The sequence below is a fragment of the Miniopterus schreibersii genome, assembly GCF_964146895.1.
Source record: "Miniopterus schreibersii genome assembly, chromosome: 14".
Taxonomy (NCBI): Eukaryota; Metazoa; Chordata; class Mammalia; order Chiroptera; family Miniopteridae; genus Miniopterus; species Miniopterus schreibersii.
In genome coordinates, this window is record NC_138114.1 from 33,441,943 (window position 1) to 33,553,261 (window position 111,319).

The 111,319-nt window shown below is 40.8% G+C and overlaps 1 protein-coding gene across 2 annotated transcripts; it reads right to left on the reverse strand.

Moving 5' to 3' along the window:
- Positions 1-38,902: 38,902 nt before the first annotated feature.
- HTR7 (5-hydroxytryptamine receptor 7) lies at positions 38,903-104,704 on the reverse strand. Of its 2 annotated transcripts, none has more exons than XM_081158474.1 (3): positions 104,032-104,704; positions 45,255-46,013; positions 38,903-40,566 (listed from the first exon to the last, which is right to left on the reverse strand). In XM_081158474.1, exons 1-3 carry the CDS (start codon positions 104,568-104,570, stop codon positions 40,524-40,526), a joined length of 1,341 nt encoding a protein of 446 aa, XP_081014600.1. In that variant the 5' UTR covers positions 104,571-104,704; the 3' UTR covers positions 38,903-40,523. The 2 variants fall into 2 exon arrangements, with proteins under 2 accessions (XP_081014600.1, XP_081014601.1); XM_081158475.1 differs by having other exon boundaries at positions 45,250-46,013.
- Positions 104,705-111,319: the final 6,615 nt, after the last annotated feature.

Here is a 111,319-nt window from a genome sequence, read left to right on the forward strand (position 1 = left end):
CTCCTGGTACATAGGCCGACTCTCAACCACTGAGCCAAACCACTGATTCTAACTGAATCCTGAAATCCTAGCGTCTCCACTTATGATTGTGTTGTACGTACCATGGTCCAGTGTCAGATCAACTGGTTACACGGAGTTAGTTTTCCTCACTCACTCACCAACTTCTCTTAACTCATGGCTTTTCTTCCCAAACCTTTTCTGGGTATTTTCATAAGTAGGTTTCATAATCAGGAATATAAAGAGAATCACAGCAATGCCAATTCCACCCCCGGGACTGGCTCCTGAAGGTATTCTTCAGACCCTTCACTTGCTTTTCAGACAAGAGTGGAAATAATTGGGCTGCACTAGTTCTATTTTTATGAAATTATTCTGAAGAACAGTCATTATGTCAGGAAAATTCTACCTTATCCATCTCCATGGGTCTGCTAAATGAGGACAGCAGTGTGTGAAAAAGCAGTTTTAAGCTTTTAAAACCACCACACTCCATACAGTAGTTGGTTCCTTACATAGTTCGATGGACATTGCCTCAAAGCCCAAACTTAACAAAATATATATCCATCAGTAGCCCTAATCTAATAACTTTGTTATCTATAATGTCCAGAACTATATGACGTGTTCAGAAAAAAACACACCTTATAAACATAAAGTTGCATCATAAAAGCAACATCCTAATGGTCACATTATGGAATGGGTCACTTGGCAGGACAGTTGCTGTTATGATGCTCTAGAGTGAGGTGGCCTGGCGCAGCACATGGTTTCCCAACAGAGCTCCTCCGTATCCTGACACGGGCAGTTACCTTAGCAGCTCTCACAGTAGGCAGGTGGGTTTAGTGCAAGAGTTTCCAGGCCAGAGATGTCAGCTCGAAGCCTGGCCCTGCTGGTGAAATGCACACCATTCAGATAGATCGCCTCATCTCCCAAACGTGTGCATTAGACTGTGGATTAGCCTGGATGGCTTCTAAGGTCCTCCAGAAGCCTCAAGCTCTAGAGGCTCCTCCTTCTACCCACCCCCCACCCCATGCACACGCAGGCTTCTCCACTTCTGCCCCCTCCCATGGCAAACGCCACTGGAAGCAGGGGTGACCGTTCAGGCTCTCTGATTGTCAGACGCCAGGACGGCGATGGGCCGCTCTCGCCAGTGGGCAGGGTTGCCATGCGGTGGAATGCGCACTCGGGAGCGCGATGCGCTTGAAGTGGCTCTGCTTTCCTGCTCTCACCCATGCAGCTGAGTGGGAAAGTTGGCCCCAGGCTTGTTTTCTGCACTGCTCTGCCCTCTCTTCTCTGTCAACAGCCGAGTCTGAGCCCTTGGCTCCAGGTGCCGCCTAGGCCACCTTGGGCACTGGATTGGAAGCATTCTTTCTTGCAGTCTCCCTGTCCTCCCTCTGTGCAGTTCCATTCCCCAGCAGCTGGCAGAAATGATTCACTGAGTATAACTAGCTAGAGGAAGAAGGAAAATATGCTCACAAAGTCCAGTCTGGTCAGCTTTATCAGCTTTACCCAAACCCAACTGTCAAGCACGGAGCTTTGTCAGTTTACTTCCTGTGTGTTCCATATGGGTGCACCTTCCCAAAGAATGTTCTAGGGAGGAAAAGAGGCGGGCCTAGGTGGGAGGCAGATGTTCTGAATTCCTTGGTTCTAACACTATTACCACCAATAACACCACACCAATGAGATGGTTTGGAGAATATTCTTTGATTTCAAAAACAAATATAAACAACAATTTGACCAGAAGTCAGCTTATATCATCACTGACGGCAAAAATTCATTTGTCTGAATTAGTTCACATGAAGCCCAAATCTCTCTCAGAGTATCTCCAGCTCTATTGTTTCTATTGCTTTCTTTCACTGTGTTTCTCTCCCTCTCCCTCCCTCTCTCTCTCTCACACACACACACACTACAGTATGATCAAGTAGGTACATCACTGTATCAGTAGGTATATCACTGAGAAAGACCGAGACTACTCCTTCCCAGACAAGCCACCTGAACCAGGGAGCTTCCATTGATGCCCAATGAAGAAATATTATAATTGGTCCCTTTTTCCTGTCCACAGCCCACATACACATCTCCCTCCCCAACACGTAGCACCTGGCTTACACACCCTAGAATTTTCCCACCCACTGGGAGCTGTGCACCTCAAATAAGTTACTGCAATGACAGAGTGAATTCTCAAGGATGTAAGGACATGCCCTGGGCTGGGGAAATGTGCACGCAGGAGGCTGCTGCTCTCTGTGCCCCATGGAGCTCAGAGTGCCCTCTTCACCAGCAAAGTCCCCAAACTCCCGGCTTTTCCTTGAGGGCACTGACTTATCAAAAATGAAACTTTCCAGGTCCTTAGCCTCCAATCCTCTCATGAGAATCCTACCATTTCCATGCCACTGACTGGGGCCTAAATGCTGCTTTGGGTATAAGAGGAAAAATAAAGCAGCAAGAATATGTAATAGCGACCTCCTCAGGCAGTTATGAAAACCCAGCTGAATGGATGACGTCTGGCTCCCCAGAGAAGACAGGAGACAGCAGAAATTCAGAAACATTCAAGAACTGTTCAATCCCAGAGTCCCTTCAGAAAGTATGGCCTTCCACGGGGGTAACAAGAGCAGGCTCTGTCAGAGATTTTCATTTTTCCGAACACTCCCTGAGCAGTTCTCTAAGTGTTGCCATTAAACGACTCTGTTTTCTAACACACACACATGTATAAAAGTCAGACATGGGAGGCTTGGACCACCCTGGACCTTAATGTTGGAGCCTCGTGTGGAGGCTTGAGAGGGGTCTTCTCAGTTACAGTGGCTGTTCTCTTGTTCTAGCTTTCTTTCCGAGAGGAAGGTGAGACCTGGGGGAAGGTGACAGGCCAGTATCAAACCCAGGGCAGCGCTGGCTCCCCGTGAGCCCTGCGAGCTGTGCCAGGCACCGCCTCTGCACTGCACCCCAGCAGGTGAGAGAAGAGGAAAGAGGAGTGATGGGAGTTGTGGCCTTCCCAGTTCACCTCAGGGCTGACCAAAGGTTCCTTGGTGGCACGGCATTCCTTAGAGTGCCATGAGATAAGATGCCCCTTCCCCATCTGGCTTCCCCAGCCTCCAGGCCAACACAAGTCCCTAGACCTCCTGCATATAATTTGCTGATCTAGCCAAGACTAGTCTCAAAGATTAAATTTGTCATATATTGTGAAAATATGACATATTCAGAGTAAAATCTTCAATTATGCAGGATGGTATATAATAAAAGGTAAATTCCTCTCCCTACCCCCTGCCACTCCCTTGTGCCTCACCACAGGTAATCACACCTCCCAGTGTACTTTACATTCTTCAAGAAATGATTATGCACATGCAACTGTATCTATATATAATACTTTTAAAAATATTCAAAGGGAAATCACACAAAGCTTGCTGTTCCACCGCTCGCTTTCTGTAACGTAATGGATTTGGACACCCTTCCCTATCAGTTTGCTCAGATCTAATTCGTTCCTTTTAAGAACTGAAATTGTTTGGGCAGGCCACACTTTATAAGTCCTCTCCTAAGTGACTGTTGGGTGGCTTCCAATTGTTTGCTACAAGCCATGCTGCAGTTAAATTATTTGTACATATATCGTGGTGTTCCTGGGCAAGCGTATCTTAGAAGTGGAATCCTTGGCTTTAAAAGTATGCGCATTGTAAATTTTGATAGATGAAGTCCCATTGCTCTCAACAATAATAATTGAAAGCAAAGTGTTTGCTTTTCCACATCCTTGTCAACACCCAGTATTCACCACAGGTAACAATGGCATTTTATTGTTTTAATTTCCATTTTTTAAATTCTGAATAAGACTGGGAATACACCCACTCATAAATCCTAAGTGTGCATTTATAATGCCCTATTTGAACACATACAGATACATACACAGAAGCACACTTTTTCTGTGAACTACTTATTCATATGCTTAACTTATTTGCGTTTGGATTATTTATATTTATTCTTCTTGATTTGTATGAATATATACATGTATGTGAAATTACTATATATTTCTCATATATATTCACATTTTTCCTACTTTGTCCTCTGAATTTTCTTTGTTTACATTATTATAATACTGAAATTTTTACATTAAAAATAACCTAATTTATCAATGTTGGGCTTTATAACTTTGGGTTTTATGTCAGACCCCACGAGCTTCCCCACTACAAAATTATTTTTTTAAGTTACTGGTATTTTCTTCTACCACTTTTATTACTTAATCCTATAAGTGTTTTAAGCATTTGGTTTGGTGTAAGACATGAGGTAAGAATTTAGCTATGTATTGTTGCCAAATTTCCAGCTGTCCAGACATAACTTATCACCTAATCTAATTTTGCCTTACTGATTTCAAATATTATCTTGCACGTCAAATTTCAAAACATATGCAGGTCTATTTCCAGACCCTGTAATCTGTTCATTGATACTTCTATTTCTACCTTGATTGTAAATTGATCTAATTACTCTAACATCATTCAGCATTTTGCTATCTGATAAGGCCAGTCTTTCCCCATAACTCTTCTTTAGTATGTTTTATTTTCATGCTGGAAAAGTGGCAAGCAGACTCTCCCTGGAAGGGTGAGGGCTTTGCTTTCAAGGATGATTGTTCTCCAGTTCTGTGACAAACCACCTGAGTGGGTCCTATGGTTATGCAATTCCCATCCACACCCTGGGAAAGACCTAAATGCAAACCAGGATGCAATCTGTTCCATCGAAGCCAAGGGCTCTGTTTAGAAATGTAAATCAGGCAGTTCTCTAGAAGATCTATTTCTACAGTTTATATAGCCAATAAAGAAATATTCCTTCCCGCCGTGTGAATTCATAATGTCCTATTCGTATATATGACTCCATGTGATGGAGGGATGTGTGTCTCTGTCTGCATCGGTGGCCAGGAATTGCAGAGATGGGAGGGGACAGCCAGCATCCGCCAGTGGCCTGTGTGGAGTCCTAAGGCCCTCTTCACCCTACAGGGCAAAGAGAATGTGAAAAAGGACAGGCTGGGGTGGGTGGGGTCCGTCCTGGGGCTGGGCTCTATTCCACAATTGGTGTGGTGAACAATTGAACACCCTGATTTAGGAAAATGTATATTGTTAAACTTTAGAGTTCTGATTTCTTCCAGAGCCTTCAGAGAAAACCTTATTCATGTGGCTCTCTTCCTTCAGGGTATAAATATTCCCAGTGATCCTGGGAGGAAGTGGGGAAATAGAGATGCCTGGGGTCCTTCAGGGCTCGGGAGCCTCGACTCCTGGTAAGACGCACTGGACGTGCTCAGGGCTCTGCACAGTGGGTGGCTGAGCAGCAGGCTGGGGGCTGCCCTAAAAGGGAAGCTGAGGAAATCAGCGCACACCCTGTAGATGACCTCATGAAGGGCCTCTGAAGGCTGCCATACTTGGAATCCCTGGTGCATTCTCTTTACTGCTGTTGCCTTCTGAAACCTCCAAACCTTCGCAATGCCCTGGGCCTCTAACAGGCAATTGTGGGGGGTTAAGGGAAGTGACTGTGCTCACCTGGGGAAAATAGCCACAAGACATCCAGTTGCAGGATGGTAAGAGCTGGGAAGGCAGCAGGCTGGGCGTGAGTCAGCAGGACATGAACTGGCAGAAGACAGAGCCGCAGCTAGATGGCTGAGGGGCAGCAACCCCAGGGCCCATTTCTGTAACGTGAGCGTTTCCCAGGGCGTCCCAGAAATACTTGGGCAGGGAAACCTGGAATACACTGGAACTTCTACAGGCAGTTGAATTTAAGCCGAATTTAGTTACTAAAGGGAAATGTGACCTTACACTTGTTGAAGAAGGTCATTTCTGTAATTAATGTCTATCTTTTTGTAAACTCTAGTTTTGCTGTTTAAGGTGAAGATACCCTTTTACTCATCAAACTAAGTTTTTCAAGTAGGGCAGCTTCACTCTAGGCCTCACCTAACTGACACAGTTTCCAAAGAGACCAGTAAATCCTATCAAGGCAGGAAGCTTTTTTATCCTAAACAAAGAAACCACCAAAATTAAAATCCAGAGTATCCAGGTAGTTACCTCAACTCTACTTTCCTCAGACTGAGGACTCCGAGATCAGTCTTGGTTGCAACGTTTGCTGGTGAGCAGAGAGAGGTCTCCAGCGATGGACAGCTTGGCATTGCTCATGGATATGGCCTGTGGGCAAGGACTTCGCTCCTCCAGGTACTGCTAACTAAAAATAATTAAAAATTGAGGTTCCCACACTATCCTCCCTCCCCTCCTACCCCTCCTCTACCTAGGCGAGCATGTCTAAACTCCCACACTCCCATGCTGCCCTGAGACCACCTACCGAGTCCTTGTTTCAATACCAGCTTCCTTGGATATTCTTCTGAACTCAATGAAAACAGTCAGATTTGGATTTGGGGAGATTCTGGTATCCCCTATAGACCATTCTGTAATGTAATTCTCTCTCAAAGTTACCCAGTTCTTACACAGTCATGAAAAACCATCTTTTGACTCAGGTGCCACTAGTCCCTATGAGTGCACTCACCCATTTAACAAGCATTTAGTGAACATCTGTTCATTGCATTCACAACCCTATACCATGGAAAATAAGAGATGTTGATGGTCCTATTAGCTTTTATTACTACATTATTATTTTTAAAATAATTTCCAAATGTATTACCTCATCTAATCCTAAGTAGAAGAAATGTCTGTGCCTTAAAAGAAATTTAGATTTCTCGGGAAACAATATGCTCCATGCCAGTGTAAAAATATAATAAGCTTTATACTTTCTCATTTACAAGAGGAGAAAATTGTCATGAGGTCAGCTTAACTTTAGATAGATTCTTGGAAGGTGTTGACTCAGAGTAATTTTTTTTTCTTAGGGAAGAATATAAATGATTTTTTAAAAGTATTTTTACATAACCACAGCATGGAAATTTGGGGGGAAAAATAAAACACCACTATTTTAATTGATATTATTAGCATGCATAAGAAAGAATTAATGGAATGGAATACATACTGGAGTACTTGCTTCCATTAATTTTCCTTTATATGCTATATACATATATATGTACACACATAAATTTAATATTCTGATTTTTAACATTAGTGCAGATATTCATATGCTACTGCATAGTGTTTCTAACCATCATTTTAATAGTTATATCATGTTTCAGTGAGTGACTGTGTGATAATGTATCACATAGCCATTGTCCCGTTACTAGACGTACTAAGTTTTCCAATGTTTCAACTATTTTGAGCAAAACAGTCTTCCATTTGTTGTTCCCTTTAGGTAGTTACTTACAAGAAACCTATTTTAAATAATCTATCTTCTTTTGATTTGGGCTTTCTTGCTGAAACTATAGTTAATCCTTGCAGAAGTAAGGTGATTGAAATCTCCATGAAGATTTTTGCTACAATTTTCACTCATTTAAATCTACATCCAGCCCAGCGGGGCGTGGCTCAGCGGTTGAGCATCGACCAGGATCCAGGAGATCAGGGTTCGATTCCCAGTCAGGGCACATGCCCGGGTTGCGGGCTCGATCCCCAGTTGGGGGAGTGCAGGAGGCAGCCGATCAATGACTCTCATCATTGATGTTTCTCTCTCCCTCTCCCTTCCTCTCTCTGAAATCAATAAAGATATACTGTTAAAAATAATAAAATAAATAAAAAACCCTACATCCATTCTTGAATGACTAGTCCTTCTCCATAGACAATTTTTTCTGTCTGCTATTTCCCTCTGCGAGGTAAGCAACATATTTTTCTGTCAACTTTTTGTTATGTAGACGTGGAACCATTAACATTAATAAGACGCACTAATTAAAATAAAAGCTGTAGTGTCTTTAAGAACTAAATATAAGAAATGAGTAAGTAGCAATACCAAGTGTTTTCTCTGGGTTGAATTAAACAAGAAAATATTTTGGTCTTGGGGACTCACTCCTCTGTATTGAAGACAGATTTAGGAACACCTTTTTCTGGCTAATACAGTGGATCTGCTTCTACTTCTATTTATTTTCTCTTCTTTTCCCCCTAAACCTAAAACCAAGAAATGTTCCTCATTTCCCACCTGCATTATACCATTGTGCTACTCCCTTAATTAATCTGTCCTCTTGAAATCACCTTTTACATTCCTCCCACATTGTTCTAATTCTATCCAGAGATCCTGTTGTTGAGCTGAGCACAGCGCTTGCCAGCATCCTATTGGTGGCAGATTTTATAAGAGAAAGCAAACCAACACTTCTGCTACCTTTAAAGTTTTATATCTAAAGATGTCCCCTGTGGGCTCCCTGCAATACCTCCTAGACACTTCTATTCTTATAAGGACTTTTAGTGCAGATCATTTAAAAAGTGGAGAAATGTGCAATTATTTCAAGAACAAAAGCTACAGGACCAAGTTTCTCCAGCCAAAAAAATAAGAAGTCCACAGAATACAAGCATTTGAAAAATGTTTATCTGTACATCTCAGGATGTCAAATATAACTAGGAACATTTTATAAGCGTGGTTAGATATTTAAGCTCTTATGTGCAAAGAGGATTGGAGAAATTATAAACAAAATATGTTCAGGTCGTTTTTATGTTCAATGTTGTTACCTAAAAGCACATGTTCACTGTAAAAATTTTAAATCACAGAAAAGCCCAATGAAGAAAATAAACTAAAATCCACCAGTAATACTTTAATCCTTTATGTCAAAAGAACTACACTTTTAATATGGTAATTTTTTTATAAAATTGGAATCATGTTCTACATCTTTTTCAATTAACCATGCTTTTTTCAATTACGAGCATACTCTGAATAATTTCCTGTGTTACGTGTCCTAAAACAGGATTCTTGTCATTTAACATATGAATATACCACAGATTATTTAATTCCTGGTTTTTAATGGTTGTGGGGTGTGCTTTTTCTATTATAAGTAACTGCAATTTTGACTTCCCCAAAGTTTTTTGCATATTTCTCGTTATTTCCTTAGGAAAGATTTCTGGTAAAATTCCTCATTTTGCTAGTCAAAAATAATGAACAATTTTAAAGATTTTTAGTAACTGTTGTTGAGTTGCCCATGAAGGACATCCCATTTTTTTAATCTATGAGAATGTACTGCACATATTTCTTCCTACATTTAAATTTATAAAAATCAGGTGTGATATTGTTAACCAACTTCTAAAATAATCTGAATGTGCCAGTGTATCCATCCTTCAGTCCCTTAATACATTTAATCCTTTCGTTTCTGTAAACACTATGTAACTAATCATTTTGCCCCATCATGAGTATACCTGGGCAAGACCCACAATTTACTTCAACCTTAATGTTTATTCCCTTCCACCAAAGACTGTGCTCTCCCAGGAAGGGACTTTTTAAGATTAAAATGGAAAATCTGATGGCAAGCAAAAAAAAAAAAAAACAACAAAACAAACAAACCATAAAGACTTTTAGATTCTAAGGTGGGCACCTAATATTTTAGCTGTCCAGTATCCCTTCCTCTCTTGGTTTATTTATTATTTTTGGTGGAAGGCAGGGGGTAAGAACACCTGCTCCATTCTATCTGATTTCAGAGCAGTTGCCAGTGTCCTGCTCCTGGTCACAGTCATTTATTCCTCCCTTCAATCATTATTTACTGAGCACCTACTTTGTGCCATGAATTCTTCTAGGATGTTGGAATGCAGCAGTGAGCAAAAGCGAAAATACCCTGCTCTCTTGGAGTTTAGATCCTAGTTGGAGGAGTTGGCCAAGTTAGATCTATTGGAATTATCTTCAGGGATTTTATAGCAAACAGAAAAATACTCTTTCTTTCCCTCTTGGTTGAGAGCTATAATGATGCTATTCCAGAATTCACAGCAGCCATGTCCCCCGCCATGTGAGGGCGCCAGAAGAGTAGGACCAAGACTATTGTAGAAACTGAGAAAGGCTGGGGAGTGCTGAAGAGCGCAGTCCTTAAGCTGTTCTGTGTTCCCAGGCCCATCCCAGTTTCCTGCTCACAAGACAAAGCATAGCCCCCCGCCTTTTCCTCCTTAACCTGTTTATGTAGCTCAGACTCTGGTCCCACACTGCCAAGTGCCTTACTTTCTTCTCTCCTGTCTTAAGGTGGAATCTGAGTGTGCTAGAACCAGGAGGACAGGAGCTGCTAAGCTCACGTTTATGTTTTATTTTTCTTTCCTCTAACAGTTCTTTGTCTAATTATTTCATTTACTCATACACTTCATTAATTCAACAAATATTTATTGAGCAACTGCTATGCGCCACCAGAGTCTTCTAGGTGCTAAGAGCACAGCAGTAACCACACACATAAAAATTCCTATCCTTGGGGAGTTTAATTTCTAGTGGAGCCAGCTAGACCATAATCAAGCGAGCAAACAGAATGGCGATAGGAACGAGTAAGCAGGGCCCTGGCCGGTGTGGCTCAGTGGGTTGAGCAATGTCCCACGTGCCGAAAGGTTGTTGCTCGATTCCCGGTCAGGGCACATACCCAGGTTGCAGGTTTGATCCCCAGTCGGGGTGCGTACAGGAGGCAACAGATGAATGTTTCTCTCTCTCTCTCCCTCTCCCTTCCTCTCTCTCTAAAATCAATAAAAACATTTAAAAAAATAAATAAATAGTAAGCACGATAGGACAATAGGGAGTGCTGAGAAAGGGGAGGTCAAGGATCGTTATTTTATAAAATAAATAAATAAATAAACAGGCTGAGAAGGCCTTGGTTTTTAAGGGGAGGTTTCAGCAGAGACCTGAGGGGGGAGGGAGCAAACCATGGGATAGCTGAGAGAGTGTGATTTGGAAAAAGACACAACAGCTCAGGGACGGCACAGGCAAGTCAGCTCTTGGCATCTGGTCCCTGGGAAGTTCTTGACTCTAAGACAAGTACTAACTTTAAATAAAGAGGAAGGTATTAGAGGACATTGTAGATTTAGTTTACATTGAAAGCTTTTGTTTTTACTGTCATCTTCAAAGGCATGGTTTATGAAATGTTATTGAAATTCTGTTCTTTTGATGAAGAGGGAATATCTTATAACTAAGGGTGGATTATCAAAATTATCTTTTTGGCATACTTAATAAGGGCCCCCCCACCTAAGCCTCCACTGGTATCCAGTCTACCTTTCCCTCCACTGTCCCGAAATCTAGAGTCAGGAGTCCTCAGCTGAGGTGACGAGAGACACTAATGCCAAAAAAATCAGGCAACATCCACAAGTTTGGGGACAGTCACTGTTAGTATCTACATACAATATGCATGTAGTATATATATATGTTATTAAAAAAACGAAATTCAACTGAGTAAGTTTTAAAGATCTCATCAGCTTTATTCAACCACTCATGAATCAGATGGCATCCCCTCTAGCGGACAGAAGGGGGCTCCGAGGAGCTGTACAAAAACGAAAGACTTTTTAGGTAGAAGGGAGTAGGAACAAGGAAGTGATACTTGCAAAAAAGTGGGTTGGTTATTGCAAGCTAGGGGATGGCAGGGGTCAACCGGCCAGGTGGCCTAACTCGTGCTGATCGGCTGATTCTTCACTGACTGGTGTAAGATTCCATTTCTGGGAGGGCTAAACCTTCATTAAGTCTTGGGTTGGAGACATGGGGCTTAGCATAAGGAACTCCATTTGGGGCCTGTTTTGTTTTTTATATATGTATCGTGTGCATGTGTGTGCATGTGTGCGTGTGTGTGTACACTAACACCGAGACTCAGGATAAACTGAAACAAGCTTCCTTCCCCTGTCGAGGAGAAATGATTCCACTACTAGTTGAAACTCCAACCTCCTTTAAAAAAAGAAGTCACTTCTGAATGTGCCCGAGTTGCTGCTGTTCTAAATCAAGTGCACTCCCCTTCTCTACAGTGCATTTTTATGAAACAAAGAGGAGATCAAATTAAAGTGCTCAGAGACCCATTGAGGGATCACCTGGATTTAAAACCCTGGAGAATCTCAGAACCCAGCGGTCCAGTGGTGTGTTTTATCTGATCAGCCTACAGACCCCAGGAAGGCAAGACTGTGAGGTTGGGTAATCAGAGAATCACAGATGGCTTTCAGAACTTAACCTCTCCTCCTTTCCTCCAATTCAGAGGCCCCTCTATTCATACGCACCCAGTACGCTCTTATTCTGCCATCTTATGCTTGACCTTCATTTCCTCACTTGTAAAATGTTGGAGCAGATTTTCATAAGGCCCCCTTCAGCTTAGAGTGATAAATTCATTCATTCTTCGGTGTTATGAACCAAATGCTCACCCCATAGAAAAACTACACGCCACAAATACTCACTAAAGACTGTGCTCAGTGTTGTTACAGAGGGGAGCTCAAAAGAGCTCCCTAGTCTATAAACAGTATTTTTGAAAGGCTTTCTACTTAATTTGAAAGTTTTATGTGTCTAGAAGAGAGAGGTCCAGTCTCCTTTAAAGAAATCTTCTAGTTAGAGGAAAGAGGAACCATTTTTTGACAATATCGGGAAATTGTGAAGTGAGATTAGAAATTCTGTGGTGTGTGATAGAATACCACTCCCTCTGTGATGCACTTGTGGATAAAATACCAGGAAATCCAGAGGCAAGCTAAAAATAGCCCAAACCACAGAGGGTTGGGAAATGCTCAGCATCTGTCCCCCAGAGCATGAGTGGTTGGGGCTGGCCCTGAAAGACGGTCTCAGAGCCATGCATGAGCGCAGTGCCCAGTGGCGTGCAGAGAGCTGAGTGAGCCTGCATCCCACTTAACACCTACTATGGCATTACTGTCGCTGCAACAGCAGGTAAAGTTCAAGAGACTAGTGGTGTTCTTTTTTAAAAAATGAAAAATATTTTATATAAATAGCACAGGGCAGCAGGTTATATCCTTGCCCCTCTCAAATATTTCCATCACATATACGCCTCATGCAGACCTGAGATCAAAAGATACTCAAACTCTCTGAGAAGGGACTTAATGCTGCCAGGAACAGCTTCACACTAGTGAGCTTAACCTCTCATTTCTCACCTGCATTAAAATTCCCCAGGGCATGGCAGAAAATGGAGATTCACAAATCCACACAGACCCACTGACTCAGAATCACTGAGGGTAGGCCCAGGAGCTCACATCGCAGTGAGCTCGCTAGGTCATCCTCACACACATACAACTGAGAGTAACTGCACTGGCTGGAAACAGAATCATAGCGCAGGAAGCATCCAAACAGGAGGCCAAGACACTTGGGTTCGAGCGGTGTGGACTCAGGAAATCACTTTTACAAAGGAGCCTCTGGTTCAGTTTTCTAAAGAATGGATTTGAACATCTGTATGGCCACTTACACTTTTGTTGTACTTGACATTTGAAGACAAAATCTTAACAGGACAATGACTCTCTTGGGGCAATAGTGTCATCAAAGTTCAGTTCTAGGCATTTAGAGATAGCAGGAGGGAGAGGGAACCTGCTTGACCCCAAATCATATCATGTGGGCAGCCACCTTCCATCAGCAGGCAGGAGCTGAGCCCATTGCCAGGACCACACTGCCGATCATCCTTGACTGTCTAATCATTCTAGAATCAGTCCAGCACCTGGGTGTGGAGTAGGGTTACCCCTGACAAGGAGCAGTTAAAGTAACTAGTCTGGATATCCTTGGGGTCTTTTTTTCCTCATTTTTGTATGTTTTAAATGTCCATTATATGGAAGAACCCATAAGAGTTACTGGAAACAGAAAGTCAAGTAAGACACAGTTCTTTCCTTCAAGAATCTACAGTTTAGTGGGAAAGACAAACAAGTTCACAGTAATTAAAATACTATGTGACGTGCTGGGAGTAAATGGAAGTGTTGGCATGTAAGCCCGCCTAGGGAAGGGAAGGGAAGGGAAGGGGCAGGGGAGCTACCTAGGGAAAAGCATGCGTCCTCTGAGTCGCGATGAGGAACAGCCATGTAGGTGAATAAGCTGGAAAACAACATCAGGTACCTGCAGCTGCAAACAGATGGGGTCAAAGGCAGCAAATACCACGGCGCCTTCACACAACTGGGAGTGACTGGGTTTGGCCAGACGCAGAGCGCCTAAGTGAAAACTGAGACTGTGGAGGAGGGAAGAGCCGGCATCCGGAAAGTCTATGCTCAGGTTTCATCGAGGACGCTATTTGTCACATCTCTGTGCTCTAGGCTTACACCAGCACCAAGAACCACTAAAGTGACTCCCTCAGGATATTAACCACCTCCATCCATTCTCAGCCAATAGCAGGATAAGAAAAGAAGACACGAACTTACGTGCATATATATGCATAACCCACGGACACAGACAATAGTGCAGCGGAGGCCTGGGGATGGGGAGGGAACAGGGTGGGAGGGGTTAAAGGGGGACAAGGGGACATCGGCAATACTTTCAATGATAAAGATAAATTTTTTTAGAAAAAGGCAAGAAATGGGAGGAATATTCCAGAGAATTGATTCCTTTGAGAAGCAAGGAAATGAGATTAATGACTAATAATAGAAATAAACAAACAAAAGAGAAAACAATAAACTCTCAAAGCTTCACTCCTCTCAGTTTTCCAGTCCATTCATTGCACTCACCAAATACTTTCTGGTAAGAGCTTTTGATGTGTTTTGTTCCAAAATAATTGATGCTTACTGTATTGGTTAAACACATAGAGGTCACAATAACGTGAGAATCCCCGTAGTCACAATATGAGTGTGTCAGGAAATCATGCCACGGGCTGATCAAGGGCTTGTGGCCAAGATCCTCCCTCCGCCTTGTTTAGACTCTTCCCCCAGCAACAGTGAGAGTCCTGCCAAATAACCACACTGGGGTGGGGACGGGACACTCCATTGAGAACCGGGGTGTTCCGTGTTCAGTCTCAGCTGTGTCACGCGATCGCCCTAAGCCTTGTTTTCCTCATCTGTAAAAGGAAAAATTCATAATTTTTGTCTTGTCAACTTCAAGGGGCTCTTGGGAGGATCACAGCAAGATAAGGTCTTCATTCCCAGTCAAACCCCGAACCCCCACCTCCCTCTTGAGTTGAGTTACTGTCATCCGTCACTTTCCTAGAAGGATGACATATGCGGAGACCAGTGAGAGCTTAGAGCAATAACAAATCTGTTCTAGTGCTCACTGGGCTTTGTTGACCTCAGATGGATGTTACTGGATATGTTTCAATTTTATATCAACTTGTAGAACAAGTGGAACAATAAATGCAATGGGCCCTCACTACTATAAACTTGGCTCATCTCATTATTTAGAAACTGTCTGAACAAAATTCTCGGAAGAAGCTCGGTTTAGCCGTAAGAACTAATGTGTTTGCTTCCATTTCTCCCGGTTTACGGTACTTCTCAATACATCAGTCATCTGATTACTAAAACGAGACTCCTTGTAACTGAAATGGAATTAATCAACTATAACACGGATCACTCAGTAACCTCCCTAACCATCCGAAATTACTCTTTAGATTCTGAGGTTTTTTAATGCTCCAAGATAAAAGTTTCAGTACTGTATCAATGTAATTTGTGATACTTACGCCCTCTGCTCTGTAATCCCATCCTTAAGAGAACATGCCAAGAAAGGAATTTATTATAATCACAACTGCATGCTGCCATGGCTTAACTCTACTCCAGCTAACCTCTAGTTCTAAGATAATGCCTCTTATCTTTCCAATATGGTTGGCATTTTTAAACAAAAGGTAGAGTACAAAAGGTGAGATGACAAGATGAGCCAAAAACAAAATAAGCGAATTATCCTTATACCTAAAACAATAGCAGCAAATCAGGATGTGGACACCGTTGATATGTCTAAACAACATTGCACATTTTAGTGATGAGTAATCTAACCAATTGTTGCAGTGTACTAAACATCCAGATAAATGGCCGAATCCCCTCGTTTTAGTCAAAATGTATTTGACTCAAATAGACCTAGGCAAACGCAAATAAGGAAGGGTGGTATGTAACAAATGTGACATAATATAATAATCATTAATAAAGTCACTTTAGAATCACAAAGGCTAGAATGACAGGGGGAAGCTTCTGTACCAGCAAAACGGCTGACTGAAGTTTTATAGAAACTGCTCCTGGAACAGCCCTAAAACTTAAAATTCTGGATGAAATATTTTGAAAGCCTTCTTCATTCATAGCTGAGTTTGTGGGGAATAAAGAAATACTTAAGAGTCAAAAGCAGGAACAAATTTGTGATTACATGGATGGATCTTGAAGGCATTATGCTGAGATAAGTCAGACAGAAGGACAAATACTGTATGATATCGCTTGTATGTGGAATAAAAAACCTGAACTTGTAAAAATAGACTGGAATGGTGGTTACCTGGGGCTGGGGGTGGAGAGAGGGGGGATTGGGGAGATGTGAAGGGTCCAACCTTATAATTAGTAGATAATGAAGTTCTGGAGATCCGATGCATGACAGTGATAAGTCAACAACACTGTGTTATCAACTTTAAAGTTACTAAAAGAATAAATCTTAACTGTTCTCAACACAAAATAATTATAAATATATGACATGACCAAGGTGTTAGCTAAGGCTACTGTAGTAATCACACTGTGATATATAAATGTACCAAACCAACACATTTTACACCTTAAACTTATATAGTGTTATATATCAATTATATCTCAATAAACATTTTAAAAGCAGGCAAAAATCCACTATTAATCTCAGGAGGTCTAGAGCCTGGGATTTAACAGGCCTAAGGAGGAGAGGAAACCATCCCATGAGAATAAGCTGAGAAGTCAATCAGAGCCCCAAATTAAACCTGGAACTCCCAGCCCCACCCCCACCACCGAGGCTTTTCACCTTGAGGGAGACCATAGGAATACCTCACTCTCTTGGCCTCGGCAGCAGAAGGAGTTGGGGAAAAGTCCCCCCTTAGAATTCCTAATCACAAGTCCATGATCAGGCAAATTTGGGGCCACAATGCAAATGATCTGTGTAGACCAGGAAAATCTAAACTAAAATTTTAATTTAAAGTGTTTGCAGATTTGTTAAGCTCCCAGGAGCCCAGCAGCAGCAAAGGAAAATCTTTTCTGCGTTAATATATTTTAAGCCCAGGATTCAAAGACTTCAAGATAGAGTTCCTAGGAACATGAGCACACAGTGAAAACTCTCTAAACTCACGAGGTAAAAGACACCATAGTAAAAATGCCAACAGCTGAAAATAAAAATAAAAATAAAATAAAACCTATAGAATTAAATCCCCAAAACTTCAGGTGTTGGAATTATCAGATACAGAATATAAAATAAGTATGTTTAAATGTTTAAATAAATAAAAGAGGGTTTTAAGTATAAGATAAAGCCAAGTTACTATCAAAATTGACTAGACAGATATGGAACAGAACAAAATAAAACTTCCACTTTTAATAATGATAGACTAAGGAACACAGACAGACCTTTCCACTGGGGACAATTAGAAAAGCAATGTAAAATGTAAAATGCAGCTGCTTAAAGGCATTCTAGAGCTCAAAGGACAGTGGAGATTTTGATGCAAAAATCCTGGGATAATTGGAGGTCTTAGAGTGTTTAAGGCTGCCCTTCTGATACGGATGTTTGCCGATTCCAGGAGATAACTGATTTGCGGAAGCCAGAGGGTCTTAAAGAGCTAAACAGAAAGCCCTGGAATGACAAATGAGAAGACTGGTGAATGCCTCTAGCTTTGTTCTAGGACCCTATGGAGCTACACCCAAGGAATAGGTTTCCTAGAAATCAACCTGCACTCAGAGAGACTGCAGCTCAACTTTGAATCATATCAATCTTTAAAGATTATCCTGAATTCCTATGTCCCCAGATACTAGCAGGAGCAAATTTAGGTCTTCAATGGAGGAAGATAATATCATCTAATATTATTTCCACAAACATTTATTTCCACGTAGAATTCAACAGCAAAAAAGATAATAGAGAATTCTTTGTTCACAACTTCAGAAATGCCACATTTAATTAATCTTTCATCAAAGAAGTAATCAAGTGGTAATTGGAAGTTATTTAAATTGTATTTAAAACAACATGCCAAAATTCGTGGAACACACTAGAGACAAATTTCTAACTTTAAAGCATGTATTAAAGAAGAAAGGCTGAAAATCAGTGAGATAAACATCCATCTCAAAAAGTATAGAAACCTCACAAATTAAAATAAAGCAGAAGATGGAAGATAATGAAGAGAAGAAATTAATAATTAGAAATGATACTTACAATACAGAATATCAACCAAAAGTTGTGTGCTTAAAAAAACAACAGAAAACTACCAACTCTTGGAGATATTAGTTAAGGAAAGAAGGAAGAGATGAATTAGGTAAATTCATAGAAAAATAAAACGTACAAAAACTGTACAGAAGGAATAGAACATCTGAAGAATTTACAACAATTTGAAAATATGAGTCCATAACTAAAAACCTGGCTCATAGATTATAGGCTCATAGGAACTTGACTTCACAGGAAAATATTACTGAAGAATACACAAAGGGGGAACACTACCAAATTCATTGTATGAGGCCACAGTAAGCTTTATTATTAAAACTGAAGACATTGCAAGAAAAGAAAGTTACAGGCCACACCTCACTTATGAGCACAGACGCAAGAAATCCTATACAAAGTATCAGCAAAACAAACCTAGTATTTTATTTTAAAAGAGGGGAAGGTTTATACAAGAAACGAGGTAGAACTTTACTTATGAAGGTAGAAAGCTACATTAAATTAGATATTGCACAGTAAGAAAACAAACAAGCCAATTAAAAAATGTGCCAAAGACCTTAGCTAACACCTTGTCAGAGAAGATCTACAGATGGCAAATAAGCATAGGAAAGGATGTTCCACGTCACGTGTCATTGGGGAAAGACAATGGAAACAATGAGATCCCACCGCATCCCTGTTAGAACGGCCGGAATGCAGAAGACCGACAACACCAAGTGCTGATGACGATGCGGAGCGACGGGGACCCTCACGCGTCGCTGGTGGGAATGCAAATGGCACAGCCACGTGGAAGGTATTATACATTTCAAAACTCACAGGACCCTTCAAAACATAGAGTGAGCTGTAATGGAAACTATGGACTTTAGTAACACTAATGTATGAATTTTGATTCATCAACCAACAAATGTACCATCCCAGTGGGAGGTGTTGGTAACAGGGAAGGTTATGCATGTTCGGGCCAATGGGCATATGGGAGATCTCTGTTCCCTTCCACTCGATTTTGCTCTGAACCAAAAACTACTCTGAAAAATAAAGTCTATTTTTAAAACTTGGCTTTATTATTGATGAAAATATAGGACAAGAGGAGAGAAGAGAGCCCAGAAACAGACCCATACAATTATGGAAATTCGATGTATGACAAAGATGACAGTTCAAAGCAGTGGGGAAGAATATCACTTATAATACATGGCCCCAGAACAACTGGATATCCATATACAAGAAATGAAACATGGCCCCCTACTTCATGCCATACGGGGGAAAAAAAGATTTCTAGGTGAAATGTAGAGCTAAATGCAAAGGCCGAAAACAAAGCTCCTGGAAGATAATGTAAAATACCTTCAGGGCTTAAAGGTGCCGAAGGACTGCTTAAACTAAATACACAAAACAGTAACTATCAAGGAAAAGATTAATTAAATTCCATTTTAATTTGCATTTCCCTGATAACTTACACCTTGGAGCATCTTTTCATATGCTTATTTGCCATCTGCATATCTCCTTTGGTGAGGTGCCTGTGCAGATATTTTCACATTTCTTAAATTGGATTGTTTGGTTTTTTATTGTTGAGCTTAAAGAGTTATTTGTATATTTAGTTACAGGTCCTTTATCAGATGTGTGTTTTGCAAGTGCTTTCTCCCAGTCTGTGGCTTGTGTGTGTTTTTTGTTCTCTCAACAGTGTCTTTAAAAGTTTTTGAGTAGGAAAAAGGACTCCTAGAATAAGTGAACATAAAAAGTTCATATTTAGGTTGAACAACAAATCAGACGGCATGAAGAGAAAATGTGACTAGAAGTTAGTAACTAGGAGTTAGATGTGAAACAATTAGCCATGATGAAGCACAAGGAAATAAAAACATGAAAAAGTGGAATTCATGAAAGAGTCAAAAATGGAGAAACAACATTTTTAAGACACAACGTTTAAGAATTTTCCAGAACAGATAAAATACAATCATCCTCAGATTCAAGAAGCCTGGAAAATAACAGGATAGACACACCTCAACAGAACATGAACACAGTGCAGTAATTCCAAAGACAATGAGATCTTAAAACCATCAAGAGAAAAAGCAAAATTGACTATAAGTGACTAATAGATTATTTCCCAACAGCAATGATAGAGGTCCTGTCACTATAGAATAATATCTTCAAAGCACTGAAAGACATTAACTGTCACCCTAGAATGCCATATCTAAAAATATTGTTTTTCAATAATGAGGGTGAAACCAAGACATTTCTAGACAGACAAAGACTGAGAATTTTCCACTTATTTATATTCATGCATAAAAAATGTTTAGAATGACAAGAGGAAAAGGTAACTAAAATAAACCAATGCCTTCATTGCACATCTATTTGTTGTTTTGTCAATTGTTTACCAGTGGTAGTAATATTTTTAAATAATCAGATGGAGATAAGTAATCAATGTGTTCCAGATCATTCAAACCCAAAATCTTGTTTTTAATTTTCAGAAGAGTTTGAGTCTAAATCTATGGCATTTAACTTACTCTGCTTTGAAAAAATTCAGGAGTAGAGCCTGAACTAATAGTAGGATTCAGGTGCGTCTGGTCTTCTGTAATGAACTGGTGGGTGGCCTACCTGGGTTGATTTTCATGAGAATAATTTGTTTCCCTGCTTGCGTATTTTTACTGAAGACTGAAGAAGCTGGTATCTGCATAAGCGCCTAAGAGGAAAGACTAGGGAAACAGGACCACAGCACGATGCTGGTCTCAGATCTGGCCCTCTTTTCCCTGGATAATGCCTGTGCCTGTGATAAGGAGGACTGGCAGATTCCAGAGAATGTCAGTCATTACCACCTGGACAAAGCTACTGGCAGCAGGAGTCAGAGAGAAGTCTCTCTCTCAAGGGGCTTCTTGGGCAGCAAGATGAGTCCAGAAGAGAAGATACGGGGGTGTTTACATGAGCACAGGTAAGAACACCCCTGGAAATTCTCAAAAATAATGGGAGAAGAGCTCTGTCAGTAGCAGACAGGTCCTGCACAAACAGGGGGCAGAAGTCAGTGAGGTACAGTAGCCCCTCTGCAAATGCAAATGCGCCTGCAGAGAGAGGGCGCGTGGGAGATAAAGCACCTACGGGCTAGTCCTGTCGGCCACTGTGCTTGCCACTGGTCATGGGCCCAGCCACGCAGCCTGCCTGCCCTGATCTCAGGCACTGTGGCTTCTACTAAAGATGCTCTCAATTACTCCTGAGCATCAGAAGGGGGGGGGCAGCTTGGGGAGGAGACCAACTCTTGTGGCATAGTTTACACGTCAGTCATCCCTGGGCAAGATGACAGGCTTTCCTTACAAGTGTGACGAATGGCCCCACCATCTGAGTGAGAAAGTCGAGGAGAAAGTCCAAGAGGAATCAGTTGAGGCCAGAGCACGGGAAGCAGTCGCCAGGGAAAGGGCAGGGAGGCAGGGAGAGGAAGCGAGGAGGAAAGACGCAGAGGGCAGCACACGGCAGGAGAGGGAGGCACCGAGAGCGAGCGAACGGGAAACTGGCACGACAGGCGGTGACGGGTATCTCCTGGGGAGGGCAGGCGCCTCCCGGCCTCCCGGCCAGAGAGCAGCAAGAGCGGCGGCTCTTTAGGACATGAGAGCCGTCCCCACGGGGGGACCCACGGAGATGGGGAGCGGGTGAGGGGCCAGGGCGCGGGCAGAGACCAAGGCCCACCTCTAGTTAATTAGCTTTGCCAGCTCCCTCGTGGCCAAGTACAAAATTCAATGCTGGTGCAAGTCTGTCTAAAGATAAAATGGCATAACACACTAGGAGTTAATTTTGTATAATTCTTTATGTGTAGAGAATAGAAAAGAATGACTATTAATGTGGAAGAGCAGGAAAAAGAGAAAATAAAAAAGCACCCTAATATCCCATCTACTAGAAATTAGTATTGTTACTACATGGTGGACATCATTTCAGGCAAATCAGATAACTCTCTCTCTCTCTCTCTTAGTTCACACACACACACACACACACACACACAGGACACAGGGTGAAGCAAAAGTAAGTTTACTTGTTTGTATGGAAAATAACACAATTAATAATAATACAAGAATAAACTCTTGTTTCTGGTACTCACAACTGTAAACCTACTTTTGCCCCACCCTGTATACACACACACACACACACACACACACACAAGCACCTCTCTCTCTAAATACACACACATATATATATTTGTCACACATAAATGTATGCATGGTTGGATGAATAGAAGAATTGAGAGAAAGAGATACAAATAGATAAATGATATAAAAAAGGAAGGAAGGAAGGAAGGGAGGGAGGGAGGGAGGGAGGGAGGGAGGGAGGGAGGGAGGGAGGGAGGGAGGGAGGGAGGGAGGGAAGGAGGGAGGACAGACTTCTGCAAAATGAACTTACACTATCTACTATTTTTAATAAAAATGTTTAGAGTCATAGTACCAATCATTTATTTAACTCACACATATATAATCACACACTTACATAAAGACAGAGGAAAAGTAAAAATTTACATAGTGCCAACAATTCAACACACACACACAGATATATTTGTCTAGGTTTCTAATATTGGCCAATTTAATTTTAGTACTAAATAGTCCTAGAAAGAAAAAAAAAATTCATTTTCTGACCATTGGAAATTTTTATTCCTAAAATTCAATTAATCCCCTAGGTATGTCAGAATTTCAATTATTCTTTTTTTTTAATCCTCACCTGAGGACATGCTTAGAGAGGAAGGGAGAGAGAGAGGGAAACATCAATGTGAGAGAGAAACATCCATCAGTTGCCTTCTGTATGTGCACCAAGCAGGGATCAACTCCCAGCCTGGGCATGTGCCCTGACCGGGAATCGAATCGGCAACATTTCATTGCACAGGATGACACTCAACCAACTGAGCCGCTCCAGCCGGGCAGAATTTCAATTATTTTATATCAAATTTTTTTTTCTTTCTAGGATAAACAATATCTTATCCCAACTTCGTTTTATTTAGTTCAGGAAAGCTATCTTCTAATATATTTTCATTTAATATTTCCCCCCTATGTCTAGAGTTACATAATAGATATGCAATAAGTATTCCTTAAATGCACAAATTCTTATTCCATTTATTCCGTTCTCTTCTTCAGAAAATCAATTATACTTATGTTGATTATGCTTCCTCTGTCTTCCAGTTTGACCGCTTTCTTATACTCTTTTTAATATCTTTGCATTTTACCTTTGGTTTTTGTGAGTACTCAGGCTTGTCCAGCACTCATGTCTCTGCTGTGATTTCACAATAAGGGCACCTGCACTTAATGTTTACTTTATTCTTGTTGCTTCTAAAGTGTTTTTCATCTCTACAGTGATTTTATTTTCCTGCAGTTCTTGCCTAAGGTCTACGGACACTATTTCTTTTCTGTTTGATGTATTATAATCTCAGAATCCTTTGAGTTCCCTTTATCAAAACTCATTACAATTTTTTTTTTGAAAATATACAGACTATTTGTCTGAACTCTTCCTATTTGGGGGGATGATTCATTTTGTGATGTCCATTTCTCTACTTCTTTTAAAATAAAAACAGTGATTCTTCTTCAAATGAGGTCATCTATTAGCTTAAATGCGGGAGGGGGAGAGTGGTGTAGAGTAAGACACAATGTAAATTCAGGTTTAGGGCTGTGGACACGGTCTCACCAAGCCTGTCACAACCCACATGGTGGGCCAGAAGCTCTGGTGTGTACGCTAAGCTGACAGTTTTGATCAGAATAAAAGGAAACAGCCATCTGGACCTCTCCATCCACTTCAAAAGGGTGCGCATCTCCAACGATCCTGATAACATACAAAAACAATGAAAGACGCTGGAATCGATGCGGCCCCTCCTGTGGATCCCTCCCAGCAGCAGACAGGTCCCTCCCTCTTCCCCAGCCTTCCCTCCGAGTAAAAGGTCACGAAGGGAACGCTTCTGCTCAGCATCACGGTGGAATATTTTTCCTCCGCCCAGTGAAATGCTGAAGCGGTAATGACAGCTGGTGAGTAATACACCCGGGGACAAACAGGGGCAACATCAGTTAGAACCAAAAGAGGTGTAGCCAAGGGGTGCTGGGGGGGGGGGGGGGTGACTCAGGCTCCGGGTCATGCAGGAGGCAGAATAAAGTGATCGGGAAAGTCTCAGGTTGGGATCTAGAGCTTGAGTGTTGCCGAATATCAGAACCGATCTGTGCCGGTAACCAGACAATCTATTAAGCTCTGATTGCCCTGTTAACCTAAAAATAAAAGGCCAAAGTGAGAGGCCACAAGCACTTATCTGAGATCCAAGAGAATAGCTATTCAGGAAGCACTGATTCAGGCAGAAACGCAAGTGGTTTCTGATGAGGAGGTGCAGGCGGGGGGGGGGGGGGTATGAGAAAGGGAAATGATTACACGAAGAAAGGAATTTCTGCTGGTGTTAATAAGCCAAGGAATGAGTTTCTATAGGTACAAATAAGCTAAGTTATTCTTTAGCTATTGATGGTAGTGCTTATTCTAAAGAATGTCTTTAATTTTCAGTCCATCGTCAGAATGTCTGCTTTCCTGTTGGCTCTGCAAATAGTTTGGAACGCAACGCAGCTTTGGCCCAGTGCAAAGGCGGTTTTGCCCGGTTTAAATGCTCCAGAGGCTTGAGGAGGAAGGTGTGCAAGGCAGTTCCTGCGGGGTGGCAGCTCCAACTCTGTTCGAAGTGGCTCCACTTGTGTAATTTCCCACGACCCACTGTCATCCTCCCGACTCACATTTCCAGGACCTACGTGGAAAAGCCAAAAGCTGAACAAAGATTCGAATCACAGCTCTGGCTCTTCTGCTCCCTCCCAAGCGCCTCTTCTTGCCATCCCTAGAACTAGGACCTGAGAAGCCTGGGCCGGTTCAGAGCAGGAGCTGCGAAGGTGCGGGGAGGGCCAGGCTGCGGTGCGCGGGGAGCACTTGGCCAGCGGGCAAGTTCAAAGGCGGGAGACCAGCCGCCCGGAGGCGCGTGCTCCCCTCTGTGTCTGAGGCTTGGCACAGCTGCCGACCGCGTCCCTTCTCTGCCGTGAGCAGGTGAATGCTGCTTCCCTGCTCTCCTTTATCCTGCTGCTGGTGGGGTGCTGTGGACAATCACAGGGTGTCCCTGAGGCTTCTCTTTCAGACATGCCCTCCCTGCCACCGAGACTATCAACCGGGGCTCCACGGGGCACCCGCCCTTACGCGCCGGGTCCTGCCACAGCCACAGGCATCCTAAGAACCTGGAGAATTGCAGGATGGGTCTGTGGGTTTGGGACATTTGAGGGAAATCTGCATGCTTCTGCTCTCATGCCCTTATTTCAGCCAAAATAAAATCGGGGGCAGATATGCCTCATAGATTTCAGGTTGAAGTTGTGATGATTTTATTGTTTCATTGACTATGAAGGGTTTTCCCCCTAATTTTCATTCTTGTTTGTTGCTTCTGATGAGTTCTAAATGAGTAAAGAGGAGTAAAAATTCTTTCATAAGGGCATATTTAACCAGCTTATCTAACTCTGTTTGAGTTAAATATTCAGCACATTTTGATTATAAATCCGTGTATGTGCAGAGGGAGGTGGGTGGTTTGAGCACAGAGTCTCAAGTCAGTTTAAATCCTGCTTCTATCACTTATGAGATCTTGGACCAGTGATTTAGTCTCTCTATGCCTCAGTTTTCCCATATAAAAATGGAGATAATAGAATCTTGATGATAAGGTTATTTCAGGCTTAAACAAAATAACCCATTTTAAACATTAAGCATATCATAGGGACACAAACATGCTACTTGTTATTATTATAAGTTTTTCTTTAAAGTACCAGATTTAAAAAAACTATGAAGTATTGGTTGATTCACCATGCCTAAATCTAGGTAGATCCTGTTCATCATCAAATGTCTATACTTATATCTAAGTAAAATTAAAGCTTAAAAATACAGCACTCTTCTCCCTGAAGGAAAGATATGCAACGCTTTCCTGTATGTCTATCCCACAAACACATCAGCGGATACACTCACTCTGGTAGAAGTATAGCACTTCACAGTGACAGGGAGCGTCATCATTATCTTTGATGCTTCAGTAATACTCTGAGACAGATATGTTATAATTCCTATTATGTAGGTAAGAAATAGAAATGACTTGCCCAGGATCTCACAGAGAGGGTCTTACTACTTAGGACCTCTCTCTCCCTGTCCTCACTGTGACACGTGAACCCTAATCAGAGAAGAGCCAAGATGCTGAGGGAGCATGAGTCAGTCTCTGCCTTGCTAAGGTACTGGCAGAAATAAAATGCCAAAATAGAACCAGCATGCCTCTCCTCTTTATAGCCCTGCAGCTTAGGCTTAGAAACCTCAAATTCTATATGGAATAAGGGAAGGAAAGGAGGGAAGGAGGGAGGAAGGAACCTACCTCTGCCCTAAAAAACCTGATAGCCAATCTTAGATTCTCATAGATCTGAATAATATAATTTAAGAATTTTATTTTCTATAATCTCTGTGGAAGCAACTTATTATAGCCATGCCTGACGTTATCAGTCGATTTAAAACTTAACTTCCCCCTGGTATCTGAAAAAAAAAGATGAATGTTGAAGAGATGATAGCAAGAGAAACTAGAAGTGTAAGCCTACACACTGTTCGATATCAGGCTGCCAGTGGGAACTGAGAAGTGTTTCACTAGTGGATAGCAGCCAAGGCCGGCTAGAGCAGCACTGCTCATGGGTTAAAGAAAGAGCTTTACAACTGGCCTCTCCACTTCGGACTCCAAAATTCTCTACATCTATACTCAATGGGTGTTCACCAGAACTGACACCTGTCTGTCACAATTAATGGAAGAGTTCTTTAATACAGGCCTTTATAGAGATGCCAACGATTCTATTAGAATGACTGGCCCCAAGTTGCAACAAGATCTATGTACAGTTTTGTAATACAATTAACTTAATTAAGCACATGAACATGCAGAAAATATTTAAATGGTTTCCCGCCCCCAAAAAATATCTCTAGCTTTTCTATCAACGCTTAGCCCATGTTCCTGTTCTGATTCATTTTACAGCATAAAGGAAGGTTTCATTTCTTAGCTTTTGGGCAAAAGGCATGACTCTCAGATTGACCCTGAGCTGAAAACAACATCTTCCATGGAGGTAAACTCCTTCTATGTGTAACTGTCCATTAATCACGCTCATCAACCAGGAAGGCTAACTACAGAACGTCTTAGAAACTACAAACAAAACAAGGGTTCCCAGTGAGGAAGATCCATTTAGGATACCTAATGACACCTTTGCTGGGGATGTCTCTAAAAATAGCTGAGGAAATGAGCTTGGGACACGTTGCCAATAATATTCCATTTCTTTAGCTGAATTTTCATATTTTTTCTTTTATCTCTTAAGCTAAGTGAACAATGTGTCAGAAAATAATTAGGCATCATAGGCACCATGAAGCTATTCATCTTCCAAGCTTCTGCCTGGCAATTTGATATGATGTCAAGACAATTTCAGTGTCTTAATATCCTTTGTACAGCAATCACTTAAATAATTGAAACAAATTTTCTAAGTCATATCCTCCCCTATTAATTCATAATTATCCCATCAATTGAAGTACTTTCCTGTAACCTCAACCATAATACAGTAAGTGCTTTAATCAGATAAGTTTAAAGTTTAATCAACTCAGACTTCTATGTCTATGGAAATGTTTTAGCAATCTAAATTAAAATCACCTCCGATAACTCACTCACTCCTCTCAGTGGTATCTGGTAGTTCAAGAAGAGACTCATGTCATGGGGTAAGCATTCAATGGCTTTGTACTGTATTAAGCAAAAGTCATTTTCTTTAAGTATATGTAAATTACATTTTAGTATCTCTAGATTTCCATATTGACAAGAGGAAGGTACAGTAAATTTACTATTTAAATTTGAACAGAATTGTCCAGTGTTATTAATCATTTCATCTCCATATTTTAAGGATATGAATTTGCTTCTGTAAGAGCCATCTGATAAAATTCTAGTGCTTGTGTTTTGAAGGACAAGTAAGTTCAGTTTCATTGTAGTCCGTGGTGAGTAGTTAAGGTAAACATATGCAAATTATGTTTTGGTAATAATCCACTCTCTTGTAAAAATTCAATTAGAACATGTATATTCTTTCTTCACACACACACACTCGTATATATATTCAGGTCTATAGAGGTATTGGAACAAACGTCTAGGAACTCAGGAGGCCACTGAGGCAGCCTCTCAGCACAATGATATCAAATACCTTGAACTGATCGATGCTTTTACTAATTCTACATTCTCTCAACACTTGGAAAATGCAGACAATTATAAGGAAATGGATAAGAATAATCTGTAAATGCCACTTAATATTAAAAATGTACTTACCATTAACATTTTGAAAACATAGAAAATTATTTAAAAAGTAAAAAATCACCTGTAATGTCAATGTCCACTTTTAACAGTTTGATATGCACACATACACATATATGTACATATACATACCCATGCAAGCACTTACACATATGCTTTTTTTAAATTGGGACTTCACTGCTATATAATGCAGCTTCTTACCTGTAGTTTTCCTCTCGAAACTGTCATTAGTTTCCTTTTCACATTATTAACTATATTTCTAAAGCACATTTATTGTAAATGGCTGTAAAAGATTCCCATTAGGTTTTTAGTAATGTGACAAGTTGCATTTATGTCGTATCAAGTGACCTATACATTTAGCCACGTTAAAATATGTAATTCTCATCGTGTCATCAGAAGTGTCCATGTGGTTTGATGCTTTATATGAAAAGGAAATTCAGCAGTTAATTTAGGTAGAGGACACCTACTAGTAACAGATCAAGAACATAAATACTTTGTTGAAGAAAGAATTTGGAGCTAATTAAGGACTAGGTGGAGAATTAGGAAGGGTAAAGGAAGTTAAATGCTGTTTTCCTCGAAATAAGTAACAAAAGTCACATGCTGTGAAAACCAGTTCCCTACATAACACATATGTACATTAACAATTGAAAAATGGGCAAAGATCTAGAAGGCAAGCGACAGAGGAGGAAATACAAATGGCTGAACAACACATGAAAAGTTCAGCCTCACCATTCTCCAGGGAAGTGCAAATTTAATACCATGAGGTGAGAGCATTTTACACCTCTGACTTGCAAACCTTAAAAGTTGACAATACTAAGTGTTTGAGAAAATGTCAAAATATGAGAATTCTCATACACTGCTAGTGGGAGTGTAAAATGGGGCAACCACTTAGAATTTGGCAGAATCTAGCTAAGGATACACACACCTCCTCCACAGCAGTCCCTCTTCAGGCACACCATAGAGCTGCTGGGCACCTACATTTTTTGCACATGTACGCTATCAAATAATTTTGAGAAACTATGCAGCCTACTTGCAAATTTTTAAATAGACATGTAAATTTTTAAATTATAAATGAGACCCCAAGGTCCCTGATCTCTAGCTGCAAAAGATGTAATTTTGCAATTGTCCTAAATACTGACATTTAAAAAATAAGACTGTGATGTCATTATTTTAAATTTATTCAAAAGTGGCATAAGATAAATAATACCTATTTTTTAAAATACACAAACAGCTCTTCTTTAACATTGGATATTTTACCTTTCTTAAAATTTGCATTTCCATCCCATGTCACCACTATAGTTTATCTTAATGCAATATATTTTTATGCTTGAATGTCTTTTATTAATCACCCTATCCTATTTCTGTTACAAAAATGTTTATGAAATAATAAATTGTGAGATGTTTTTCTTGTGCCTTTAAGACTGAGGGTTAAAGAAATTTTTTATTTAGAAAATTACCATTAGATGACTATTTTAAATAGTAATTTAAATATTACTGTCTTATTATATTTAATTACTATTACATTTATTACTACTAAATTACCATTGATCAAAAACTAAATATACTGTAAATTTTGGTAATTATTAAATGTAAAAATGTGAAAGTTTATTGGAAATGCATCTTTTCATGAAATGAATGGGGCAGTTTTTTCATTTAGTTCATGTATCCAGATATGAACATTGCTTATTGTTAAAATGAAACAGGGCTCATTGTAAATTAACAACAAAATAAAAGGAATGAGGCCAGACGTAGTGTGATGCTTACCAACAGCATATTAATAAGTACATTTTTATAATAAATACCACTCCATAAACTAAGTTTTATAAATCTAATAAATACATGATAGAAATGAACATGATAGAGGAGTGGTTGATGGATGACAACAAGCAGGAAATTTGAGTCCAAATGAGGAGTGTATATGAATTTATAATATCAATCCTCTTTTTGCAAAGGTAATAGAAATGCTTCTTCTACAAGTCTGAATAAATGTTCAATAAAATATAAAACACTAACATTCCCAATGTAAGTTTCTTTTACTCAGAGGTATATTGTTGATCTCTAGGAAATAAACACAGAATTGTTTACCTCCTTCCCCCTTAAATCGTGCCAATAATGCAGGTGGGTGAAAGCTGAGCCTTGGTGAATCAGCCTAGTCTCCAGACTTTCTCCTGCCCAGTGAGAAATGCAGGCTGAGCTGCTCACAGCAGGTGTTCCCCAGCATGCTGTCTGCAATTCCTGAGTATTCTTAGTCCAACACAGATGGATAAAGACCAAGGAGTTGCCATGAGTTCACTGTCCCAACAGAGTAAGACACAATGGCCTCTGTACCTCTTACCTAATTTGTTCTCACGGGAGTCCCCCTCTGGCAGGATGCGTCTTCTGACAATCAGGAGAAGGAAGATGAGAAATCATTAAACAAAATATGTCCATCTGTCCAGCCCACTCTACAATATATTTAAATTCAGATCTCTTCATGGGTCACAATACTATCTGTAATTCCACTAGGTTTGCCAAGTTTAGCTAACACTCATTCACTTACACGCACAGAGAATTCCCAGTTAAATTGGAATTTCAGTAAACAACAAATAATTTTTAAATATAAGTGTGTACCCCTGGCACATATTGAGGCATATTACTTCAGGACATACTTATATTAAAAGTAATACGAAATGACTCATTTATCTGAAATTAAAATTTAACTGGACATCTGTGTTTTATCTGGATTTCAAATTCCACCCAAGTTTTTGCCTTTAACAGAAATATGTGCCAGGAAAGACATGAAGCTCTATTGCAAATTTATAGGCCCTCAATTAAAGGATACTGTGTGGACTCCAGTATTTTGAATTGTCCCTTTGGGGCACAATAATACTATATGAAGATCCTGGAGGTGTCAGAGACCTTTTTTCTGTAAAATGCAATAAGGAGATAGTGGATGAAGAGGTGGGAGCTTGCAAGTGGCCTTCAAGCAGGTCAAGTTCAGGATCTGGAAGTCAATTGCTTTAACCACCCACCATTCATACAGGGTAAGTCCCTCTGTGTGTGTGTGTGTGTGTGTGTGTGTGTACATGCACAAATGCGAATGTGTGTAGGTGTATAGATGTCCATGCGTAAGTGTGGGGCCTGTGTCCATGTTTATCTGTGTGATGGATGGGGTGGGTGGTATTGGTGCAGGGCACATACCCTAATTTGAAGACCAACCCTCTGGGACAGAGCCTCCCAACGGCCTGCATTACAAGGGTAAATGGATTGTGGCTGTGTCACAAGATGCTGCCCTCTTCAGCCCTTAGGGCTGCTTTGGTTTAGAGGCACAGTGACATCTGGCAGGGTGACCTAAGTGAAAAGGGCTGGGAAGCCCCATATAGAAGACACTCTCACTTCTATACGCAGGGTGACAAGTCCACAAGTGCTCATGGCAGCATTCTTTACAGTTACAAAAAAACAGACGTAAACTAAATGTCCATGAGAAGAGAAACGGTTGAATATTCAGCTAGCCAAATATTATAGTGGCATTAAAATGGATGAACTTGATCTCTCTCTCTCTCAACGCAGAAGAGCTCAAAACCTAGCACTGAGAAAAGAATAGCAAGAAGGATGGTGTACACAGGATGGCAAGACACGTAAACTTCATACAGTTAGGTCGATTTTGAAAGACATAACAATCATGTATGACAGGCACACAAACACCGATTGGAAGGATGGGCTAACTCGGGAATGGCTGCCTCTGGGCGCAGAATGGGATGGGGGAGGGGCAACGACAGTGGCCGGCAACCGCGCATCAGTGCTGTGGGCTCTGTTCTCAGCTCTGCACGTCGCCACCTGTTTAATACCTTCAGCAACCCCGTGAGTACTGGGCAGTATTATCCTCATTTTACAGATGAAGTAACCGATGCACAGACACAGAGATTAAGGGACTTGCCCAAGTTCACACAGCTCTAATAAAGGGTACAATTGTATAGATATTAAATATTTTACTAATACAGACTTAAAATAAATATGACAACATGATAGATGAATGGGTGTTAATTACACTTTGTCTTTTTCTTTGAAAATCAAATGTAAAACCTCTGCTTTATTCTTTCAGAAGCTCAAATTTGTCTGAGAAGATCATTCTAAAACTCTGGCTATGATTTCTTTTCAAGAAAATAGATGTCATTTCCTCAAATGTCCTCACCAATGGTACATAAATTAAAGTGCCCTTTCTTATATTTGCTGTGGTGGGATGGAAATGAAACATTTTACATCAGTCTGTATTAGATTATATTGTCACAGAATTACATGCCCCCTACAATTCATATTATAGTATTTAAGGGATGGTTTTCATAAAATAAAATAAAAAAATCTGTGCTTTGCATGGTCCAAATGGATAAATGGGAATTAGGCCAAATTTTCCCTTAATTGATTTAATTAACTAAAACTTTCATTTTTGCAGGTAACTTAAAAGCTTGCTAAATTAAATTTCTAAGGGCCAAGAGAATAAGCAATATAAAGAGTAATCTTTGATTCATAAACCCAGAAATAGCTCCAGGTGTTAATTTGATCTTCACTTACAAAATATATTCTAACATTTCATACAGAGCCATTGATGAGGAAGCTGATGGAATGAGCATGACAGTGACTGTTCTTCACTGGAACTGCTCTCTGAGGCCAAAGAGCAGCTGGAGCTGCCTCACAGAAGATGTCCACAAAGATCAGGATCAGGGCCACCGGCCAATCTCCCTGACAAATCTCAACTGTTCCCGAATTCCCCTCATTCCTGTTTGCTTTTAAAAGCTAGGGATTCCCTCAGTTACGGGCTCCGATGTGGCCAGGAGAGAGAGAGACCCGTAGATAGGTTTGGATAACAGCCTGCTTTTAGCTGCAGAGGCCCCTGGGGGGCCTGTCGCTAACTAAATAGCTGTTGGGTTGAAAGAATCCTAGTCAATGAAGGAGGCATATAGGTATGATTTGAGCTTCTGTCACCACCACAAACTTGTCACACCGTCTGAGATGTCTGTCAACACTCCCTCAGGTTCAGACATGGATCCAAGGAGTTCTTGCCCCAATGTAACTATGTACCTTGCAAGAAGAGGACATTGCCCCTGAATAATAGATTAGTGTATTTGGTTAATCGGCTGACAGTTAAGAGACAGCAAAAGATGAGAGAATGGGACAGAGAACAGATAAGTTTTAATGAAGAGAATATAGAAAGGTACATGTTATAGGACAGTGGCAGTCAGGGCAATATATTAGCCAGGGTTCTCCAGAGAAATAGAACCAATAGGTTATCATATATTATATATAGGTTATATATCATACACATCTACATACATATAAACCAATGTCCTATTGGTTAATGTATTATAAGGATATATATATATGTATATGAGATTTATTATAAAGGATTGCTTACGTGATAACGGAGACTGAGAAGTCCCACAATTTTCCATCTGCAAGCTGGAGACCTAGAAAAGCCAGTGGTGTAGTTCAATTCCAGTGCACAGGCCTGAGAACCAGAGGTCCAATGGTCCCAGTCCAAAGGCAGAAAATCGATCGATGTCCCATCTGAGCTGTCAGGCAGAGAGTGAATTCTCCCTCTGCCCTTTAGTTCTATTCAGACCCTAGATGGGTTGGATGAAGCTCACCCACATTGGGGAGGGCGATCTGCTTTACTCAGTCCATGCATTCAAATACTAACCTCACCCAGAACATTCTCACAGACACACCCAGAAATAACACTGAGTCAAATATCTGGGCACCCCCTGATCCAGTCTTCACTGATACATAAAATCAGCCATCACAGGCAGGCTGCAAGAGAAACGCGTAACCAGGAGAAAGCATTGAAATGCTAGGTACCTGGAAATGGAGGGATCCAAGAATAGGACTAGAAAGCAGGAACCACAACCTGTGCCCTCTTCACAATTTCCTGGGATTTTACCTTAAACTGCTTTGGAGTATTCGGTGCAAGAGGAGGTATTTGGAGACTCAAAAGGGATTCCCCTCCGAGTGCAGATGCGTATTTCCAGGCTCCCAAAACCAGTGGATGGAAGGACAAGTACACACCAGCTGAAGAGCTCAGTTTTGTTACTTATAAGTTAATGTCCTTAAGCTCTATAGGCCTCAGTACCCTCACCCATAAAATGGAGATAACATTTTAGGGTTGTTGTTGAGAATTACCGGAATGGCTAATGAGTAATGAACAATTAATGTGAACTGCATTAATCACTGCCATAAGCATTCAAATGCACACATGCAATGGTGAAAGCATGGACGTTGGCCAAGGTCAACATCTGCCTAATGTTCAACACAGTTCACAAAGATCTACTCTTTGTTTTGATGACAAACATCTATAATCAGCTGCTTGATCATGGGGGCAGAAATAGGATGTATTCATTCTCAGCTAACCCTGTACTAGCACCAATATTAATGTTAACGCCAGTCGTTACATGCATATGTCTTTAAATATAGTTGAAAGCTATGTAAGGTGATTTGCAGGTTTTTTTCCACAAGCTGGTTGGATTTTTGGTACAATTATTAAGTGCAGAGTAGCACATTGTATATTTCTCTGACAAGATTCTATATCCATCTACAAATGCTTTAAATATTATTTCATATGAAGCATGCTTTCCCACACTAGTAGCACAGAATCAGCGAGATAATTCACTTTGCCGGGATTTTAGGAACAGCAATTCTCAACACCTGGGAGCCAGGTCAACTGTACTGGAATCATCAGGCAAGCTCATTAAAAGCTCTTTTCAGCTTCCACTGCAGCCCAGGACATAACGAACCAGAATCTCTGGAAATGCTGCCCAGGAATCATCACATTTAACAAGTTCCCTAGATAATTCCTGTTCAAAGTGAGGTTCAGACAACACTGAGTTTAAAAGCAAGGTGGTGTGTATACTGAATAGAGTATCACAACCTTGTGATTCTCAGCTAACCCTGTACTAGCACCTCACTGCCTTAAGAACAATTTAGTTAATATAATCATTCTAAAAATTAAATACCTTTCAGTGCCTTTGGGTCAGCATTCTGGATTTAATGTAATTATAGATCACTGGAGAGCAGAAACACGGGGGGAAGTTCAGTTGTTTAAAGGCGCTGGTCCATGGCTGCGGGTGTCTGCACCATTACTACTCCCGGTGCAGTCCTCAGGGACAAACTGTTCCCGACAGTCCCCACCCTCCTATTTCTGCCCTCATCCCCATATTCTGCCCACCACAGCATGCTGCAGAGAGCCCTGCGCAAGCAGCGTCCTGCTCACGTAATGATCATGCCACAGTGCTTTCAGTGGGGAACTGGGAGGTTCTCCCTAATTAAGTGACAGCACGCCTTCTTTCCTTTTTCTACAGGTATTGTGTGTTCTGACCAGATTTATTGAAATGTAATTTTATGTCTATTGAACCTATTAAGAAAAAAATTGGGCTTATATTTTGTATTTTCAAATACATAGCTATGGGACAGATTTTTTTTTTTAATTCTTCACCAAAGATAAGTTTGCAAAGCACTGCTCTCTACGACACTCCTTTAAACAAATTCAAACAAAACATGGCCCTAATTTAGCATCTTTTCACCTGCTAAACAATAGGGAGTTGTGCTCCTAGATCACCCATGAGATCCTCTAGCCCTGGAACTCTCCATGGACACAGTTATATCTCACTTTTTTACAGGTGGATTGTTCATTTTGTAAATTACCCAGGACAATATTTTATATTTATAGCTGACTTTCTGCTGCCTCGCACTGTCGCTCTGCACCATCTCTCCCACTGTGAGACTGTGTGGGTTTGAAAAATAAAGAGCATTTTAATAATGGCCTAATCAAAATGTAATTAAGAAAAGTAATTTGGCACCAAAATATTACATAACACACATCAAAGATTAAACTCTAGATATTTCTTACCATCTGCTATCTTGGATTATCACTCTCTCCTCCACTGAGATTTAAATATTTATATCAATATATTGAAGTATGCATTTCTTTCAGAACCTCCTTGTGCTTGCCTTAGCATAATACACAGCGTATTTTATTACAGTCATTTGTGCAATGTTCAGATTCCTTGGTAGACTTTTAGCTTCACAAGAATGGAGATCACTTCTGTCTTGCCACTGGGTTCCAGTGTTTTACAGTCTCTGACATATTAACAGATATTTGTTGGAATGAGTGAGCAGATAAATCAATGAAATTCTTAGAGGAAGAATCATGAAGTAGGCTTTCATTTCTTTACAGTATCTTACATATTTCTTGTTCCATAATCTTCTTCTTGCTCTATAATTTCTGAGCATAAATTCTACAGTTTGAATAGAATCTAAGACTTTGTCTGTCTGTCCAGGGAGCCATAGTTACAAGATGTCTTAATTCCTTTCACTCAGCTTTTTCTAAAAATGCCAAATGCCCGATGTAACTTTTATCTGCTAGTCTATTTCTGATCATTGTCAACCTCTCTCATTTTCTGCTTCAGTGAGACACAGTAAATTTTGCTTTTACATTTTTATTGATGATCACATCACATCTCTGTTGCTTGTTCTGCCTAAGCAGGGTTCTTTTTAAATTTTAATTTAGCCAGCAGGAGCTTGAAAAGCGAAGTGCTTTAAGTTAAGAAATTACTTTCCTTCTCCAGAGAAAGTGTAGACTAGAGAGTTTCAAGGAAGATCCAATTGAATAAGCCTCTGTCTCGGGGAACTAGATCCCCTGAGCTGGTACCCAAGGTCTGCCTGTTTCACATGTAATCTTGAACAAGGTCTCCCCTTTTTGATTCACACTGTTTGCAGTAAGTAAGGGATGACATCACAGGATGCACTACTCCCAGGGCTTTCGAAATGCGCTGACCCTCTGAAAGTCTCCAAATGGCTTCTGTGTGTGCTGTTAGGGACCATCTGGCTAGCTGTAGATAAACAAGTTGCAACATATGGGCCATAACACATACACGGCTCTGCTCCACTAGTGCAGAAAATTAAGAAAGGGTCGCTCTCTTGATATGAGAAACTCATGCAAAAGCAGCAGCACCATGGAGCAGAGGGCCCGCGCACACAGGAGAGCTCAATTCAAGCGCCTTCTCTCCCACTCGCTGCGCACATTACCTGATCACTCCAAGTTCTCTCAATTTCCTCATCTAAAAATTAAAAAGGGTGCCAAGTAAACTGTGGCCTTCCTCCTTCCCTGTTCCTTCTTCCTTCCCTCTCTTGTTTTCTTCCTCCCTTCCTATGAAAAAATATGGATTATATGCCTACTATATAGGTTTCAAGTATGATGCTAAATGCTGGGCATATTGGTAAGGAAAGCAGGCATGGTCCCTGCCCTTGAAGAATTAATAAACAATGATAAAGGCAAACATTAAATAAATAACTGAGAATAGGAACAGAAAGGGAATGTATGTGTGAAGGTCCTGAGATGGGAAGGGGCATAAACTATTTAAAAATGCAGGATTTGTAAACATTTAGATCCATTAAATTGTGGACTCACTCGACAATCAAAATGCTGAAAGGAAAATCCCCACCATCTACAGATGGCAATTCAGACAATTATTATATTAGCATAAACTATTTGAAAAGCTGCCTGAATTTTCTATTCTTATTGTTGATCTCAGGCCTGCAGACAATGAATCTGATAAAATTGCATGAAAATATAATCATCAGAAACATATACAAGCATCTCAAGCACATGACATCATGGGAAATGCTTTAAGAATCACAAGAGCTTCCAGAAAACCTAGGAACTCTGTGCTTCCTGTTTAATATTTACAAAATAATACCAGATAGCAAGGCAACGGTCATTAAGTTATCTCTTACAAGTCCTTTACTTCCCCACCTTGGTTTCCCAATACTCTCAGCCTTTCCAGAAGATGACAGTTGATGCCCTAGAGTGAGAGAGAGATTAGTCACAACAGTCATTCTTGCTGATCAGTCATAACATATATGTAAAATGTTTACCTCAGTGATTTTTTTCCCAACTCTTAGTGAAAACAAAAGCGGTACCTTTGGCAAAAACTATGCCATATGTGAAATAGTATAAACTGTTCGATATTTTTCCCATTCTCTAGTTTCTACCTTTCCTTCCATTTGGCTGCCATCCAGGTAAGGCACAGCGGACAGCGCCCAGCCCCCATCGCCAGAGTGAAGCAGTTTAATCACCACGTGTTAGCGTCAGGTGGGATGAAGAGCCATTTTTAATAACTAAGGTCCTAATAAAAACATTAAGCAAACACATTTGAAAACCTAAATCCAATTAACCATAATGCCATCTATGGACAGGAAAAAACATGTCACTCCCTGCAACCTGCCAAGGCACTTACTATACTATGCATGACAATCTGAGACATGCCTGCCTTCTATCTAGAGGCAAATGCCTTAAAGGAAAGAACTCACTTTATGCACCTCTGCTCCCTCCACGTCCACGGTGCTGAAGGTGGCAAAAGCCCAATAAACACCCATTCATCAAATCAAGAAATGAACACTAATTAAAAAAACAAAACTTACCAAATGGATGAATCCTCACAGTGAAATGCAGTTAATTGCAGAACTGCCTTAACTACTTGTTAGGATTTAGCAAATATATGAAGCTTGGCCTTCTGCTATTTGACATACAGCAACATTTATGACATCAGACCTTCAATTAAAAATCATTACTTAAGTGGCTTTATTACAGCTACAAATAAACTTTATTTGCTGTAAGGTAATAAAACATTTTCAAATGTAACATTGATCTGACCAGAATTAATCATTTAAATTATGAATATCAGTATATACAGTCACTTGAGCAAATCTGCAGTTGAGGAATTTGTACAGCTCATTCTGAAAGGACAGGCCCCACCTCCCCTTTCCGGAAAGGCAGGCCCCCTCCCTGTGTCTGGCAAGAAGCAATGTCAATGATAGTTGGAAGAAATCCATCATCCACGCTGGAATTCCACAGTATCCTGGGAGGAAACGGCTACATGTATGGTAGGAAAATAATATTCTCTTGCAGTTCTCTTTTACCAAATGACGTTTTGCATTCATTTCATCCCTTTCGAGGTACTCTTCCGATCTACTGTCTTTCTGTCTAGCTCATAATATCACATGGTTCCATTACAAAAAAATACAATCCTCAAAGGGACCTTTTCTGTTTCCCTGTCTGCCCATAATGCCTACTACTTTAGGGAGGAAAACAGAATTGGCCAGGCACACATTTGATTTAAGATACAAAGAACACAAAAACAAATCCTCTAGAAGGAACAGCATGGTATTCTGGAGCGTTTGCCAATAGTGAGTGTCCCAGGTGACCTCCGGCTCACACAATTCAGTTTAACAAAAGGCTGCTCAACGAGAATGAACATAGTGATGCTTCATTTCCAGAGGCATCACAACCCTTCATGAAAACCCCGTGATTCCCTGACTTTGTCCCCCAAAACACAGCTATGGACCAGCCTCTGGGCCCATGGCACCCGTGTGTAACGAGTCAAAAGTTCAGTGCCAACACCCACGTTGACACCCAGTACGGTCAGGTAAAAAATCCTCATGGAAGGAACCTCCTCACCTCTCAGGACCCCTTGGAAGTGAGCACAAGCAAAAGCTTTATTCGGCTTTTTATGATTCTCTCCAGCCTGAGATCTGTTCCTGATTATACCATAACAATAAGCGAGTTCACAAAGAAAGTACATCGGTAGGGAAGTCACAGGGACCCTGCGGGAAAGCCAAACTGTGCGACAGAAGCTTAAAACAGACACTGCTCTGGGAAATCACTTGTGTGAGCTGATGACAGGATTCTGTTTTCTAACACGGGACATGCAACATAGTCAACACTATGCTTACTGCAGTTAGCTCGGAAAAACACCCTTCTGTCCTACAACAACATGAACTCTGCCTCGGGAATGACTCCCGAGTCCCCACCGCAGGGCCTAGACTCGGAGCACGGAGGCACCGCTGGAACCCGCTTCCACTGGCATGGACTGGGGCATATGCAAAGCACCAGCAGCTGTTTCCCTTCTGGAGCTCAGCTCTGTTCGCGAGCTGACGCTTTCTTAAACCGAGAACTATTTTCATTTGCACACAATAGCACAGATCCACAAGGGAAAGAAAAGGAGAGGGGACCATCTCCCTCCTAAGATGCTTGTACCACAGATCACCCCGCTCGTCTTGTCACGTTTGAACCATCCCAAGAAAAACCAGAAGCCGCATTCCACAGGCTGAGCAAATGATTTCGTCCCGTTTCCACCTCTGTCTTGCCTGGTTTTGTTCATCTCCATGATTTCGCTTTTGATCATGAATCATGACTTTTTTTTCTACAGTAGTCAGACTTTTGTCTATAAAGAGAGAGAGAGAGGGAGAGAAGACAAGAAAATGATTTAGCAGAACCATAAATGCTTTTCTTTTGCGGTGGGTGGATTTAATTTTTGCAGCATTCAGTAATTGGAAGCATTTGTGGCTTCTACGGGGTGATGAGCATCTCTAAAGGGAAAGAAAAAGTGCTGTGGCTCTTTTAACAAATTTCATAGCTGTTATAAGTTGCCAGGGCCTTAATATATTTGCAAATCAGCCCCAGATAACCCATTTAGAAATTCACTTTTATAAGAGCCGTAGCCAAAACTGGCTCTACTCACAAAAATCCTTGCAAAATACTACAGCACTTGCCCTACTTGAAAAGAATGATGATGACTACTACTGGGAAGCGTTCACTCTAGGAGGGCGCATCAGAGCAAGCTGTGTGCGCAGACCAGGGAACCCCGCCCCACCTCCCGCACGGCCTTCCCCCCAGATTCACAGAAGTGGCATGAGTCATGGACAAGTCTTGGCCAAGGGCTGAGGAAAAGTCTCCTTCTCCTTGGTGCAGTGCCACCTTCCCTCTAGATCCACACTCCCCTCACTCTGTGCCTTCCCAGGACTCCCCTTACCAAGCCACACCTTTGTGCCTGAGAGCTAGGGCCACGAGATTCCAGGGCCGCACCGCACTCCCAGCCTCAGCCTCCCATCCCATGGCAAGGGCCCCTCTAGACTCCACAAATGGGTTTTTCCGGTGACAGGATCAGTTTCTCCACAAGACACCATCTCAGCTTTGTCCCTCCCTTCACACAATGGAGACTGAGGACAAGACCAAGGCCACACTTCAGCTCAGACCCACCGCTCCCGGCTCCTGGGTACCTGGGAGCGGGCACTGGAAACTGGTTGTGTCCCTGCTGGCTCTCCACCCATACTGCTAGCAGGGGCTCTGCATCTTCTCAGCAAGAGGACAGGCTGTCCTTCCTCTGCAGCTCTCAGCAGCTCAGGAGCTGTCTCTCCAGGCCTCAAGCCATAGGACCATTTCAGTCTCCTTCCTCCCCACCCACCTGCTGATCAACTTCCAAATGTCCGCACATCCTTGGCCTCTTGCCTAGTCTCAACACCACCCTGCTTATGTGGGCCCCTCCTGACAGAGACCTCACTCTTACGTTAGCCCCCTGGCCCATCTCCCTTCTCCCACTGTGAACCCCTATTTTACAGTCCTGGTCTCACTCCAGCTCAAAAGCCTTCATCTGTCTCCCCACCCGTCCTGCCCAACTGGCCCTCCATGCTGACCCCAATCTACCCAGCTTCCAGGTACTGCTAAAGACATACCCCACCCACATCTGTGCGCCTCTGTCCATCCTCTCTCCCCTCTGCTTCGAGCAGCGCCAACCCTTCCTCCGCCTCTGCCATCCCTTCTTGCTAAAATCTTACTCTCTAAAAACCCACCCAGATTATCACCTCCTTTGTAATTGCCACCATGGGTATTTCCCTAAGACATCCCCACAAGGCTTAGTTTTCTTCTATACCCATCTGTACTGCTTGATTTACTTTGTGCTATGTATATTTACTATCTACGAAAAAGAATTTTTTTAGAAAAAGCAAGAGAGGTCAATTGCCTGCCTTTCCTGTTTAAAGAGACATTGCAGAGTTAAAATGCAGGCAACTGTAAAGAGTGAGGCCAACGAGCTATTATTATTACTAAGTGATGATTTCATAAAAACAGAGATGGATTCCAGCTAGTTAATGGTGAGGAAAACACTGCTGTGGGGAAAAACATCAAGGAAATAGCAAACTTTTTGGTTTTTTTCTGTCTTTAAAGCAACATTCCACCACAGATATCCAGGGTTTCAGGGGCCTCGGGGCTGCTTCTTCTGTTTCTATTGGGACCCATTTCCTTTGACTTTTCTCATCACTGGTAGAATCAGCCTGAACTCCAAAGCTTGAGCACAAACCCTGAGCAGCCCAGTGACAGAATTCAGGATAGGAACCCAAGATTACTCCCCTATGACTAACCACAGCCACTGATGGGAACTCTAGGAGTCTCTTTGATGAGAAAGACAATACATCACCCAGCAGAAGGGAGGTGGAAAAGAAGAGCTACTTCAAAACAATCCCATGAAATTCTTTTATATAAAAGTACTTTAGAAACAGCTTTTCAACACTGTTCACAATAGTGGTATCAGAGAATGAAAGCCATCAAAATGTGATATTTATAGCAGTTCAAAAAAAATCCATAAAGCCGACAAATTAGGAAGAAACAAAATCCCTCCTTATGTCACATTTGGTTTTATAGTAACATTATTTGAACACCTGTGAAAAGGGCACACAGATTACAGAATAGAGAATTAAAATTGCCAGTGAAGCGTTCACAGCCTTTGCCTCTGTTCACTCCCTGCCCCAAGGAAGATTCCCAAGTGCCTGCTGGGGGCACTGCCTGCATATTATAGGATGTTTATCAGCATCCTTGGCATCTACCCTCTAGACAGGTATCAGTATGTATTTCCCTTCTCCAGGTATAACAACCAAAAATGTCTCCAAACACTTTCAAATGTCCCCCAGGGGCAAAATTACCCCTAGTTGAGAACCACTTGTCTACAGTAAAATCCAAATTTCTTGGGACTGGAGTGGAGATTCTTCAGAATTTAATTTCCTTCCACCTTTCCATCGTGGTCTCCACATCTTTCCCCACACTAATACTTACCTTCAGCCAGACTGTCCCTTGCATAAGGTCCCACACTGATGCCTCCACCTGAAATGTCCCCTTCACTTGGAGAGCCATTTTCTCTAGCTAAAGACACAGAGGCAAATATCCCTGGGTATTACGTTAGCTGATTTACTTTTATAAAAGGTACTGTCACATGGAAGTTAAAAGCCCTTTTGAACACAAACTTCCTGGCTTCAAATCCAGCTCTATCACTTTCTCTATGTACGGCTTTGGGGAAATTACCTGACCTCCCAAGGCCTTGTTTGGTCATCTTCAGAACAGAAATGAAGAAAACCAACTTTTCGTAACATTTTAAGGATTAAGTGATATAATTCACACAGAGTCTCAGCATAGTGCCTGAGAGTGAGTCTTCAATAACTGTGGGTTACTGTTATTTTAAACTGGAAAACCTATTGTGTGACATTTGAAAAATTAGCATTTTGTCAGCTCTCTGAATTATGTGTGAATCATTAGCTAAAATAATCAAGTTATTCCCAAGTTCTTTGGCTGTGTAGGAGGCATACAAGCACAGAGTTGTTTTCTAGTTCAGGACCTCCTTTGTTTTTCCCCAGTTTCTACACTGGCTGCTTAACTGACCCTCTGCCACCAGCCTTTCTAACCGCCCTTCTCACTGCTGCCTCAAACACACATCTCAGCATGTTACTCCCGAGAACTGAAACCAATGTGCTTTCCTGTTCCTGTGCTAAATAACTCTGGGACTAGGCAAAATATCCAGTCACATGTCCCAGAAAGTAGTTGCTTCCAAAAGATAAGGCTTCATACCAACCAATATAGCTTACTTCTCAAGACAAATAGTTTGTCCATTAATACTGACTTCAAGGCCCTCACTTAGCTGCACCCACCAATCCGAAGCTATTATGTCATAAACTCCGCCCAGTCCTCACCAGTTTCCCACCTTAACATCCCCTAGCCCGAGCCCTAAGACTATCATTTCCTCACTTCCTCCCTCTGAGAAACTACAAAGACTCTGTCGAGAAGGTGTCCTCCCAACTTAACTTAATTCTATTAACAAGTTTTTCCAATGGTCTTCTTAGAGAGCTGATGGCTACAATCCCCAGCTCAAAATTATTCAACAGCTCTTCACAGACTGTAGACTGAAATCACTTGACAAAGAGTGTTGCGTAACAGCTACCAGCACATGCACTGGGGTAACTCATACATCCACCACTTAGGGGATATGTGATCTTAGGTAAATTACTTTATGTCCCTGAGTCCCAGTTATTCTTCTGAAAATTGGGGATGTTAGAAGCACCTACTTTATAGGCAGAATGGTGTATAGCATGTGATAGGTGATCAATAACTGTTGGCCATTATTACTTTTATTTATCATCTATTTATGTGCCAGGCACTGTATTAGATCTGCAAATAGAAATCTAAGACATAGATTTAGAATTTAGAATCTGATGAGCAGACACTAGTGGTTAATTCAATAAAATTTTAGAGTCCTGGAAAAGTCCCTGGGGATATAGGTTGATCATATTCTAGAACCGAAAACTGTATTCTTTAAAAAAAAAAAAAAAAATTTAACTTTTTAATTGTGAATAATTTCACATGTACAAAGGAGTGTATGTAATAGATGTGAAAATAAATACCTGTGAAGCTACACCCAGGCTCAAGAATCAGAGCCTCGGCAGGCTCACAACTTCGAGTTCCTAGGAGAAATGATATCTGGTTTCCCTCATCCCTATTAGGGGATATTTCTGCCTGCTGCTTCCCAGTGAAGACAGAAAACAGGATGAGTTCCTAGAAGTTTTCACAGTCATCTGGGGACTATCCCAGGTTTGGAGCCTCTGGTAACCCATGAGGGCACTTGGGTACCCTCCTTGAGTAGGGCTGCTCTCCTGAGATAGCTCAGAGCACAGAGGTGTCCTCTTTCACCTTTATTACACATAAAAGAGTCTAACATATGTGTGTGTATATATATATATAAAGTAAATGATAATAAAAAAGCAGCTCCATGAAAGCGTTGGGGGATGAAAGGAAAACAGTGATAAGTGACCTTACAGCACAAACTCGGGCCTGTCGGGCCTCTCGGCGAGCTTCAGGGCCTCGTGCATGCCCGCGGCCGACAGCTTTCGGTTGATGTTGCGGTACTGGCACTGGAGCAGGCTGCGGTAGGTGGTCCGCAGGTCCCGGTTGAAGAAGGCATATATAAAAGGGTTAATGAGAGAGTTTGCGTAGCCCAGCCACAGGAATGTCCGCTCCACCCAGAGCGGGATGCAGCTGCAGGCCGTGCCGCAGATGAAGGGCCGCGCCGTGGACAGCAGGAAGAAAGGCAGCCAGCACACGGTGAAGGCCCCCACGATGATGCCCAGGGTGGTGGCTGCCTTCTGCTCCCTCTTGAAGATGGAGATGTTCTTCCTCTCGTGCCTGAGGAGTCTCGAGAGGTTGGCACACTCCTCCACCTCCTTCTGCAGCTTCACCATGCCGTTCAGGGAGACGAGGCTGTCGGGCTGCGGCAGGCGCGGGAAGCCGGGGAACTTGTGCTTGGCCGCGCTGCGCCTGGCGGCCTTGTAGATCTGGTAGTACATGAACAGCATGACCGACATGGGGATGTAGAAGGCCACCGCCGTGGAGTAGATGGTGTAGCCAAAATCCTGGCTGATCAGGCACACCTTGTCGTCGTTGACATTCTGGGCCCAGCCGAAGAGCGGGGGCAGGGTGATGGAGGCGGACAGGAGCCAGACGGAGAGAATCATCTTGGCCATGCATTTCCCGTTCTGCCGCACCGGGTAGGTCAGCGGCCTCGTGATCCCGAGGTACCTGGGAGAGAAACGCAAAGGGAACGTGTGAGGACACTGATCACAACCCATCCCCCGGGGAGCACCGCTAGCTGGGCGCTAGGCTTTAGACCCAGTAGCTCCATTCCTCACGACAGCCCTTCTACACGGCCATCGTTATTCCCATTTTGCAGAAGGGTAAACTAAGGCTCTGAGATGTTAACCTACTTTATTCCAGGTCACACAGTTGGCTAGAGGCACTGCTAAGTCTAAGACCCCTCCACCTGTAATGCTATTCTGTGCTTTTTTCATACCTCGTAGCTTCTTTCTTGTCTTCCAATGTAGTCAGTGAACTGACATCCGCCCTCCCCATATAAGTACTGCCACCCAAATCAGCCAGTAACAAAATGTCAAGCCTGATGTGGGATGTTGTGACACATCCTCACAAATTAACCAAGGTCTACCACATTCTGATATTACACAGCCACTGCCCGGCTGTCTTATTTCAGGCTGGCTTTGAACTCATTTCAACGGCTCCTTTGCACTGTAGCAAAAGAAATTCTTTAAGCTTACAGAGATTTGTGAGATGTTTCTAAAACCCTAAGGTTTTGGAATGGAAAGTAGCAAGTGGTCACTCTTTTACCCCCTGAAACTTCTCACATAAGAGTAATGTCAGAGGAACAATCTATAAAATAGAAACGGCCTGCCTCATTTCTCCTCTCTTCAGAAGGCTCACAAGAAAGGGCACAATTCTGAAAAATATTAGGTAAACCCAACATATTTTCTTTGCTCAGTTCTACATAGAGAATAAATATATCTCTGTCTCTGTTATCAAGGATTTATCATGCAAGAGACACAGCAAACAGAAAGCATATACAGTGAGACATTTGCCAAATGCTTCATCATGTTCGGCTTTCCAAATGTGTTTTCTCCGCAGTAGTTAACAGTCTTGGCTTCTATTTTGGGGAAGATTCAAAGAGCATTTGGGATGTCAAGACAGGTAAAAGCTGGTCATTCTGCGGTTGTTGGTTTGTGTGTGTGTGTTGTTGTTTTCACTTCATTTATGTATATAAAAGATACACTCTTGAAACATGAAAAGGAAAGGTACAGAGAGAGAGTCCCCAACTTACCAACAGGTTATTTTCAGAAAGTCTGTCAGCTGGTCGGTTGAAATCTTAAAAATAATTATTTTTGTGCTGGAAGTATCCTCACATGTTATATAAGCTTAAATTATTCTACAAAAGTCAAAAATCATCCTCTCACAATGAAAATTAGCGTCACTGCAACACTTAACAAGGCAAAATTGAAATGTAATGAAAAGAAAGCAGCCAGATTTGCTCATGCGTTGAGAATACTTGTCCATTCCTTCAATAAATATTAGGAGAGCGCCTTCTGTGCGCCAGGTGCGATTGTAAAGGTTGGGGATACGGCAGCAAATAAAACATGCTCGTGACAGACGGGGAGCTCGGGGAGGGGTCGAGCGGGAGGACAGCCTGGCGGTGACGTTGAGGGAACTCCTGATCCCTTCCAAGGATCCAGGTGTCAGTAGCACCCATTCGTTTACTTCCCAGCCTCTGCCTTCGCTCTCCCTTGATAAAGCTGACCCAAAAGGCACTGCCCCGGGTTGATGAGCTGTAATGAGGATTAGGTTTGGGCTCCCAAATAACATTATGGGAAAGAGGGAGGTTTTCCTAGAGTAAGAGTGGGGAAAGGAAGGAAAGGGGGAAAGAGAAAGGGAGGGAGGGAGGAGGGAGGCAGGCCGTGGGGAAAGGAGAAGAGCAAGCAAGAGAAGTAGACTGTGCCTGTGTGGAACTATCTGATATTAGCTGAGTTTTAAGCAATGGGGAAATGTTTAAGAACATTTAAAAAGAGGTAAACGAGGGAACCCCTGAAGAATGGTGTTAGAACTGACTGGAAACCCACAATTAAGCTGATCCCTGCCCTAAGTCTGAATGCAGACAGTCCATTAAGGGAACAAAAATCCGTTTCCCTTTCTTTGCTTTGGTCGCGGAGTTCTCTCTCCAGCTGAAGCTCCTTTGCAGGCGTCTCCTTTCGGACCTAGTCCGTGCTGTCCAGCAACTCCTGCGGACGCAGCCTTTCTGGCTCCCTCCTGGTCTCCCAGGTGCGGGAGGCAGTCCTTGCCAGGACTCGGACTTTGATGATCTTCGCTCTCTGCCTGCTGTTTCAGGCATAACTGCTTCTTCCCAAGCCGGGATCTGGCTTCCCAGACGCCAACCCAGGCTGGAGGTTCAACAGGGAGATGAGTCCATACAGTTCCCCAGGTAGCCACGAGATGGCACTGTCAGACCAGGCCATCTCACACCTACTTACCCGGGGGCTGGGGGGCGGGTGGTTAGAGCAACAGCAGGTGCTTGTGGAAGAAGGAAGGGCGATTACTCACAACAAGAAAAGAAGTTATATTTCACTTGTGAGGTTATACAAAAAAATTAGCAAGCCTGGAATGCACAGCCTGGTAAACTATTCTGGAGGAAGTCAGTTCAGTCTTCCCTCCCGTCCCTCACATTTTCCTTACTCAAACAGAACCAGTATCTACAGACTTAATTATATTCAGCCTTTCTGCAGTTCACAGAAATGATACAGAATTCACAAAGATTAATCCTGAGAGGTTAATTAATTGAATACCAAAGACATCTAAGATTATTAAATAATCTAACAAGTGGTCTGACATATTGACACGTCAGTGATGTGAGGCTGATCCATATTCCGTCTTTCCTAAATGTACAAATTAGATTCCATAAACTCTCCTATTTTACACCCCATTCTCTACCAGTCTCAAGTCATGTCCCACAGTAAAGGAGTTATATTACTTCGTTTCCTGGGTGCCACTTGGTGAGACTTTTGAAAGCTAAAGTCAACCAAAACATGACTAGGAAAAAAAGTGCTCGTTAAAGTGTCTGGAAATAAAATAAACAAAAGTCAATATTTTTTTTCATTAACAATTAAAAATATTATACAAGGAAATAATTTCATTCACAGCAAAAACTAAAATAGCTAGAAAAAAATCTATCAAAATGGTCAGGGCCTAAGTAAGCAAACCTAAAATGCTACCACAAGACCTAAGAGAGTGCTTGAATCTATGGGCGGGGGGGGGGGGGGGCAGTAATAAGAAAACCCAGTATTATAGAAGTGCCAATTTTCCCTCAACTAATCTAAAAATATTATACAACTCCAGTTGAAAAACCTAGCAGGGCTTTTGTTATTTTGAACAAATGATTTTTAAGTTCATCAAGTAAATATGCAAAAATAGAAAACCTGAAAATGAATTAAAATGAAGGAATACTTATCTTATAAATAGTATAAAGCCACAGAAATAAAATCTCAATAACAATTATTAAAAAACAGACAGATTCATAGATCAGAAGAGACCCCAGAAATAGATTCAAATATATATAAAAATTTAATATATGATGAGTCTTTTTATTTTTTTATTTAATATGTTTTTATTGATTTTAGAGAGAGAAAGAAAGAGAGAGAGAAACAGTGATTGGCAGCCCCCTGCATGCCCCCTACTGGGGATGGAGCCCACAACTGAAGCATGTGCCCTGACAGGGAATCAAATCAAAGTGGCACCTCTTGGTGCATGGGAGAGCATCCAGCCAACTGAGCCATAGGGGCCAGGGTAGAAGATGAGTCATTTTAAATGAGTAGTAAAAGACTGAACATTCATAAGCTGGACAACTGGCTAGTAGTTAAGGGAAAAACTGGCTTATCTTTCTCCTTATTCAAAAATAAATCCCAAACTATCAGACAGAGCAATTAAGAAAACAATCCCATTTACAAAAATTGCATCAAAAATAATACCTAGGAATAAATTTAACCAAGGAGGTAAAAGACCTGTACTCTGAAAACTATAAAACACTGGCTAAAGAAATTGAAAAAGACATAAAGTATATACCATGCTCATAGACTAAAAGAATTAATATTGTTAAAATGTCCATACTATTCAAAGCAATCTACAGATTTAATGAAATTCTTATTAAAATATTAATGGCATTTTTCACAGAACTAGAGCAAATAATTCTAAAATACATATGAAACTACAAAGACCACGAATAGCCACAGCAATCTTAAAAAAAGAAGAAATAAGTTGAAGGAATTATGCTCCCTGGTTTCAAACTATGCTATGAAGTTATAGTAATCAAAACAGTATGGTACCAGACCAAAAACAGACACAGATAAATGAAACAGAATAGAGTGCCTAGAAATAAACCTATATTTATATGGCTAATTAATCTATGACAAAGGAGGCAAGAATATACAATGGGAAAAAGACGGTCTCTTCAATAAATGGTGTTAGGAAAACTGGACGGATACACACCCAAAAATAGAACTAGACTACTTTCTTACAACGTATACAAAAATAAACCCAAAATGGATAGAAAACTTAAATGTAAGCCCTGAAACCATAAGACTCCTAAAAGAAAACATAGGCAGTAAACTGACATCAGTATTAGCAATATTCTTCAGCTATGTCTCCCTGGGCAAAGGCAACAAGAGCAAAAATAAACAAATGGGGCTACATCAAACTAAAAAGGTTTTGCACAGTGAAGGAAACCTTCAACAAAACAAAAAGGCAACCAGCTGGAAGCAGGAGATTTTTTCAAATGATATGCAATCAGAGGTTAATATCCATAATATATAAAGAACTCATATAACTCAACATTTAAAAAATTATCCAATTAAAAAATGGACAGAAGACCTGAATAGATATCTCTCCAAAGACATACAGATGGCCTATGGAGAAATGAAAAGATGCTCAACATCACCAATCATCAGGGAAATGCAAATCAAAACCACAATCAGATATCACCTCACAACAGTCAAAATGGCCATTATCAGAAAGATAAAAATTAATAAGCATTGGCAAGGAAGTGAAGAAAAGAGAACCCTCATGCACTTTTGGTGAGATTGTAAACTAGTCTAGCCACTAGAGGAAACAGTATGGTGATTCCTCAAAAAATTAAAAATAGAACTACCATATGAGTCGGAATTTCACTTCTGAGCATTTGTCTGAAGAAAACAATTATTTGAAAAGATATATGTTCCCCTATGTTAATTTCAGCACTACTCACAACAGATATGGAAGTAACCTAGGAGTCCATCGACAGGTGATGTGATACACGTGCACATGCACACACACACACACACACACACACACACACACACACACACACTATGGAATATTATTCAGCCATAAAAAAAGAACAAAATCTTGCATTTGTGATAACGTGGGTGAACCTAGAGAGTATTATGATAAGTAAAACAAGTCAGTCAGAGAAAGGCAAATACTGTATGGCTTCACTTACATGTGGAATCTAAAAAACAAAACAAATTAACAGAAAATGAATCAGAAAAAAAATCAATAGATACAGAGAACTGATAGTTGCCAGAGGGGAGGGAAGTGGGGGAATGGGCACAAAAGGGGAAGAGAATTTAAGAAGTACAAACTTCCAGTTATAAAATAAGTCACAAAGATGTAACACACAACGTAGGAATTATAGCCAATAATATCATAATAACTATGTGCAGTGATAGATGGTTAGTAGACTTAATATGGTGATCACTTCATAAGGTATGTAAATGTTGAATCACTACATTGTACACCTAAAATTAATGTAATACTGTATGTCGACTATAATTAAAAATAAATTTTTTTAAAGAAAAGAAAAAACATGCTAAGAACTCGAAAGAGTTTGTGCAAAGGCCCTATGATGGGGTTAGAGCTTGCAATAAAATGTAGTGTGAAAAAAATAATAAATAAATCCCAGTAGATCAAAGATTATCATGTAGAAAAAAACAAACCCTAAGACGACTATGAGGAAATATGGATGAGCAGTTCTGCAATCCTGGAAGGACAAAGGTCATTCTTAATCATGACACAAAAGCTAGAAAATATAAAATGACATACTGATAAATTTTTGACATAAATTGTATATACAAAACAAAAAACTAAATGACATCCAGCTCATTTAGAAATCACTATGTGCAGAGTTAAAAGTCAAATGACAAACTTGGAGTTCAAACAACAGTATTTCAATATTCAAAGATCTTTTACAGGTCAGTAAAAAAAACTATCCCAATAAAAATATTGAAGCAAATAAAGAATAAGAAAGAATATCCAATGAGCACTTGGAAATATGTACAGTTTCACTAATAATGAAAGAGATGACAGTTTTAAATAATGACAGAATTTTCGGTCATTTGTCAGTGTTTCAGAAATCCAACAACGAGACAGTGAAAAAACAAGCACTCTCATTTTGCTAGTGAGAGATTCTACTGAGATAACAGTTCTGGAGGGCAGTTTGATAATTAATATGCATCAACATTTACCTTTAGGCTAAGCAACTGGACTCGTAGGAATTTGTCTTAAGAATATTCTTGTACATGTGCAAAGATGTTAATTAAACATATAACAGAGGGGGGAATATCCAATCTTAATATCAATAGGAGATTAGGTAAAGCATAGGTAGATATTAAGACATATATATATGGCATGTAACCTATAACCTACATATCTATTTATTGATATGAAAACAACAAAAAAGTGGATAGGAAACAATGTCTAGTAGTATCATATATTAATCTTTTTATGTAAAATTAGGTGTTGTATGAGTGCTGGGGGGATACGGGTTCATGAGGTGTCTAGAAGAATATCTACCAAAATATTAATAGCAATTTTATCTGAGTTGTAAAGACTTGAGTAGTTTTAAATTTTTTCTTTGTACTTTTTTATGCTTATTTTTAACTGTGAGCATGTAATAATAATAGCACCGTTTTAATTCTAAGAACAAAATAAAAGATTTAAGAGGATTCTGTGATTCCTAAGTCACTTAAGTGATTTTGGCAATAGAAATGATCTGGTTCATAAAATCTGTAAAAAGCTGATAATTAAACCTTAGATTGTTTTATTTGATTAGCTTTCCAAAAGTGTTTTATTACATTCATAAATTCACACAAAGGAAACAGAACTCCCTGGCATTTAAAATCCAGTAATTATTATATAAAGTAATCCTGGTATTCAGGGAAGTGTTTGTTCAAATTACACACTTGTTCTCCCAAATCTTGTATAGCATAAATCTTACCTTTCAGAGATGTGGGGGGCAGCGGGGAGCAACCTAGATTGATTCTGAATATTCCCTATTATACATAGTTAATATTCGTCACACTAACATTTTATGCTCACTATTAATTAGAAAGTGGGGTGCTTTTCAAGCCTTAACAATTCAACTTTAAAATGCACACAAATGTTCAAATACAGTAAATCTCACAGACGAAGGAATAATACACCCAAGTATTATATAATCGAGAAATGTATGCAACTCAAATTAGGAGTTCCATTAAAGCAGGGGTTTGGAGGAAAAGACTATTAGGGAGTTATCTATGTAGAGAGGGATTAGAGAGCAAATCAACTCTGCTGCCTGTCTTCCATTCTAACTGCACAGAAATTACAGAAAATAGTTTTTTAATTAAATGACTTCTCCTGAGTTCTGTTGCTATAGAATTAATAATTTAGGGGGTAAAAGAAACTGGGTAGAATTACTCTGAAATATAGTGGGTTTTGGAGTGTTAGGCTTAAAAAAAGGTTTGCACATTAGAATATCTTCTCCATGAGACCTCCTTGCTCATGGCGGGTGAATCTCCAGCCTATGTCAGTGGTTCCCAAAATTGGCAGATTATCAGAATCTCCGAGAAGCTTTGGAAACATACAGATTCCTGGGCCACCATCCATAATTTTCTTTTGAGAGGGAACTGAGACCCAGGGCTTTGTATTTAGGGCTGACTGTCCTGGTTCTTTATCCCATGTACTGCCATCAGAGCAGACTTCCCTCATTCGGTTTCAGAGACGTTACACTTTCGTATAAGAACTTGACTTTTACTTTATATATTTCATCTTAATAATGTGCTTCCAGTTTGACCTAACAAAATCATCATGATTCATGTTTACATTATCTGTTATTAGTTCTATCTCCCAGTACTGTGCTACATGCAAATGAAATAAGCATGGTTTTTATGTCTTAATCAAGTTGCAGATTTTTAAAAAATGCATAATACACAACAGGGTTTTGTAAACATTTCTAACAATAAAAATAAATACTTCTCACAATAAGAAATGTATTTTCCAACCCTGTTCAGTGTGGCTCAGTTGGGTGGAGCGTCATGTCCAATACACTGAAAAGTTGAGGGTTCAATTCCCAGTCAGGGCACATGCCCAGGCTGTGTGTTCAATCCCTGGTGAAGGTGTGTATGGGAGGCAAACGATGGATGTTTCTCACATCGATGTTTCTCTCTCTCCCTCCCCCTCCCTTCCTCTCTCGCAAATCAATAAAAAACATTTTTTTAAAAAAGAATAAAACAATGCCAACACCTTCCTTGGTAATGTGAACTCTAAAACTTAGTGGCTGCCTGTCCTCTAGTTGCCCTTTGAAGAAAAGGAAGGATGTTGTTGGCCAAGGCTGGTGTTCAACTACTTAAGGTCCCACTAACACAAAGCACAGAACTGATGTTTCTTCCCATTAGGCAAGAACACTCCCATTAACTGGCGCCCAGGGCCTAATACACAAAAATCTTGCAATTCCTTGGGGATGGGGGGGTGGGGGAGTCTTGAGCCATCCTTGCAGATGAGGCAAGAAGACAAGTTTCCTCAATGTACCTCAAGTTGCTGCACTATTTGGATTTAACCTACTTAAAATTTAAAGTAGGATTATTTTATTTCTACTTTAAGAATATCATTCATAGCACTCTAAACCCACCAGTATTCAAGTTTTAAAAAGGCCATAAAAATATGGCACCTCTAGGTTTTGGTAAGACATTTGTCTTTGTATTTAATACTTTGATAATAGCATTTACCTTTCTTCAGTGAATTGTATGGAAAGTTATGAATTAAAACTACACTATCCCTTTTTCATTCATTACTGTTAATAATTATTAACTAATTTGCCCATTTCTATTAATCTTCCCCCAAAGCAATCAACTAGAAAACATTTAATACTGAAATTCATATTATGTATGTATATATATGCACAATTCCAATGTGTTTTCTTTCTGAACTAAATTGCCTCTCTGATCTAGGCCTATCACAAATGTTCATATATTTCCACTAAAATAGAGTTGAACATAAATCAGCATATACTTACCAAAATGCATTTTCTGGTTTAAAGTTTTAAACATAAGAAGCTTTAAACTTCACAGCTAACTATAAGCGAATATATACTTTATTTTTATTTATTTAGAAACTTTATTTTCTGCGAACCATATTTCCATTCTGTTTAAGAGTCTGTAGAAGAACAGCTTAGGACCCTCAGTGGTTGCTCTTGCCCATTCGGTGGCCTGCAGACCAGTCTTCAGCAGCAGGCCGCGCGGCCAGTCTTCAGCAGGAAACTTCTGAACAGGCGCCTGCGCCTTCCGGCCAGTCTGCGACCTCAGGCTCGGCAGCAGCGAACTCAGGAGCGGGAGCAGTCCATCCACCCTGCAGTGCCGTCTTGGTCAGAGCCTTTTCAGCAGCGGCCCTCTCTTCCTTTTCAGACTCTTCAGGATCTCTGCAGAAGCAGACATCAGGCATGACCTCCCATGAGTGTTCACAGGAGATGGTGCCACACAAGTGCAGGGCTTCCCAGGCCAGCATCCACCACAGCAGGCCCAGTGAGTGAGTCTCCTGGTTGCCAGGGATGGCAATGTCCACACAGTGCAGAGGAGAGTCTGTGTTACAAGAGCAATAGTCAGTCGTGTTATACAGAGCAATAAGACGCCTCTGTGGGAGGCTGGCGGTCAGCCTTGGAATCAGTAACCACCAGAAGTCTCGGCTCCTGGATCTGGTTGGTGAAGATTCCAGGAGTTAAGTGGCCAGCACTAGGAGTGGCTCCAGCGGCAGCAGCAAACTTCAGCACAGCTCACTGGCTGGTATTCCTGGACAATATGACACTGACACCAGTGGGATTTTCAATGGTAGCAATGGAACGAGCTGCCAGCAGAAGCTTCTCCTGGGTTCTCTTCAGATTTATGATGCAGATGCCACCACTTTTCCTTTTGTGGATGTACTGTTCCATTTCCAAGTCAAGTTAGTGCCAACTAAGTGGGTTCCTGCTGCAGGGAATCTGAGGACATCTCCTCCTTCATCTGCAGGACATCAAGGGCTCCGGACACTGTGAAAGTTTCCCTTTAAGTTATGTGGGAACTGAGAACAACACCATATGGCCCCTCTCTGGGTGGCGAATATATATATATTTGGAAAAAGACCAAATATATATTTTAAAATAACTATGAGAACAAATTAACAAAAGAATTTTTAGATTTAGAAAATCGATGACATAATAATATATTCCAACTTAGAAGAGAAATTTTAGAAATTAGATTCTAAAAACCAAAGCAAAAATAAAACACTAACAACAGAAACAGTTGGCAAAATAATAAATACCAAGAGTTAGTTCTTCAAACGAAATGAGTAAAATAAAAAATCCCCTTCACAGACTGAAATGAAAAAGATTAAAAGCGGAAACAGTCCAGACGGTGTGGCTCAGTGGTTGAGCATCGACCCATGAACCTGGAGGTCACGGTTCAATTCCTGGTCGGGCACATGCCCGGGTTGTGGGCTCCATCCCCAGCAGGGGGCGTGCAGGAGGCAGCCGATCGATGATTCTCATCATTGATGTTTCTATCTCTCTCTCTCCCTCTCCCTTCCTCTCTCTGAAATCAATACAAACATATTTTTTTAAAAAAAGAGGAAAGAAATGCAAAGAAAGAGAAAATATCTTGTAAATTTCTAAATAAATTAAAACATAAAACAAAGAATTTTTTTAAAAAGCTTTTTGGTAGAATTAGAAATCATTATATGTATAAAAACCAGTATTTTGGAAGACACTGCCATTGAAAACTGATAATAAAATTACCATAAAATAATTAAACAACCTCCTAAATTCAGACAGCATTAAAACAGATTCCTAAAAACAACACGCCACATCATTTATTCTTATCTATTTAATACTTCTAAAAATGTAATTAGGCATTAGGTATTTGGCTGGTTATTTATTCTCTTCTTTCATTCTAATCTTTATTGTCATATCCTTTTTAATATTTGCCTTTAAAAATTGCACTATTCTACTAGTTTGAAATAATATTCAGTAGGATTAGCCTGTACAAGCCATTAGTTACAGAATCTAATGACTTAGATGTCTTCCTCTTCTAGGAAACACGCAATGCGTCCGTAAGAGCTAGAGATTCTCTTCTTGTCCTTCCCCTTTAGCCATTAAAAAACCACCACCAACTGGAGTCCAAGACTGTTTCTATTCTTATGCTTCTTTTCTCCCATTAGTCTCTTTTTACATATCTTTATACTAAAGCAAGAAATCTTCAAGAATTAAAAATCGTAGCCGATAAAACTTAATTTCTACTTGTATAGGGGGGAAATTATATTGCTTTTATACATGTGTCTACCCAGAAACCCAACCTGCTCGGTGTAAATTTAATGAAAAATGGCATATATTTTTTCCTTTTATCCCAGAATGACTATGCTAAAAAAACAAGAAGAGCAAAAATAATTCTGCCTCGTGTTTTCAAAGCATTTGAATAACACTAGCTAACATTTACTGAGCACACAGCATGCCAGGCTCTGTGATAAATGCTTGCATGCAGCATTGGAGTCAGTGTTTACAACCCTATACGGTAGGTATTATCCCCATCTTACAAATGAGGAAATTGAGGATCACAGAGGTTAACTTACTCTCTGAATGTCACATAGCTAATAATGCTCAAAACTGGGTTTGAAACATGGTTTTTCTTAACTCCAGAGCCTCCTCTTAACCAATACACACTTTTCTACTTAATCATTTACAAAACACCGCCATATACATGTTCTCGTATAATCTCTGTTTTCCCTTTATGCTGGAGACCACTGAAAGTGTAGTTGATTCCATTTCTTGGCTATTGTAAATAATGCTGCATTGAACATAGGGATGCATATATCTTTCCATTTGAGACATGGATGGACCTAGAGGGTGTTATGCTAAGTGAAATAAATCAGACAGAGAAAGACAAATACCATATGATTCTACTTATACGTGGAATCTAAAAAACAAAATAAGTGAACAAACAAAACAGAAACAAAACTCATAGATACAGAGAACAAACTGATGGCTGCCAGATTGGGGAACCAGGTGAAAAGGTGAAGGAATTAAAATGTACAAGTTGGCAGCTGCAGAATAGTCACAGGAATGTAAAAAACAGCATAGTGACTATAGTCAATAATATTGTAATGACTGTGTATCGTTCCAGGTGAGTACTAGACTTACTGCGGGGAATTACTTTGCAAGTTATAAAAATGTCTAACCACTGTGCTGTAAAAAAATTAACTAATTAATCAATTGATTTAAAAAAAAAAAAGAGTAGTTGATAAAGCTTAAAAGCCCTGACTCATTCATTGAAAGAGAAATCACAGCTGCTTGAAACAACCAGCTACGCTGCTGATAGTTCCAAGTATTAGTTGGCAGCCTCCTCAGGAGCTTCCTGGGTGTAATGTGAAATCACTCCCATACTCAGGAAGGAAGGAGAGATGGTAGAAAAAGGCAGACCACTAAGGCTAGGTAGGTGATGAGTTTAATAAACAAGGGAACTTACTTAACGAGGCTGGTCTCGGGTGGCTGCAAGATGAGTCGATTTCCACACCCATCTGCCAGAATCTTAAGAGTTTATACAGAGGCCTTAACTGGGCTCAGTTATACACACAGGGGGCCTAACCTGGGTTTAGTCACACACCCAGTCCAAACAGCCTCATTACCACATTACTATCTCATGACTGTGTCCTTGGGGCAGATTCTGGGAGTAGGGAAGACAAGCAAAGCACACATTCCAAAGATAGGGCTGGGGGTGGGAGTCTCTGATTGCTGGGGTCCAGCGCTCAGGTCAAGTGATGATCACATCTTCTAAGTGACCTCCAACACTAGGTATTTAAAAGTTCTACATCAGCCCGGCCGGGCGTGGCTCAACAGTTGAGCATCAACCTAGGATCCAGGCGATCCGGGTTCGATTCCCGGTCAGGGCACATGCCCGGGTTGAGGGCTCTGATCAGTGACTCTCTCATCATTGATGTTTCTATCTCTCTCTCTCTCCCTCTCCATTCCTCTCTCTGAAATCAATAAAAATATATTTTAAAAAACCAAAAAAAAAGTTCTACATCATGTCAAAAACAAATGTGCCTTTTCATGGATTCCCTTCCATGGATGTCATATTTACGAGATACTGACATATAACAGCTATCTAAATTGACATTTATAATCCTTTCACATCTTCCATTCAACTAAGTCGTTTCCGTTGGAGGTGAGTTATAACCCTGAGCTCAAACAAGAGTAAGCAAAAAGGTAAATGTAGTATCTTGTAAGAAAAGTTGAGGTTATGCTTCAGGAATGCCCTGATTCAGGGGCTCAAATGATGTCATCAGAACCTAGGTTCCCTCCAACTCTTCTCTCTAAACTCATCAACATGGCTTCATTCTCAAGCTCAATACAGGGCAATAAAGCTGCCTACAACTCCAGAGTCATATTTTACAAGATTCAATCTGACTTAAAAGTGTTTTCTCTCTCTAAACAGACCCAGAAAAAGTCTTATTGCATATTATTGGCTCTGATTGGTTCACACGCCCATCCCTGAACCAATCATGAAGGCCAGGGAAAAAATGACCTCTCTACCCAACACCCCCAACTAGGGTGGCATCCTCTCCACCCAAAATGCTTGGAGTAAGAACAAGGGTAGAGACAGTTTCCCAGAGGAAAATCAGGTCACCAGACAATTATGGGCAGCAAAAATAATAATTGTTTCAGGAATCTTCCCTGTTTTCAGAGGAATCTGTGGGTAATCTTATAATGTGACTACAGAATTGAATTCAGGGCTACGAATATGTCTGAATCAGCATAGACGAATGAAAAGGGAAGCAGTTTTTCTACTTTTCTGTGCTACATCTATAATTCAAGCTTATATAATTACATTGATAAATCAAGGTATTTCTTCTTTTTTGGAGTTGTTCGTCCCTTAAGTATCAAGCACTCATTTTGTGCTAATTGTGTCCCTATGTCTACTCCTTTGGGAAATACTATTCTATAACAGTATCTCTTATAATGATTTCTGTACTTTTGTCCCACAGGTTTATAATTTGGAAGCTGTTTACTTGAATTTCGGTATAACATAATATCAGTTAGATACATTTAGCTGAAAAAATTTTTCAGAAAACCCAGCTCAAAATGGCCTTAGCCATGAGAATGATTTATTATCTCCCCAAACAGGAAGTCACAAAGTAGAACAGCTCTGAGAGAGTTCATTTGTCAGCTCAACATCATCACTGGGGACCGGGTTTCCTTCCTTTTTTTTTTTTTTTTTACCTCTGCCATCCTCAGTGTTCAGACTCAGCAGCTTCATGGGCGTTTCCAGCATCTCACATAAACCACATCCAGCAGAACTCGGACAAATGGTTTCTTTATAAGCATCTCCTTTTAAGCAATGAAGCCTTTCCCGGTGGGGGCCTCTCAGCAGCCCTCTGTTCACTGCTCACCAGCAAGAAATACATCGCACACCTATTCCTAAACCAATGAGAAATATGAGGCAGCCGTGAGCGGGCAGGGAAACAGGCCCGTGTGTGGCAGGGAGTGCCCAACACAATTCAGTTCTCTCACAAGGACGGAGGGGGGACGTGCTTGGGGAGGTAGCAGAAATAAGTTAAAATCGTTCCGACTCTCATCACTCAGGGCTAGATACTAAAAGCTGGGTGTTTTTCCTCCCAAACTCTTTTTTTCCCTTTTTATGGTTGCTTCACTTAAAAATTTTTTATTCATTTATTTGTTTGACAAATATGGACTGAGAACCAACTATGTTCTACTGCTGCTCTAGGCAATGAAGATTCAGTGGTGATGAAGGCAAGGAAACGAATAATTCTACACGGTCTTTTCAGGCTGGGTAAGGTGTGTGCAGATGAATTAAAACGGGGCAGGGCCAGAGAGGCGGGTGCGGTGGGGCGATGAGACGGTGAGAGTTGGGGAGCCCCATCGGAGCAGAGTCCAGGGAGAAGCGAGCGAGCCACTCGAGGCTCCAGAGAAGGGAGCCCCGCCAGCAGGGCCCCGACGGCAGGGCCCCGAGAGCGGCACACAGCCACATTCAAAAGCCAGCCGCAGGCCCCAGGGGCTGGCACGGGGAGAGCGAGGGGACACGGAAGGGGAAGGTCTGCAGGGTGCTCAGGGACCAAACCTCGGGCTGCGGCCAGCAGCGGCGCGGGCCCGACGGCAGGGGAGGGAGACGGGGCCTGCCTGACACGCTGCAGCTCTGTGGAGGCGCGATTCCAGGGAGCAGACCTTTCAGGAATCTGACAGCTTTTTAATTTCATTTGTCCCCATTTACAAGAGCAGTAGTCTCCATTCACTAGCTTTCTCCTTTGTTTCTGTTTCAATTACTTGTTTCAGACCAGCACTGTCCAAGAGAAATAAGTGAGTCACATATGTAAAGTTTATAGGAAAAAAAAAAAGTTAAACAGGTGAACTTAATTCGAACAATGTATTAACTCATATATCGTAAATATTATAATTTTCATGTATAACTAATATAAAAATTTTAATGGGATATTTTACAGTCTTTCCCTGAATAAAGTCTTCGAAATTTAATGTATACTTTACACATGCAGCACAATTCTCACTAACCACATCACAATAGTCACGTGTGGCCACTGGCTACCACATTGGACCTGAAAGTTTGGGACAATAGTTCCCACCTGTTCTTTATTCCTTCAAATGTGTTTTTTGTTATTTCATGCCTTTAAAATATTTTAGGACTTAAATGATGAATATTTTAATTATATAAGGTCTGGCTAACTTTAATATTCAGTATCACTCAGATCTGTTGAATGGACTTTGTCTCTTTCTTCTTTCTCTTTACAATAATATTTATTTTCAAATGCTTTAACTCTAATACACACACACACACCTATGCTGGTCAACTCTAGTTCAGGATATTTATTTGAAAAAGCAGAAAGCTGGAAATCTTTATGTCCTTTAATTAACTGTATAAATTCTCTTAACCTTAGGAAAGATATGAAGTTTAACTATTTTTCCTTTCTCTTAAATTTATGACCTAAATTTGATTTAGTCATATAAGTAATTTCATAAACTTCACACCTCACACTTCACATTGGTTCAAAGAAAGTAACTTTGTTTTTTAATTTTAAAATCAACACTTAAACAGAACAAAATTAAATTTTAAGGTAAAAAAAAAAAATGCTTCTTAACCAGAATACTTAGGGAATAAGATGTTTTCGAAAACTGAATTCTACAGTTATCGTTTGTTCTTTACTATGAAAAAAACTTTCTAAAATGTATCAGGCAGATTTTCATTTACATAAGAAAAGTCTACAGATTATAATAAGATTTTCTTTGATGATTTCAGAAGTTGCACATACTCATTGTTACTAATCTGAATAACAGTCATCCATGTACAGAGACATTAAGGAAAGAAAATCCAATTATTTAAGGTCTTAGTTTAGCTGAGGTCTGGCCAGAATTCCCTATGGGCTGCCAAATGAGAAGAATTATTATTTTATAGAGTAAGTGAGGGTGCACCCGTAAGGAATTCTTCTGGCTGAATACAACAGCCTCACCGAAGTGACTTAACCAAATACAAATCTGTTTTCCTCTGGAGGTCAGAGTCCCAAACAGGCATGGAGCCTCTACAATGCCAGCAGGGAACCCTCTCCTTCTAAGCCACCATTCTTAACAGACCTTACGGGACCTTAAGATGGTTCCTACAAAAGGAAGCACGCCATCCATGCTCCAGGCAAGGAGGCAGAAGAAAAAGCCAAAAGGCAAAAGATAAAGCCAACTGAATCTGTCCATTTTTAAGGACTTTTGCAGGATCTGCTCCCAAGAACTTTCATCTCAGTCTCATTCACCAGGACAATGTGGTCATCTTCTACCTGCCTCTCCTGACTCCATTCTGAACTTGATTTTCAAGTTCAAGTTCTGACACCAATATCCCTCCAGACTTCTAAACATTCTCCCTCCAGCCTCAGACACCCTGACCTTTGCCTTGTGCCTTGTTCCTGGGTGACCCCTCAGCGGGTGTACCCCACCTATCAGAGAGGAGATCAGGCACCCCTGACTTCCCACCCAGTGTGCTGACCAGGGAAGCCAGCCCCAAGGGAGCGAGAGAGTTGCTGCCCTGATTCTGGCTGTGAACGCTGCTGAAGGGCAGTGGGAGGGAGGAATCTAAACCCCCGGCCTCACGGTGCTGTTTTCTTGCACAGCCTCCACGTGTAGTCCCTCCAGTAGGACAGATGGAAATATAGGTGAATGACACAAATACCTGCCACACAGTCCACATCAGCTTTCACCTCCAAACTTTAGCTCCTCAGAGTGGCCGCTCCCCTTAGGATGCCCCCATGCCCCAGCCCTTATCCTGGTTAACTTCTATTCCAATCACTTCCTCACCTTCCAGCCCTGTAACCAGACTAAGTTAGAACTCTAACACTGGTCATATCAGGTTATTATTTGCCAGTCTCACTCACAAAATTACATTTCTAAAATGTATTACTTATCTTTTTAAAATTCAAGTATGGAGTTCAGTGTGTGGCACATGGTAAGGGGTTCATAAATGTGTGATAAATGATTAAATGAATAAACACATAGCAGCCCAGAGTGCCAAGGAACAGTGAGAAATGGAACAGACCCGCATTCAGTATGACTGTCAACCCGTCATCAAGAATGACAAAACTTATATGCATATCTGCATAACCCACGGACACAGACAATGGTGTGGTGAAGCCCTGGCGGAGGGGAGGGGGGAGGCCATCTGGAATACTTTCAACAATAAACATAATTTTCTTTAAAAAAGAATGACAAACTCTCTACAGTTGTAAATCTGCTAAGAAAAAAATTCGATGGGACTACCAGAAGTAGTCTATTGTTTTGTTTTGTTCTGTCCCAGCAAGAGACAGACACAGCCCAGTTGCCTAGGCCATTGCAGGGTTCCATATGTCTTCATTTCCTATCCCTCCTAAGAACTGCTTTGGTTTCAGAAAGAAAATACAGACAAACAAAACTCCCTTGCAAGGAACAAGAGTTTACATCTTTGACATATGTGGCCTGAAACTTAAAATTTTGAAACATTTTTCATTTTTTATATTAGAAAGCAAAAATGTCAAATAATACAAAATGGTATCAATTTAAAAGTGAAAGTCTCCTTCCCCATTTTCACCCTACATCCCCAAAAATCACTGTTAATAGTGCATTCTTCCAGATATCATCCACGCTTACTGCACTCATGCATGTTGATATGTAATCTTTCCATATAAATGAGATCATACTCCACATAGTTCACAACTTGCCTTTTTCTCTTCATAGTACATATTCCATATTGGACATCTCCCTATTAGTACATATTCATTCATTTTAAAGCTGAAGAGTGAGAATAAGGAATTTAAGCCAAATCCCTAACAAATGAGCCACAACTTTTTGGAGTTAGGAAAAGACTCCTTAAACATTCTCCTCTGGGAACAATAAGAAAACTGTGTTCATATTCCACAGAAAATCCAGAAGACAGGAGAAGGGTAACATATGGTCAGCACAGTACAACTAGTATGAACTCAGTCCCAAACCCCATGAGTGCCCGCATATGGTTAAATTCTCAAGGGAGACTTCGCACTCTCCAGCGTCAGGGTTAAGAAAGGCAAATTTCCCTACTAACTCATCTACAAGTCCCCCCACCTCTTTCAAGGGTCCTGAATTTGGATGACAGTTTCAATCTCATGCCCCAATTGTAAAGTCCCTGGGTTTATTTATTGCCCCCAGAATGCAGCCTTTATAGCCAAGGCTCTAGGTCACCAGAAATTAGCAGCCATCCCCAGGGGAGGCCACCAGCTTCCACACTCGTTTACCTCTGACTACTTGCTTTCTGTCCAGTTTAAGTAAGAGGATTCCTCTTACTTTCTGGTCAAATCAGTTATGCAATTTAAGTGATATATATTTTTTAAATTTTTCCAGCATCTTTATTATTTTGCATTAGATGGGTTTTTAGAATATGTACTCCCCCTCCATAACACCGTCGGAAACAGCCTGGATTTTAATTTGATGTTAAAATTTACTTGATGCTTTCTTGACCCCCATTATTTGAATGGTTCGTGTTCGTCTCCTTGTCATCTGCTTCAACAATCATGACTTTGGAGCCCCCACTAACTCACCTCGGCCTGAGTTTTCTCTTACTTTCCCGCCCCTTTCATTTTCCATTAAGCTATGATGCTTCACTGTGAATTTTTCCAACTAGGTCTGCCCTTAGAAGAAAGGTCATTGTATAATAATTATTTTTATTCTGTAACGTCAAGCAAGATTTTAGAAAATGTAGTTCCTGACAGGTACAATCCAATTCCACAAAGAAAGATGGAGATTAATTACATTCTCACTAAGACAAGTCCTATTAAATAGGTGATGTGAAATAGTATAGAATTTATACATTATCTGTCATAAAATACACCACATATGAAACTCTCTAATCATGTTGCCAACCACCGCAGGAAATATAACCATCTACATCCTGAAATTCTTTCATCATCTTAAAATTCATCATAAAGGACTTTAAAAGTATCTATTAATAGCCCCTGTATCACATACTAAATATCTCCCTGTTGTTCTTTCTCTGATGCTCAAGCCCTGGGTTTCTGTGCCCAGCCTCTTGAGACAAACAGCCTGGGTTTGAATCTCTGCTCTAATCCTTACTGGGAGAGCAGCCTGAGAGCAGGTCTCTCCATCTCTTGGAGCCTCTGGTCCTCATTTGCATCACAAGATAACATGGTCCTCCCCTACAGGATCATATCAGAGTTTAAATCAGAAACTTTGTAAAAATCTTGGTACAGTGTCTGACACATAGGTTGTCTTCGATAATGGCCATTATAAGGACAAATTCTACTAATATCTAGTTTTTGAAGAATATTCACCCATCATTATTATAAATGGAGTAGAGACCACAATTGAGCCGATAATAGGAAAGTGTAAGGAAACCAAGAAGTTCTCTTAAAGAATGGGGATTAATGTGTGCTGACATTACCACCTCGTCTACTTGGTCTTCTGGGGATCCAACCCACCCTCTAGGACAGTCAGTCAGGATCATGCCTGATGGCTCTTGCCTTGATTCAGAACATGTAATAACTAACCATGTGACTTGGCATCATCAGCACCAATACATATAGTTCTATATTACTATCCAGTTCACTCTTCAGCATTCATGCTCTTGACTCCTCTGGGAAAGACTCAAGCTCCTGGCCATTGCACAGGCTCCTTTTCTGCCTGGAACACTCCACAGTCTTTTGGGGGCTAAGTCCTACTCATCCACTAGATATCGGCTTAGGTGCCACTTCTTCCAGAAAGACTCTCCAGTCTCAGTCTCACTGAGTGCCCTGCTCTGAGTTCCTAGGGCAGTGCCTCATCATAGCATCAGATGCCCTGGACTACGGGTACCTGCTTATTTGTTGGACCCTCGGTAATATAAGATGCATTAGGGCAGGAACCATGTTTTTCTTGTTCAGCACTAAATCCAAATCCTAGTACAACAGCTGTTATAACAGGCATTAAATATTGGTTGGATGAATGAATCAGTGAATGAAACACACAGAAAACTGTAGCAAGAGGCTTATTTGTACCATAGACATCACTTAGAGATGTCAGAAATATCAAAGGTGTCTGAACATTCAGACAGACCTAAATATCTCAAGGTAATCAAATTGGAGAAGTGGCAGACAAACACTTGGAACACTGGCTTCCTGGTGAAAGCCAAGTAGAGTCTAGGGGATTTTTAAATCCTAGATGCAGATTCCTTTGTTACCTAGGTAATGTCTCCCATCTGCCTTTCTGTTCTTCCCCCCACCACCCTCTCTCTGACACACACACCCCTCCACAGAGTAAGTGATTTAGTACCTGGTACATAGGCACTAAATAAATATTATCTGAACAACTGAATTCCCTCCCCACCCTCTACCCTCCATCTGTGGCGACAGCTACTTCAGCCAAGAACCAGCATTGACTTGCAGCAATCCACTCCCAATCTCCATTTTGTGATATATTTTAAAGAACACTATAATTCATTCTTATTCTTTACTGAGTCCTGAAAATTGTGCTGATTTCCCCCCGCCCAGCATTTAACTTAGTGACCAGGACCAAGCACAGAACGCAGCAACCCACCAAGGCCTCCAGGCCCTGGCACCACCTCCCAGGAGAGCCCGAGAGCAGTCAGTGCTGCCACTAAGCAGCCCAGGACTGCACCTGCCCCTGGAGTGTGCTTTCTCACCTGAATTCAAGTGACCCCCACGGATAGGCCTTTCTGCAAAGTGCTTTCACAACACCTGGCTTCCATCTTAAATTCTGGGACCTTTCCAGACCTTTCTGGGAGGAGAACTTCCCCAGCACATTATGCCCAGGTTTGTCTCTGAGCTCAGTCAATCTGTGTTTTCATATAAAAAAACCACATAATTTAGAAGAGCAGACGGGTTAACACCTGATCTTTGCTCAGCATTTGCTCACACATCCCACGGATAGGATACCCACGAGGGGAGCATTAAAGAAACACCACCTGGCCAAGGGGAGGCCTCAGCTAAGGATGCTTCATCCACTCCATCAGCAGGAAAGCGCTTGCCATGCCTGCCTGCTGCTCGATACCTGTTCCTGTTTGTCTCTGCAGGTCATGTGTTCTCTTGGGAACTTTGAAGCTAATGAGGCAGCCAGATGTGGTGCCTGGGTTAACATTTCCATGTGTGTCTGTTCCTGACATCGGGGTACATAACACAGAAATAGGCTAAGAAATGCTTAAACACACAGAAAAGAGACGAGACAAGGCAAGAGTGAGAGACCCTGATGGAGTTTAACTTCCCTCATTTTTGGTCATTACCTGAACTTTTATTTTTAAACTACAAAGCCTTGAAATTCATGAATAATACAGGAAATCTGTAAAATGCCACTTTTCTGGAATAAGCAGGACATTAAAATGCAAATTGCAGTTCCACACACAGCTGTACTCAGATGTGACAAATTAAGCTCTTCTTATTCCTGGTCTTGACATTTGCCTTCAAGATGTTTGTTCAATGTAGACAGAAAGAGCAAGGGAGAAGGGGAGAGTCAGGCAAGAGGAGTAGCCACAGCAGCCCCCAGGAGGCCCCCCATCAGGTGCCCCCAGCGGGTGCAAGGTCACCTGGGAGGTCTCCTTCCCCTCCAGCAGAATTCCGGGGAAAACCATCTTCTGCATTATTGCATTTTCTCAGGAAGACCTTCCTATAAAAATGGCATGCTTTTTTTAAATTAGATTAAATTAAATTAAATTTTTTTCCATCACCATTTCCCCCTATACCCTCCTCCACTTCCACTCACACTCTTCTCCTAAAAATGATATTCTTTAATGACAAAGATACCTCTTTAGAATGAGCAGGACAGAAATTTAAAGAAACTAATTAAATTAGAAAGCTTATGATTCCCTGTTAATAGACCTACACTTCACTCACTTGGCTAGATTCACAAAGCCCATCCTCAAACCCACCCTTATGATTCAACATATTTACTCAGAAGTGCCTACTATGAGCCCGGCACACTTAGGATCCATCAGTAAATACTGCAGACGAAGCACCCGCCTTCGCTGCCTTTCCTGGGCATATATGCCAGCAGCTGGGGGTGGGGAGGCAGAGCCAACATATGTATCAGCTGCAGAGCTAGGTGGTTTACATATTTAGCTCATAATCCCCTATGAGGGAGGTGCTATTATTCACATTTTACAGCACAGAGAGGTTCAGTAATGCAGCTGGTACCTGGTGGCGGAGGAGCTGGGACGCGAACGCAGGCGCTCTGGCTCCAGCAGGGGCCCCCTCCTCGGGCCTCTCCCACTTGCTGCCTCGCTATCTGTGCACAGCAGCAAGTGCACCCCCCCAAGGGCAGGGTCCGCACCCTGGTTATCTTCGGAACCCACCACTCACAACCCCTGGAGAGTTTCATTCATGGCTACTCAATAATACTTATTGAATAAATAATTCACCTTTTATTACTAAATTACCCTGGGCTGGCGCTGCAACAGCAAATATGAGCACCATCTAGTGGATAGAGGCCTGGCACAGGAAAGTACCATCAGCGAGCAGGCAGCCAGAGGTGACAGCAATTATCTGGACAATTCAGGTGAATGTCTCCATGTATGTGCTTTGCCCTCATTCTACAGACCCCTGACACTTGATCTGATAGCTAAAGGCAGTCACCTAGTATATAGTGTTAACAATATTACAAACCCCAAACAGATCAAGCTCCTGGGTATTTTTAAGGGACTGACAAAGCAGAATATTATAAGCAGAGCTCTTCTGGAAAATCCATGATCACGGTCACAATGCAATAGGGAAGATCTAAAGTTCTTACAGGGAAGACCTACATATGTGTACCTACAAATAACCACACCAAATAACTGGGAAAGCAGATCATTTGGAGACCAAGAACTAGATCAGGTCCCTACATAAAGCCTGAAAGAAAATGACTGCTCCTGGTCCCCCCTTCCATGGGAAGTCAACTCTCTTCCACATTCTCTTACTAAATATTAGCTAATTGTGATATCAGTGTATTAGTAAGTGATAAGAATAACTGCTCTGGCCCTCGCCAGTGTGGCTCAGTTTGTTGAGTATCATTCTGTGCACCACAAGGTCATCGGTTTGATTCCATGTCAGGGCACATGCCCAGGTGGCAGGTTAGGTCCCGGATCAGGGTGCGTACCAGAGGCAACCAATCAATGTTTCTCTCTTGCATTGACATATTTGGGGTTTTTTCTCTCTCCCTCTTTCTCGCCCTTCTTCTCTCTCTAAAAAAATCAATAAAAATACTTAAAAAAAGAATAAAGGCTCTATCTATAATTGTTTAAAGCGAAACAAAATAAAACAACTCGAGTTAACCTTTTTTCAGAAGACCTTATCAAAAACTAACAGGAAAAACAAGAGAGTACTTTATTCCAATTAGTCATTGTCAGTTGCTTTTGTCCTCTGACATAAAGTGAAGATCAAGAGAGAAGAGGTAAATGAAAAATGAAAAGAAACTCAGTAACAGGCCAAAGTCAAAAAGTTAGAAAGAGTCTGCACTTCTAGTCCCTACATCCTAACCTGGCAAACTCCCACTCATCCTTCAAGACCTTGCTCAGGGATCACCTCAGCTGTGAAGTTCTTCATGTTCGTGCTCCAGCTACATGCTCCCATTGCTGAGAGCCCATAACCCTAAATCACATTATAACTGTGCACAGACTTGTCCTTCACTTCCAGAGACGGAGATCTTTCTTATGAAGCTCCTTAAGACCTTTCTTATGAAGTTTCTCAGTACATCTGCCAGCTAAATGACTACTGAAACCAGAAATAAATAATGATCATTTGAAACAAATATCATTTTCTTCCTCCAAAGCTGTATTTTGTATTGCTACACAACAAAAAGGTCTTTAAAAAGTAGCATAAAGACACAGCAATCCTTAAGGCCACTGCTTTGACTGTTGCTTCTGTGACTTTTTTTCCTATTTGGTTTTCCAAAACTAGTTCTCCCAAGCTATAAAATCAACAATCACTGAAATGTAAAGCAGGAAAAATAATCAGGGACTCTGGTTTTCAATGCTATTTTTGTCTGTTCTGCCCACGATGAAACTGTGTCAGGAGGGACGCCCCACATATATCAGTACATCCGCCTGAACTGAAAAACATGCGGAAAGGCTCCCTGGGAACATCAAACCCACTTTATAAATCCAAGTGCCAAGACAGGATCTGTTTCTTTAAATGCTGTTGGCAGATGTACTGCTGAAGGTTAATAGACAATTAAGAATCACTGGAGTTTCATGAAAATGATAAATCAGACAGAAAGATCAGCCTTGCATGGCTGCATAAGATCAGCTACACTTAACAACAAAAATAAATCACTGGAGAAAGTACTGTACTTGCTAAATGCAACTGCTGGCACAGTGTAATGATCACAGAGCCAGAATTCAAATCCATGCCAAGTATAAGCTGGGCAACCTTGCACATGTAAGTTACCTCTTTATACCTCAGTTTTCTTGGCTATAAAATGGGAATAATAACAATACAATCCTGGGTTTATTACAAGCACTTAGCAGAGTGTCTAGCATATAGTAAATAATCAATAACTATTAACGGTTACCATTCTTTCTCTTTTCTCATTTATTTATTCATTAGTTCAAAAAAATAAATATTCAGTGTACACCCTAGAGATTGTGCTGGAGACTTTCACATCATCACAGTTCCCATTTGGAAAAATGAAAGGGTCAGACACAATGAACATTTGTTTTTTTAAAAAAATACTTTTTATTGATTTTTAGAGAGGAAGAGGGGGAGGAGAGAGAAACATCAATGTGAGAGCACATCAATCAGCTGCCCCCAAACCAGGGATCGAGCCCACAACCCAGGCATGTACCCTGACAGGGAACTGAACCTGCAACCTCAGTGCACGGGACGACACCCAACCAACTGAGCCACACCAGCCAGGGCCACAGGAAACATTTCTGATGTCAACAATCCTTTTATCTTAGTCATATGGTAGTCGAACTTCAGGTTCTACAAACATTTGATTCAAATGTCATTGTTAAAATGTATGAATCATTTAAATACCGTAACGTAATGCTCATTTGTGTTCTCTATCAAATTTAACACAAAGGAGACCCCCCAAAATTAATTTGTGCTGCTCTGCTGACTCTGCTTTTTTCTGGAATCTTCACAATAAAGTTTCTTTGATGATATATGTGAACTTCTTAGGAATGTAACACTGATTAAAATGATTGCAGCTTCTTTTGTTTTGCTTTGTTTGTTTTAAATTCAGACCTGCACAAGACTACTCACATAAAATTGCACAAACAAATACAATGCTACAGCATACGTGTTTTCCACTCAATTAAATGACAAGATACATTCATGTGGTATTTTCTGCCAAATGGTGACAAATTAAAATGGCTCAGGAACCTATTAATTGACTCTTTAAACTGAACACTTAACAATTAATAACTGCACCCACTTGTGCTGCAATGTTAATTTGAAACAGATATTTTCTGCTCTTTTCAGTAACTGTACCAGTTAAATTGGAGAGAAAGCTATTAAAAAATACTGCCATTTGCACCTATGATCCATGTGAGGAAAGATTTCTTGATACCATGTAAAGAGAGAGAGAGAGAGAGAGTATGAGAGAGAGAAATAGATACAGAGTGAAAGAGAAAATTAAGTTAGATGCTTAGATCGATGTAACTGGAACTGTCTTCCATAAACAAAAATTTCATTGGAAGTTTATTAAATCAGCCTCATTGTTCTTCTGGATGACCTTATAATAATCAAATGTCACAAATTTGAGCTAATAAATTTATACTAATAAAATACCTCCCCTTAATATAGTCTATATATTTGAATCCTACATGGTATTCCATTTAAAAGGGGAGGGTGACAGAAAACTTTCTTCAAAGCCATTTTCTTTAGTGAGCAATTACCAGAGGCCAGTAACTACTATAGTTCCTAAATGTAACACAAAGAAAAATATCACCAAGACCCTGTACACAAGAAGGTCTGAATCTAAAGAAGACAGACATATGCATATTTAGAATAAGGCAATATGGGGAAAGTGACTCAAGTGTGTGTGTGTGTGTACAGGCATGTGTGTGCATCATAGACAAAATCCCTAAAGGAGTAAGGAGTGAAACTGGGACATAATGAATTTCAACTGGGAAGTTAAAAGCAGACTATATATGTAATTATTTAAGTCACATGCTGAATACTCAAAAGAATTCAACAGAAGGATTAAATTAAAATTCAGAGGTGGAAGAGTCAGGAAATGCTCAAGAAAGACAAGTTGTCCAAGTGTACATGTATAGGTTTTTGGTCACATGCACTGAGGAGGGGAAAGGAATACAACATGAGATAAGGCCAGCCTAAATTATAATATGTCATAACCCCTAAAACTGTACAAGGAATAAAGATGTACATTTTGTATTTTTTCTATGTCTAATGAGCCCAAGAAGAAAAATGTTTAAAGTTAACTCTGTTGGTTTTTCCTTCCAGTTTCTTCTTTCATTCAAGATACCATTATAATTTCCATAAGCTGAAGCTTGATAATCCTCCTGGTTCTTGATCTTTCCTAACAATTCCTCACAAACATGAAAATTATTCCAGTATTTGACAGGAGGTTTGGTTCTTCAACTGTGAAATATCTGGTCACAGCTGCTTTCTCTACTTCTTTGCTGTTTACCTGGGAAATCTCCAAATCCATTTTCAGCCTAGTTTATAAACAGACACCATGGAATTAAAGAACTTTAAAAAGGGAAGGAACCATAAAAATCCCATAGCTCAAATCCTCATTTTGTGAGGCTTCTATGACAGACACTATGACCCACAAAGTCACAGACGACTATATTGAAAGGGAGAAATGAAACAGAACATGAAACCATTCTTTAACTCAAAAACCACAACAAATGTTTTTCTTAACTGTCACACAAGTTCATCACTCAAGCTCTCAGTACTAGGACCATAACCACGATATCATGATTCCAACATAAATTTTCTGATTTCCAATCCAATCTTATTTTCACACAGGGTAAAATGGGAGATTAAAATAAGACAACACCAAGTCCCTGGTTCTAAGACTTCAATGTCTAATGGAGAAAATAAAAGATGAAGTCTACAAACAGAAGGCGATTTCTTTTTCTTTCCTTTTTGGCTATAGCTGTACCAGATGGAAATAATGATAGTTCTTGGTTTATAACATATTATCCACATTGCTCCATGCATAGCCCTCTTTTTTATTTATCTTATTTTTCTTTCAAAGTAATACAGTGAACACCATGCACACACCATCCACCCCGAGACCGGGGTGCTGAGGATGGTATCTAGCCCGGGGGCTCTCCGCCTTCCTCACGCAGGAAGAAAAGCCCTGTCCGGGAGAGCAAGAAAGGCTCACTGGAGTTGGTCAGATTTGAGCCAAGGTTGATCAGCAGCATTTGAGTAGATGGAAAAGAGTGTCCAAATGTGAATAAAAGCTTGAACAAAGTACAAACATAAAAGCTACATGGCAGGTACTTGAAATACAGGGGGACCACTTTGTAAAGTATATGACTGTCTAACCACCAGGCCGCATACCTGACACTAATATAAAATAATGGTGCATGTAAACTATAATCAACAAATAACAACTGCAACAAAGTAACAACTACAAGGCAGGTTTGGGGAGGGAGTCGAGGGAACACAAAGATCAATTCAGCTGGAATAATAATTTGTGTAAGGGCTTAATGAGAGAAATTAGAAGGCACAAACGGTGGTCAGAGAACTCTAAATGCCACCAAATGTGGCTTAAGTTCATCTGAAAACAATAAGGAGACTTTCAACAGGGAAATGAGTAGTGCTTGGGGGAAATCGGCAGGATGGAAATAGGCAAAACAGATTGAAGAGAAGGAAACCAAAACCAGAAAGTTCATTTTAGAGTTGTACAAGAAAATGTCATTGAAAACGACATCTGGCCAACATTACAGTAGCTGCCACTCCCTGCTTCCCACAAAAACACCCACCTCTCATGAAAAACAAAGACAAAAAATTTATAAAATCACCTAAATGAATAATCTATTTACAAGGACCTCAGATTATCTTTAAAAATATTCAACAAGAGAGAGCTTAAAATAAAGCTATTAAAATCACGGAGAGTTGAAGCATAAACAGACTCATTGGGCAAACACTAATTTTTTTTTAAAGTACAGGTGGCCATAGTAATTTCAGGTAGAGTGTATAATTCAGCTGCCTTGAAATGTTTGTGGGAAAATATAAATTTCCCAAACTGACGCCAAAACAAATAAACAATGTAAACAGGCCAATATTAAAGAAGGAAACTAAAAGATTAACGGGAAAAAAGGTTCCAGAACCAGATGTTCTAATATAGACAAAAAGATGCAAATCCACCCAATTCATTTTATGCAGCTAATATAATCTCTGAAAAAAACAAGCTCCAGATAAGAACAAACTGACAAATTAACTATAGACCAGTCCCATGTCTAACTCTAATAGGTATTATATAGGACCTGTTACCTACCAAGCACTCTGCTAAAACACAAGAAAAAATTATGGTCTCTGTCTTCTAGGTACCTATAATCCAGGTATTAAACAAGTAATTATAGGTGTGATGGGTTAGGTATGCAATATATGAAAATGACAACAAAATACTGACAAACAGAATTTTAAAATAAACTGAAAGAATCATTCATGACCACAGAGGAGGTTAATCCCAGGATTGCGGGCACAGTTTAATGTTAGGAAATTTATTCATATAGTATAGTAGTATATCAGTCTATCTAAAAAATATATTTTCACTAATGCGTACACACTGAAGAGAAATTTAATTATATCAAAAACCAATTTTTAAACAACAAAAAATAAGATCAGCTCAAAATTACAAGACCTGTGTATATTGTAGCGTCAATCCCTATATACCAGTTCCTTGATGTGTAAAGAGAGTTTTTTTAAAAACCTGTAACAGTATTAGAAAGCAAGAAGGGGTGCCTTCAATGAACCAAAAATCATATGGAATCCCTTAAATAAGGAAGGTAGACTGGATCAGATTAAATGAGGAACCATAGTGTAAAATACTCAGAGAAAATGACTGCTGAAAAACGTGGCTGAGCCTCTGGGGGCGGGGGCTAGGGGGTTGCTCTAAGCTTATTACAATGAAAATAACTAAAGAACTAAATATTCTTTTAAAATCCATGAAATATCTAAAATAAATTACAAATGGTTAAATTGTCAAAGGATAAACAAAGATATCTTAAGCACAAAAGCAATCTAAGAAATACAGGAAGATAGATTTGACCATATTAAAAATATTAAAAATTAAAAAGCCAATGGTAAACCAGAAAAATATATCTGCAACATCTATAGAAAGATTATCCTTCAAATATAAACAGCTCTTACAAGTTAATTTTTAATTAATATCGATACTGAGATACAAAGAAAAGATTCTTTGAATATTCACCATTTTAATGGTACTTATATCTAAGTGGTTAAGAATATTAACTGTTTAATACTTTTTTTATATGCCCCAAATTGACCATCGTATTCTTGTAATCAGAAATAAAAGTTATTTCTAAATCAGTAAAATGAAGATGAACACAAAAGACAATTCACAAAGGAAGAAATACAAGGCTTGTCAATATGAAGCTGGACATCTCTAATCAAAATACAAACCAAAATGAGATGCTATTTTTGTTTCTTAAATTGTCAAAGTTTAAAAATAAAATTTTAATGCTACTATCCAATGTTGACAAGAATGCAATTAAACAGATACTCTCACACACACCTGGTGTAGGAACATAAATCTGTATAATCTTCCTGAAGAAAGTGGCAGTATGTGCCATAAATATTAAAAATACACAAACTTATCATTTCCACATACAGGAAATTATCCTGAGAAAATAAACAGAGCAGCGAATATGTATTTTCATCATACTCTTAATAACAGTCAAAAACCAGAAACAACCTAAATATCAAAATCTAGGGAAATTACTAAATAAATTATGATAGGCAATTATGCCAAAAGTCACCCAAGTCATAATTTTGAAAAATGACTTAATGGTGTGGCAACTGCTCCCAACATAATTTTAAGTGAAAGACAGAAAGATATAAATTCTACCTACGGTGGAAATGTAAAATAGTACAGCTGCTGTGGGAAACAGTACGGTGGCTCCTCAAAAAATGAAAAACAGAATTAGCGTATGACCCAGCGATCCCACTTCTGGACATATACACAAAAGAACAGAAAGCAAGGTCTCAAAGAAGTATTTCTACACCCACACCCGTGCTCACTGCAGCATCACTCACAACAGCCAAAAGGTGGAAGTGACCAAGTGACCCCAGAAAGATGCGTGGATAAGCAAGACACGGTGTATCAACACAACGGAGTACCATTCAGCCTTAAAAAGGGAGAAGATCTGACACAGGGCTGAACCTTGAGGACATTATGCTAAGTGGGGAAAAGACAAAAATGATGTACGATCTCCACTTATGTGAGGTACCTAGAGAAGTCTAATGCATAGAGAGAAAATAGAATGGTGGTTACCAGGGGCCGAGGGGAGGGGAGACTGGGGAGTCGTTGTTTCATGGGCACAGAGTTTCAATTTTTCAGGATAAAAAGAGTCCTGGGGAGTGACTGCACAGCAATGTGAATGCACTTAACACTACTGAACTGTACTTGAAAACAGTTGAGATTGTAAATATTATGTGTATTTCATGACTTTTTAAATGCAAAAAAATAATTAAGTATAAAGCACTCGGAAAGACATTTATATGTAAGAGGGAAAAAATGACCACCTCCCTCTACCACCTCCCCTACCTCTATCTTCTAAGGAGAAGAGTGATATGAGCACAAAGGTTTACAGGTTCTCTGACTAATAAGTAATAAAAGCCACAAGGTATCAGAAGACTAGGAGGAAGAAGCCCAGAGCTAACAAAGTGGGAGTCCACCAAAGGCAGAGGAAGATTAAAAGAGAAACCCCAAACTCCACTGCCAAATAAAACGTAATATTTTATAAATTGTTTATAGATACTTTCATGTACATAGGTTCTTCCGGGGAAGCTCAGAGAGGAGGGTGGGTGGCAGCTGAGATCTGGGTTACATAAGAAATGTCTAAGAAAAAAGACTGGAAGGATATACCCTAAAATGTCAATGCTGGTTATTTTTGGATACAGGGACTCCTGGTGATCTGTTTTTTCCTCCTTTTTGTGTGTTCACTTATGTATTTTCTAAATTTTCTACCATCAGCATGTGATGATTTATTTATCAGTGGCGGTTTTGGAGTGCAGTGAAAAAGCATAGTAGTGGTGATGGGAATGAAAAGAAAGGCAACCAAGAGGCACGGCCTTGTCAAAGACAAATCTACAGGATTTAGAGGGACTTTATTCTATTGCAGTTCATTCGATCTCTGATTCGTTGATGTAACGCACATGCATTGAGACTCAAAGAAACCAAAACGAAGAAGACCCAGTCGTTGCCCTCACGAAGCCATCAGTCCAACAGGCTCATTAACAGCTCACCAGAGAACCACATGAGCAGCGCTACAAGAAGGCTGTGTACTAAAGATACACTGCATGAACTAGAAATATTGTCAAAGTACTGACTAGAAACTGGGATGGAAAAATGTTTTGAATTAGTATAAAGCGAAAGAGGGATGCAAGATACTGTCACAACTATCAAAATTATTCTGTCTAGGAACAAAAACCCCACAAAACAATGAATGTATCAGGGAAGATGTTCCACTGAGTAAATTTTCCAAGCAGTGTATGTTTAAGCAGCAAGCATTTTGATGAGCTTTTTTGAATGAAATCTTGTAATTTATGTGCTTTTTGCATTCTGCAACAAAATTTAATGTTTTCTTGATGACTCAATGTCATTATCAAAAGCTTAAGTATCGCACTGTCTATGAGCTACTGCATTCTCTAGGATTATTTCCCCAATGCTGGGTCCAGATTTCTAGGTTTTTCATTCTTATGCTTTTCTGGAGCTGTTTATAGCTTTTATCTTAAACACATCAAATTTTAGAGCTGGAAGGGCCCTCAGAGATTAACCAGTTCAACCCGCTCATTTCGCAGAGGCTTAAACTATTTCCTCCCCCACTGTGAGGATCTGGCTCCAACATTTTGCCATTTTAATGCGCCTACCGTGAGCAACTCTTCTCCCTGTTAATTTTCTGCTTCTACTCTGACAACTGGGAAACCAGATAAGCAACCTCGTTAGAATTATACCAAAAATAACCATAATCTAAATGAAAAACTATTCTAAGAACACAAAGTACAAATTTTAATGTGGTTCCCTTGAGCCATACACTGTGGTAGTTTGGAGGTCTCTTTTCCATTCTTCAGCTCTGGGGAACGTGTTTACAATATCATCCTAAAGGTTTCCAGGACTGTCACAAAAAGAACACTGATCCTCTCAGGAGGAGGGACTCTTCCCCTTATGAACTCTGTGATCCTGTGTAAACTTTAAGGGGTTCAGAACAGTCCTTCCCAAGATGTGCAACTTTGGTGTATAAATTATTTTGAGCTGAGGGCAATGGCGGCCCCGCAGACTCATGAGAAACTTTCGCCTCTCCCTTAAAGAATTTACATTAGGGGCCTTGCCAGTAATAAGCGTTATCACCAGAAATAATTTTTTATTACCCATCTATAGGGCAGGGCAAATTTCTAATTACTGAACATCTCCTCTTATCATCCTGCAAATGACGTTCCTGTCCTCTGATGCCCCAAGGCATTTTAGCTCACAATGTCATGTATACCTCATTTTAACTTCCTATCTCTAGCTCTCTCATGTATGTGGGGTTCCCATATGTACATATGCAATTAAATTTGGATTTCTTCTCTTGTTAATCTGTCTCATGTTGATTTGATTAGACCAACCAAAAGAACCTAGAAGAGCAGAGGAAATTTGCTCCAGCCCCACAGCTTATGCTGTGAGTGAGAAACCTCACATTTGGTCACTGCTCACCCTTAAGCTGCTGCAGTCGAAAGATTCCAGGACCTCTAACATGAGCCAGCAAGGTAAAAATTCTTGCCAAGTCAGACTCCTGGGTCTCCATCTGCAGAGTCAATGGAAGCAGAGTGGTGAAAGTCCTTTTTTCCCCCTTTCTAAATTTAGATTATCAGGAAAAAATATTTGTAGAAGACCTTCTGGGGCTTAGTTATTTGGTATGAGTACTCAAGGGTTTGGTAAATTCAGTTTTTCTCTGCCTCTGTCTGGTGTCCCTCCTTTCATCCTGTTACATGTCCTGAGAGCTTGGCCTCTGTGACGATGAGATTATTTTCTCTCTGGCCTCCACCATATGAAAGGTGCACTTGCCCGCATGCACCTTGTTAGCCAGTCAAACAGACTGGGAATTCTGGGCCACTGTATCCAATAGGACAGAAGCATAGGAATTCCCTTGGGGCTTTCGACTGGGTCAGCTATTGCCAGCAGGTTAGAAGCACAGGATTTTACCTGAAACTTACGACTGGCATCTCTTTGTCTTTTTGTCCAACTGCGCCAAGCTGTCAAGGGAGTTTTTAACCTTATCTTGTGAGGGTTGCATCTCTTTGCACTCTCCTTTAGGGATGCCTCTTGCATCCACAGTTAAAACATAAAAAGGCTGATTGGTCTGAGTAGCTATTAAGATCCTACTCCTCAAGGCCAGATAATGGATCCTTTGAATTGGAAAAACTTCTAAATTGAAAGGAAAGAAAAAAGATTTTCAGAAAGAGCTCATATTGTTATGATGGCTAGCCAGTAAGAGTCCCTTAATAAATGGAAAGACAGAAATTATAATAAAAATCAAAGTCCACTCAGACTCCTTCCGATTTGTCTTCAGACATTTTCAGATATTGTTAAAAAAAAAAATCAGAACATTGAAAGTTCACTTAAGAAGAAAAACAAAAGGGGAAAAAATGGCAAAAGCCTTCTAAAAGACAACCTAAAATTTTATGTCCTAAGATCTCGACTTGGTAATTGTCAGGTTGGGAGCTCCAAAATACGGCCAGACAGAAATGCGGGCTAAGCTCTCCATTCATGACTAGGTCCTGCCAAACTGCTGCCAGCCCTTAATGAAGCTATAACCTAAAATTACAATGGCAATTATGAGGAACAATTCATTCATGGGATCACTTAAAGATGTACTTAAGAGCAATGGCTTCTGAATCAAATTAACAGAATGAGATACCCATTTTTAATTAGTATGCAAGAGCCTCCATTAGGCTTCAAAAACTCTAAAATAGCTTCATAGAAAGATCTGTTGCAAAACGGTAATGAAAAATTAAAGAGATAAAAGGTACCTTAAAATAAGAGACAATGAGACTGACATTACCCTTTACAGGCAATCCTCCTCAGATATCTTTTACTCCTTGGTCTAAGGCCAATCAAAGGGCCAATATTTGAGAATTTCTTAAATCCGGGCAGGATCTTCAAGTTTTTGTAAATGGATCACCTCCTGAGCCCAATGAGAGAGGGGATCCCTTCCTACCCAAATCCAGACCAATTGGCACTGATCCTTTTTTTCCAAGGAGAGCTATTGCCTGTGTCCTAAGGACTTGGCCTGGCTTTCTGCAGGCTGTCAGTTCTTTCTCTCGACTATCAGAGGGAATGACTCTGGAAGTTAATAATTTCTGCACACTCTTGAGTCCATGGAATTGTTTAATACTGCCAGAAATATTTACTATTTTTCCTGACTAAAACTTGAAAAGACATTGGAAAGGATTTAATAACTATGATCAGAAATTTGGACAAACTGGATCCTGAGATTCAGAGCCTGATAGGAATTTTTTAAAGTTAAATAAAACTATGTGCCCAGAGGGAAGGAAGCAAATTAGAGATAATGCAGTTGGATGGGTAGATCAGCCTATGATGTCACTTAAATTACTACCCAGTTCTTTGGTAATTAAGAGTAACTGTCTTTATCTTACCAATCTTTGCAAACGAAACCAGAACTGCAGCTCGGGAAGCAGTTTAAAGCCCACCTCTATCATCCCCAACTCCTAAGACTGAAAAAGAAAAAAAGAAGTTTTTTTAAAAATACAAATGGCTATAAAACCACTCTTGCTTCCATAAGATTTAGTGTCTTCTCCACAAATATTGATAAGGAAAAGCCTCAACCATCTGAGTGTATAAACTTAACTTATAACCCATCTCATGGAGTTATTTTAAATCAAAGGCTACGAGTTCTCTGTTTGCCTATGTCTGTGTGTTCATGTGTGTTGTGTGGTATTTTCTTCCTCTGCTTGGTATTGCTAATTTGTAAAAGAGCTCTACTTAATTGGCTTAAACAAACATGCGCTTATATAAAAGTTCTCAAAAACTAACCCAAATGCTTTTCAGGACCATGTGATCTGGGAAATACTTTACATTAAAGCTGGTTTGAGTTTGGCTTGGTTAAATAAACATGTCTTCAGTTATCGAAAGTAAATATAATACTTTCATTCTACCTGGCTTTACTGGTTGAGTAAGTTCATGTTATCAAGAGATAATAACTTCAGGTGATTTAACTGCTTTAATGTCTAAGGAAATTTTCAAGAGTGGTCTAAGTATGACTATTTCTATAGAGAATCCTCTTCTTAAATATCTGAGTGCTGGCATCATAGGACTAAATTTCGGAGCCCACTCACATCACCACCTCCTGAAATGAGACACAACTGTCTAAGTGAATTGACCCATGCTCAAGACTGAAACTGGTTTAATGAGATACAGAACAATCTATCAATCCAAATTCTGGAATGTGAAACTTCCTGAGAGGCAGAACTGAAAGGGTTCCAAATAGGTGTCCCCAAAACGGGCCACTTGGGCATGTGAATGATTTTGAGCTGAAGGCAAAAAAGACCCTGTGGGATCATGAGAAACTTTCACCTCTCCCTTAAAGAATTTAAATTTGGGGTCTTGCCCGGCCGGGCATGGCTCAGCAGTTGAGGGTGAACCTAGGATCCAAGCGATCGGGGTTCGATTCCCGGTCAGGGCACATGCCCAGTGGTGGGCTTGATCAATGACTCTCTCATCATTGATGTTTCTATTTCTCTCTCTCCCTCTCCTTTCCTCTCTCTGAAATCAATAAAGATATATTTAAAATTAATTAATTAATTTTAAATTAATTTGGGGTCTTGCCCATAGTAAGAGTTACTACCAGAAATAACTTTCTATGACCTATCTACAGGGCAGGGCAAACTTCTAATTACTAAACATTTGTTCATATCATCCTGCAAATGACCTTCCTGCTCTCTGAAGCCCCAAGGATGTCTTGCCTCATCTTTAGCTCAGAACATCACATAAACTTCATATTCCCTTTCTGTCTGAACCTCTCATATATGTGGGGTCTCTGACTTGCTCATGTATATGGTTTCCCATACATACATATGTCATTAAGTTTTTCACTTCCTTGTTACTCTGTCTCATAGAGATTTAATTATTAGACCACCCTAAAGAACACAGAAGGGTTGCGGAAAACTCTCTTTCTCCCCCACAACAGTAATCATTCTGAGCCTCAGTTTTCTTGTGTGTCAAAAGGAAATGAAGTCTACCTGGAACAATAAATGAGGGATTAAATAAGGTCACAGGCTTTAAAGAGTGCTCAAAAATGGGAGCTGATATTGCTGTCTCTCACCACTTTTCCTCAAGCAGCACCAGAGGCATGTTTGCAAAATCTAACAGTGTCTTCATTTTATGTAGCTCCTTCAGGACTGGGTACAATCCTGCCCAAAGCAATATTGGGTTCTCAAATGTAGATGTCATTAGAATCACCTGGAGGCTTTTAAAACTCTAGCTGCAGATATTCTGATTTAATTGACCTGGACCGCGGCCAAGTAAACACTGGGTACTTTTTAAGGATTCCCCAGGATATTCTCATAGGAGCCCAGGTTGCTGAGCCTCCGCACTTGTCTGCATCAGATCAGGATCCCTAACAGCCCCACTAATCACTGGTGAGACACTAGGTTGGTTTCTTCTTGGTGCTTCCACACTGATACCTCTGGAATTCTCCCCTGACTCAACTCCTATTTCTCTCAAATTTCTTGACAATATCTGGTGTAAGTCTGATCTCATACCAGGTATATATACACTCGTATGACTTTACCAGTTGTTAAAATATTATAATACTTCCATACTAGCTGGCAAACAGCTGCTTCCCTGGTGTTCATGACCTAGGGCTCCGCCCCAAAGCACTGAAATTTAGAGGGTGGAAACACTTGAAATAATGATTTGTAAAGATTATGGATAAGACCCTTTGCATACACAGTCACACCGCTTGCATCCTAACTTCATTCAGGTCTTTGTTAAAATGTCTTCATACCAGGGAGAATGCCTCAGACCACTCTATTTAAAATAGCACTTTTCCGCCTCACCTTACCATGTTTTATTTTGCTGCATGGCAGGAATTACTTCCTATTACCTTTTTAAAAATGTATGTGTTGTTTGACTCCCTCCACTAGATCCATGGTTCTGAGACCAAGGATTTGGTTGCTTTGTTAGCTCTCTAGTCCCAATGTGTTGAACAGTATCCATTCCATAGTAAGTGCTAATAAATATGTGCCAACAATAAATGAATAAAATAATTCACACGCTACTAAAAAAATACTATGGATGAGAGAGAATATCTGCAAATCATAGATCTAATAAAGGATTTGGATCTATAATATATAAAGAACTCCTACAATTCAATAATAAAAACTAATTATAAAGTAGGGGAAATTTTATTTCATTTTATTGTTTTAATCCGTACCTGAGGATATTTTTGCCATTGCTTTTCAGAGAGAGTAGAAGGGAGACAGAGTGGGTGAGGAGAGAAACATCAATGTGAGAGAGACACATGGATTGGTTGCCTCCCGCACGCACCCCAATCGGAGTTGGGGATTAAGCCTACAACTGAGATACATGCCCTTGGCTGGAAATGAACCTAGGACCCGTCAGTCCATGGGCCAACACTAACCACTGAGCCAAACTGGCTAGGGCGGTAGGAGAAATTTTAAATAAAAGTTTCACCAAAGAAGATACACAATTAGCTAATAAGGTGCTCAACATCATTAGCCAGTAAGAAAACACAAATTTAAATGACAATGAAATTCCACTACACACCCACTAGAGTAACTACAATAAAAAAAGACTGGCAAAAATAAGTGCTGATGTGAATGTGAAAGAACTAGAACTCCTGCCTTGGCTGGTTTTGCTCAGTGGTTAGAGCGTTGGCTTGAGGACTGAGGGTCCTGGGTTCGATTCCAGCCAAGCGCATGGAGGGTAGCTCAGTTGTAGGCTCAGTCCCCACCCCAGTGGGGGTGCGTGCAGGAGGCAGCCAATTGATGTGCCTCTCTTATATCAATGTTTTCTCTCTCCCTCTCTCTTTCTCCCCCTTCCACTCTCTCTGAAAAAGCAATGGAAAAAATATCCTCCAATGAGGATAAAAAAATAAAAATTAAAAAAAGAAACTGGAACTCCCATACACTGCTTTTAGCAATGTACAAACACTTTGGAAAACAGGCAGAGTTGTAGAAAATTAAACATGTACTTAAAGTTATCTACCCAAGAGAAATAAAAGCAATGTCCACAGAAAGACTTGTATACAAATGTTCATAACAGAACTATTTATAAGTGAAAAAAAATTAATATATCCATAAAATAGAATACTATTCAGTAAAAAAAAATTAAAAAGCAATATACTGATACATACTACTATATGGATGAACTTCAAAACTATGCCAAGTGAAAGATACAAAAGACCACATTGTATGACTCTACTTATATTCAATTTCAAAAAAAAAGGCAAATCTATAGAGACAAAAAGCAGACAAGTGTTTGCTTGGGACTAAAGGATGGGAATGGCTACTGACTAAAAGGTGCAAGAAATACTGGAAATGTTCCAGAACTGAACAGTGGTGATAGATACACAACTCTATAAATTCACTCAAATTCACTGATCTGTATACTTACAGTGAGTGAATTTTATGGTACGTAACTTATACTTCACTAAAGCTATTAAACAACAAAAAGATGAAATAAAAACCATAGTGGAAACACGTTTTCACAACCATTGGGTTGCAGAGCCATGTGGCTATGAAGCGTTGTGTTCATTTGCACCCCTTCCCAGAAAATCTCTCCTACTCCCTAATTACTAATACTAACTCTTTACCCACCATGGCACACGGAGAAGCCTAGGGCTGGGGACCCAAAGTCAATAGGAATCTTCTAGGTTTGAGACCTTCTGTTTGAACAGTATACTCCATTCTCCCTTAACCTTTCCCACAAATCCACTGATTTGTGGATAATTCATAATTACAACCCCAAATTACCACCATGAAGGCTTAGCTTGACATCTAGTTTCTACTTCTAGGGTATACCCACACCCAATCATCCTCTTGAGTGAATTCCCGTGCTCACTTTTGCCCTAGACAATAGCTTTAGTTCAGCCTTAATCCTCAAAGTATAACCCTGAGACAAAAAAACCCTAAATACCATCCCAGACCCCAGGCAAGAACCACATTCAGACTGGCACCTGCTGGCTTCCCACTAGTTCTGGGGAGGGGTGAAATTCAGGCAGCATCTCCCCAGCTAAAAGGTATACCCCAGGGTTTCTCAGCCTTCTTCAAAAATGAGGACCCCTTTTAAATGTCAAAACATTTTTCAAACCCACACTTAGTAGTAATTGTACTTTTAGTATAAGTTGATAACAAAAAGCTACTGTGATGGCTCAAATGCTCTTAAGTAAATTTGCATTTTATTAATCATAACAGCATCTACATTTATCAGAAATGAAAATCTGCTATTTTTTAAAAAGGGAGAAATATTCCAGCTGCTTCTGCATTCTGGGAAAGTGCAGAATTCACCTGGGGGGGGTCATCCTTTTGCTCAGGATAACACTGCTCTGAAAGGGAAGGCTCTAGGCCAATCTGATAAGAGAAATAGAGGCTGAAGAGAAATACATTATTCTGCATAATAACATAATAAAGGTCTTTTAAGTTGCTCCAGTATGTCTTTTAAAAAGTGATAGCTTTTAGATTTGTTTACATTGTGTGGGGGAGTGGGGTGGGCAAAGTGGAGAAGAAGGACCCTAACACATTGAAAGACTTGTTGGGGGTGGGGAGGAAGTTTTGGTGGGCAGAGGAGTTAAATGTATATTCAGATCACCACTACTGCTTGGAGCAAGGACCTAGAGGCTGCCAGAATTCCAAGCCCCCAAGATGGGAATATCCTATATAGGAAATGGTGATCCTGAAAATTTTCTTGAGTTATATCTTTAGAATCATAAGAACTACAAGTGAGTTCTACAAATATTGGGAGAAGATCCCAAGCATCTGAACTAGTACAGCACATGATCAAACATTAGCAGAGGCCCTACAGGACAAGTCTGGTGATTCAAAGGACAGCTGTAACATCCTAACACTACAATAAAGAAAATAGTCTCCAAACTTACCAAAAAAGCACTCTTGTATATACACTTTTAATTTTTATTTAACCACCAAAACAGCCTATGAGAAAAGTATTATCAACTCAACCTTACAAGGTGAAAATTGAGGCTCCAAGAGAATAAAATGATGTCTTACAGCTGTTAACCTAAGACTAGAAGGTCAAAGTGAGAGGCAACAAGCAATTCAGGAAGCACCGATTCAAGCAGAAACTCAAACAGTGCTCTGACTAAGAGGTGAAGGCAAGGGGTGCTATGAGACAGAGAGGGGGAATAATTACATGACTAAGGGGGGGGGGGGAGGTCACAGGACCTAAAAGGAAGGAGTCATGTATGTAGCAAGGGCCACCTTGAGAGGAGCAGGGACTTCCAGCCAACGGATGCAGTCAGTGCAAGGTGACCATACAGGAAGTGTATCTATAGATAACAGCAAAGTTCCCCAAGTTTTTTGTAAAAATAGGATTATGTAGTCATAAAAAGACACAGGCCAAAATAATGCCTTTTGAGAAGAATCCAATTTTCTTTTTCTAAATTATATTTTTCAAATAGCATTATATGATGATTGATTTTTATTTTATTTAGATTTGATTTGATTTTCAATGCGTAAGAGTCCTATTTTCAAAATGAACAATTTCTCCACTGAAAGCTATTAATTTCATCTTGTCTAAGGTGATAATTCTTCGACTTTATTTAATGTGTAGCCCCAGTAAAAATCTCTAATTGATGGTTGGTATTTTGGTAACCCTAGAAAGTCGTGTGAAGGAGAATTTCAGAGTCAGAATGAAGGACAAGGAAGGTAATTCTGGTAAAAGTTATTAACAACTCCCCAAGAAATTATTTTTTAAAAATATGTCTTTACTTATTTCAAAGAGAGGAAGGGAGAGGGAGAGAGAGAGAGAGAAACATCAATGATGAGAGTTACTGATCGGCCTCCTCCTGCACACCCCCCACCAGAGCCCGAGCCCAAAACCTGGGCATGTGCCCTCACCGGGAATCAAACTGTGATCTCCTGGATCCTAGGTCAAGTCTCAACTGCTGAGCGATGCCAGCCAGGCTCCCCAAGAAATTTTTGATAAGTAAATGCCCAGCAAAGGATTAAATGTTACCTTGTACAGTTAGACCCTATGCTACATGCTGACCATCTCACTGAATCTTCCCAACAGCCACATGCGATAGGCTCTATTATCCCCATTTTACAAATAAGTAAAGGCTTAGAGAGTTTGATCAGGTACCCAGGGTAGAACCTGGAATCAAACTCAGATGTGTCTGATTTCAGAGCTGGTGTCCTAACTCTTACGCTTCACAGAGAAGGGAATGGAAAATATGGTCAATCCTAGTAGGTCATGTATCTTTTTTAAAAGATGAAAATCAAATAACATATGCTAGACCTTAGAGGTTCACCTAGGAGCGTAATATCAGCACCTTGAAATATTCTGTATAATAGGACAGGGGCTGACGTTGGCATGTTGGTCCCTACCCATTCCTAACTGCTCAGAAGTTCCAGGTTTGGCATGCCAGATGTCAAGTGAGGTCAAGTTGTCCCCCCAAATTACCAAAAATTCACAATCACAGAATGTTACAACTGGAAGGAACCTGGACTAGTTCACATCTCCAGGTCTACTCTCTACCCTTCTCCACTCTGTTCTCTTTCCTAGGAAACTAATATTCTCTCTGGCTTCTAATGTTCTCTCTGGCCAACTGCAAGTCCAGGGAAGAAAATCAAAGGGAGATCCTACCCTTCCCAAGTTTACCAGACTTATTTATTCATTCAGAAATGTTTCTGCATCCCAACCAGGGTACATGATCCTATAGAAGGTTAATCAGACATGGTTCAAGCCTAAAGTGCTTCTTACTCTAGTAACATATTCATTAATTCATCTATCCATTCATTCCACTAATATGGTTAGTACCTACTGTGTGCCAGGAACTTTGTAAGTGGTGGGAAGTAGAAGTGAAAAATGAAGTCAAAGCTCTTTGCAATTCTAATGGAATTTGAGACACGTACATAAATAATTAGGGTCCAATGCCGCAGATACAGGGCTGAAATCTAGGCTTCCTGACTTCAGGGGAGTAGCTATCAGCAAAACTTCTTGAAAGAGCTGTTTCTAGGCACTGTCTACTTCTTTCTCTCTTCACCTCACTCCAGCTGGGCTTCCATTCTACTGCTTCTTCTCAAGATCACCAGCCACTTCAAGGTCACCAAATTGATTGGTCCATTTTTCTAGCCCTATCTTACAACAGCATTTGACACAGTTAATTTTATCTTTGTCAAAACACATTTCCCTTAACTTCCATGACAGCACACTCTCCAGGTTTTCCTCAAATTTCACTGGCCATCCCTTTTTAGACTTGGTTATCTCCTCCTCTCCTCTTGACCTCTAAATATTTTATCTCCCTAAGGCTTGGTATCCAGACTCCTTTTCCTACCTCTTATCTCCCACCCTATGGCTTTAAATATCATCTGCAGTGACACACAAATTTGTATTTCTAATCTTGACTTCTGCCTGGAACTCTAGACTCCTATCGAACTTACTGATGTCAAACTTACCATTCAAAACAGAACTCTAGATTTTACCACCAGTTCAACCGCTCCCCCATTCAATAAACGGCAGCACCATCTACAGAGCTGCTTAAGCCAAAAGCACAAAGCCATTCTTTCTTCATCTCTGCCCCTTACTCCCCACATCCAGTCCATCAGTCAGCCCTGCCAGTGCGCCTCCCAGGCTGACCTGGAATCCCTCCACTTTCCTCCCTCACTACTCCCAATTACCTCTTACCCTGGTTACTGCAGAGGCCTTCCAACTGCTCTCCCAGCTTTCGCCCTCACTCCTCTCCATTTCATTTCACAAAGTAACCACAGCGAGCTATTAAAACCATAAATCAGATCATGTCACCCTAAACTTCGAACTTTCCAATGATTCCACTGCACTTAGAATAAAATACAAACTCTTTACCTGACCCGAATCCCAGTATGATTTGTGACCAAGGCTCTAATCCCATCTCCTCCGAGGCTTTCTTTTGAACCTGCCACTCACCAGCTCAAGCCTTTACATCAGCTGTTGCCTCTTTCCTGGAATGTTCTTCCTCCTAATCCTCACATAGGCAGCTCTACCATTTCGTTTGCATCTTGATGTATATGTCACCTCCTCCGAAAGGCCTTCCATGATCTCCCACTCTAACACACTGCTCCATTTTCATTCTCCTTGTGGCACTTATTACTAATGAATTCGTGTGTGTGTGTGTGTCTGTAGATCTGTGCACTTTAATTTCTCTGTTTCTTGCTTGTTTCTTCTTACTGGAATATGAGATTCAAGAGAGAAAAGGCCTCATTCACCTTGTTTAGGATATTAAGGGTAACCAATGAAGGTTAAATAATCAATAGATATTGAAGAAGTAAACAGATAACCCCCCTATGACTCCCATAATAAGGCAATTTTGATATGTTAAGAAGTTGCTAATAAAGGACTATCACCTTTGTGACACAGAAAGGAAGCCAGAGTGGTAGGTGCCTGCAGTATCCAGAAAACTATCATGGATGAAACTGCAAGGCAATCTCTTTGTCAAAATGGAAGAATTTTCAAAGACGTTTATTGAGATTATCAGAGATTATTTTTCAAACCAAACATACAGAATGTACATTTCCCTAAAATAAAATTCTGAAATATTCAGGCAGCTGAATCAGATTGATTATACATGGATTAGAGTATGTCATTTAAGTCTCCCCATGTTTAACCACAAATACTGATATCTCCCTTTAGGTGGATTGTTCCACCCAATGTTCCAAATGAAAGAACCATTTCGAAGGAAGAGAGCTGTCCAGCTGCATCTCTGAATGAGTGGGAAATACCAGAATGCCCAGAAACATAGGATGCTTAGAAATCTCAGTAGCACAGAGGCCATGATGAAAGCAAGACTGCAAACCACCTAAGTGGGCAAAGATCAACCTCTCCAAATAGAGGCACTGGAGATGTCCCCCCAAAGGTCCACAGCTGCTCAGCCGCCAGAGGTTGGCATCCTGTACTCCAACGCACACCACCAGAAGAGTGGGCACGGAGGTCTGACCTGGGAGCCATCATTTTGCAGCAGTCCTTAACAAGAATTCTTCGAGCAAGGCTGTTAAAAAACAGACCACAGAGTACCTGGGTTTTTATTGATGGAAGTGCTCAAATAACCCGTTTGCAGCCAGAAGCTAAATGACTCATAAACTCCTTCAAGAAAGGTCATATCACACAGGGACTGATTGCAAAGCAATTTGTATAACCTAACTTTTTAAAGATGCAAGTTTTCTGATATAGAAATAAAATAATTTATACTCAATAGGTTATCTCTTGAACACAGGGCTAATGTCTTTATTCACTCTTTGTATCCCCACAGTACTTATATATCTAGTAGAAAAATAACAATTTGCTTATTAAATAAATCCCCCCCCCCTCTCTCACACACACACACACACACACACACACACACACACACACCCCTGGCCTCTCTGTTAGGGTTCAATGCTCGGATCCTATCTTAAACCTATGAAGTAGTGGATCCTGATATTTCATAATGACTTCACCTCAACCCTAACCCAAAAGCTAACAGATGGGTTGGAGTGGGGGGTGCCCTGGGTCAACATTGGAGGTGAGTGCTAGGAAGAAAAAAATGCAAGGAGTTATAAAACTTTAAGATAGTCTAGGGACTCCAGGAATACTTTCATGAGACAATAACATCTAATCAAGGACCTGTCCGAAGAGTGATAAAAATTAAACAGTCAAGGAGGTAGAAAAGTGTGCTGGGGGTGAAAAGGCTCAGGCAACAAAAGGACTTGAGAAGGCCCTGAAAGTCAAAATGTCAAAAACCTGAAAGACCACTTGAGTTTCCAGAATAGAGGGGGTGGGAATGGAGGCACAGGGGAGGGAGATAGATAATTGGTAGGTTGATTGATAGATGATAGATGATGATAGATAGATGACAGATAGATGATAGATAGATGATAGATAGATGATAGATAGATAAATAGATAGATAGATAGATAGATAGATGATAGATAGATGATAGATAGATAGATAGATAGATAGATAGATAGATAGATAGATGATAGAGATAGATGATAGATAGATAGATGATAGAGAGATAGAGAGAGAGAGACAGAGACAGAGAGAGAGACAGAGAGAGAGAGACAGAATTGAATCAAATCGTGGGGAGAAGTCAGCAAACTCTAGCAGGTCAAATCTGGCCGTTGCCTGTTTCTATATAGCCCCCCAGCTAAAAATGGATTTTATGCCCTGGCCAGGTGGCTCAGTTGGTTGGAGAATCATCCTGTACACCAGGAGGTTGTGGGTTCGATCACCAGTCAGGGCCCTATTGGTTGTTCATATCACTCTTTCTTTCTTTCTTTCTCTCTCTCTCCTCTCCCTGCCCCCTTCCTCTCTCTCTAAGATCAATAAAAACATATTCTTGGGTGAAGACTGAAAAAAAAAAGAATGGATTTTATATTTTAAAACAGTTCAAAAATCAAAAATAATAATTAATGACATGAAAATTATATGAAATTAAGTTTCAGTATTCACAAATAAAGTTTTATTAGAGCACAGCCATGCCCATAACTTCACATATTGTCTAGGCTGCTTTCAGGTTGCAATGGCAGAGGTGAGTAGCTACAACAGATATCATAGATCCCACAAGCCTAAAATATTTACATTCTTGTCCTTTACAGATAAAACTTTGCCAATCCCCAATCCAGTGAAATAGGCAAAGTCAGATTATACAATTTTCTAGTTCAATAAAAAATGAAGGATCTTATCCCAAGAGCAGAGAGATTAACCCACTAAAAAGTTTGAAGCAGGAGAACCACAATCCAGTAGTGCCCAAACTTGTCTGCATATTGGACTAATTTAGGGAGCTTCCAAAACACGGATGCCTGAGTCCCAGCCCCAGCTGCATTAGTTGGGCTTGTATATGGCCTGGGTATGGGCCACACCTCTGAAGATTCCTAGGTGATTCTAATATGCAGGTAAGTTTGGGAACCATAGATAAAATCACATTTACATTTTTAAAAGATCCCCCTAACTCAGGGGTCCTACCGCTGGCTACACATTAGAATCACCTGGGGGATATTTTCAAACATACTGAGGCCCAAGCCCACCCAGACCAGTTAAATCAGGATCTCGAGAGGTGGGCTCCAAGCATTGGTCTTTTTTTTTTAACTGCCCAGGTGATTCTAATGTGCAGGTAGGATTACATACTCTGCATTAACATGGGTAGGGCAGTTACAGGGAGACCCCCAGGAAGCTACTCTGAATGGTCCAAACAAAAGATGACAGGGGCTGCTGGTGCTGGGAACCCGGGGAGAAAGTAAGTGGAGGGACAATCAGCAGGACTTGGGGATTGGCTGGTGAGAGTGAGGGGCTGGGTGGGAAGTTTCAAAGATGATATCCAAACGGTTAGCAATGCAACCGTGTGCAGACTGATGTTTACTGGGATGGGGACCTTGGAAGAGGAAAATGTTTGGGAGCTAAGTACAGTAGCTCTGTTTTGAAATATTGTTTAAAAGGAGGGTGCCTATGATGGACTTAGTGAGATTAAGACTGTAGGGGAGGCTGAAATCAAATTATAAAGGGCCTCGAATGCTATCTTCTAACACTCTTCTCATGCAGCAGACAACGGCTGCAATGATGTAGGAGGGCACACGTGGGCTTCTGATTCAGATGCCGTTCCTGTCACATACAGTGTGTGCATTTCCTCAGTTTCCTCATCTACAACATGGGATTAAAAATAGTCATACTCTTGTCTTGTTTACCTTCATCCAGCAAGACACTCAATGACAGACACCCAATAAATAGTCGTACAGGAGGGTTAGGAAGATTAAAGAAGATACCACATGTAAAGTCTCTGGGAATTTATATAGCACAAAAAGCCCTCAAAAATGACAGCTGTTATTCCTGAAGGGTTTCCAAAGGAGAATGGCACAGTGACTCCCTTACAGTGATGTTTCAGGAAGTGTATGTGGCCATCCGTGGGAAAGATGAGCGAGTGAGGTAAGAAATCGGCCCTGAGGTTCAGCAGTTGGGGTTGAGTTCAGCTGCCTGTGACAGATAACATAATGGTGTATGTTCATCAGTTAGTAAGAAGTCAGGGTTCCAGCAATCCTTGTGGCGTCCACAATCCCCAGGAACCCCCAAGCGTGGCCCTGGTTGTACATCTTGACCAAGATGACAGCCAGAGCTCCAGCCACCATGCTCACATTCCAGGCAACAAGACGGAGGAAAAGAGGAAGGGGCACACACCAACTGTCTTGAGAAGGAAATTTCCAAGAAGCCAAAACACAATACAGATTCTACTAACATCTCTTGGATCTCTTGGGTCAAAATTTATTCACATGGCCACACCTAGCTGCAGGGGACACTAGGAAACATACTATTTATTCTGGGCCGCCCTAGTCCCAGGTACAAACAGGAATTCCTATAACTAAGGGGGAAGGGGAGGGTGGGGTTGGATAGCAGCCTGCATCATCTGCACAGGGTGAAGCCTCACGGACCTGGGCTTCTCCCATGCCGTGACGTCCCTTGGAATGCCATCCTGCCCCGTGTAAGTGCACTCGCGGCCTGATTCACGGCCTCCAGGCTCTCAGCATCTGCTGCTCCCCTCACCTGGAAGCTCTGCCGCCTTTTCATCACCTGTCTACTTCAACATGTCTTTTAAGACCTAAGTCAGGGTCACCTCCTTCATCGTGACCCATATCAAAACTTTTACTGTTTTCCTTACATATATACGTGTATACACAAATACATGGCACTTGAATAGGCTTTGAACACAGGTTCCACCCATACACACTGTGTCCTCGCATAAGTTGCTTCCTGCTCCAGTTCCTCCTACGTCAAGTGGGGATAAAAAAGCCCACCTCACAGGCTATAGGAAGGATCAGAGGAGATTTAAATATGTGGAGAGTGATCTGTGAACCATAAAGCGCTAAACATCTACTAGCTGCTAGCATTTCGACCCCGGGTGCTACTTCCTGTTAAGGAACATAAGAAACAAAAGTAGTTTGTGGGAAATGCTACCTCACCAAAGGACAGAGCAGAAGACCTGTTTCTTCCCCCCCCCCACCCCCCCGACCTCCCCATCGCGAAGTGAGAAGAGGATTCTTTCAACTCTTAAAGTGTATCTACAAGCTGAAAATTAATTTTAGAGATGAGCAAGGATGACTTCCTTCAAAGAGAAAGGCGACCCAGAGAAGCCAGAATGCCCCTGCTCTGCTGATCACAGTGGAATTAAAGCCAAGAGCAGAGCTCAGATCATCGAAGCAAATGAGTCATCGAACCTGGCGAGGGAGCAAGGCTTCGGCCAGACACCAGTCAGAACTGAAGATTATGGCTCTTGCGAATAAGCCAGATGAGTTCCTGTAACCGTGAAGAACACAACGCTGACCCCTGTCCCCACACATGAAGCTAAAACCGAATGGCTGCTGAGAGCATTAAAGCAGTAACTGCGTCTGCTCGGATTAATCAGACCTCTCTCATGCACATCCGAATGCACCTCACGAGATGTCAGCAAATAAATACTCTTGTCCCTTTTATTATAAAACGAAATACATATGCAGAAAAGTGCCTGAAACATGTATGCATAGTCAGCAGTAATTTTAAAAGTTAACACTCATGCAACTATCACCACAGTTAAGAGCTAAAGCGTTACACGGACTCGGAAGCACGCCTCTCTGATCACAGCCCTCTCCCTCCCGCCGAGAAGGAATCACTATCCTCATTCTCACGATATAGATTTCCTTCCTTTTCTTTATATTTTCAGTTATATGTGTCTCTAAACGATGTTGTCTGTTTTAAATTTTTACATGAATAGAAGCACATGATGTGTTCTTTTGTTCTCTTTGCTTCTTCTGTTCAGTATTATGTTTGTGAACTGAAATATTTATGGGTGAAATGACATGATGTCTGAAATCTGATTTAAAATACGGCAGAGGGAGGAGCTGCAAAGTATACATTGAATAGATTGGCCATAAACTAATTATTGTTAAAGCTAGGTTATGGATACAGTAGGCTGTTTATAATATATTCTTGACTTATTTTTTTCCTTTTTTAAATTGACTTGAGAGATGAAGGAAGAGGGAGAGAAAACCACCGATCGGTTGCCTCCTGTATGCGCCCTGGCCAGGGACTGAACCGCGACCTGGGCATGTGCCCTGACGAGGAATCGAACCAGCCATCTCTTGGTGTACGGGATGATACTCCAACCAACTGAGCCACACTAGCCAGGGCTATACTCTTGACTTTTAAATGTATTTCAAAATTTTTATACTAAAAAATTGTTTATATTGCTTTGTGAGATTTGTTTTAGCTACAATTTGTTCGTTTTTGTTGCTTTAGCAGGGGTGGGGAAACTTTTTTCTGCCAAGGGCCATTTGGATATTTATAACATCAGTCAAGGGCCATAAAAAATTATTGTTGCTATGAAAAAAGCTCCTAGATTTATTAAATTTCTAATCCTGCCTGCAGTTGCCTGGTAGATCCAGACCAAATGATTTTGTGGGCCTTCTACTGCCCGCAGGCCACACGTTCCCCATCCCTGCTTTATAGTAGCAATTCTCTAATTAAGGTGCCCAAACCAAGAGCATCAGAATCATCCAGGAATTTGTCTGAAATGCAAACTATTAGGCTCCACCCCAAATTTACTAAATTGGAAACTCTTGGGGTGGCACCCAATAATCTGTGTTTTAGTGAGCTCTCTGGATAGTTCTGATGCGCACTCAAGTTTGACAACCCCTGCTGAGTAGTATTCTATTGTGTGACTGTACCACAATATATTTATCTATTTTACTATTGATATATATATGTATTTTTTCAAGTTTGAGACTCTTGTCACAAAGAGTCTCTCTGATATATACCTAGCGGTAAAATAACAGAATCATAGGGTGTATCTTCAATATGGCACAATAATGCGAACTATTTTCACAGTGGTTTACCAATTCACAATTCCACTAGCAACGTCTGAAAGTTCCCTTTGCTCTCCATCCGTGCCAATACTTGGTATTTTTCAGACATCTTAATTATTGCCATTCTAGAGGGTTGAACACTTTTAAGCTTTCCAACTTGGGATCAAAAAACATATATTAGGGAATAGAACTCAAGACATAAAGTCCTAGTTTTGCAAATATATTAGTTGGTGAGTTTGCATGGAATGAGCCTGATGTAGGAAAGTTGGCATGATAGCAAAACTAAAAAAGGTCAACATGACAATACTATGGAATATAGTACAAAATATTGTTGGGGAGTAAGATGGGAACAAATCAGGGACCTTCTAGATGTGCTAAAGAGTTTTAATCTTATTCCAAGGGAAATGAAAAGCCAATGAACGGTTTTAAGCAGGAAATTTACATGATTATACTTCTATATTTGTACATATTTAAAATATTTCAGGCCCGCATCTACTTCTAGCTTTGATAGGGCTGCTTGATGCTTCAGACCAATGCTTCTGATGAAAACAACTAGAAAAGCTAGACAAAGGACACACACACACACACACACACACTCTGAAAGGCATGATAGAGTTGTTGAGATAACCAGGAGAAGAGAAGACAAAATCCTGAAAAAGAGAGAACCACAGAGACACAAGCCTAAATTCTGCAGTCACTGTTTCCCATGGGACATTTTCCAAAACTCTATCAAAAACTTTCAAAACTGAAGCCCAGTGAAAACTGCAAAATGGAAAGGTGAGGGGTTAAGGGGCAGAAGATCCAGGGAAAGTGTGTCAGCAGAGTTGCTATTAAGAGGCAAAAATACCAGAAGAAATTTTGGTAGTCTCTTGAGGACAGAAAGACAAAAATTAGAGACCTGAGTGGCCAAAATCCCAGTAAGAACAGAAAACTAAGCCCAACACTTAGCTGGTATCCCCCTACACACATCTGCTGAATTCTGAAGCTGTACAGGGCAGGAGGCTAAGAAGCCACGGAGAAAGCTCCCAAAAAGCTTTCAGTAGGAATTTTGACAGTCTCACAGTGCGGAGAAGAGAAAAACTAAGAGTTCTGAACTAACCAGGGCGAGAAGTCATCGAGAACACCCATGCTCGTAGCTAAAATCCCAAGAAGGCTACACCCTACAAAGAGGTATCAGCCGGTGGCAGACAGAGCTTTATCAAAACTGAAACACAGAGGTCAGCTCAGTTCCTAATTGGATTACAATAATCAGTCCCCCAATATGCATGCCTAGCAGCTATTTTCTCTGGAGGAAAATAACATTATCTACAACATCTACAATTTTTCATACAAAATGTTGAGTATATAATAAAAACTTACCAGGTATGCCAAGACACCAACCCAAAACCCTGAGGAGGGAAGAAAAACAGATCACACACAAAGAAACCACAAGTGATTCAGATATTGGAGTAGAAAAAGAGTTTAACTATGATTAATAGACCCAAAAATATCGTAACAAAGTGGAGAAACTAAATAAAAAGGCAGAGAATTTCATCAAAGAATTAGAATCAATAAACAGGATCAGATGCAAAAAAAGGGTCAAATAAAATTTCTAGGACTGTAAAATTAAGAACTCAATAAGACTGAAAAGCAGATTAGATATAACAGAAGAGATAATAAATTGGAAGGCAGGTCAAAAATTTTTCAAAACTGAAGTCCAGTAAAAATTGCAAAATGGAAAATGAGTGTAAGAGATATGTAATCAAGGAAAAAGGTTTAAATTACATAAATTTAAAGACAGAAGAATAAAGAATGGGACAGTATAAGTATTTAAAGAGATAATAGCAAATTCATTAGAGACATCAATGTACAAATACAAAAATTACTAAGAACCCCTGCAGGGCTGACAGAACAAAAAAAACCAATAATGCCAGACTTAGGGACATCAAAGAAAAGCTGATAAAAAACAACAACTAAAGATAAAGAGAAAGTCCTAAAAGCAGCCAGAGGAAAAAAGACACATTCCCTTCAAAGGAGTAATAATAATGTTTATTAATGGTTGATTTTTCAATAGAAATGATGGAAGTCTAAAGACAGTGGAATAATGTTTTAAAGTGCTAAAAAACTCTCAAATATAGAATTCCATACTCAGAGAAAGTATCATTCAAAAATGATGGCAAATTTAACTCATTTTCAGACAAGTAAAAACAGATTTGTCACCAGCAGTCACTTTTTTAAAATGCTAACGAAAGTCTCATTGGGCAGGAGAAAATAATCCCAGATGAAAACATGGTAATGTAGAAAAAAATAAAGAGCAATGGAAAAGGTAAACATTGTGGGTAAATAAAAATGAATACTGATTTTTAAAACAACAATAAAGCCCGGCTAGCATGGCTCAGTGGTTGAGCATCTACCCATGAACCAAGAGGTCACCAGTTCAATTCCCAGTCAGGGCACATGCCCGGGTTCTGTGGTTGATCCCCAGTAGGGGGCATGCAGAAGGCAGCCAATGGATGTTTCTATCTCTCTATCCCTCTCCCTTACTCTAAAAATCAATAAAAACGTATTTTAAAAAATTTTTTAAAGACAATAAAAATAACACCTAATAGGTTTTTAAAATATGTAGATTAAAATGTATGACAAAGATAACACAAATGGTGTGAGGGGGGTAAACAAAATTAAAATACAATAAAGTACCTTATTACCCAGTATTATATTTACCCAAAAGAAGTGAAAACATGTCCACAAAATGACTTGTCCACAAATAAATATTTATAGAATCACTATTAGTAATGTCCTGAAACTGGAAACAGTTCAAACATCCATCTATAGATGAACTCATAAACAAATTAAATGGACTACCACTCAGCAAAGAAAAAAAAATAAAATACTGACAGGGTAAAATCTATGAATGAATCACACAGACATTATATTGAGCAAAAGAAACCAGATTTACGAGTACATAATATACAATTCCATTTATATAAGGTTCTGACCAAGCAAATCGAATTTATGATGCTAAAAATCAGGACAATGGTTATTTTTGGGAGTATTAGAAACTGGGAAAGGGCAGGAGAGGACTTCTGGAAGGTTGGTAATGTTCAATTTTTTATATAATTGCAGATTACATGGATGTATTTCAAAAAAAGTTTAAAAATATATTTCAGACATACAGAAAAATTATACAAAGAATAATAAGACTGTAGGAACCACCAAGATTAAGAAAAGAAACATTACCAATATAGTGATATGTGTGCTCCTTTGTGACTGCACCTCCACCCACTCTCCCGAACTTGGTGCTCTCCATTCCTCTGCATGATTTTGTACTTTTATTCTTATAAAGGCTTGTCTAAACAATATGTAGAACTGTTTTTGCATGTTTTTAAACTGTACATAAAAGGTAATTTGATTTCTATTTTTAAAAGAGCATCCTACCAGAAACACCAATCAGAAAGAATATATGCACCCCTATGTTCAGCAGCGTTATTTTCAATAGCTAAGATCTGAAAAACAGCTCAAGTGCCCATCAGTAGATGAATGGATTAAAAAATTGTGGTACATTTACTCAGTGGAATACTATACAGATGTAAAAAAGGATCTCTTACCCTTTGAGACAGCACAGAGGGACCTGGAGAGTATTATACTAAGTGAAATAAGCCAGTCAGAGAAAGGCAATTATCACATGATCTCACTTATATGTGGAATCTAACAAAAAACAAAAACAAAACTGAAGAACAAAAAAGATCCAGATCCTGGCCAGTTTGGCTCAGTGGTTAGAGCATCAGCCTGTGGACCAAGGAGTCTCAGGTTCCATTCCTGGTTAAGGACATGTTCCTGGGTTGCAGTATCCCCACCCCGGTCAAGCACATGCGGGAGGCAACTGATCAGTGAGTCTATCTCACATCGATGTTTCTCTCCCTCTCCCTCTCTCTCTACCCGCCCCCTTTAACTCTCTCTAAAAAAAAAAAAAAAAATCAATGGAAAAAATATCTTCAGGTGAGATTTAACACACACACAAAAAAAGAGCATCCTAATGGGGGAACTGCTGAACTGTATAACTGTTGAGTGTCAAACTAATCTGAGGAGTAAGGAAATAAAGAGAGGTTGTAGGCACAGCTTAACTATGAAGTGGACAGTAAGTAACTGGAGAGAGAAGTAAGGCCAAAGAAAGAGTTCTTAAAAACAGAAGATCGAGTTTGACCTAGTTTTGAGGAAACAATGAAGACAAAGAAGAGATGAGGAATCAAGGAAGGAACAAAGTCCTCAAGAAGGTGAGAGGGGATGGGATGTGAAGGGCAGGTGGTTTGGTCTTTGCTGGGACAGGATGTCTTCTTGCTATTTATTTATTTGCTTATTTATTTTAATCCTCACCGGAGGATATTTTTTCCATTGCTTTTCAGAGAGAGTGGGGGAGAGAGAGGGAAAGAGAAGCATCAATGTGAGAGAGACACACTGATTGGTTGCCTCCTGCACACACCCCAACCGGGACCGGGGGAGGAGTGGGGGTCACTCCTGAAACCGAGGTACGTGCCCTTGGCCGGAATCGAACCTCGGATCCTTCAGCCCGAGGGCTGACACTCTAACCACTGAGCAAAGCAGGCTAGGGCTCTTCTTGCTTTTTAACTAGAAGGGAACAAACAGGGTACAGATGCAGGAAAGGTTTGTTTGGGAGTGGAAAGATAAGGGAGTTCCCATCCAATGGCTGCTACTTTTTCAATGATCATGAGTCATTATCTGAAAAAGGTGGATGTGGGAAGTGTGCAAACCTATGATGAAAAGTGGCATGAAGTTGCATTGAAAAGAGCTGGAAAAGCACCCCAGTATGGTGGGGGGTGGTTAAGAAAATCAAAGGTTCCATTAGCCAAAGATTAAATGCCCAACAGAAATCCAAACTCTCACAATACAGTGCGAGTTCAGAAGCAGTATTATCATCATTCATCTCTGATTATGCTGCACAAAGCACTGCACAACCTGTATTACCCAAAACAGAGTGAATAAATGAATGAAGATTAAGTTTCTTTCATATTTTCTTAGCACATTTTAATATCGTCAGTCATATTCTACAATGGAACTGAAGAAAGCAATCTTTACAAAAATCATTCACCTTAGATACAAATGCATTTTCCTTTTTCTCATTTTTAGTTCTGTGTGTTGTTGGAAGAAAAGCAATCTACGTCTCCCAATGTAATCAATTCTCCATATTATGTAAAGAAAGGACATGTTCATCTTCTAAAATAATTTTTAAGCAGAAATCATCAAAGGCACGATTCTTACGGGAAATGAAGAGACAGAATCTATATCCCTGTATTACCACAGTCTGTGACATCATACGGATACAGCTGATGAACAAATTAGACGCTCTTGACAAGAAGGATTAACCACTTCTCTATATTCAAGATGCTCCTGCTGCTGGTAAGTCGCACGTGCACACTGAGGGAAGATAACCTTTAGCTCGCGTACGGGAATCTCAGGGTGGTCCCAGCCAAACCGAAATGTGCCCAGAAGAACAGAAGCACTGGATGTCTTAGGAGACAAATTAGCACAGTGTGTTACCATTTATCAATGATAACACAGTGTGCTAATGAAAAAAAAAAGATTATAAATGCATTACTTACAGCATAAATTGTTCCTGTTTTACTACATACACTAAGTTCCATTTAAAAGGACTCCATTCATGAAAGCAGCACTGTTTTGGTTGGCTGAACAGTCAGATTTTTGCGCTTATAATTCATGTTTATACTTACTATATATATTGAGTGCGCTTTCCTAGTTCCTGTTGCCACAACCAGACTGTAAATGCATATGTTTTTTACATTCTTAGCGACAGTAATTCAGAACTTCAGCTGTCAAGTTTGAAGCTAATATTCTCATATATGCATTTCATCTTGTACTATTAAAAATAATTCCTTGTTTGCTGTCAGAAGCTCCTAACATAATATATAAAACGGGAAGACCCATTTTTAAAAAAATAATCTAGCTGTTTAAATACAGCTACAATGTATTTTTTTACCCTTGAAAATATCCCCTTTACTATCATTCTCTTGATTCAGTTATTATAAACCCTGGCCAAGCAGGAAAATAGCAGAACATGTTAAATAGCAACAAACCACAAATAGCAGTGTTTACAAGGAAGAAAATCTCAGTTTCGTGCTAAACCATCTTTTGAGGCACTATCATTTAAAGTGTGGAGGAATCAATTATTTCTCCTATGCCAAAAGGTCCACATATTTAAAGGTTCTGCAGGTCCCCAAAGAAAATAAGCAACTATTTCTCTGTACCATTAAACACAACAGAATACCAGTCCTGTGCTGGTTTCGAAATACCAACAGAATTCTGAGTGTGAATATTAAGGCTTAATATTTCAGTTTCGAGAGAAGCAGAGAGTTGTTCCAAGGCCAGAAAGTATTAGAACCATACTTCAAGTTGTCAATTGCATAATATTTCTAGGGCCAAAGACTAGCTCCAATGCAGAATCCTGTAATCCTAGAGTTTGAAGAAATCCTGGGGATCCCCTAGTCCAATCTGATACCCAAAGCAGGATTTTTGCCCCCAGCATCCCTGACAAACGGTCAGCCTATGTTTCAACTACTCCAGTGGGGGAGTTCTCAAGAGAAGATTCCCAAGAGATAGGATGAAAGGCTAGAACCAACCATTCAGACAGAGAGTAAGGTTCCAGTCAGTAAGCCTACAGGATGCAAAGGGCGTTGTTGCCAGCACTAAAACCAGACCTCCAAGAGAATGAGATTCAGAATCAGCAATCTTAGGGGTGCAACGTTAAGACATGTAGACCCCCCCCCCAATTCTAGGACCCCCCTAGGTCTTTTCGCCGGCCTGGGGAGTAGCTCCTACCATCAGGAAAGCAAGGTGACTTTTCTCCGACTGATTTCTTAAAGTAAGAATTGACTCTTCAGAGCTCACGGCAAGCTCAGAGAGGACCAGATTCCTCCCTCCTGAAAACCAAGACAAGAGACCCCCTGGTGGAACTGCTAATGCTTGAAACACTCTTAACTTTAGTCTTAAAATCCTCAAGAGTAAACCAGAACATTTCGGGCTCTTCCTTGAAAGGTGAATTCAGGCTTTGCTCTCCCCGAAGTCGGCGGGTGCGGGGTTGGTGTGGGGGGTGGTGCTACGCGCAGCCCTCCGTCCCGCCGCGAAGTCTGGCTCACCCGCCCGGGGAAGGCGAGCGCGCCGGCCCCGGGACGGGGCGGCCGGCCCTTACCTGTCGATGCTGATCACGCACAGGGTCATGATTGAGGCCGTGCAGCACATGACGTCCATGGCGATGAAGACGTTGCAGAAGAAGTGGCCAAAGATCCACTTGCCCCCGATCAGGTCTGTGACGCTGACAAAGGGCATGACCGCCACGGCCACCGAGAGGTCGGCCAGCGCCAGGGACACGATCAGGTAGTTGGAGGGCTGGCGCAGCTTCTTGACGAAGCACACGGAAATCACCACCAGGCAGTTGCCCGCGATCGTCAGCAGCGTGATGAGCGTCAGGATGGAGCCGATCACAACTTTCTCCACTCTGCCGTAGTTGATCTGCTCCCCGCAGCCCGAGGCGTTGTCCGGGGGCACGTCCCAGGTGGGCACGGGGCTGGCGGTCACCTCGGGGCCCCCGCGCAGCAGGTGCGGCGCCCAGGAGCCCGCGCCCGGGCCGGCGCCGTCGGGGCTCAGGTCCGGCAGCCCCACCTCCGGCAGGAGGACGGAGCGCAGGTGCCCGTAGAGGTCCGGGCGGCCGCTGCTGTTAACGTCCATCATCCTGCCGCTGTGCGCCGCTGCCCATGGAGCCGGCGCCCCCGCCACGCGCTCGGGCTGCGGGCCCAGGGGCTTCACCTCGCCGGTTCCGCTCCGCCTGGCCCAGCCATGGGGCCCGCGCCGGCCGCTGGGGGGCGCCCGGCTCGGCCTCGCGGCTCCGCACGTCCCGGGCCCCAGCCGCTGCGGACACCGCGGGAGCGCGGCGGCGCGGGGACTCCCTGCAGGAGGCGCCTTCGGCACCCGACGGATGCCCGGGACGCGCGGGGTCTAGTGCGGGCTGACCGGGTTCGGCGCGCGGTAGCGCAGCCCGCAGCCCGCAGCCGCCGCGCGGCCAGGCGGAGAGCGGCGGGGAGGCAGCGGCAGAAGTTGCGGAGGGTGCCCCGCCCCTCGCGCCCGCCGCCGCCGCTCCCCTGCGGCAGCCGCGCCGCGTCCCCGCCGCCTCCGCCGCCGAGTCGCTGCCCTCGCCCCTCGGGTCCCCGGCACGGGCTTCCCCCGCCGGGCCGGGGCCGCCGCCTCCCCCGCGCCTCCCCCCGGCCCCGCACAGGGCGAGGGGCGGCGCTCCCCGCGCCTCCGGGGATCCCGAGCCCGCGCGCTCGCGGCCCTCCGGGGGCGGCGGGAGGCTCAGAGCCCTCCGGCAGACCCGCACCTCCTCTCCGGGGAAGCGACCCCCGGCGGGGCCCGGGGCCGGGAGCCGGCGGCCGACTCACTGCGAAATCGCGGACCCGGGAGGAGCTCTCCCCCTTGGTGAAAACCACCTTCCCGCGCCACACCAAGCAACAAATAGGTCCTTCCGTTTCCTATTGTGACCTCGTAGGGAGAAAGCGGGGGTGGAAAGGGGACCCGAACGGGGTGGGGGGAACCCCAGGAAAAGAAGGGAAAGAAGGCAGGGGGAGGGAAAGACGCCTGCAGGTCCCGGCACCAAGGAGGAGCTGGGGCTGCAAGCCTTTCTGACCCACCCTCCAGGCGTCCAGGAACAGGCTCTTGGCTGCGGAAACGGACCCTGCTGCTTCTATATTAAGACTTCAAACCCTAATTTGTTGGAAGCAGGGTTCATTTTCCCGGGGCATCCTGGAAATCTTGCACAGAAACGAAATGACCGGTTACAAAAGTCTGCAGAAGAATCCGGGAGGGGTATGTTGATTGAATGCCTGTTGCCCCAAATCCCCTTGGTACTCAAACCCTGTCAGACTGGCTGATGTTTATTATTTGTGAGACTTCATTTTGTTTAAAGGTTTTATTGGAAGCCGGTAGTGATTTCTTTAATTTAAGACTCTAAAAATAATTAAATCTTTCTTTTCTAGTTAGTCCCTAGCGGATTATAAATAAAAATAAAAAGAACAGCGACCTCAAAATGTATTGATCTGAATGCTTCTGCAAGATGGGTATTAGCATTATTTATCCAAATAAGGAAACACAGTTGCTATTGCCATCAACTGGTAAGTAAGAGTAGGTTTCAAACCCAGGTTTTTATCATTACTATGTCCATATTTTTCCTTCTACACATTTAAAAAAAATAAAATTTTAAGTGGGAAAAATCCCTAAAAGGTGGACCAATGTTCACAGCCCTCTCAATATTATGAAAATGTCAGGGGCTCTCCTCCGCCTGGGATAAGCTGATCAATACATTGAGTCAGAGGAAGAGTAGACGATAATACGTAGGCCACAACGCAATACTAATTAAGAGTTAAGACGATGGATGGGGAAATTTCTTCAAACTTAACTATGTTAATATTAAACATAGTTTCAGACAAAAGAAAACTAGTTTGTAGTCAGAAGCCATTTAAGAAACCATTTGTTGACTCTTCAATACGGACAGGGAAATAGAGGCCCGCAGAAGTTTAGTGATCATACATGACTGCATGGAAATGTCTCCGTTTTTGGGTTTTGAGGTTTAGAATTGTCTCAAGCCCTCTTAAAAATTATTTGCAGTAATAAATTTTACAAAATACTTTTGACTTTCCTCATTTTTTCCTTGAATATTCTAATCAGGTCAGCTTGTCTCTTTTAAATACTATTCCACATTAATTCATTATACAAAGAATCTGAAAAGCAATAGTTTTATTTTTATTTGAATCTACAGTCATATAATTTGCACCTACACTCTTACCAGCCTTTACCCAGCCCACTTATATTTCGTAGCAACTTCTGATGGGTTTTTTTGCTTTTGTTTTCTAATTGTAGGACATACAAACTCACCAAATATTCAGTAAAATGGTGCTTTCAAATTACTTCCTCTTCCATTTCAATATAGCATCAGGTCCAAACACCCCTTTTTATAGAGCAGTCACCTCTATTATATTTTCCCTGGTGATGGCTGAGTGTATTTCCTAAAAGTTCTAGGGTTTAATTTATAAGCTGTCACAATGCATAAACATAGTTATTGAAAATCTCAGCTTCTGCAGCATTACCTTGCTTATGTTGAGTTTAAGTTTCATCTATCATTGTATTATCCCAAAATCCTGACAGAACAATCTGGAATTCTTTCAGTTTCCCTCTAACTTTGACTAACAAATAATCCTATCTTCATAAAAATGCTAAAATCTTGTGTATACTTTTCCATAATTTTCTCCAAAGAAAAGCTAAAGATACAGCTTCACAAAATATTCATAAAATACCTAAACACTCCTCTAAATTTGTTATTATTTTGCCCTTGGTTTCCTAGAGTTTTAAAATCCATATCAAGGTGGTGTTTCCTTCGCCCCCACCCCTCACCTGCTCCCCCTACCCACATGCCCACTTTTTGGCACTTATTCTGGAGATAAATGGAGAAGTGTTGGCATCTAAATCAAACCACATCTTTAGGTTTTATCCCTTTTGTTTGTTTCATTTAAAAAATAACTCTGCTGCTTTAACAAGTACCAAACCTTGTACAGACTCACATTGCCTATAACTGCATTCTCATTAAATTGTCAATGAGGGCACCCGAGAATTACAGCATTGTGTACAAAACTGCTCTGGGGGAGTACAGGAGAGCAACCCTGTCCTACTGCAGGAATTGGCTTTTTATAAGCTCTTCTTTCTTCTAGGTACTCATTTAGCTCGTCCAAGTGCATATGCTTAAACATAGAGAGAACCACACATCTTCATCTATAGGGCTTAAGTATAGGAGGGTTTATTTTCCCATAAACCAGCAGACTCTGACACTCCAGATTTATTCAAGTAGCACAAGTAAAATACAGCTTTCATTAGGAACTCACTAGTCAGTTAAGCAGACTAATGTCATACTGACTGGGGTTCCAGTAATTTCCAATGACAATGCAGCTGACTTCCTACAGGACTATTTTTTCACTTCTCAAAAATTTTTAGATGCTCACTTTTACACCCCATTGCCTCACTCAACTAAACTAATTGTCTGGGTGTCCCTTCCAAATATACCCTGTGGCTGCCAGTCGGTCTATAGAGCAGTAGCATAGAAACAGAACACACATCTTAGCCACCAGGATTGAAATCTGTCAACAGATATATTGGGGAGGTCCAGTTCAGATAAAAGCAGTTAGTCTAGGAAACAGGAATGTCTCCTTCTCTGTCACAATTCCCCTCACCATAGCTAATATCCTTTCTAGGCTCTTAAAGCATATTTTTCAAATCTTTATTATAGCATTTAGTGTTGCATTATGCTTCACATTTACATGACTGTCTTCTCCATTAGACTGTGAACTCCCTAAGGCAAAGATGTTTTCTTATTCCTGCCACATACTAGGTGTTTAATAAACATGTGGGGGGGAGGGGTGTAGAATAATGCCTATAACCAAGAGTCATTCATGATTTAAAATAATTGCTCAGCTTAAAGTGAGTTAGTGAGTTTTGTTTTAATTTAGATACATGTGCCCTTTGATACGCTATTTTCATTTGCATTATCCCTAACTATAAAAATGTACTTTTTTCCTTTGGTTTCTCCCATTTAGAAATTTTTCATTCTTTTTACAAAATAAGTGTAACCTTTAAAAATTTATTTTAAAAAGAAACAAAACCAGAGAACAGATAGATCCAAGAACACGTGTTTATTTTTTTAATTAGTTTTTTGGTTTTTTTAACCTCCATTTTGGAATATAAGTGGTACACGCACACCCCCTAGTGGGGAATCTATTCCTCAATACAAATTCCACAAAGAGAACTTCCATGGAAAGCTTAATAAATGAGTACCTTGAGCAATTAAAAATTTTCTCAGCATTCACTATGTCTACAGCTATTTGGAGCATGAACTATGTGTGAGGCATGGTTAATTACCATGGCTATTATTTATATAGTTTTTAAGTTTAGAGCTCAATGTTGTTTCTGGTTAATAGTACAATAAGTTGGTTAAAATTCTGTCTTGGCAAAATCTTGTCACATTGTGTTTATGTTGCATAAGTCTGATGTTAACATTGACCCCTGTAGGAGTCAGTGTTAGTCATGGTTACCAATTCTGACAAGTCGACTTTAAAATTCTCAAAATTCGTCTCCATACACAAAAATAAGTCCCTTCCTAATGCTGTGCCATTTTAAAATACCATTTCCAAAAGATTTAGTCAAGTCAAAATCCTCAACAATTCAAACAGCTTGTATAAATTTACTTGTTTATCAGCTGCAATAGACAATACCAGAGATAATTTAGAGTTTTTTGTATAATTTATCCTACAAATGCTAAACTGTATTCTCAAGGTACTGAGCAATAGCATTTATAATTATTATGTTTGCAAATGCTAGTTTCTGTTTAGCGCCTAGGGATTTTTTGTTTTTGTTTTTTTCCATTGCTTTTTTTTTTTTTTTCAGAGAGCATGGAAGAGAGGAAGCTGGCAAGAAAGAGGGAGAGAGAGAGAGAGAGGGAAGGAGAGGCAAACATCAATGTGAGAGAGACACATAGATTGGCTGCCTCCCACACACTCTAGGATCAGGGCCAGGGATTGAACCTGCAACCCAGGCACATCCCCTGACCGGGAATCGAACTCAAAACCCCATGGTGGGCAGACCGATGCTCTAACCACTTAGCCACACTGGCCACTTCTTTCTCTTGCCTTCAATATATATTCCTTGTAAATTTCCTTCAGTAAAAAGTTTTAGTTGCCTGAGCAATTTTTTTTTCACTTAATATGTGACAATTTTAAGGAAGTATTACTGTGATGGTTAATTTTACCTGTCAACTTGGCTGGATCATGGAGTGCCCAGAGATACTTGATCAAACATTATTCTGAGTGTCTGTATAGGGTTTCTTCTGAATGAGATTAGCATTTGCATCCATAGACTGAGTAAAGCAGGTTAACCTCCCTAATATAGGTGAGTTTCATCCAGTCAGTTGAAGGCCTGAGTAAAACAAAAGAGCTGACCCTTCATCGTAGAATTGCACGCTACTACGTGGAACAGATTTCTCTTAAAATTTCCTTCTGAGGCCAACAAAGAAACCATGTAAAAGAGTACTAATTAAGGTGTGGTTCGCAGACCAGAGACTATCTGTGTACTGTTTGTGATAAGTACAGAAATTGAAAATGTTTGGAAATTTTTACACTACTTAGGCACTGTCTAGACATCCAAGCCCGCAATCAATGGACTCTTCTTACTCATTCAAGTATAAAGCAGTTCAGATGTTGTCAAATTAGACTTATGAGGCCAGAGCTGCCTACTGGCAGTACATACCGGACCACTTACTATTCCGTGAAGAACTGGGGTGGGGGGAAACTGGCCCTTCCTCACACACAGTTTCAGAAACACTGATGTATAGTTCCATGATTTTTTGTCATTGGAGAATTGATTTATCAATTTTCAAGAGCTCATTTATACAAATTCTAAAAATGTGGAAACATCAAGTATGTGGGATATATAACCATGTTGACCCTAGAAAGAAATGCCTGTCAAAAAGGACTGCTTATGGTTAAACTGGGCCCAAATTCATAATTAGAGTCTAGCAGCTGTTTTTACAGAGGCTTCTCACAAACTGCATTTCAGGGAAAAGCCACAGACTGGGCTGTCAAGCCCCTGCACTGTGTTCCTGCCATTTGAGTCAAACCTTACAAGGGAGTTCCTGGTGTCATTTTTCAATGAAAGGGCTGAGAATTGCCCTGTTCAGCGAGGCTATGCTGCTACAGCCTCATTTGCATCTTTACTGACCAATCAGAACTGCTCCATAACAACCAATCAGAATGTGATTCTGACCAATCCGACCCATGCTATTTGGACCAATCAAATTGTGTAAATTTGGATTCCTAATTTGTAAAAAAAAAAAAAAAAAAAGGGACCAATCAGGGACCAGGGCAGGCACTGTCTATATATAAGTGGTCCTCCCCTTGGTCTCAGAGGAGCCACTTTCCATTTCCATTAGAGGCTGGGTTTCCAGTTTGCAAACTGTTTATACCTGAGTAAAATTTGTCCTTTCCACCGCAGACTGGGACTGCTGTTGACAGTGGATTGATGGCAGCGAACTTTTGTTGACACCACCTTGTACACTTCTCTACTGGAAAACTGGAAAATATTTCAATTTTGCACCTCCCTTATCAAACCTGTTTTTTGCCAAACCAGTGTTGCAGCTCCCCGCTCATCCTAGGGAGAGCCCTGCCATCTCGTGGTTGAAGATGTTAAGTGATAGAAAGGGATGCTAGGTCACAGCCAGTTCAGATTGGGCAAAAAAGAGCCTTCGCTTTTGTGGGGCAGTCCTCTTTCGAGGTTTTCGGGTCAGATTCCCCCTCTTCCGGATAAGCCCATTTTGAACAACAGCATAGCCTTTGGAGGAAGGAAAGAAAAATGGATTATTTATCTTTTTAAAAAGCATTACCAGCCCTTAG

Coding starts and splice junctions, on each gene's coding strand:
- HTR7 (XM_081158474.1), bottom strand. CDS start 104,570: ATGATGGACGTTAACAGCAGCGGCCGCCCGGACCTCTACGGGCACCTG. Junction 46,014..104,031: donor TGCGTGATCAGCATCGACAG/GTAAGGGCCGGC, acceptor TTTCTCTCCCAG/GTACCTCGGGATCACGAGGC. Junction 40,567..45,254: donor GACAGGCCCGAGTTTGTGCT/GTAAGGTCACTT, acceptor CTCTCTTTATAG/ACAAAAGTCTGACTACTGTA.